This window comes from Malaclemys terrapin, chromosome 12 (genome assembly GCF_027887155.1).
Source record: "Malaclemys terrapin pileata isolate rMalTer1 chromosome 12, rMalTer1.hap1, whole genome shotgun sequence".
NCBI classification, from domain to species: domain Eukaryota; kingdom Metazoa; phylum Chordata; order Testudines; family Emydidae; genus Malaclemys; species Malaclemys terrapin.
Window position 1 is genome coordinate 28,612,471 of NC_071516.1, and position 134,528 is coordinate 28,746,998.

The following is a 134,528-nucleotide window of genomic DNA, read 5'->3' on the forward strand; positions in this document are numbered from 1 at the left end:
CTGTTTACCATTATCCTCCATGAACTTATCTAGCTCTATTATGAACTGAGTTATAATTTTGGTCATCACAACACCCCATGACCATGAGTTCCACGGGTTAACTGTGCATTTTGTGGAGCTGCCTTCTGCTGCAGAAGACCAAGGTCCAGTACCAATGGTGCTTTTTTGCAATTCGGAAAAAAACGTTACTTACCTTCTGTAACTGTTGTTCTTCGAGATGTGTTGTTCACGTCCATTACACATTAGGTGTACGCGCGCCGCGTGCACGGACGTCGGAAACTTTTTCCCTTAGCGGCTCCCGTTGGGTCGGCGGGCCCCCTCCTTCCCACCAGAGCGGCGCCCCGCTCCAGGGTATATATATCCCTGCCGACCCGACCCCTCCGGTTCCTTCTTGCCGGAGACTCCGACAGAGGGGAAGGAGGGTGGGAAGTGTAATGGACGTGAACAACACATCTCGAAGAACAACAGTTACAGAAGGTAAGTAACCGTTTTTTCTTCTTCGAGTGATTGTTCACGTCCATTACACATTAGGTGATTCCCAAGCTTACCATTGGAGGTGGGTAGGAGTCAAGGTACAACTGACTGTAACACAGCCCGACCGATGACCGCGTCCTCTGTGGTCTGATGATGGCTCGCGTAGTGGGCTGTGAACGTGTGTATGGATGACCAGGTGGCTGCCTTACAGATCTCCTGGATCGGGACCTGCGCCAAGTAGGCCATTGAGGACGCTTGGGCTCTAGTCGAATGGGCCCGGATCTACGGGGCCGGAACATTGGCGAGCTCATAACAAGTGCGTATACAGTGCACAATCCATGCCGACAAGCGCTGTGTCGAAATAGGCAAGCCTTTCATACGTTCCGCAATCGCAATGAACAGCTGGGGTGTTCTGCGGAACGACCTGGTCCGCTCCAGGTAAAATGCCAACGCCCTTCGGACATCCAGGGTATGTAGGCTGCGGTGGTGAGGGTCCGTATGGGGTTTTGGAAAAAACACCGGAAGGCAAATGTCTTGCCCCATGTGAAACTGTGACACCACCTTTGGGAGGAATTTGGGGTGCGGCCTAAGTTGCACCTTATCTTTATGGAACACCGTATAAGGTGGCTCCGACGAGAGGGCCTTCAATTCCGATACCCTTCTGGCCGACGTGATGGCCACGAGAAACGCCACCTTCCAGGAGAGGTGCGTGAGGGAGCAAGTGGCCAGGGGCTCAAAGGGGGGACTCAAGTCTATTTAGCACTAGGTTCAGAGACCACATCGGAACCGGCGGGCGTGAGTAGGGAAACACCCTTTCCAGCCCCTTGAGGAATCGGGCCACTGTGGGGTTAGAGAATACTGACACTCCCAACTCTCCCGGATGGAAAGCCGAAATAGCGGCTAAGTGAACTCTAATTGAGGCGGGCGCCAGCCCTTGATTCTTGAGGTGCAGTAAATAGTCCAAGATGGACGGAACCGAGGCCTGTAAAGGTTGTATGCGTTGGGGCTCACACCAGTGGGAGAACCTTTTCCACTTCGCCAGGTATGTTGCCCTTGTGGAGGGCTTCCTACTATTAAGGAGGACTTGCTGAACCTGGTGAGAGCACCTATGTTCTGCATCGTTCAGCCAGAGAGATACCATGCCGTGAGATGAAGCGAAGACAGGTTCGGGTGGAGTAGGCAACCTTTGTCTTGTGTGACTAGGTCGCGATGGAGGGGAAGGGTGATTGGATCGGCCATGGACAGTTCCAGCAGGGACGTGAACCAATGCTGGCGGGGCCAGGCCAATAAGAATGATCGTTGCCCTGTCCCTGCGGGTCTTGAGAAGAACCTTGTGTATAAGTGGAAATGGAGGGAAGGCGTATTTTAGGCTCCCTCCCCATGGGATCATGAAGGCATCCGCTACTGATCCCGGGCTGAGGTTCTGGAATGAGCAGAACTGAGGGCATTGGCTGTTGTCCTTGGTGGCGAACAGATCCACCCGGGGAAAACCCCACCTCCGGAAGATCGAATGCAGGACGTCTCCTCTCAGCGTCCATTCGTGCATTCGGTAGGATCGGCTGAGGCGGTCCGCTAAGCCGTTTTGAATTCCTGGAAGATACGTCGCGATGAGGTGTATCGCATGGGCTATACAGAAGTTCCATAATTGGAGAGCCTCGTGACAGAGGGGAGAAGACCGGGACCCGCCCTGCTTGTTTATATAGAACATGGCGGTAGTGTTGTCCGTCAGGACTGCCACGCTGTGACCTTTTAGGAAGGCGTGGAAGGTCTGGCAGGCGAGGCGAACCGCTCTTAGCTCCTTCAGATTGATGTGAAGCAGCTTGTCCTCTCTGGACCACAGCCCTTGTGTCCGCAGTTCCCCCAGGTGCGCCCCCCAACCTATGTCTGATGCGTCTGTCACTAACGTCAGAGTGGGTTGTGGGGTAGCAAAGGGGATCCCCTCGCATACCTGCTGGCGATCGAGCCACCAGCGTAGCAAACTGAGCACCTGGTTCGGGATCGTGACTACTTGATCCAATGGGTCTCTGTTGGGGCGATGCGTGTGGGCGAACCACAACTGTAAAGGCCGGAGCCTCAGCCGGGCATGTCTGACCACGTGTGTGCAAGCTGCCATACGCCCCAGAAGTTGCATGCAACATCTTGCTGTTGTCGTGGGAAATTTTTGGACCGAGCTTACGGCCCCGTGAATTGACATGAACCGTGCCTCTGGTAAACTCGCTCGCGCGGTTACCGAGTCCAGGGTAGCACCTATGAAGTCCAGCCTCTGAGTGGGGACTAACGTGGATTTCGGTACGTTGACCCGGAGGCCGAGCTTGTCGAACGTCTGCAAGGCCAGCGTTACGTGAGATCGGACTTCGGCCTCCGACCTGCCCACGAGTAGCCAATCGTCCAGGTACGGGAACACACGCATCCTTCTTTTTCGAAGGAAGGCTGCTACCACGGACATGCACTTCGTGAACACCCGTGGTGCTGACGCCAGGCCGAAGGGCAGGACCGTAAATTGGAAATGGCGCTGGCCGACGATGAAGCGCAGAAACCGCCTGTGGGCCGGATTGATTGCGATGTGAAAATAGGCATCTTTCATATCGAGGGCAGCATACCAATCCCCCGGATCCAGGGATGGGATAATAGTTCCAAGGGAGACCATACGGAAGCGCGCTTTGATCAGGAACCTGTTTAGATCGCGCAGGTCCAAGATAGGACGGAGGCCCCCTTTTGCCTTGGGAATCAGGAAGTATCTGGAATAGAATCCTTTTCCCCTTAGGTCCAGAGGGACCTCTTCTACTGCTCCTGCAGGGAGAAGGGTCTGTACCTCCTGTACGAGGAGTTGCTCGTGAGAAGGGTCCCTGAAGAGGGACGGGGAAGGGGGATGGTAGGGAGGGGGCGAGGAAAACTGGAGGGTATAACCCGCCTTCACTGTGCGCAGGACCCAGCGGTCCGATGTTATGCGCGACCAGGCCCGGTATAAACGGGACAGATGGTCCTTGAAACCCAAAGGAGGATCCGGTATAGGGGGTGGTACGCTGTCCTCAGGCGTAGCTTCAAAAGCCTGGTTTATTTCCCGGCTGTGGCTTGCCCTGGCCATGATTCTGGCCCTGGTTAGGCGTATTGTTTCGTCTCCGCCTATTATCCCTGCCTCGACGGCGGTAAGGCTCGTGTCGGGGCCGAGGATGGTAATGCCTTTGCGGCGGCTGGGGCTTGAAGGGCTTACGCTGCGTCACCGGCGTGTGCATACCCAGTGACTTAAGGGTCGCTCGTGAGTCCTTAAGGCTGTGCAGCCTGGCGTCCGTCTGGTCGGAAAACAAGCCCGAACCTTCAAACGGGAGGTCCTGCAGCGTGGTCTGTACCTCCGGCGGGAGACCTGAAGCCTGCAACCACGCCGAATGCCGCATCACGACTCCCGACGCAATTGTTCTGGCCGCAGCGTCGGCTGAGTCTAGAGCGGCCTGTAAAGAGGTCTTGGCCACTGCCATTCCTTCCTCTACCAGCGCCGTGAACTCCTGATGAGCGTCAGGTGGGAGGGAGTCCTTAAACTTGGCGACTGATGCCCAGGAGTTGAAATTGTGCCTGTTTAGGATCGCCTGCTGATTGGCGATCCTCAGCTGAAGGCCTCTCGATGAATAGGCTTTCCTCCCGAATAAGTCCAATCTCTTAGCTTCCTTGCCCTTGGGGGCAGGAGCTTGCTGGCCATGCCACTCTTTCTCGTTCACCGCCGAGACCACCAGCGAACATGGGGACGGATGTAGAAAGAGGAAGTCAAACCCTCTAGATGGGGCGAAGTACTTTCTCTCCACGCCCTTTGCAGTTGGCGCGCTAGAGGCCGGTGTTTGCCACACTGTCTTATAGTTGGACTGTACTGTCCGTATAATCGGAAGAGCGACTCTGGAGGGGCCCTCTGGGCTCAGGATATCGACCATGGGGTCGTCCTGCTCCACGGTCTCTTCCGCCTGCAAACCCAGATTAAGGGCTACCCGGCGAAGCAGGTCTTGATGTGCCCGATGGTCAATCGGGGGAGGGCCAGACACCAATGTGCCCGCAACTGCCTCATCTGGCGAGGAGGACGAGGTCGGGGCCTTTTGCCCATCCTCAGTATCCTGCAGTCCGGCCTCAGCCAATTGCTCCTCTGCGGCATGACCCGCCGCGTGGGATTGGGACGGTACCGTACTCGCTGCCGAGTCCCCTCTTTCCTGCTCCGGTGGTCTAGAGACCGTTGCCTCCCTATACGATGGCGGACGGTGCTGCGGGGAGCGGGATCGGTACCGGGATGGCCCGGATCTCGAAGCCCTCGATGGGGGCCCTTGTTGGTGGTAGGCCCAGGGTGTCCAGAATGGCCATTGGCTCGGCTGGCCCCATTGTGACTGTCCGTAGTCCCTGCTGGCCTGTGATCTACGGGCAACCCCGCCGTATCGGTCTGAGTCAGTCCCCGAGACCACGGACGGTGACCTGGAAGGCCACGGTGGCGCCGTAGGACGGTGCCGGTCCAATCTTGGAGAATAGCGCCTTCGCGACCAGGACCTGGAACGGCGCCTCGTCGACCTGGACCTGGAACGGTACCGGTGATCCCGGGACCGGGAACGGCTACGGCTGGTCGGCCTTGGGTAGCGAGCCGCCAATGCTTCACGGTGCCGACTCGTGCTCGGTTGCTGAGTCGGTGCCGATCGTGTGCTGAAGCCCGACTGCTGCGGTGCTTCTTGCGCCGGGGGCAACCGGGAGTCCACCGAGGCGGAGCTCGACCAGGACCGGTCCCTGGAACGGTGCCGAGACGGCGACCGTGACGAGCGCACCATCGCCGGCTTGCCTCTGCGCGGCAGCATAGGCGGGGCGCCTTCAGCGCGTACTGGGGCCTCAACGGACAAGGCGATGAGGTCCTTAGCTGCCTCAAACGTGTCCGGAGTGGAGGGCTGTTCCACAAGTTCCTCTAGCCCTTCATTGTCGCTCGACGCGCTCATCCCGGGGCTCGACGGGCCCTTCGGCGCCGGAGCCACTACCGGGGTCCTTGACGAGGCCGTGTCGGCCTTAGGGGCACTCGAGGTTTTTACCAGTGCCGCCTTCTTATGCGGGGAGCGACCGCGGGCCTTAGGCTGGCCCTTCACTTTCGCCGGCGAAGACGATCGGCGTCGTGCCCTTCCCCGCTGGGTCGGTGCCACGGTCTTCGAGTGACCCGCCGGCGCCGGTTCCCTCACCGAAGCCGGTGCGCTTCGCACGGAGGCAGACAGTGCCGTCGAAGTGGAGGGCTGTAGCGCCGTCTCCATGAGCAGCTGCTTAAGGCGAAAGTCCCTCTCTTTTCTAGTTCTGGGCTTAAAAGCCTTGCAGATTTTGCAGCGCTCTTTCTGATGAGCTTCCCCCGGGCAACGCAGACACGAAGCGTGGGGGTCGCTCAATGGCATAGGCCTGCGGCACGTGGCACAGGCCTTGAAACCCTGGGCGTGTGGCATACCCCACCGCCCGGGGCCGGTGCCGGGGCTGAACAGACAACCCCAGCAGGAGCTTTAAGTACTCTAATGAGCCGTTAACTACTGAGTAAACTCTATCTTTGATGACTACTAGATAACTCTAATGACTATTTGCTAAGGGACACTCTCAGACGAGAGACAGAGTTGTTCCAACGCCGCCACGGACGGTAAGAAGGAACTGGAGGGGTCGGGTCGGCAGGGATATATATACCCTGGAGCGGGGCGCCGCTCTGGCGGGAAGGAGGGGGCCCGCCGACCCGACAGGAGCCGCTAAGGGAAAAAGTTTCCGACGTCCGTGCACGCGGCGCGCGTACACCTAATGTGTAATGGACGTGAACAATCACTCGAAGAAGAATTGATGTTTTCACTGGCCCAGCTGTACTGCCCTGGGGGCTAGCTCAGCGAGAAAGTGATTGCCGTGAACTGTTGAGCACGGACATCCTTCTCTACTGGGTATATGATGGAGTACCTTTTCTTTTTTAAAAAATGTTTTACTACCATATACCACTAATCCCTGAGAGACACCAACGCAGCATTTGGGCCAAGGAACAGGTTAAACTTTGAAGCCTTGCCTACACTCTGAAAGTTACCCGTTACTGACAACAGGTGCGACCCATTGGGTGCTGAACCTAATTTAGCTGACAAAAACAAACAAGCTTCGACCCCATTTCAGGACCCAGCTCTTGCCCAAGCTTTCTGAAGAGGAGACAAGCACGGTTTGTCCGTTGTTATGCTTGCAGTTAAAAACATGCTCAGCAGCAGTTCAGTCCAATCGCAACTGGAACGGACACTGGCTGCCGCTTTCCTGTCCTAGACAAAGCTTAACTGACCCAGAATACAGTACCTCAGCATACTGAATGTGAACCACTTCCATTTACATGGGGAGAAAGGAGACCACCATTAATTCTCTCAGTACTGGAGCTATTATCCTCGCAGGCCACAAACAAAGGCCATGTATACGCTATGGGGTCTCTACGGGCATAGCTGCAGTTCCAGAGCAAGGCTGGCAAAACCCTGTAGGATACACCCATAGGAGGGGGATTTTCCGTCACTGTAGGAACACCATCTCCCTCAACAATGTTAGCTAGGTTAGTGGAAGCATTCTTCTATCCACCTAGCTGTGTCTACACCCAGGGTTAGGTCAGCCTAGCTCTGGCACTCAGGACCAGGGCCGGCTCCAGGCACCAGCTTAACAAGCAGGTGCTTGGGGCAGCCAAGGGAGAGGGGCAGCACCTGCAGCAATTTGGGGGCAGCAGGTCCCTCACTCCCTCTAGGAGCGAAGGACCTGCCGCTGAACTGCCGCCACCGATCGCGTCCGTCCCCCCCCCCAATTGCCGCCGCCGATCACAATCACTGCTTTTTTTTTTTTTTTTTTTTTTTTGCTTGGTGCGGCAGAAATGCTGGAGCCGGCCCTGCTCAGGACTGCAGATTTTTCACCCCCTGGTCACCGTAGCTACAAGCACCTACATTTTAAGTGTAGCCCAGGCCACAGTGGGCCATTTAACTGCCAGCTAATGAACAGAAATGCCATTAATTCATCCAGTAATGTTCACATTGTACTCAGCATCAAGAGCTTTGACCCAAGTGAGGTCATTTTAAATTAAACCAGTTAGGGAAGGGTAAATGACGGTTAGACATGACACACAGGAGGGTGATTTGCAGTTGTAGTGCCTAGTGAGAGCCCCTCACAACCCACTTAACATTTCCACTCTGCAGGGAGTTTGTAATGGTTGTAGCCTTTATGCCCATGCAGAAGTGTGCGGTTGCATCCTAAATTCAGCTCCAGGAGTGGGGTATATAGGTAAGAAGCCAATGAAAGCAGTTTGCAGAGCTTACTACTTCAGCTCCCAGAGGGGAAAGAGGAGGAAAAAGTTCAAGATCAAACAACTCTATGCATATAAAGTAATCTTAGGCACCAGCTGAGGTGAACCATGGATTTTAAATGTTCCTAAAATGGTCCTGGACAAAGTTTATCGTTAACTCTTTATCATCTGCGGGAGCTCCCCCGTAAGTCATCCTTGATTTCAGTGGTGCTACCACGAGTTCAGTCCTTACCAGGTTAGCATTACATGTTTTCCTAGCCCAGGCCTCCTGCACGGTCCATTAGTCTGCATCCTTTGATTCATGGCCTGCCTTCACACCTGCAATCCCTCAGGTGTCAGCTCGCCAAGGTGGGCTTTTATCTCCCCAGTTCCCTTTATTTCCTGCTGCAAGCAGCACAAACTGCTCTCCTTGAACCTGAGAGTGGCGGTTACCTGCAGCCAGCCCCAGCACAAAAAACAGAGATACCCCAAATGAGAATGTGTTTCATTATCAGAATCAGTGCCAAGGAGTTAGATGAACACAGCTACTGCTTCCTCTCTCTCTCCACTGTTTCATGCCAGCTTCTATTGCCTAGAGCTAGGATTTAACATCCTCATAGCCTAAAATCAGAGATTAATAAAGTAATCTCCATCAGCACACTTTTCCTACACCACTCCTCCAACCACGTAAGCCTTATTTCTCCACTCTTACTGGTCCCCCTCAAGGGCTTTCAGAAAAAGCAAGGCTTCTCGGCAGCCCAATGCTCTCGCTGTTCACGCTCTGAGATAGGAGAACTCTCAGATGCACGTCCTCTTAGAATTAGTTTATTTAAATTCACATGAAATAATTAGTCTGCCATTTTCTAGGCGTAGCTACCCTCGCTGGTACTTTTGGAGATGACTCACTATCACCACAAATACTCAAGGGATAGGCATGTGGATGGCCACTCCAACAGACGTAAGAATTTCCTCTACCAAGCAGCACAGGCAAGATTGAGAAAAATCCAAATGTGCGCCTTGCTCTGCTTACAAAAGCTGCAGACCAGAGCAATACCCTGGCACATCTCCAGGGAGCAGGAGTTACCTTTTCAATTCTCCACCTTGCTTTACCCTACAATATCATCCCTCTGCCCTGGGTTCATTTTGGGTGCAAAGGTATTAACTGACCCACCCAAACCCAGATGGACAAATACCACTCTGAGTAAAGAGCTTGAAGGAGGAATTGTTACAGTCTGTGCTTTGGAAGTTAGAGAGGCAGAGAGATCCAAGGATATACCACAGGCTGCAACCAGCAAATCTCTGCTGGGCCAAAGGTCATTACTCAGAACCAGGTACCAACTGCCTACTCACACAGCCTTTAGCCATGAATGAAACAGCTATTTTGGTAAAGGGAGAAGCACATACCCTAAGGCAGCCCTTTTGTGGCAGTTTAACGAGATACTGGAAACCCATTTACACCCTCTAATTGTCCTTCCTTAAAACGGATAGATGACTCATGGGATTTCACCTGCAGGAAGTGCAATGGGGACGCTGACGTGTGACAGCCTCTCTGCAAGTCCAACTGCATGAGTGGGCATGTGTTATGGCTGAGCGGTTTGACCATTCCTCCTCTTCTGCAATTGGTACATGCAGGGGTGGTGCTCTCTGCAGACAAAACCCAAGCAGGAAGTCTCTACACAGGCCAATTCAGGGAAGGCAGCAACAGTGCACGTGATGCCATTCCAACCAGAGAGATTTCAGTGGATTAGGCCAGCCTTTAGTACTACTCTGCATTATTCTCCTGCTCTGAAGCCAGACAATAGGCACTTCATGTGCTTGAAGAACTGTCTAGGAAACTCATCATAGGATGACAGGCTCTTCTGAACACCAGGCAGCACTTAGCTACAAAAGGGCTTCAGAGACATATCGCTCTGTCCTTCTAGTTTTCCCTGATTAATTTGCTATATGACCTTAAGGTCAAGCCACAACTTCTGTGTCCCAGTTTCCCCATCTGTACAGTGGGGATAATACTTACCACCTTTGAAAAGGGCTGAAACATCTTCAGATGCAAAGCGCTAGGAAGGAAAGCATTAAAGACATCCACCAGATTGGATTGCATTTTTCCCCTACTGTGAATGTTGGGAGGTTCTTTGCTGGTATTGCACATACATACAATAAAGCAACTAAGCTTTTGCTAGTGCAACTGTTTATGCTGGAAAAATAAAGGCTTAATCGTACCTTTAAGAGGTGAATTGAGGGATTTAGCATTCTCCTGTTTGGCTACTGTAATATATAGTAGTGGATAAGCAAGACAAACGTGGCACAACCCTGCAAAAACTGCTAATTCTTTTAAGATAACATGACACTCATTTCAGGTTACAAAATGGCATATTTTGGAACTAGCATTGGGGAATTAGCTTAGTCAGGAAAAAAGTAAAGCTGCGTTTTAGTCACAGGAATTTTTAGTAAAAGTCACAGACAGGTCACAGGCAGTAAACAAAAATTCACAGCCCATGATCGGTCCATGACTTTTACCCCTGACTAAAACTTTGGGGGGGGGGGGGGGGGGAAGAGTGGTGCTCAGGGGACAGTCCGGGGGGCAGGCGCTGCAGGAGAAGGGAATGGGGGGTGCTGCGGGTAGGGTTGACGGGGCTGGGGCAGGTTCCCTACCTGGCTCCTGAGCTCCACACACTGACTCTGCTCCATGCCAAGCCTCGGTTCTGCAGCTCCCATTGGCTGGGAACCATGGCCAATGGGAGCTGTGGGGGCAGTGCATGCTGGCAGAGGCAGCACATGGAGCTAGCAGCTGAGGGAGGGGAGCCCCCCTTCCAGGTAAGCACCGCCCCACACCCCAATCCCCAGCTCTGAGCTCCCAGACACCCAAACTCCTGCTGCTAGGGGGGCCGAGACCACCCCAGCAGCAGCCATTGTGCCTGGCCCAGAGGCTGCCTGAGCTGCTCAGGCGGCCCCAAGGCCGAGCACACTGGGCTGCTACAGAAGTCACGGAATCCAGGACAAACATGGAGCCTTAATCATCCTATTTACAGCCACAGAAAGATTAGTTTAGGAACAGTTTACCTTCTTTCAACATCATTTGGCTGATTTCAGAAAACAAGACTTACCCATAGAATGAGTTTTTAATAAAAGCAGGAGTGAGTGATGTCTATTTCCTTGTTTTATTCTTTAAGAGCCTTGTTTATAATTCCTGGCTGTTCACTGATGTAGGCAGGGGAAGGGGAGAAGAAGAGTCAGGAATACAGAGCAGAAGTAAGGCTCCTTAAAAAAACCTCACACGTGCTAGATAGGCACACAGTATTGACCAAAATAAGTCTTCAGAGGAGACTTCTTAAAATGAAGGTAAAAGTGCAGGGCTGCAAGAAAGACCACTGAACAGTTCCAGCTGCCTGGCCAACAGAAAAAAACAAACACACAGGAGTTATGGTGTTCAGTTCCAATTCTTGCAGTCATTTTTTATTGCAAGAGTTGCATTCTCTTCTTGTCTGAAGAAACAGGGCGATGGTACAGATAGGAACACATTACTGACTCAGCTCTACCCTCCACAAGCTTGGGAGCAGCTAGCAGTTCCGCCATCTGTGCCTCTTTGCCTTCTTTCCATTTCGGGTTTCTGGACTTGGGTGTCAGTAACTGAGGCAACAATACTGATGTTAAGGAAACGACTTACCTTGAGGTAGGCTTGCAAATTTCCAGCAGGAAGTTTCACTGCATTTAGTGGTCAAAGCATAAATCCTAATGGAAATATTAACGCTGTAAAATACAAGGTCTTCTTACTAGCACAGAATATGCAACAAATCATGAATGTCAAAGATAATTCTTATGATAATTTACAGTAGGATAGGCAGAGAAATATAAAGCCAAAGCTATGTGTTCAGCCTTTAAATCAGTTGCTTCTACCTCAAACACAGCAGGTCTTAGGGCTCTCTGACTCGGGTCTCAATCTGTTGTTCCAGCACATCATTACACTAAAACAGTCAAGAGTAACTAGTTACAGGAACACTCCCAACCATTTCGCTCAGCTAACATTGGAGTTTGTATGATAAATTACCTGACTCTGCATCTGTCACAATACTGGCCATAGCTACAATTATGGATTCAAAGATAAACTGATGCCAAAGAGTCTGTTTATTCCTCCATCAGGCAGGAGCAGAAGCCAAATTTAATGTAAATTACATTTCTTTAAATCTAAGAAAAATAGATAATTGACGACACTAGCCGAGAATGAAAATTAAACAAGATATTTAATACAGTGCAAACCATAGTTTCTTAATTAAAATAGATGTGTGCATGTATCTGAATGGGTTATCAGTTATCACAAATAGCAATGAACACTGCACTGCTACATAGAAAAAAATGTACAGCTGGATTTTAAGTGTGAATCTCCCTTACTTCCAAGGTAGTGTTTATCAATTTCAAATCAGTTTCACTAATTAAAAATGCGAACGGCGACTAGGTCAGTGCAGTGATAGAAGGTGATCACACAGTCAAAGGAAATAAATACAGAGTGCAAAGAACTAAAAACCTAACGCATTCTTATACCTAAACATGAGAAGCCGATAGTGGCTTATGACTTTTCCTTTTTAAATGCCTTACAAGACTTCTAAACACACTTTCAACTGACTTAAAATTACAGGCTGCATTTCAGGTCATTTAGCTTCAATACGCCCCAAACTCTAGAAGATGAAGATCCAGCAGTGGCATTAGCATAGTCCAGAAGCTGAATGTTGGATTTTGCAAATACATTTTATTTTACAGAAATTCAACATCATCAACTGCAGGCAACTTTCCCCAACCCTCTTTGTTTCCTTTGCGCAGACCATGCTATGCAGAGTACAGCAATGCAGTGCCCACTGCTTTGGGTTAAGATTAAAGAGAGAAAGACATTTTGCTTAATGTTTTGTCCCCAACACACTACACGTGCACCTATAACAGGTGGCCAAAGTCTGTTTTGTTTTTCCAAATGATTGCTGCTGTAGTTAAATGTTTCCAGCCCAAGCTTCCAACTCTTTCATGTCATCGTCATCCTCCTCTTCTTTCTTCTTGGCTGTAGCATAAAGAGTGTGAAGAGTTAGGAGCGGATACCTTGATGTAACCCCATAATGTCCTGCTTCACCTGGACAGGTGGATCTGCACTGCACAAGGCACTAGGTCCCACAGAAGAGCAAATATGCCACATGTGGTTTTCAGTTACAAGACTTACGTGCCATTTTAAAAGCCAGCCAGGGTTAAACTTCCCAGGGCCATATTTCAAAAAGAGAAAAGAAAATGGTTTGTGAGAAGAATGCAAATATGCATTTTAATCAGAGTGGTACACAAGCATTGCCAATATTTATCAGTCACCAAATCTCAAAACATGGGAAGATGTAGACCTGTTTATTTTAGGAGCTCCTTTGGAGCCATGTAAAGTTTATTTAGCTAAGCAGTAGCCAGTTGGCAATGGATGCCAATACCTTCTGGTTTCTTGTTGTTCAGCATGCTTAAACCAACCACTATGGATTTGGGGCTATTGGTCTTAGACTATTTGAGTGCAGCACTAGCTGGAAGAACAGATGGAGTTGGAAGCCAGGAAATGCCAAGTCCTAGCCTAGGACAAATTTCCTGTGCTGTTTCACCTCTGTCTCTCAGTTTACCTCTCTGAAAATGAAGGCAATAGCTACCTTACAGGAATATTGGGAAAGTTAGTTAAAAACTGTACAGTGCTTTGAAGATGCAGAACGCTAAGTACTACAAGTCTCACTGTAAAAATTTCCAAATACTACACTTTCCCCAAAGAAATTCCTAATGCAGCATGATAATTATTTTTAATTTAAAAGATATCCAGTCTCTCCCTATAATGAATCCAGACAGTAGCTTACAGTATGATGACTGTGTGTGTGTGTGTGTGTGTATGTATGTATGCGCAATTTGTAATACAAAGCACAAATGGAAAATTCCTGAAGTTCAACCCTTGAAAGGGGAGGAGCCTAGGGATGGTAAGTCTGTTTCAAGGTCTCTCTTCTTTGGCAGGGCCCCCCAGATTAAACGGCGTTGGAAGAGTAGAAATCAGGATAAATAAAAACTGATTTTAAAAAATGTCAAATTGAGTTTTGTATTTAAATACATATTTTCTTTTAAAAATAAGCCTGTAAAAATTAAATGTGAAATTATGACAAAAATATGCTGAGCCTTACCCTTATTATAATCTATTTAAAATCATTTAAATAAAAAATATGCTGCATCAATCAGCATTCACATTTTAATGAATTAAGGGTGATGCTTTTTTTATTATATACAGAATTGGGGGAAAACATCATTCACTTTTAAGCTCAACTGAAGCTTTATAAATATGGCACAATCTGTATTATTTTCAGTTTTGATAATGGAGCAAATGCTGGTATTTAAATTTATCAGATGTCAGTGCTTTTAGTTTCTGTTGTGCAGAAATTTTTTTACCTTAATTACTTTTGGTTTCAGGTTAGCTAGGAGGTGCAAAGAAAATATTTTCTTCATTTGGGCTAGTTCATTCAAAGTTGAGAAGCCAACTGAGCTGAAAAAGCAGAAAAACTTGTTTTTCCTCTTTCAATCTATGAACCACCAGGCGGGAAGAGGATTCACAGATCCTAAAGCCAGAAAGGACTATTGTGATCATCTAGTCTGATCTCCAGAATAACACAGGCCAGACAGCTTCACTGAAATAATTCCTGGAGCAGTTCTTTTAGAAAAAGTCCAATTTTGATTTAAAAATTATCAGTGATGGAAAATCCACCACGACCCTTGGCAAATTGTTCCAATGGTTAATTACCCTCACTGTTAAAAATGTACGCCTTATTTCCAGCCTGAATTTGTCCTACTTTCAACTTCCATCCATTGGATCGAATCATAACTTTCTCTCCGACTGAAGATCCCATTATTAAATATTTGTTCCCTATGTAGGTATAGATTGTAATCAAGTTACCCGTAACCTTCTCTCTGTTAAACTAAATAGGTTGAGTTCTTTAAGTCTATCACCATATGGCATGTTTTCTAATCCCTTAATCATTCTTGTGGCTCTTCTCTGAGCCCTCTCCAATTTAACAACATCTTTCCTGAATTGTGGAAAGCAGAACTAGACAATGTTCCAGGAGCAGTCGCACCATGCCAAATATACAGGTCAAATAACCTCAAATAGAAGTAGAGAGATTCCCGTCTTTAGGCATCCCTAGATCGCATTACCTCTTTTGGCCGGAGTGTCCCATTGGGAGCTCATGTTCAGCTGATATTCCAACATCACTCCCCAGTCTTTTTCAGAGTCACTGCTCCCCAGGATAGAGTCCCCCATTCTGTAAGTATGGCCTGCACTCTTTGTTTTGGGATGTATACATTTATATTTAGTGTATTAAAACACATATTATTTGATTGCGCCCAGTTAGCCAAGTGATCCAGATCACTCTGTATTAGTGACCTGTCCTCCTCAATATTTACCACTCTCCCAATTTTAGTATCATCTGCCAACTTTATCAGTGAGGGCCAAGCACTGATCCCTACAGCATCCCAGTACAGGGGTGAGAGGCAGACTCAAAGACCTGCAAGCATGGTTCAATCAGAGTATTGAGACCAACTTGTAAGACTAAATTCCAAGGGCTATTTCTCACTCAAGTCTCCCTTGCTTTTACCTCTGCGTTTGGTCTTGTCAGGATTGCTTCCCATTAAATCAGCTGCCATTAGTACAAGACTCCCAGCTTGCATTTCTTTCTCCTACATCTCCATTCTACCTTGAACCTTGTTTTTTAAGGTATTACAGGATAAACGGGAAGTGCAGGAATACATGCTAACTGCTCCTGTTACAGCTATTCATTTTCATAGATCTAATAAAAGGACATGAAGGATCCCTTGAGAATAATACATCATGTGATTCATGAAGCAATTCCATATTAACTCTACAAGCTGCTTGTAGCCAGAAAATTCAAATCCTTATTAACAGCTGCTGATTTGATGAATGCATGTTAATGAACCAAGCTGGCTTTGGCAAAGGCAGACAATTACCTGGCTTTGACGGTATTGCTATTGAGGGCACATTTGGTAGTGGTACTGTCTCGGGACCACTGATATCCAGCAGGTTTTTGTCTAATTCTTCCTGTTCTAGATCCTCCAATTCTGCCATCAGTTCATCCTAGTATTGTAAAGGGAAAAAGAATGATTCAGATCACACTTGCCACTAAGTAGCACAAACAGACAGACAGACAGACTCAGCTAGGTACATTATCACTGGGGATGGCCTAAATGACCCCAGCACATGACCCTCAAACTGTGAGGGCAGGGTCTGAATCTCAACCCCGATCTGAATTTATGGTTTCACTTTCTGATGGGCACAGAATTCTCTGATCCAAAAGTCTCCAAAACGTTGGGGGTTTGAAGTCCCATCCAAGTTTTTTAGCTGCCATGTGCACAATTTTCTGAGGTGGAAGAGACCATTTGCTAGGAGAAATTTTACATCCTAGAACTTGCACTGTTGTCTTGCATGCAGAACTCAGATCACCAAGAGATGGGTTTTAATTTAAAACAGTGCAACTCTTGAGCTGTTTTACCTCATCAAAGTCTTCCCCAAATCCTACAGGCTTTGAAATAGCTGTTGAAATTTCATCTGCCAGCTCCTGCTGTTCTGCAATATCCTGCATCAATTCGTCTACTTTATCGATATCCCTGTAAAGAGAAGAGTACAATATGTTAGGTCATTAACCTGGTTTGCACTGCCCCCTGACTACATTTGCTAATTCTGTGGCAATGCTAATTCCACACTGTGATGGCATTTCAGCTGTGCATGACCGCACATCTCCAGCCACTGCAGCTCTCCTTCCCTCAACTGCTCCACCCTAAGCAATCTCCATTCCCTACTCCCTGCCAACATCTTCGCATTTTTACTCATTGCAGGAAGGTATGAAGCTTCTTCTAAAGCACATGCCATTTCTGCTGTGTGGACTGGGCAGGAGGTGGTGCTCATTCCCTTTCTCTCTCATTCCCAGCAGATTACCTCCCTCATGATTCTAGAAATCACCTGTTTGCTGTTCTTAAATTTTTCTCTTTGGCAGAAATTGAGTGCTGAAAGATGGACTGAGAGCCCTGGAGGACAAAAGCTTCCATTTACCCTCAGAAAAGATATAAACACATGGCAAGATGGACTGATCCCACAAAATCAGGTAGCCAAGATGCCCATTGGCTGGCAATTACTTTTGGTTACTACTACAGATCTAGGTCAGCTTCAACTTGTCAGGGGTGAAAGGCTCTGTTACCCTATTATCAAACCTTTAAGCCATCAAGAGCCAATTATCAGTTTGCTTTGAACTCTAATTCTTAGTGTAACTCAGATCTATTTGCTTTAGTCAAGGCTGGACAAAAAAAGTGCCTTCACAGGACACAAAATTATTATCATCATCAGTGTCAAGTCCACAGTTAAGGGTGAGTTGAGTTTTGCACTTGAAGCTGGGATTTAACCTTTTATGTATGAAAAATACAAGATGTCCTCCCCAAAATTCTACTCCTTACTCTCAGAGCATAGAATGACTCCTGAAAATTTACAAGCAAATTCATTAGTTTTAATTAAATTAAAAATGGGTCCTTTAAGAAACCTGGCACCTGTTTTGTCATACTTTTGTCCCCAATGACTTTAATGGAATAATGCAGACTTTTACAACTTTCCATATACTTAACCTCACTGAAATCTTGTGCATGGATTACATTTAAAAGGTTTTCTTTTTTTAGCATTGTCATTCACACACCTATTATTCTCCATATTCAAGTTTATTCAGGCGCAGAAACTCAATACACTTCAGAGAATTCCACGAAGAACTAGCCTCTTTCCAAATAGTCACTTTTCCCCATTGTTCTCAATGGGACTGAAGCAACAGACTTCCCTTAACAAAAATGGCCACTGCATCTATTCACCTACTCCTCAGTGTTCTTCTCCACCTCCTGACAGCATAGGGGGCTATCATCTTTCCTGAGGTCAGTTTACCTTCACTCCCATTGGGGGCAATGGAATGTGGTGGCATTAGGAAAGAGGGCATATTAATTGAGGTCAGCACCTGGCCTCATTGTCATTGCAAAAAATGGGGGATGCCAGCCATTTTGAAAGAGTACCATTCTTCGTAATTTTCTCTGGAGAATATTTTACACACCTAATAACATGGAGTCACTATATGGCTTAGTAAAGACTATTTAGGTGCCTTAACTATGCATTCCTATATCTGAACAGGTTTGGATTCCTTTTAAATTTAACCTTAGTTCAGAGTTTCCTGGCTTTGCAAATATTGGCTTTGTGTTAATTACAACATCTCTGTAATGTAGTCTACCCTTAGTTACTGATATGTACTCTCAACCATAACGCCATCTCAAAGTCATTTTTGTTTGCAAATTATATTGAGTAGAAGAAAAAGGAACAGACTATGCACCCCCTTTAAACAAGACTTTTAAAAAGTGTACAGGTATTAGATGGATCTGTGACCAGTACATCTCTGAAATCACTTCAGACTATTATTGACACTATACTTTAGCTAGACAAAAATTGTGTGCGTGCTATTAATAGCCTCGTACCCCACAAAATTTTTCTGGGTTGAAAAATCCCATCTTTTGTGGCTTGATCAATAAGCGAACGCATCTAGTATTATATTTTAAACTTTTTAAAAATACTTTACTGCTTTGTCTGCAACCTCTGCAAAAATCAGTTATTTCATGCCACGATGATGCAGAGCATTTTAGCAGACTGCATGGGACCTGGTTCTTTATTCTCTTTCTATAATTTCTGGTTTGATTTTGATAGAGTGGACATTCATTCAAGGATACAATATGAAATTTCTTACATGTTGTCATGAGCAGCTTTCATAGCTTTAGCAGCCAGGCCCATATTCTTGAGCACTTCAGTATTCGTGTTGGCATTTTCAAGGGCTTCCCTCTGGAATTCAATTGTTGATAACGTGCCATCTATCTGCGCCAGCTGCTTCTCGTACCTCTTCTTGCGTTTTAGGGCTTGAAGAGCAGCTAGACGAAACAAAAACAAAAACAGGATGTATGTGATTTGTGTCCAAAATAGCCATTCAAATGTGTACAAAATTCCATTCACAAAACAGAACAACGTTTAATTCATTTTATCGCTCATCTGCTCTTCTTTCTAGTTTAATTAAAATGTGTTACTGTTCTGTGTTCCTGTCTAAACAAATGTAATGGTAGCCAAGCCTCTGATGTCCACTTCATGTCAAAATACAGACTATAAACCAGCAATAATAACGTTAGCAGTCTAGATGCTCAGCATGGATGGTGCTACAGGGTACTGTGTTTTATAGCAAACACCATGTCTCAAAACACAAGCATGCCTATTTAAAAGTAACGTCTTCCTCCATCTTTTCCCATGGAACACAGCAGTCCATGGTACAGTAACCGCCAAACATGGTTTTAACTATGCTGCAGACTCAGGCAGCAGCTAGGCAGGAGTGACTGGGAGAAAGCATTATATATACACAGTAGAACCTCAGAGCTATGAACACCAGAGTTGCGAACTGCCCACTCAACTACATCCCTCATCTGGAACCGGAAGCACGCAATCAGGCAGGAGCAAACGCAAAAAAGGCAAATACGGTAGAATACTGTGTTAAACGTAAACTACTAAAAAAATAAAGGGAAAGCAGCTTCTTCTGCATAGTAAAGTTTCAAAGCTGTATTAAGTCAATGTTCAGTTGTAAACTTTTGAAAGAACAACCATAACATTTTCTTCAGAGTTACGAACAACCTCACATTCCCGAGGTGTTCGTAACTGAGGTTCTCTTGTACCTCACTTCCTGGTATCGCTCCTGTTTGAATAAGAGCAGTGATCAAGGAAAGCTCATCTTGTATAAACATGTTTCAAATCTCCCTGGTGTAAGGACCCGCCCACATTGAATCTCCTAAATATGATTTTTGTAACCAATAGAGGTGCTGTCTCCGTATCTGTAACCCTGTTCAGTTTGAGCCTGCATAGCAGCTTTTCTGCTGTGTTTGTTTCTAGATCTACACAAACAAACATGAACAGACATTGCTAAGTGTTTTCTACGAAAGTATGGGCAGATGAGCTATCCCACAATGCCTTTGCACAAAATCCATAGACACCAACACATGGGTCTGAGTACTCTGAAATGTACTGCTGTGCAGAGAGCTGGGAGGAAGGAGAACCAGTCAAACTGGATACACAAACCAGATCAGGGTTTTCAGTTCACACTAAGCACTCCACTCCTCCACCCCCAGTGCATGCGCACAACCAGTTACAGGAAGATAATACCACCTGACTAGATCACTAGCAGAAGTGAAACTCGACTAGCTGCTCTGTATCAATCACTCAGGATGTATGTGCATTAGAGGTGGCTGGAAAATGGAAATCCCTCCCTGTTAAAAATTACGTGTTCTTAAAATATATATATCTTTTGGGATTATATATAATCTCAGTTTATATATATGGGATTATATATAATCTCTGTCTCAGTTTGGGATTATATATATATAGATATATAATCCCAAACTGAGACAAAATGGCAAAAATGCAACATTTTCCCAGAAAGGGATTTTAGAAAAGCTCTGTTTCAGGTGAACCAACATGGAATTTTTAATTTTTCTGAGAAAGTGACGTTGACAAGAGCCTTGCAGCCCAGCAACAGGACAGGCAGAGTGCCTGGGCACCCGCGGAGCTGAGCTGAGCATCGGGGCAGAGAGTCAGGTGTTCAGCACTGGCAGCTGCCTGTAAAGCTTTTGTCAAGAGACCATCCAAGCAGGCAACTCATTTTTATTCCCTGCCCCAAACTAATTCCCTTTCCCCTCCCAAAGCCCCCCCTCCCCCCCCCCCAAAAAAAACCAAACAAACAGAGGTTTTCCCCACAGCAAATTTTGCAAAGGGCAGTTTTTGTTGAAAATCATTCCAACAATAACAACTTAAAAAAAAAAAAAAAAAAAAAACCACCAACTTATGACCAACTGTAGTGTGGATATAAAGTGCCTGTACGTAGTTACAAATCTGATTACAGGTTGTAGTGTGAAAAGGACCTACCAAAGGACAGATTGGTTGGGTATCATCACACAAAGAAGAAAGGAACAAAACATAGTAAAATATTGGGCACAACCCCGTAGGCATATTCCTACTATACCTATCCCCTTAGATATACATTACCAAAAAAAAAAAAAAAAAAAATCTACATTAGAAACAAGTGCCCCTTGCCCCTCCATGACCAAGTATTACATCTCCCTCCATCATGGTCCTTTTCTAGAATTTCCAACCAACCAACCTGTGCTTTGGCTGACAGATACAACACAACCTCTCTGACAGAGTCATTGTTTGGATGAAACAATTAATTACCCTAAATGTTATTTCCAGCTACCTCTGTCAAAGAGATCAATAATCCAGTTCTCCAATATACAATGGACTTGGTAACTTAATAAGAACATTTATCTGCTTAAGAAATAGAATCAACTTGGACATCTACTCAGACTCTAACCTGAAGACTGCAGTTCTTTGCTGCAAGATACAGCTTAACATTTGAACTCAGACCTGTGTTGCATTTCACGCCATGAATGTCCTTTTTGTTCAAGCCTCTAGCCTCAGTGAAAGTCTGATCAAAAGAGGTTTATTGGGGAAAGGTGCAGAAAATGTATAATTGAGAAGTCTCAGACATACACACACACATACAATATCCTGTCGAGGGCCAGTTTGTGACAGCGAACTTGTCGGTTACACATGTTCATTAGAAGTGAAGAAAAAAAAACGAGAATTTCCCAAATCCAGTTCTAAGACCCATCCCCTAAAAATGCTATTTCAGAATTTGCCTTTCCTGGCTGTAGTGCTGGAACTGAATTGTGGGGGAGATTCCCCTACCCCAAAATTATAGCCTTCCTGAAGAGGGACAGACTCCCTTGTCACCTTTTCTAGAATAATGACAGTTTCAAATGACATGATAAATGAGTTGCTGCAACACAGGTGACCGGGCTGATCTCCTAGAAGCTGACTGTACATTTACAGGGGCCTCATATGTACTGTTGGGTCCAGTCTTGATGGGTAAAAGGAGAATTATCCAATTGTGTTTAGTTGAAAACACACTCCTTTTTAGCCCATCAAGACAAGGCTCCTGTGTGGCTGCACACTACACAGTCCTTTTGTTTTGTAACCCTCGGATTATTTTATCATTACTCTGCAACACATTACAAAACAGAAAACTAGGTACAGTTACAATTAAAGCTGCCAAGCACAAATCAAAAGTACCATTGATCACATCCATTGAAACAATCTAATCAGCTAGTATGAAAATGAAACAAAGGTCACATTGCCCATTTTGAGTCCAGCTTTGCACAATTCATGCACATACTGCTAAAACAAATATTTCTGTGACCTGCTTCCCCCCTTGACTGGTGTCCCTATTTTAGGACCAATCCAAATTCCATTGACAATAGCAATAGTCTTTCCTTTGACATGAATGGGAGTTTGACTGGGCTTTCATATAATAAAATCATCTAGTATTTGTTGGAATGATCAAATTATCTTGCTCAGAAGGAAAAGCCTGCTATTTGGATGCGCTTGTATTCAGTGGTGATGGCGCTAGAGAGAAAAGCAAGAAACAAAGGTAGGATATTCAGAACTGTTAATTTTGTGGAATATGTAGACTGCAAGGCCAGAGTTCTTAACAGCTGTTGTATAACAAAAGTATGGTATTAGAGTTTATGTACAGTTCTTAGTGAAAGCTATAGGATAAATACGTAAGGTTCTTTTAGACTTCGCACTTACTGGGTTACAAGGGCAGAACTCAGGCTATATGGGCATTAAACATTGAGAATGTGTTTTTAATGGTGTGTGTGGATGAACTAGGTATCCGGTACTAACCAGAATTTTCTAACCGTATCTTTCTATTTCCATTCCATTTATTTCTATGTTCTTCTCTCGCCCAGGAATGTCTGTTCAGTGTATTTCACTCGAATTGCACTTACTAATCTTAAATCATTTGAGATTTTTTTGTTTTGTAATTTCCCTTGTTTGTCTGGTGGTAAACCTCTGGTTTAGTAAGTCAGGCTCCTGCTCATGAAAAGCTCTGTGTTATGTCTCAGGTAAGCTTTAGTTGACACTTAAGTTCTCTCCAACCCTGGTTCTCCAGTCAATCTGTAGTGTCCTGATCCGGGACAGTCCATGCCCCAGCATTAGCCCTACTTTCCCATGTTATCCCCTGACATTTTTTCTAACAGCAGGAATGTCCTTATATCCAGTAGTGGTCATAAGCTTGATTTTAAATCTCATTACTCAAGTTTTCCACAGTCCCTTCCATTTTGCCTGCTGCAGGATTACGCTATGAGAAAATGGTAGAAAAGACTTCTATGTTTAAGTGATGTTGAGGTGGGAAGGAACACAAATAGGAATGTAAAAGCAAATATGCGCTGTCTTACTCATATACACGGACCACACTTTTCAACACTTGGACAATTCAGGGTAATATTTACACAGTCAATTAACATCTAGATGCAAAGCACTTTTTTGAAGTGAAAAGAGACATACAACTGGTTAAATATCATTGCACCTGGCATTAAAAAAAAATGTACTAAAAAGGTCAAACAAGACACTGAAATGTCTCTAATTGAGAGGTATGCACCTTCCTGTAGTTTATTTAGAGGTTATTTAATAGCAGATACATTTCCACAACTATCCTTTAATCCAATTTAGAATTCATACCATTTACAACTGGAATCTTATTAAATTGGAGAGAATATGAGACTCCGACAGGCTAATTTGGGTCATTTCACATTCATTTGCTCCTGTGAGCTCTATTAATTCATTTATCCGCCTACAATAAGATACATTTCACATTCAGGTTTTTTTTTTTTGCGGTAATCAGCTCTGCCTTTTCATGGCTTTGCTTTCACAGATAAACCAAGGCACAGAAGTCAGACTGTGAATACAAGTGAAGAGAACATTCTGTGCTATACAAGAATATCCCCACCAGATCTTTCACATTAGAACATTATGACTTCCAAGCAGACATGTCCACACAGTATTTATGTTAGGTACTGAACCAAAACTCAGATGGAATTAAAATATCCTTATTAACTCTAATCTATATCTAGATCTTTTTACTTTTGATCTATACCATATAAAATAACCAGCAAGATAGAAGTGAGACTTTCTTTTTTTGCACTTGAAAAATGTACACTCAGGATGTTTGCAGGCTGCTTTAATAGGCCAGACTCCGTGGCAGCCAAAACTCAAGTCTAATTCCCAGACACACGATCCTGTAATCAAATCCACTAGCATGTGCCCTGAACCCATTCAGAAGCCTGTGGATTGTAAAAAGGAATACCTGACTTAGAAGTGATAGACAGCAAATGATTATGGCAACAAAAGAGGCCACAATTGCTTGGCTAAGTCATGTGATTGTAACTTCGTACATATATTTAAAGGATAGAAACACCAAGAAAAGGAGATGACTTGTTAAGACTAGTAAAAATAGGGTATAATCACGAGTAATAAGAAAGCAGTCTGAATATCAGAAAAGTTTTCTGACCTTAAGGTCTACAGACCTGTGGTGGAGCTTCCCAAGGGAAGTAATAGAAGTCCTTTCGTTTGGGAGACGTAAAACTAGATTAGATAAAATACAAGAAAGTGTGCAGTAAGGGACAATCCTATATCAGTAAGGGAATGGACTAAACAATTTTAACTGGTCTTTTCTGCTTCATCAGTGACTGTCCACTACCTATCCACTGATGCATCAGTTCCTCTTCTCCATTTCTAATATGGACTATTAACCCACAGCCCCTTTCTTCAGCTACAGGTCTATGAACTACCACTGACCATAAACTACTCAAGCTCTCCTCCACTTGTCATACCACAGAGTAAGACTTCATAATATTTCAAATCTGATCTGTCAGATACATTCCCAAGCCACCACTCCACTCTAAGCAAGAGAGCCAAAATTACCTCATTCAATCTTTACAGCATATTGTGGCTTTAAAGATTAGACTCCCACAAAGGGGACTAGACTCAGTGTTGCAACACCTAACTTTACACACCCTGCTGCCTAGTGGAATACTCAGCCCAGGCTCCCCATACAATGCATGGAAAAGATAGTCACTTAATAAAGGGATCCACAATCGCCAGCATGCTGAACAGGGAGCTGCCTAAGACAACCAAGGCGGTACATATGAGCTCCTGTTCTGTCTTCCTGTCTCATGGGTCCCTTTCTGTCCCCCACTGTCTTGCTCCTCTCCTATCCCGCTCTGTTGGCTTTTCACCTGATCCTGAAATCAACCGCACTGCACAAGATGAAATGGCCCATCCAGCTCTGATAGGCCTAAGTACCACCAATGATGGAGGGGGACATGGCCAAACCAAACAGATAATGTCCCTGATTAGAGAGGCAAGCTGGGGTCCAGAGCAACAGCTGTCATAGCTGACCTGCCCAGTCCAAACCATCTGTCTGTGACTGACCAACTGCCCTATATCCTGATAAGATCAATAAATGCTGCATTTCCCCCACATTTACCATTCTACCTCTTTTCTCCCTTCTGTGTGTCTGTCTTGTCTAAAGGAAGAAAGAAATAGCGTTCCCAACTCAAACTGAACAGAACTAACCCTTTCTTCCCCACCAACAAAGGCTGTTTGACAGAATAAAAGACCTTAACCAACATTCACCCTCTCCAAAAAGGGTTCTGGTTTTATAGGTTTTGATTACGTTTGTTTTGCATAATAACTCAATTTCTGTTTCAGTATTTTTGCCTTGTTTGTATTCTTTTCCTTTGTGTATTTCAATCAATACATTTCTTATTTTTGGCATGAATTTCCTGATGCATTGCCATGGTATTAAACAGTCTGAGGTCTCTGTATATCTAACTGTTTAAAACTGTTTCATGTTGGACAGTTAGTCATGTTAATGCCATTAACTCTTTGGCTCTTTATCCCAACATGCCCTAACTGCTGGGCTATGGGGTATTCTGGAGCAGGACTGTCCCTCCCGTTGAAACTGCTCCACTTTGTCTGAATAAGTAGTCGTGGGGCTAGAGAAAGAGTTAGCATGACTCTCTAGTCCAGTGATTATGGCACTCACCTGGGAAGTGGGAGGCCCAAGTTCAAGTCCCCATTCCAGTGACTATACAAAGTGGAACAATTACAAAGGAAGGACTGAGTGCCCTACTGCAGAATATCCCAGAACCCAGTATTCAGGGCACTCTCGGGAGATGTGGGTTCAAATCCCTGCTCCACATCAGGGTGACAGAGGAACTGAACCCAGGTCTCCCACATCCCAGGCAAGTTCTCTAGCCACTGGCTAAAAGCTGTAAGGGGGGCACCACCACTTCTTCTTCTGACAGCACTGCTTTGTATGGGGCCTGATCTGTTAGTCAGCCTCCGAGCATACATGGGCTCTGCAGGTGAGCTAGATGGGGGAATGCCTAGTTTGAGGATCCCACTGGAGCTCAGGCATAAACTAGGTAACCAGACTGAAGCAGATGCACGCATGCCCAGTGGCAGATTTTTGGTAACTAGGAGACTTTACCAGTGGAAACTTAAGTGCCTAGGATATTTAGCTGCCTACAGGATTAAGCAGGAGCTGAGCAGGGGTTTTGAGGATCTAAATTTTAGACTTAGGCACCTAAATCCCATTATGGATCTAGCCCGGATACCCCACAATTCCTCCTCTTTTTCACCTTTTACATGGTTCAGAAACTGCAGCATTGGCGATTTTCATACTTGTAACTCTCTGAAAGGATTGAGAAACCACACCATGAGTTTATACACTTGTTACCACAAGTAAATTGGTGTATAATGATGACAAGGTCTGTATTTCTCCAAGGTTATCAAACAGATGCATAGCGGATTAGCAAAGGTCCACCATAACGATTCAACTGCAGGACTGGAACCCAAATAAGTAGACTAAACTAGATCGGAGATGACAGCTGTGCTAAAGGTGACCATGGAAGGATGAAAATTGAGATTTCTGTGATATACAAAGGAGGCCTGAAAAGTGGGGTGGGGAGGAGGTTGGTTGTTTTGTTTTTAATTCCTCCGCTTTTTCTTTATATCAAAAAATTCAAATCTTGTTTAAGGTTTATGATATCAGATAGAAAGAAGTGAAACCTGATTGGGAGAGTAAGTGATTTTTATTCAGATGATAAAAAACTTATTTTTTTTAACTACTACTAAATGCCAAACAAAGTTATATGAGGCCACACTCCACCCATTCAATTAAGGACTGATTCTTAGAGGCTTTCAGTTTAGATGCACTCAAGGTTCTGGAAGGGTATGAGGCACTGCCATGCAGCCTTAACCGAGTTAAGAAAACTTTTGGGCAGTGACTTTCTACTGTAAAAATAAATGGGTGTATTTGTCTGTGTTTGGGGTGGATAAGGAAGGGGAGAGAGAAGAGGTTGAGCCTTTCAGACTATAGGCATCCGTCTTAATCAGATCCCAGGTGATGCTCAGCCCCCCCCCCCCCCCCCACTCCGGCCCAGGCCCCGCCCCCACTCAACCCCTTCCCCCAAGCCTCCACGCTTGCCCCGCCTCTTCCTACCCCCACTCCACCTCCTCCTCCCCTAGCGCCTCCTGCATGCCACTGAACAGCTGATCCATGGCAGGAGGCACGGGGGGGGGAGGGGGGAGCTGATCGGCAGGGCTGCCAGTGGGTGCTAAGTACCCACTTTTTTTCCCCCGTGGGTGCTTCAACCCCGGAGCACGCACAGAATTGGCGCCCATGTTTCAGACCTCCTTTACACATGATCCGAAACAAAGAATGGTACAAAACCAGAAAGTGTTTCCTTTTACTGGCCACATTTAACTTGAAGTGTGCAGAATTGATTCTAAGCCAGGGGTCGGCAACCTATGGCACGTGTGCCGAAGGCGGCACACGAGCTGATTTTCAGTGGCACTCACACTGCCCGGGTCCTGGCCACCCGTCCAGGGGGGCTCTGCATTTTAATTTAATTTTAAATGAAGCTTCTTAAACATTTTAAAAACCTTATTTACCTCACATACAATAATTTAGTTGTATATTATACTTATAGAAAGAGACCTTCTAAAAATGTATTACCGGCATGTGAAACCTTAAATCAGAGTGAATAAACGAAGACTCAGCACACCACTTCTGAAAGGTTGCCGACCTCTGTTCTAAGCTGTTCTCACACGCTTCCAAATGTCCTCCAAGCATTCTGCTTGTCCTAATTCATGAACTCTGCAGAGAGCTGCCACTTCAGTTAAAAACATCAAAGTTAGGAAAGCAACTCTCTCATATTTTAATGCACTATTTCACATGAGCAGATTGGAGTATTTTAATTTATGAATTGTTCAACGGTGAAAAACCTAATTTCTCATACTCTTGTATCTACCCGTGTCTTGGGTGGCTAACCAGAAATTGTGAAAAAATATCCTCTGGCAAACACCACACCCAAGAAATCTGCAGGGAATGGGGAAAGTACTGTTAACATGGGGGAAAAATTCAACTTAAAATGGGAAACTAATTATAGTATTTACTACGATTGCTGTGGTAGCAAGCTTTTTATATATAGTAATCAATGCTTTAGGATCACCACAGTATTTATTCTGAGGTGTATATTTAAGGTGTTTTTGTTCTGATCTACAGCAATTCTATATGTGACCTTATCAACTACAATGTTTAATTCTGAAAACTGATGAGCAGTTCGGCCATCTTTTTCTAAAGCCTGTGGAACAGTCCTTGCTATCTGCATATATACATATTAAGCGGTGATGTGTTGTCATGGTAGATAATATAATTGTATTAAAAAATTCGCAGTGAAGCCAAAACAATAAATATTTTATCAGGAAGTAATGATAATAGCTCCTCTTCCCCCCAAATCCACTACCATCACTTCATACAAGTATAAGACACCTATGAATTTTTTCCTCTAGCATATCAATATTTCACACACACAAAATAAAGAAGCATGTTTGAAGTTAAAATAATAACACAGCCCATCTTTATTCTTTATGAAGACTGCTATTACATTAGGCAGCCATGAAAGAGTCAGCCCTTGGGATCTGCATATTTAATTAAGCCTTTGCTGTTTTCAAGACCGTAATTACAGCAGTAGACAACCTAACCTAATACCCAATTTAATTTACTGTGGAATTGCTGAAGCAGAAACAACTGTAACCACACATTATGTTTAAACATTTATTCTCTAGACCAAGGATCGGCTGGAAGCAGCGGCCAGTACATTCCTCGGTGCACGCCACTTCCCACAGTCCCCATTGGCACGGAACGGCGAACCGCGGCCAGTGGGAGCTGCGATCAGCTGAACCTGCGGACGCTGCAGGTAAACAAACTGTCCCGGCCCACCAGAAGATTTCCCTGATGGGCCACGGGCCAAAGGTTGCGGATCCCTGCTTCAGACTAACCAGACAAATTTCCACACAAGACAAAAGATTATTTGATGCTAAAGTAACCATCAGTACAGTTACCTGAAGGGAACACAGATTTAAGTTTTCTTGTCAATGCACCAATTTCTTCAAACATTCTCACTTTTTTAGATTAAGAGCCTGTATTTGATAAGCTCTTTGGGGCAGGGACCTGATGTGTTTTCTGGGAAGTGCTTAGTACACATAGGTTCTATAAAAATACGTAATACTAACATTTCCATTGGAGATTAGAGCATGTGGAATAAAGACATTGTTAAGCACAGTATATACTTGTGAGAGCGTAACTGTTAGTACAGCACCTAGCACCTGGGTCCGCAGACATTGCTGCAATATTTAATAGGGTTGTAAATCCAGCTGGCTTTGGGAAGTAGATATTGGGGCAGAGAGTGTGTCTATTACAGGATTACCCAAAGTGCTTTTGCTTCTGTGCAAAGAAAATTCTGAAGAAAATAGATATTTGCATTTACTAACAGCCCAATCCTTCAGTCCCTCTGCATACAGAGCTCCCCTTGACTTCAACAGAAGCTCTGTGCATGGAAGGATCCTGGGAACAGGCTTAGAAAGATGCTATACCAAGAGTTTGTTCAGTGGTCATTTTAAATGATTGTTAGCTCAGTGTACCAGGATCATGTAGAAAGCTCTGACAGATTTCCATATCCACCTCCTGAAAAAGAGGTCTGGGCTGATATAAGAAGAGACGGTTACCAGTGGGTTTAGAATTTTGCCATTTACACAAAACAACAAAAATCAACTGAAGTCAAAGATTCATCACTAGAGCATTCACAAGACCATGATGGTCTCTCTTCACCGAGAGAATTAAACCAAAGAACAGCAAAAATATTCTAATGCACCATCACACAAGAACTGTCATACAGGACCATACCAACAGTCCATCTAGATCAGGAGTGGGCAAACTTTCTGACCTGAGGGCCACATTGGGATTGCAAAACTGTATGGAGTGCCAGGTAGGGAAGTCTGTGCCTCCCCAAACAGCCTGGCCCCCGCCCCTATCTGCCCCTTCCCACCCCCCTCAAAACCCCTGACCTATCTAACCCCCCCTGCTCCTTGTCCCCTGACCACCCCCTCCCAGAACCCCTGACCCATAACCACCACCCCTGGACTCCACCCCCTATCCAACTCCCCCGCTCCCTATCCCCTGACCCCTATCCACACCCCAGCCCCCTGACAGGGCCCCGGGACTCCGACGCCTATCCAACCCCCCTTGTTCCCCATCCCCTGACCCCCCGCAGAACCTCCGCCCCATCCAACCGCCCCCTACTCCATGTCCCCTGACTGCCCCCCTGCTCCTTATCCAACCCCTCCATTCCCCGCCCCCTTACCATGCCACTCAGAGCAGCAGGAGCTCACAGCCACGCTGCCCAGCTGGAGCCAACCATGCTGCCGCGCTGCCCAGCAGGAGTGGCGGGCCAGAGTGCTGGTGGCGCGGCGAGCTGAGGCTGCGGGGGAAGGTGAACAGCAAGGAAGGGGCCCAGAGTTAGCCTCCTGGGTTGGGAGCTTAAGGGCCGGGCAAGACAGTCCGGCAGGACAGATGTGGCCTGCGGGCCGTAGTTTGCCCACCTCTGATCTAGTTCAATCTCTTATTTCAGACAGTGGCAGATACTAGAGAAAAGTTTTACAGCCTCCACAATTAATTATGCACCAACATGCTTACAGGATATATTTCTTCCTAACCTTTGGCAGTTTGTGGTTTGGCTTATGACCTGAAGCAGGAGGATTTCTGTCCATTATAAAGTTATCCTATATAATGTAATGGTGGATAGAATTCAACTAAATCTTCTGGTCATCCATATCTAATTATTTTGAATTTTGCTAAGTTCTTTGGTTAAGTAAAACTTTATGGCAGCAAGTGCCATCAGTTAATATGCAGTAAAAAATTATTTCCTTGTATTAGTTTTAAATGTATTGCCTTTAATATGATTGGCTGATCCTGGGCTCTTATTACGTGACACAGTAAACAGGAGCACTGACTTCTCTATATCATTATTTTAATATACCGTCATCCTGTTACCATTCCAAATTGGGTAGACCTAGGGCCTGATTTTCATTCACAAGGGCCCCTTTACTGCTCTCCCAGAGGGAAGGCAAGACCAATAAAAAGCAGCTGGATCCGAGGCAGCTAGATTTGAATGTCAGTTTCAATTGCTTGAAAGAAAAGAAATTTTAAAAGAGGGAGGTTTTTAAATTTAAAGTCAGACTTATTCGCATGTTGCTAGTTCTTTCCTTTTTCAGGTCTTCAATTGCAAAGTGGATAATACATTTTTGTTTCTTTATTTTCCCACTTGTTAGCAGACTTTCAGTTTTTACAGAGAATTTTTTTCTACTAAAATTTCACACTTAAAATGTTCCACTATGATGAAAGAGATTAATCCAGGGCCTCATTAACAACCTTACAGTGATAACACCACAGATTCAAAAGACAAGATTGATAACCAAATAGCCATGCTATCTCTGCAGCCGCCACCACCACCTTTCAATTCAGGAACTTCCACAAGGGAAAAAAACGGGAAATGCTTCAGTCAGGCTATCCTCCTCTACCATGGTTTGGAGTCTGAAGTCAATGCAACAAGTCATGTAGGTGCTTTTGAAAATCCCACTTTAAGAACAGAATTTTAGATTCATGTTTGAAAATTTTGGCCTGTGTATAAAAAAGTTCACAATCGCTTTTTATTAATGTAATAAAAGTCTGAAGTTTTCATTATAAACACCTCAGCAATTTTTTAAGTGAAAAAGAAAAGGTTTTAATAAAAATACTATTTTAGCCACAGATGCTGCACTTATCCACAAAGCTTACCTTTAAGTGACTGAGTAGGCTCATTGTGTGTGAAGTTAGGGACCTGCTTTAGTGCTTGTCGACTCAGGGCCTTAGCATTTAATATTTTATTTTTTGCTTATAGCAGTTTTAAAATACCTTATTTGAATTTTATGAAATGCCCCTATTGGTAATATATTAGAATTTACCAAAGAAACTGAAGAACCTAAGAATATATAGGGTTTCATATACCCACAAATCCAATTTTGACATCTGAAGTGAAAATGTGTCGGGTTTGGGGAAAACGGAAGAACTGTCTGCATTAAAAAGTACTGTGAAGAATCTGGAGTAAAGTTCTGTTATTTTACTTAATATAGAAACAGACAAGCAGTAAAGACCTGCACATAAGTGAATTTACAGGACGCCCCCCCCCCCCCCGAACCTGACCTTCATGATTTTAGCTACCTACTACTTACACAGCTTTCATCTCTGTTGTCCTGCAGCTACCATTCTTTACCACAGAAAACAGGATCACATACTTGATACAAAAATACTGAAAGAGACATGGCCCAGCAGAAACTCAAGGTATAACACCTTTGGTCAGTAAGACTGAGGAGAAATTTAAACTTAAACCTACTAATTACTTCACTCTAGAAAGTATGACAACTAGAGGAAGAATCTTATCAGAAGCAGACATCCCACTAAAACAAACAAAGGAGGCAAATGTATAGATTTGGAAGGAAAAAACCACTAAAAGCAAACTCAAAATAAGGGTATACCAACTGTCATCCATACAGAAAGACTATAAAATGGACTAATTTATTAAACCCATCTATCCTATTTGCCTTGTCTCTTCTGGACAGATCCCACTGTTTTCTATAATCCACATAAGAACCCTAAACACCAGAGTAATGAATACTCGACAAATATCTTTAAAAAAAAGTATAGATTACTACTGTATAACTGTCTTCTACACAGATACTTAACATAACAACTTAGGCAACTGAAACAAAGCATGCATTAATTTAGCTGTTCTATACACATTTGAGTCCATATTCCTGATGCTCACATCACAGACAAGAGTCTGAATCATCAACAGAATCCCATTTCAAAGGCAGCAAGGACAAACAGTGGGTGTCTCAGACTCGGAGTTTGGCAGTGTTAGAGCATATTTTAATATCTCAGATAACTATTCTGGATCTCTCAGTCTAGTAAGACCCATCAATTTATCTTCAACATGTCAAGAAACTCCTGAGATGAGATACTAATTAAAACAAATATTGATAGGCTCTCCAACACCACATGTATAGATTAAAAACAAAGCATAGATTTCAAGGCCAGAGGGGACCACTGTAGCTTGACCTCCTGTTCAACACAGGCCATAGAACTTCCCTAAAATAGTACAAAAGCCCAACAGCAACAAGTTATAGACAAAGTGATTGGATAATCTGGTTGATTTTATCTCACCCACTGAGCACAATCCTTGTTTAAATATGATTTTATAGGGCACCAGATGGCTCAGGAGATTAGTAAAAGAGATACAGAACATTCACCTCTGCATAACTGGTCATTCAGTGGCATGTACCAAGTAGTGCTTATCTCGGTCCAAGTCCAGTTTTGATTAGACAAGTGTCGGTTTACATGATACAAGAGCCAGCACCTCAACTCCCCACTCAGTCCCAGAGGTGAGGTGGTGTACTCTGGGACATAGGGGGAACCTTGCAGCATCAGTGCCATAACTCTTCCGTGGATTATGGCACAACAGCAGCTATATTATAGTTATAACTAAGGCAGACTTTCGTTCTCAGGTACTTGTAACTGAAAAGTTATCCTTGAACACCTGGAGCCTAGTACAGTAGGCTGCAGGGCATTTCCGCAGACTGAGTACTTACCTTCCATTTTAACTGTGTGGTTTTCTACATGGTAAAGAATAAAAACCAAGCTTTCAGGAAATGCTGTTGCGATCGCTTCCTGCACAGGAGAGAGAGAGCACGAGACCATTCGAACACTGGCAGGAGGAGAAGGAAAGGGACGGCACACAATCCAGGAAGGAGTCAGAAGACGATGACAATATGATTCCTAATTGGTCACTGAGTGAGGAGGAGCGACAGTCAGCTTTAAGCATCTGAAGTTGCAGAGTCTGGTTTAGAAATAAAGCTGAATGCCTAAAACCTTTATAAAAAGAACAGGAGTACTTGTGGCACCTTAGAGACTAACAAATTTATAAATTTACAAATTTGCCACAAGTACTCCTGTTCTTTTTGCGGATACAGACTAACACGGCTGCTACTCTAAAACCTTTATACTGGACACACAGAATCTGAATTTCCTTTAAAAATGAACACTTTACCAAGGTGCAGAGCTCCAGATACGTACATACAAGCCAAATGTTTCAGAATGACAAACAGATGAAGTTGTGAAGCATCATTCACCAAGCTAAATTATATATAGTAACAGGTTTCAGAGTTGTAGCCGTGTTAGTCTGTATCAGCAAAAACAACAAGGAGTACTTGTGGCAACTTAGAGACTAACAATTTTATTTGGGCACAAGCTTTCGTGGGCTAAGACCCACTAACAAATGTATTTGGGCATAGCCCACGAAAGCTTATGCCCAAATAAATTTGTTAGTCTCCAAGGTGCCACAAGTAGTCTGTTGTTTTTATATATAGTAAGTGATTTTTCTAGCTCAAAAAGCTTCATACCATGACTAGTACACAGGTAGGACTGTTTCCATTTTAAACGCTACCAAACATGTTTAACACTACTATACTATACAGATATCTGAATTAAATAGCATACAGACTGATCAACTTGCAGTTTCCGATTAGAAAAAAAGCTACAAATTCTAACAATATAGAAGACAACTCTAGCACCAAAAAGCCAAATTACCAGGTTGTTCAACTATGATACTAGACACAAATATTCCTTTCCCCACTGCCATCTCAGAGTGCACTGCTAATTACTGTACAAATTAAAGAGAAGTCCTTGTATATGGTTGAAGAATTTTTTTAAATGAGTCCTATAAAAACTTCTCATCAGAACAAATGGCAACATAAACTGAATCCAAAAATTTTAATACTTTACATTTGTATACCTTCCATCTGAGGTCTGCAAAGCATTTCAAACCACTGATTTAATTAAACCTAACACTGCTCTTGTGTAAGGCTTGAAAAACTCATCTACTATTTGTCCCTGGCAATTTTGAGGGGGTGACATCAACAATTGCTGAAAAAGATGTGAAGCCATTCCAAAAGTGACCTGATAAAGTGGTGTTTTCCTGAGTATGCAGAAGCCAATCCAGCATCATCTGTTGCTCCCAGTCTTGGGATACAACTGGAGTGTAAAATTAACAGTGGCCTGGTCAGTTTCCCTAGTAACAGTGCTACTGACTAGAATCATGTCAATTTCACACCCTGCCAGAGGAAAGTAGCAGAGGTTGTCATTGAGGCTATTTAGAGTAGTGCTTCTCAAAGCTGGTCCGCCGCTTGTGCAGGGAAAGCCCCGGCAGTCCGGGCCAGTTTGTTTACCTGCCGCGTCCGCAGGTTCGGCCGATCGCGGCTCCCACTGGCCGCGGTTCACCGCTCCAGGCCAATGGGGGCTGCGGGAAGCGGGCTGAGGGACGTGCTGACCGCCCTTCCCGCAGCCCCCATTGGCCTGGAGCGGCGAACCGCGGCCAGTGGGAGCCGCGATCGGCCGAACCTGCGGACGCGGCAGGTAAACAAACTGGCCCAGACCGCCAGGGGCTTTCACTGAGCAAGCGGTGGCCCGACTTTGAGAAGCACTGATTTAGAGGGGACCACCACCCAAAAGGCTAGGGAGGAGTAGAGCAGTAGATGCCCAGACTCCCTTACAGCAGCCAAGTGGATCAGGGCTGGGAGAGAAAAAAAGCTGCTCCCTCCCAGCTGCATGGGCTTCTATTTATCACCCTAGGCAGAGGCTGATACATGAGATAAAGTCCCCCAGCCATCGACAGCATTTTGATAAGAATCCAAGCACCGATCCTGCTCTGCCTTGCAGCTGTGGGTAGGTGCTGAGCTTTCACCAGGGAACTGCTAATGGCATTCAGTGATGGAGCCCCGACTTATCTTTCACTTCTGCCTCTGTCTAGTAAGAGCCTAGTAAGATTTTCCGCAGACCTTTCCTTGTAAGGTAAGCAATGTCCTCATTTCAAAGTTAAGTAACTTGACCACATTTAAACAGTGAGGCTATTAGAATGCAGAGATGGGGAAATGGAGAACTGGGTTCTAATCCCGATTATGACTACTAGATACTACTGCCTTAGGTAAATTAAATATGCTACAGCCCAAACAGAAGTTATGGGCTTAATGCAGAAGTTACTGGGTGAGATTCTTTGGTCTGTGTAATGCAGGAGGTCCCTTCAGGCCTTAATGTCTATGAATCTATGGAAAAACAGCAAAGCAGTATAAAAATACATGTATGAAGTACTGTGATAGGAATCAAAGCTTGGACACGTGGGTGGGCAGAAATGCTGCCAGACAAGAAACGTCCTCATTTTTGTGTAGTTCACCTTTCTGAAATTAAATGCTACCATGGGGGGCTGCTGTGGTGTCTCGTCCCCCGCCTCCCCAAGGATGTTACATTTTATTATGTTATGGTCACTATTACCAAGTGATGCAGCTATATTCACCTACAGGACCAGATCCTGTGCTCCATTCAGGACTAAATCAGTAACTGCCTCTTAAGCTAAGCAGACATCATTTGTGACAACGATCAATATTCCCTGGACTTCCTGTATGAAGTGTTAAATCCTCAGCTGTCGGACATCAGTTCAACAGGTGCTTATAGCCCCTAGCTGAGCCCCAAGGCAGCTGTAAACACAATCATACTGTACCTCCTTATCACACCCTGCTAAGCAGTGAACCACCAATTTCCATAGCAAGCACAGTAAGGTTGTTCCTGAGGCTACAAATTATGATTATTCAGCTACACCTCTACCCCAATATAACGCTGTCCTCGGCAGCCAAAAAATCTTACCGCGTTATAGGTGAAACTGCGTGATATCGAACTTGCTTTGATCCGCCAGAGTGCGCAGCTCCGCCCCCCTGGAGCTCTGCGTTATATCCGAATTCGTGTTATATCGGGTCACGTTATATCAGGGTAGAGGTGTATTATTCATTCCTGACACATTTGGTGACTAACCCACCCAGGCCATTTTGCACCCTGAAGTGTAATATAATCTCAAAACTAAAATTAGTAAATTGAATCACCTTTTCCACTATGGCTAGCTGCCTATAGGGCACTGGATGTGAATTTTTCACCACTGAGGGAAGCTTTCAGCATCAAAATTCAACTCTTGTTCACTCTAAAATGAAGTCAATCCTCTCAACCCGTCTGCCATTGGAACAGCTCCAGATCAACTCTGGGATAGTTTTGTTTGAGAAATGAACAGACGAAAGTGGACTAGAGTGAAAGTTCTTATGTACAAAGAAAAAAAACAGAGAAAGGAAGGGAATGTAATTACACAGAAACATTTGATTGCTCTGTTTTGAGGAAGTCTGTACACAAGAGTTAAACCTAGCCTATGTCTCAAACACACCTCCAGCCTGTTTGGTGAGTGGGCCAGCAGATATTTTAAATTTTCCTACATTGGAAAAAAATGAGAACAAAAGTATTCATGCTGGATCTGTGCCAACAATCATCTAAGTGTAGCACTGTGACTCTGTACACCTCCAAAGCACTACACTAATATTAATTTATTAAACCTCCTCACATCCTTGTGAAGTAAAGTGAGCATTATCCCCATTATACAGATAAAGAAAATGGAGACATGGGCAGATGTTAAGTGCCTTGACCAGGTCATCAAGTATGTCAGTGATTGCCGCTGAGTTTAGAAGTCAGGACTTCCTCGGTCCCAATTCCATGCTCTGAAAATGCTGCTCCCAGGGAACACTCTTAAGTTGCATGTATTGTATGTATGTATTTTAAATCTTGCATTAAAACATAACATCCTAAAACTGATTGCCTGCCATAACAAAAATTTAAGGCACAGAACAGACTTCTGGTGTACATGCCTAAAAGGTGATTCAGGGTGAGGATGGAAAAATTTAGTAAATATCCATATTAAAAGCATATTTAGCAATACAAACAAATAAAATCAATAATTCTTGTTAATGCGTCAGATATGGTTGGAATACAATTCTATCAAAATGGTTTACATTTTAGCATTCTCTAAATCATACCAGTCACAGCACTAATTATCCATATGATCACATCCTTTCTCAAATGGCTGGTTCAATTCCTATACATACTTTTAAGTTGCTTTACTTTTGATGAATGATGTCACATAACTTAAATAAAAGCATGCACATTTCTTGGCTAACATATTGCTTTTATATGTGTACAAAACACATAAAAGCAATTCACAGAATTCTATACAGATCTACAAATCCATTTAAACAAACAAACAAAAAAAAACCCCAACATGCACAAGTTCCAGAGTGCGTCTGACCAAGTGGATATTCACCCATGAAAGTTTATGCTCCAATACGTCTGTTAGTCTATAAGGTGCCACAGGACTCTGTCGCTTTTTACAGATCCAGACTAACACGGCTACCCCTTTGATACAAGTTCAAGAGTGAAGTTCACACACTGCTTAAGCCTGGCAAGGTGCTGAACACCCTCAGCTTCTGACTCCAACCAGAAATGGAGGTGGTTTGGCACCTCATAGGCTCAAGTCCTCAGTTTGCACCATGAAAAATTGGTTTTCTGTGGATTTTCACCCACTAACTGGCTGAGAGCTCGGGCTGTCAGTGCCGGGGTGAGGGGAGGGCCAGCTGTAAGCCTGGCACCAGGCTAACAGCCAATAGTCAATGTAAGCAACCCAGTGTCTATACCGGGGTAGTCAATAGGCAGACTGCAGTCCGAAACCAGACTGCCAGACGCTTTTCAGTGGACCATTGGGGCAGAGGGGATGCATGGGTGGGACATCCATGGGTCACATGCTCCTCTCACCCCCATTTCTCCAGACACCTCTGAAGGGGGAAGTGAGGAGGGGCACCCTGCCTGGCAGCAGTGCTCTCCGTGTCCCGAGGAGGGAGCAGGGCGGCTGGTTGAATTCCTCCTCCAACCCCTTACAAGAGGCTGCTTCACCTTCCTTGCTACTGGAGTGCCAGCACTGCTGCCTGCTTTGCAGACCATCCACCAAAGTGAGGTGAGTCGGGGGTGGAAGCAGAGATAATGCATGGGACTCCAGCAGCAGGGAAGGGGAAGGAGGAGGAGCTCAGCCAGCCACCCTGCTGCTTCCTCCCTTCTCAGGCTGCACCAGCACAAAGTGCCGCTGCCAGGGGGAGTGCTGTCTTCTTGCTTCTGGGTGTCCCAAGAAATGGGGGGCACATGCCCCCCCCACCACTAGCCACAGCTACATATCGCCTCTGCGTGAGGGCTGAAGCTAAGCTGGAGCCATGCATAGCTGTGTTTGTGATCCCGTGCTCCTCACCACTGAAGCCCAACCTCCCACCCTGGCCTCATGCCCCCTGCCCCCAAGAGGTCCCCTGAGCCCCCCACCCTGGCCTCATGTCCTTCCTATTCCCCGTCCTTTGGGGCCAGTTCCCAGAGTCCTCTCCAGTGCCCACCCCTTGCCCGAACCAGCCTCTTTCCCTCCCCAGTCCACCTCCAGGCACCTGCTTCTGCCACATCCCAGCCTCTCCCCAGGCTGCTATCTGGAATCTCCCTGGTCCCTCCCGCTACCTGGCGCCTCCTTCCTGCCCCTCAGCTATACCAGCCCTGAAAGGGCATCTCACCGCTAGCTGGATCATAGTACAACAGTTTCACTGCCTGACACCAAACTTAAAAGTACTCACACACATTCACACCATTTTGCTGCCCAGATCCCAGCCCACACTCATTCCTTCGCCCCCCCACCCCATGCCCCATCTCTGCTACTTGGCCCAATGGGGGCATGGAGGAACATTTGGAAGGGGTGGGCAGCAACGCCAGCCAGCTTAGGCCAGCCCTGTGTCCTGTTTTCAGTTTAAGGAACTACGGTCACCTAACAACCCTGGACAGGATGGGCAAGGAGTTGGCAGGCAATCCGGGAGTTTGAGGGGGAATTCAACGGGTTAGGGGAGGGGAGCGGGGTGGGGTTCTGAACCTTGACAAAAAATAATTGACTACCCCGGTCTACATAGACATTGTGTCGCCGTACATTGACCTAAATGCTACACCTCTCACAGAGGTGGAGTTCTTAAGGTAATGTAGCGGGCAACTTACATGGGCAGGAGTACCATTGTAGAGCTGAAACTTACAGAGTTAGATCGACATAAGCTGCCTTACATCGACCTAACTCTGTAGTGTAGATCAGGTCTGGGATTTAAGGCTAGCAAATGATAAGGGCAGAGACTAGTCACTCAGTGTAAGTATTATTATTATTTTATATGTGTACCATAAAAACAAATAGCAATATAACAGTGTGACAAACTGGGACTGTTCTTACTGTGGTCTTTGAATGCTGACAGGGGAGTGTGGCTAGGATAGTCTGCATTGGGGGATGGAAGACTGACCAACAGAGAATACCTGACCATGTAACATGAGAACCCAGGAAGGGGTTAGAGGCCAGGTGACACCTTTGCCTGGGGAAACTGAACAAAAGGCTGTGGGAGGGGTCGCTGAGGGCAGAGTTTCAGGAGCTGGCTGGGAGGCAGATGGGGCTCTGACCTCGCAAGGGGCTGGGGCGCCCTGGGACCCCAAGATGGACCTAACTGAGGGGGGTCCTGTTGTCTGTGCCTGCAAGACCTGTCTTGGACTGTATTCCTGTAGTCTAAATAAACCTTCTGCTTTACTGGCTGGCTGAGAGTCATGGTGAATCGCAGGAAGCCGGGGGTGCAGGGCCTTGTGTCCCCCCACACTCCATGACAAACAGGAAGACTAGTAATTGGGGTGTGGAGTCCTAGAAAGCCTGTTCTGCTTAACTCCTGCTCCATGATCATTGCTGAATCTAGCCCCAATGTCATATACCTGAATTCGTGTTCCTGAAATGGAGTGTCTTTTAAAGTTTGTCAGAAATACCTCAAATTTAGGATTAGAACATTTTAAGTGTATCAACGAACAGCACAAACAGAGAGTAAAATATATTTGCTATGGATTCCCTTTCACAGTCCTACTGCCTCACCCAGTTGTACAAGGAAAAAGGCTTACTCTCTCACTACTTTCAATTCAGGTCAAGGTTGAAGCACACTGATAGAGCATCTAAGGGACCATTCAAGGTGAAGTGGTGCAGTCATTGGGGGGGAAAAAATGGGGAGGGAGAGATTAGTGGATTACAGATTGTTGTAATAAGTCATAAATCCAGTGTCTTTATTTTGTACCCACTCCGTGGAAAGAATTTCAGCCTCTAGGGCTGAAAAACTGACACTGGATTCAGTTAGAAGAAAAAAGAATCCCTGCCCTGAGTAGAGGAGAAAAAACTAGTTTATAGAAATTCATAGTGGGAAATGCAGCATGTGTATTAGGGTCTATAGAAAAGCCATTAAATCCCACAGCCTCATAGGATCCTACATATATCTGCCATCATCATCTCTGGATTCAACACACTCACCCTGACTTAAGGCCCATAAACATCTGAATAACCAAAAGGTTAATCATTTAAGACAAAGAAGTAAGAACTGATGACAGATGGGAGGGAATAAGTTATACCAACTTCTCCTGGATCCAAGAAATACAGTAGAACCTCAGAGTTACGAACTGACCAGTCAACCACATACCTCATTTGGAACCAGAAGTACACATTCAGGCAGCAGCAGAGACAACAAAAAAAGAAGAGCAAATACAGCACAGTACTGTGCTAAACGTAAACCACTAAAATATTAAAGGGAAAGCAGCATTTTTCTTCTGCATAGTAAAGTTTCAAAGTCAGTGTTCAGTTGAAAACTTTTGAAAGAACAACCATAATGTTTTATTTAGAGTTACAAACAACCTCCATTCCCGAGGTATTCGTAACTCTAAGGTTCTACTGTACTGCTCAACAAAAGAGTAAATATCTCTGTGCGCCAAAAAGTCTTTAGAATAAGTCTGCAACTGCAGAAGTGCCAGAGTTTACTATCCATATTGTAACTTCTGGGGATTCATGGAACTTTCATATTCTGAGACAGGACTTCAGGTTTGGGTTGCTGCTAGAAAAGATCAAGTAGCAGTGTATTCTGGAAGCTTTGTATCCACTGCATTCAGATATGGATTAATGAGACTAGGTGCCCCCAAGCTGAAAAGTGAATCTTCCTACCTGTTTGATCTAGTAAAGATTTCCAAACAAACGTTTTCATATGCTGCTGCAATAAAGCAAACACTTAAAAAACGGTTACCTGTCTCACAACATTGTGTTTACAAAGCTTTAGCACCACAATCCACAATAGCAGTTTGTCAATATCCTATATTACATGTACTATGTAGCAGTAAAGCCACAGAGCAAAGCAGAACCCTTTTCTAAGGACAATGTTAAGATGGCTACCTAGTCTAAATCCAAAATTTGACCAATGGCCATTCAAGGTGAAGTGGCCCGTTACCCCATAACACACCTTTAAAGATCCATGGGGTCCTACACATCCCTATCACAACATGTGGTGTACCTCATCCAGTGCATTAAATGCCCCAACAACTATGAGGGTGAAACCAGAGTATCGCCATGTTTTCGAATGAACTCGCACAGAAAATTGACAAAACAAACACACCCTACCACCCGCAGGTGAACACTTCACAAAATGACCACTCCATATCTGACTCTCAGTCCTCATCCTCAAAGGAAATCTGAACACCACCTTCAAAAGATGAGCCTGGGAGCTTAAATTCATAACTTTGCTAGACACTAAAAATCATGGTCTTAATAAAGATACTGGATTTATGACTTCTTATAACACTCTGGACTCCACTAACCCCCCTTTTTTGTCCTATGACTGCAGCAGGATTAACAGGCCACTTCATCTTGAACGGTCCCTTAAAATATACGTTTACTTATGCTCAACAACGTCCACCTTGTATTTAGCTGTGACTCCGAGTACATTTCCCAAACGTGAAGAAGAGCTCTGTGTAGCTCAGAAGCTTGACTCTTTCACCAACAAAAGTTGGACCAATAAAAGATGTTACCTGACCCATCTTATCTCTCGAAGATAAAATTTAGATATATATTCCTGTAGGCACTTCAAACTGTCAATAAAAACACTTATGCTAGAAACTGACAATACTGTATGCTGTTACATCTGTACATTTATAGCTCTCCAGGAACACGGAATCCCACTTAGCAAACAGCAACTTATAGCCACCTGAATGCAAAGCAGCATTGCACTGTATACTATCTCCCGTTACTATTTAATGATAAACCAAAAGAAGGAACAGATCAGGGTGGATAAAAATCAATGATTTTTAAAAAAAAATCTGATTCTTTTTATTTAAATTGCATTTTTTGATAAAATGCTTTTTGAGGAAAAAACCTATCTAAAGATAGTTTTAACTAAGATACATTATAGCTCAAAGATATCTCATCATGGAATAGAGATTATAAATTCTAATTCTTTAGTATGAGACAATATATTCATGTAATGTTTATGAAAATTTTTGTAAATGAGTTCCAATAGTTCATGGATTAAGGACCCAATCTTATGGGGTTCCAGGGGCTAATCTTTCTATCTATCCAATGGGACTCAGTGCTCAGTCACCATCAGAGATGCTTAGTTTTGCAGTTCTCAAACTGTGGATTTGTGTCTCCAGAGAGAACATGCTTGTTAACAGCAAAAATGTTTTTAAATACATACATAATATATAGAGGTGAGAAATAACAGACCTCAACCCTATTGTCCCTCTGCACAGTTGTGTACACAGAGTCAATCCCTTACCTCTCTCTAAAAGTGCAAAGTTTCAAAAAGTTCAATGAATATAAGGTTGTAGGGGGTGGAACAGATCTAGACAAGGAGAAGAAGTCTGAAGATAAATGTAAGAAGGGAGGAACAGGCAGTAGAAACAAAAGTGAAACTGTTGAAGCAGCATATTCCAGAAGTCTTGAGGTCTGAGTGTAGCCTTCATTGATTTGAGATCTACCATACCATTCTTTCACTAGAAGGGAAAACCTATAATGGTAGCAGGCCGTAAAAAAGACCCAGTTTGGGAATAAGAACCATTCAAGAAATATGTGTTTGCTGCTGATGTTTTAAAGAAAGTCACACCAGTGAATTGGTGGAAGTCACTTAAGCACTTTGATTCAGAGGCTGTCGAAGTAATAATCTCACTTTTAACAGCAGTAGCTTCTTCTGCTGGTGTAGAGAGAATATTTTCTTTCTTTGGACTAATTCATTCCAAATTGAGAAATCGTTTGGGACCTGAAAAAGCAGGAAAGCTTGTTTTTCTTTTCCAGATTATGAACGAACAGGGAAATGAAGGTGAAGACGACTGAGTTAGCTGCAGAATCCAATATTTAAATTTCTCATATTGATCAGGCTGACATAGTCTATTTAATTTTTGTTGTTTTTTTTTAAATATTTCATTTAACTATTTTAGTTAAAAACAATTTTAACAAAAACAAACCTGATTTTAAAAAACTTGAATGTTTAACTAAATTCAAAAATTCATATGCTTGTTTTGTTAAAATATTATAAGTTTGCTGTTGAAGAAAAAAATCCAGAATACATAACGTCGTTGTTTTAGTTAAATAAAACAATTTAAATGTCTGTCTGGTGATGTTCTCCTCCTAATACAGCATGGCAAGAAAATCTTCCAAATATTAATGATTAACCTATTGAATTGGAGATAGTTCACCTCCCAATGACTTCATAAATATCCGCTTCAATTACCTTTGGTAAATGAAATAACCAAATCATTCATTTTCTGATATAGCTGTAAAACTAATTTGAAAAGCTTTCAAAATAAATCACTTAAAAAATGTATCGTGTGTACCTTCTAAAAACAAAACCTACATCTATCTCTGAGTTGTGAAGAACATGTATTAAGGTTATAACAACCAACAAGAATGCACTTGTATGTAGAAATTCATGATTAAATGGAGTCTTCCTAACAAGTGATTTAAATCATGATTTCTATCAATTTGATTTAAATCGAATCTACCCTGATACAGATATCTACAAATTCTTTGATTTAATCTGTTATTTTTTTTTAAGTCTGCTCTAAACCTTTATACTAGGTACTTTTCTGGTTACTTGAAGTTAAGTTTCCCAGCTGTAAGACACTGCCTGTAATGCACCCAAGCTCAAACTCTGCATTATCTGACAGTCCAATAGGCTATCTTCTACACGGAAATAGAAGTCCGCATTATACGAGCCACATGACATAATCATCATGTGATCAAGTGTATACTTTAGAACAACTTCCTAACATAAAAACCTGCCCTTCCCTAATTGCCATTATAGATGAACATTTGTTAATATAGTGTATGTTTTACACTTTCAAATTCCCACCCCGATCAGACTCAACTATGGCAGCCCCACTTACCTCCCTCTCCCATAGACTCAATTTGGGAGTCCTCTACAGCTTTGTCTACTACCGCTTTATAAGCTCCTAGTTTCCCAGTTATTAAAACAAAGTGATCAATAAATACTCAAGGACATACATAGTGCCTTCTATCACAGGGTCTCAAATCACAAGTGTTAATTAAGTTTCACAATGCTCTTATTAGGTTTTATCCCCATTTTCCAGACAGGAAACCAAAGCAAAAAGAGGGGAAGTTACTTGCCCAGGATCACACAGCAAGGTACAATCAGAATCAGGACTAGAATCTAGACCTGACAACCAATCCCACAGTGGAACCACTAGATCATGCTACCGCCCGATGGGTTTTACACCTACCCTATCAAAAAGGAATGCTTACACTTTCAAATGGACCAGTTTTAGGAGATCTGTGGTAAGTCCCACTGCACTGAAGCTGAAGACAATTTTGTCTCCTCCACACTAGTGGATAATGTTTGCAGAATCAAATGCAGGGAGACCCACTGTCAGCAACAGGTCCACTGTCAGAGTATAAGCCTAAAATGTTCATGCACATACAGGATGCTCGTTAAAATGTACTAACGCAGACAGTGTTGGTGCGGTACAGAAAGACAAAGAGTTTCTCCTGTAAAGAATGTATAACGAACTTAGTCCTTCACACAGTGTATAGCGAATGGGTCCAGTGAACCGAGGTGAGACCGTGGTATGGTTTGTTCTGTCTCCAGCCATTGATAGCAGGGAAGTCAACCAATATAAATGGGACTTAAACTGAAGCTTTATAAAACAACGACCTGGGAAAGTAGCCCCTACAAGTCACCATTTGACAGGAGCTCTTCAGTGTACCTAAAAAGAAATGATCCTGCAGTTCACCTGACAGGGCAGCCCATGCCAATAGCTCGTGGAACTTAATCCTATAACCCACAAACAAGCTAGATTGTTCAAGGGATCAAGATTCAAATTAGGACTAGATATCAGTAGGATAGACATACAGCTACTTTGGTGGCCCCCTTCCCTCCCCAGGCAGATCAGAAAACAGTCCCACCTGTGCCAAGGGCTGTGTGGGCTGGCTGAGAGAGCAGAGGGCTGAGCCTTGGCCAGAAAGAAGGGATATTCTGGGCAGGTTCTCATGCCATGCCCAGGGCCTGGGGACCCCAAGGTATCACCAGCCCAGCCCATCCTGCTCCAAGGCCCCGCCACACGGGCACTCCAGCCTGGGTGCTGAAGGAGAGCACAGCCACGGGGCGAGGCTGAAGGCCCAGAGCAGGGATCGCCTGGAGAGACAGAGAGGCCAGCGCCCAGCCGGCACGGACCGGTGGCTCCACCCCACTGCGCCGCGGGCCGCCATCAGCCCCTGCGGGCTTCCCCTGTCCGGCCCGGCCCCTCACCGCCCCCGCGGTCCCCCCCGGGCCGGCCCCTCACCCCGCTTGTTCTTGGTGCCGTGCTTGCGGGCCGCCACCAGCTCCTGCTCGATCTTCTTCTCCAGGAACTCCTGCTTCTTGCTGAGCATCTCCTCGGTGTCGCGGAGCCGCTGGATGGCCTCCTGCGGGGTCGGGCCCTTCCCGGCGCCCTTGCCGCCCGTCCCGAACAGCTTCCCCAGCATCCCCGACATGGCTGGGCCGCGCCAGGCAGCGAGCAGGAGGAGAGAGCGGAGCAGGCCCGGCGGGGACAAGGAGACGGACACCGGAGAGACCCTCGGCCGAGACCTCGCAACAGCCGGTCCTCGCCCGGCGCCGCGCGGAACACAGTGGGCGCCGCACCTCAGCCTCGGCTGCACCCGCCTGACTCACCGCCTCGCCTGCAGCCGTCACTCCGCACCACGGCAACGGCGGCACCCCGCCCACGCCACGTCTCCCAGCCCCCTCCGCGGCACCCCGCCCGCCCCACGGGCCCGGGGACCGAACCGAGCAGGGGATGCTGGGAGCTGTAGTCCCCAGCTCCGCACTTGTCTTCAGGATAGCGTTGCATGCTGGGAGCTGTAGTCCCCACTTTTGCTCTCGCCTTAGGGCAGCAGTGCATGCTGGGAGCTGTAGTCTCAGACTCTCATTTTACCCCGTGGGAGCTGAAGTTCACATTGACCCCCCCCTCACCCACCATGACATCATCATCATGTGATGAACCCACCGTGGTAAACTTCGTGACGTAAGAGGTAAAGCCATAACAACCGCACTGAGACTTCCGCCTCTCCCCCAGCTTGCTGGGTGCGGTCGGCAGGAGGGAATGGCCCGGGACAGAGGAACCGGCCAACGGGGCCTGGTCCCTCCAGCCTTGGTCCCTGCGTTAGGTCAGGGCGCTGAATCCATAACAACCAGAGGCCGCTCGGAAACCCCCGGCTTGGGCTGCAGCCTGTTCGCCTGTCCACACGGGCTGCAGCCTGTCGCGGCTGGTTAACACGTGTTACAGCGTGGACCAGCTCCCTGGCAGAGCTGCTGGGGGCACAGGGGGCTCCCGGACCAGACCCTGGCTACGCTGTAACCCCAGGGGTTTCCTTGCAAAACCAATAACTGGACATCTCTAAATTTTCTTCTGCCCGCCTCCTGCCACTCCCATTCTTTGCCTGGTGCGCGCCGCAGACTCCTGGCAGCTATGGTTATACAAACCGTCAATCAGAATAGCACTAAACTCTGTGGGTTTAATCACACTTTGAATAGGAGCCACTTCTTCGTTGTTTAATTCACTCTCTCCTACTTCTGTTTCTCCACTCTGATCTCATCTATGAAAAAGATTCCTAGAGCTCCAGTTGTCATAGCATCTAGTCACTCATCACCACCCTTTGCCTAGGACATCATAACTGGTGGTTAGAGCAGGGCCGGTGTAACCACTATGCAAACTAGGCGGCTGCCTAGGGTGCCAAGATTTGGGGGTGCCAAAAAGCAGTGCCCCCCAATTTTTTTTTACACTACAGTAGAGTCACATCTTCTGCGGGGGTTAGGTTCTAAGGTCAGCGCGTAAGGAAAATCGTGTATAGTGAAAATCACCATAAAGTACAGCATACACTAGAACAGGCATCCTCAACATACGGCACGCATGCCAAAGGTGGCACAGAGCCGATTTTTTTTTAATGGCAGTCTGCGGGTCCCGGCCGCTGCCGAGCCCGCCGCTGGCCTGGGATGCTGTTCACTCAGCCAGCAGCGGGCTGAGCGGGCCATCGGCCAGGACCCCGGCTGGCAGAAACCGGCAGACGGAACCCCAGACTGGCAGCAGGCTCTTACGGGCTGAGCAGCTCAGCTCGCTGCTGGTCTCGGGTCCCGGCCGCCGGACCCACTCAGCCCACTACCGGTCTGGGGTTCTGGCCGCCGGCTCCTGTCAGCCAGGGTCCTGGCCGCCGGCCCGCTCAGGCCACTGCTGGCTGAGTGTACGGAACCCCAGGCCGACAGCGGACTCGGCAGCAGCCGGGACCCACAGCCTGCCATTAAAAAAAACTCGGCTTGTGTGCCACCTTTGGCACGCGTGCTGTAAGTTGAGGACCCCTGTTCTAGTGTATACTGTGTATACTGTACTTTATGGTAATTTTCACTATATGCGATTTTTCTCTTACGCGCTGACCTTAGAACCTAACCCCCGCGTAAGATGTTACTCCACTGTATTCATTTTTGAAAGCTTATCATAAGCGATGCGGTGGGGGGGGCGGGGGTAGAACGCAAGGTGGAAGTTTCGCCTAGGGCACAAAATATCCTTGCACTGGCCCTGGGTTGGAGCAAAACAAGCAGAGCATTATGTTTAGACAACCCATGCTGGACTATTTCATAGTAGCCAATCCGGGAGAATTAGGAAAGGATAGACTTGAACTTGCAACACCATTATGGCACAGACTTATCCCTAAAGAGGTCTGGAGCCTATCCCTGCAGAACAGAAAAGACTGAATGGTGGGAGAGAGAGGTAAACCACACCACCTCTGGAACTTCGTCCCCTAGTTATTAATTCATCCTTCAGGTCAGTAGGGAGCAGGCAATTAATTCTTTGAAAAAAGGTTCCAGCTTTCATTCTAATATCGCCATAGTAATAGCAAACATACAAGAGTTAGACCACCAACAACTGTGATGTTGGCTGTCCCAACGGACTGGGGCCAAGTCAATAATATCATGAGAAACTTCCCAGAAAAATGCAGGTGCTACAGAAAGTGGTCTTGGAAGATCTTCTTTGTGAGTCACTATTGAATTAATGTCCAAAGATGGTGCAAGTGAGTGTTGGTGGTGTAGGAAGGGGCCATCCTTCAGCTGTGACATAACACTGATGCCCTGAGTAGGTATAATCATTACAGTGCCCGTGGCACTTTTCCTGGAGGGGCACTAACACCAGTTTTGTGATCTAATTTCAATTTTGCTGGGTCCTTCAACTCCCTTGACACATTCATTATATATACTTTTTAGTGCCTTATCGAAATTATACTATACTGCTAAAAAGTGGCCATGTTCCACACTAGAGGCAGCTGCATTTCAATTACGAATGACAATTCTTGTGTAGAATTAACATTGCACTTTGTTTAGTATGGGACAAAAGGCACAATATAAATAATAATACTTAGCATGTGCCTGATGCTTACACACAATACAGACATTAATCGGATCCTGATTTTATGCCTGTGAGGTAAGTATTAGCCCCATTTTGCAGATGGAAAGTTGACCAAATGGTTCATACTCATCCCTGCTAACTCCAGGGAAGTGTGAAAGCTCAGTTTAAGTAACTTGAGCACGGTCATACACCACATAAGAGGGAACTGGAACCGAGACCAGTGTGTAGCATGTTGACCAATACTGTCTCTGTTTTCTTGTACTCCCCCTTCATTCTGTGTGTAGCCATCTGTCATCTCTTAGATTGTAAACTCCTGGAGACAGGGACCAGCTTTTTGTTCTATTTGTACAGCGCCTAGCACAATGGGATTCTGGCCATGGCTAGAGCTTTAAAATACTATAGTAATACACTGCACTGTGCCCCACTTCACTGCTCCTCTGCATATATGCAGAATATTATTACAAATAAAGACAATTAAAGATCACGTTTTAGAAGACTTTTTTCTAAAGTAAACCATGGTCTCTTCCTGGAAGATCTCTTTCTACATCTGAGTTTAAATTTCAGGCAGCAGAGCTGCAGGCACACGAGAACGTCTTTAAAAAAATTACAAATCAATCATCTTTCTATCCCCGTCCACCAGAAGGAAACAGGATTCACCTATATCTATGTATTCTTGAGGGAGTCTCAACAGGACATTACAGCAGCTTGTGGAACCATCTGTCCCAGCTCCAGATTGCTACTGTGCAGCCTGAGAGATGGCACAGCCTGCTGCTCTGACACACAGTCACTCATTGTCTCTCCTGACATGTAATTGGATTGCGCAGCCTCCACGAGCCATGCAACATATTCACATGCTCAGAGCTTCCGAGACAGAAGCTCCACCATAAATACAGCTCATTTTCTCTCTTGTTCCCAGACTTCTATAAACCCTGTTTCTCTATTTCAGCATTTAGATGTTCCCTCTAGAAGAGCAAGCATGCCGGCCAAGCTGGGTGGGGAGCTGGCACTTGGAAGTCAGTGCTAGTTCTTGGATGTAAAGGTAATAAAATAAGGCAGCTTTCCAAAACACAGACAAGTGAAAAACTATGAAGAATCCCTCAGCCTCTGACTTTTCAAAATCATGTTACTTGAAGCCCTGTTTGTATTGTCTCTCTAAGACCTGGATTACTTTCAATACAGGCGGATTGGGCACAATTGCTTTTAGCATCTCGCTGAACATTTGACTGGCTACCCTGTGATCACAACTGGTTGAAAACAGAGGTTAGAATGGAAAGCCATCCCTGGGATGCCATAATATACACAGGAAGAATGAGACACCCACATATCATCTCAAACCAGGGATGATTGTAATGCTGCAATAGGTTCTAGCGGCCACATAATTATGCCTTACAATGTGGGCAGATAGAGAGGGAAAGCAGAAGAGGTATATTTAGCAAACCATTTCCTGGTGGTGGTGGTTCTGTCTGGAAAGCTGGGTATTTCAAACAAACTTTTAGGCAAATAAAATCTTGCCTCTGAAATGGATGAAGTTTCATACAAAATGCTTGAAGGCAGCCGGACAAAAGCAGCAGTAAATACTGAAAAGGTGTGGACACTGGGAGCAAAGGGAACCTGTAGGATGGGAAGCAGGAAACACCCTGACAGGAAATGCATTAGACTGTGCAATAGTCTCCCAAGGGAAGGGGTAGAGGTCACATCATCCCATTACTCAGCCCTGGCGCATGTGCTGTGAGGGAACAATCTGACACAGGCTGCCTGGGATGGACAAGACAACTGTGTTCTGTCTCTGATGTCTGTGCATTACTGCCTCTAGTTTAGCATAATACATCATAAGAACATAACATATGAACGGCTGTACTGGGTCAGACCAAAGGTCCATCTAGCCCAGTATCTTGTCTACCGACAGTGGCCAATGCCAGGTGCCCCAGAGGGAGTGAACCTATCAGGTAATGATCAAGTGATCTCTCTCCTGCCATCCATCTCCACCCTCTGACAGAGGCTAGGGACACCATTCCTTACCCATCCTGCCTAATAGCCATTAATGGACTTAACCTCCATGAATTTATCCAGTTCTCTTTTAAACACTGTTAATAGTCCTAGCCTTCGCAACCTCCTCAGGCAAGGAGTTCCATAAGTTGACTGTATGCTGTGTGAAGAACTTCCTTTTATTTGTTTTAAACCTGCTGCCCATTAATTTCATTTGGTGGCCCCTAGTTCTTGTATTATGGGAATAAGTAAATAACTTTTCCTTATCTACTTTCTCCACATCACTCATGATTGTATATACCTCTATCATATCCCCCCTTAGTCTCCTCTTTTCCAAGCTGAAAAGTCCTAGCCTGTTTAATCTCTCCTCATATGGGACCGTTCCAAACCAAACCCCTACTCATTTTAGTTGCTCTTCTCTGAACCTTTTCTAGTGCCAGTATATCTTTTTTGAGATGAGGAGACCACATCTGTACGCAGTATTCAAGATGTGGGCGTACCATCGATTTATATAAGGGCAATAATATAGCCTCTGTCTTATTCTCTATCCCCTTTTTAATGATTCCTAACATCCTGTTTGCTTTTTTGACCGCCTCTGCACACTATGTGGACGTCTTCAGAGAACTATCCACGATGACTCCAAGATCTTTTTCCTGATTTGTTGTAGCTAAATTAGCCCCCATCATATTGTATGTATAGTTGGGGTTATTTTTTCCAATGTGCATTACTTTACATTTATCCACATTAAATTTCATTTGCCATTTTGTTGCCCAATCACTTAGTTTTGTGAGATCTTTTTGAAGTTCTTCACAGTCTGCTTTGGTCTTAACTATCTTGAGCAGTTTAGTATCATCTGCAAACTTTGCCACCTCACTTTTTACCCCTTTCTCCAGATCATTTATGAATAAGTTGAATAGGATTGGTCCTAGGACTGACCCTTGGGGAACACCACTAGTTACCCCTCTCCATTCTGAGAATTTCCCATTTATTCCTACCCTTTGTTCCCTGTCTTTTAACCAGTTCTCAATCCATGAAAGGACCTTCCCTTTTATCCCATGACAACTTAATTTACATAAGAGCCTTTCGTGAGGGACCTTCTCAAAGGCTTTCTGGAAATCTAAGTACACTATGTCCCCTGGATCCCCCTTGTCCACATGTTTGTTGACCCCTTCAAAGAACTCTAATAGATTAGTAAGACACGATTTCCCTTTACAGAAACCATGTTGACTTTTGCCCAACAATTTATGTTCTTCTATGTGTCTGACAATTCTATTCTTTACTAATTGTTTCAACATCACAAGGAGACAGGAAGGACGTCCCTGAACTACTTGCTGTGAACAAGCTGCTGCACACAGGACAGGATGCTTGTGGTCAGCCAGGTCCAGAAGACCATTGCACAGTAACATTATTATTACTGCTCTGGTTGTCAGAAACTTGTGCACCATTTCAGCAGATTTTCTACAAGCTCTTCTCATGTATAAAACAAGAAAGAGGCTGGGGAAGGAGACGCCATTACCAGGAGCTTTTCTGAACACTGGACAGCTCCAAAATGAGAGCCTACAACACCAGTCTTCCTACGGACTGTGTAACAATGAGCAGCTACAGCAAATGCAACATTTCAGGCTCTTGGGCATACTGCAGCACTAGTGAGGCCAAGCCTTACTGCTGGAAATGCTGATTGTTGTCCAATTGACTTTTACTCTGAATCCAGGGCCCAGCACAGAAGAGATATCCAAGAAGGAAACTCCAGCACTGTTGTAATCTAAAATGGCATTGGACAAAGCGATGGAGAAGCGGGTGTAGGAGCTAATCCCAAAGGACAGGTTAAGAGGGTGCTCTCGTTCAAGCTCCCATTCCTAATGATCAGGGCCTTGTCTGTGGCAAGTGAAGTATCTGTTTCAGGAATGCTCTGCTGTTGTCAGAACAAGGAGGTTGAAGACTGGCTGGGCAATGGAAACTCATCTGCAGAAGGGATCCTAGCAGGTAGGGGAGGGAAGGAGTCACAGCTCTTGCTGCCCATGTCCTACCTGTTCCATGGAGGCAGAACTTTGGTCTCCTGTGCTCTCCATGTGGCCCTTTTCACCAGCACTAAATGAAGTTCATTTAAAAGTAATTTTCCACCTGCCTGCACTGAACTTCTCTGGGTCAGGGAAGGATTAACAGGGGAGTTCCTCCGGTGCTCATCAGTCCAAATCCATAATCAGAGCAGCTGACAGAGGGTTGGGAGAAGCTCTCTTGCCCCGTGGAGCAAAGGGCTCCACTGGTGCAAGGAGCAGGAGTCAGCGCAGGCAACTGAACGTGGTCTCTCCCATGCACTAACTGCAGGGCTGGCCTCATGTTACTCAGAAGTTTACACCTGCCATAGCCGTGCTATCCCCATCAACACGTTGTCACATCCGCTCAAAGTAGTGAAACTAATGCAAAACACAGCAGCCCACAACCACATCTCCCCTTCCCTTACAAGGTCCTAGCAGGAAGAGGAAGATTTCTGAGCTCATTCATTCACCACATGTTCCACAGCCCCTACTTTCCTCTCATTTTGGAGAGATGTTTTCCTCCAGCAACCACCTGACCTTTTGCAGGGTAGGGGTTTGGGGGAGAAATATATTTGCCGAGTCAGGATTATTCCAGTCACCTGCAGGGAAGTGAGAAAGAAGGGGAGTGGGAAAAGATCCATTGTTCATGCAGTCAATGACCAAGTGCTGAATTGAAGGCTGAATCACAGTAACATAAGGCACTGAGAGGACACACCTGCTTCAGAGGTTCACTAGCTTCCACACTGAAGCTGCCCATGACTTGGAGATGAAGTTTGGCCAGTCTGGTAACACCAGTGAATCTTGCAATTCTAATAGCTAGCAGGTATGCTGGAACAATTTCTACAATGGAGGTGCTGAGAACCACTGAACCAAACTAAACCCTGTATATGATAGAAACTACTTCAAGTCATGCGGTGCAGCAGCACACCCAGCATCCCTAGTTCCAGCACCTCTGAGGGAAAGCATGGAGAAGCGTGGAGATAGCATGTAGACCAACAGACTGGGAGTCAGGCAATCTGGCTTCAAGCCCTAGCTCTGCACTTCCTGTGTGATCTGGGATAGTTCACTTACCTGCCGTGCTGTGGTTCCCCGCTGGACAATGGAAGGAGTATTTAACTGTTGTGAAGATTAACTCATTTGTGTCTAAGGCATTTTGAGATCCTTGGCTAAAGAGTGACATAGAATGGCTAAAATGCAGTGACCATCCTGGCGAGAACTTGAAACAGAAGAAAAGAACACACACGTACATGCACACAACTGTGGGCATAATGCCACAGCTGCTGGCCATCCCGACTTCACACAGAGCAGCTGCAGCATCAGGACCATTGTGTTTATACACACACAGTACAGATAATACAGCCTTTCTGCTAACACACACAGATGAGAGACACACTGGCAGTGTCTATTAGGGTATTTATGAACAATGTTCCCAAAGGATATCAGGATGCACTTGCTTCCAGTAGGAAGGATCATGTATTTGCACTTGGAAACGCCCCTCCCCATATATGGGGCAATAATACGGATTTTACAATAAAAACATGAATGGGGCAGACGGTGATTTGCAAAGCTTTCTGCTCATGGTCTCTACCGTTCTTCCCACCCTGATTCAGGGCTCCTTGTCACCCCTCCCCAGCATTGACAAGTGCTGAACGGGGACAAGAAAATGTAACCATTCCCCTCTGGACCTGCTGGCCATCACTGGCTTCTATGGAGTCATGTACCTCGGTAGGTAGAGATGAAAATCATTGTCTCCCCTACCCATCTCCATGCCTAAGAGTTTTGGTCTCTGTATCACTGTGATCCAGACACTTCAGCCCATCTCACCATGAGTCTGGCAACCCCAGCAGTGGGTGAAGAAAATGCGGATCCCCTACCACTCACCAAGCACACACAGGTCACAGTTTTATCAGTCCGTAGTCTGTATGTAAACGGGGACAGCCAGCATGGCGCACGGCACATCTGTGCCAGTCTGCAACTCTGCCAGGGCAAGACTGGACGTGATGCTGCTGGGCTGGCCGGGGACTACAAGGTCCGAATCTGCAGCTGCTGACCCACCAACCACAATGGACAGGACTGCGTCTGATTCCCGAAACTGTTCTTTGTTGGGGCCACTCTCCCGGGGGTCCTCCCCCTCTGCACTGTCCTTCAGCTCTGCCAGGGCCAGCTGGCTGGGAAGAGGAAGGCCCACCTTCCGCCGAGCTCCCCGCTTCTTCTGGGCCTTCCTGATCTGAAGCTCTTTGTCCTTGGGTGAGTTCAGCCTGCACTTGTGGTCCTTCATATACTTCTGGCGTGTGAAGCCCTTGCTACAGGTGGGGCAGCGGTACTTGTAGTTTCCAGTGTGCGAGCGCTGATGTTCCACCATGTGGGCCCGCCGACTGAAGGACTTGTTACAGTACTGGCACTTGTGGATCTTCATTCCTAAGCCAAGCACAATACGAGAAAGAGCTTAGTTACAGAACCCTCCTTACTTGCATCTGAAGAAGTGAGGTTCTTACCCATGAAAGCTTATGCTCCCAATACTTCTGTTAGTCTTAAAGGTGCCACAGGACCCTCTGTTGCTCCTTACAGGGTAGATGGACCCGTTAATCACACGGCAACAGGGCTCAATAGTTGTGTCTGCTCTTCAAAGCCGAATAATTTTTTAACTATTGCTTGGCAAAAACAAGACAAAAATCCCCACCCAAAGCTCCCCAAACACTTTTATTTGATGCTCTTTTCCTGCTTAAAACAATTGCCCCTCCACCCCCAAAGAGATCAGATTTTTTCATTTTCTATATTTAAAAAAATGCATGTAAGCCGAGAATGTGTAAGGCAGGTTGGAGCCTGAAGTGATTTGGAACCCTAATTTCAGGGTTTATCATAAGGACAGCATTGCTCCTGCCCCTAAAGGGAGTTGAGCAATATACCATGAAAGCAATTTCAGGAGAACATAGTGAAAAGTGAAACCTATGCTCTTAAACTTAAGATTTTCCTGATTTAGGAACCGTAAAGAAAGTGAACTGATTTTTTGAAACTCCTTAACTTCACTGGAGGAACAAACTGATGTTGCATCTACAGTGCATATCCAGCTGCTCTGTTCAGGGCTCTGGACGTGACAGACAGGAGAGGGAGAGATCTACAGTTGTGCTACTTGTCAGACAAGAATTGCGGAGCTCCCTGGGAGCTTGTTTCTAGGCGTGTGGATGTGGAACTCACACAAACGCTCATCTGAATCCCAAGAGATTACTCTTGACATGGGGGCAGTATTGGGTATGGGGCAGAAAGAGGATTCTGGGTATTAATATGCAAATGAGCACACCTAATATCCTGGCTCTGCTTCAGAATTCCTATATCCCAAGCTGGCCACATTGTTTATTATTTGTATAGCCTCAAATGTGCATGGATCTTAGACACAGCTGCAAACTGAATGAGGGCTCTTCCAGAGGTAGAAATCCCAAAGCCAGGAGCTGTTTGCAGAGCCAGTGAGTGACACTATTAGTTTTACTGCATGGGAAACTCCTTATATTAGACTGTGGAAAATCTCCCATGGGAAGTGGTGGACGTCTCATCATTCAAGTCATAGCTGGACAAAGCAGGAGAGTATCCTTCAGGGAAGAATCCTGCATTGTCAGGGGAATGGAGCGGATTGATTTCATAAGGGCTCTGGCATCTCTTGCTTCTCTGGATTCTAGGACAATGTATTTAGTGGGTAGAATCAATGTAGACTAGTGTTATCCAGCAACAGGGCCGAGAAGGGTAAGAGTCCTACTATTCACTGCTATAAAGGGTACTAGTAATCCACTCACTTGACAGTTCATAGGCATTTTACCCCTACTACTGCTCTGGTTGAAAAATAAAGCCAGGAGATATGCACACTGGCCTCCTGCCTAAGAGGCTCTCTAAGCACTTAGGTTGAATTCAAGCAGCATTTTCATTCACAGCTATGGGAAGCGGGGAGAGCTACAGTCCCACTTACCCGAATGGGAGAGTATATGAGCTTTCAGCTTGTCTGGCCTGTTGAACTCTTTATTACAGCCCGTGTGGCTTCTGTAAGAATAAAAATCCCAGTAACCAGCTTGAATCAGGTGGGGAGTGGTAAGGACAGAAAGAGATACATACATTAGCTCTCAGACACCATCCCTCACCACCCATGTGCTGCGGAGAGCTCTGGGTGTATCCACCGGGTGTTACAACAGGGGCCCCACAATTTCAGCCTCCCGACTGTGGTACAAGATGAGTGCTGCAATGTGGATGCACGTGGCTTCCACTGGAAAGCCACACGGTGCCCATCACGGGTCCCCTCACAGAGAGGTATTAACAGTGCTTCAAAGCAGCTGCAGGCAGAAGCAGTGTCAAAAGTGTTGCAAACTGACTGGGATGGGAGAGGAGTGGGGAGAAGCCATGTGAATTGAGGCCACTGAAGAAAGACCATGTTATGCCAGGGGCCTCTCTCTTGTATCTGAAACGTGCCCATTGGTGCTGGGATGTGCAAGGGCCTATAGCTGGAGTTCTGGCCCCAGCATTACCAAGGCTCTGAAGCCATCTGACTCCACATTAACTGGGAGATAGGCTATATCTCTGTGTACAGTCTCTTGTCATAGTAACTGATGTCTTCTCAATTACCCTTCAGGGTAGGGGACTCCTCCAGCCCAAGCAGTGAGGGCAACCATTTCCCATGTTCCAAGCCAGACGCCCCCACCCCTGGGGACCATGGACAGTTATTGCGAGGCTCATTTTTTAAACAGAAGACACATTCAGTGAACACAGTGCCAGCAAAAGGCTCAGACTGTGCCCCAAGATCTCTATCCACACAGAGAGCAAGGGGCATCTTCCCCACCCTGTCCTGCCAACACGATGTAACCTTGGGCAGGATGGGCATATCTCGGTCAAAGCTTTAAAGACATTTTGAAGTGGAAATAAGAAACCTTCCCAAGTGCCTCATGCATTAGGCAATGCTACGTTTGACGGCGGAGCATATGGGATTTATACACATTCAGGCAACCCCTTGATAATATCTAGCACTTTTAAGTGCTCTACCAGTGTGATGTGATAAAACCTCACAACCTCACCAGGAAGCAGTAGGATCAGCCCCATCTTACACAGGGAGAAACTGAGGCAGAGATGAATGGAGTGCGGCAAGCAAATTGGAACTCGGGACTTGCTAGTTCCCAGCTCCCTGCTCAAAATTGCTAGAGCATGGAGCCTCCCCAAGAAGCAGTGGGTTGCTTGGTGCCACACGATATGGGCTATCCACACACTCTGAGAGCTTATAACAGCCCTTTCATTGTGCAGACTGAAGGAGACCTTCCTTCCCAAAGCACAGTGGGATCTCAGGAACAACAAAGCCAGCTCTGGCTCCTGGCTGCCAGGGGTCACTTGGTACATACGAGAAGGGACATTTGTACTTCTTGAAAGGCTCATGGATCAGCATGTGTCGCTTCAGTTTATCTTTCCGGTTGAAGGCTGCGTCGCACACAGAGCACTTAAAGGGCTTTTCACCTGCGCAGGACAGAGACACAGTCAGGGACACACAGGCTGCACTAGGCCCCAGGGCTTAAAATTGTTCTAATGACCCTTTAGTTCTTCCACTTAGGCAGCAGCGTCAGTCTCCGCTTTCCTGCTCTGTGATGTCCCCTGCTTTCCCTGCAAGCTGGGTCACCCACTTCAGCACAGAGACTTGATAGCCAGGCTGTGCAAAGGCCTCTCCTCTAGCTACATCTGGCCCAGAGCTCTAGGAGCAGAAGGATGCCCTGCTGGTTATGGAGCCAAGTGTATTTCCTCACCCCTTGGGCTGCCAAGTGTGCTCAGCCCCAGACGAGGGGTTTGCAGGAGATCACCTCTGGCCAGTCCCTAGCGTGTTAACAGCAGGTTCCAGGGAGATAGCTGTGTGTGAAGCCCGAAGGTGATGAAGTGATAACACTCAGGGTAGGGGACACAGGAGACTATGACAAATGTCCACTTCCCTCCCCAAAGGGCATGTCCCTTTGCCACTTTCTGAAGACAGCGCAGCTTTTCCAACCTGCCAGCATCACTTGCTCCCCATGCTATGACAGGGCAGGCAGAAGAATCATAGGAAAGCATCATCTTCAAGCCCAATAAAAACAGAGGTAAGACTCCAGAGGCGAATCACCTCCAGCCCGCCCTCATGTAGCCCTGTTCCCCAGAGAGAGAACCCCCCATACTCCATCAGGCCCGAGCACGTTTGGGTGTGATCTGATTCCAAAGTAGGACAGGAAAGCCCAAATCATGAGTGCAGAAAGAAGTGATTCCTTCCCACTCCCACACCTATCTCTGTAGTGCAGTGGTTCTCAAACATTTGTACTGGTGACCCCTTTCACACAGCAAGCCTCTGATTGTGACCCCCCCCTTATAAATTAAAAACACTTTTTTATATTTAACGCAATTATAAATGATGGCAGTGAAGTGGAGTTTGGGGTGGAGGCTGACAGCTCGCGACACCCCAAGTAATAACCTCACAACCCCCAGTTGGCGAACCCCTGCTGTAGTTCCTCCCTGAAAGGCCCCATGTCAGCAATGCTCCCTCTGGCCAATGGGTGGATGGCTACACCTCCCATTGAGTGCTCCTCCTCCAGGCCAGTGCTGCTAGCCCCAGCAAGCCTGAGAAGGGAGGAGGCTGGCTGTGTGCTGCACTCCCATCCCCCAGCGGGTGCTGAGGTGAGATCGCCAAGCTGGCTCAACAGCTAACCCTGTCTCAGCAGCACGGGATTACTCTGAAAAGCAGCCGGCACCAAAGGTTGTGTACTTCACTACTTACTCCGGCTAGCCTGGAACGGAATCAAAAGAGCGCTGAATACTGATCCTCGCTAAATACCATCCAGACAGCTCTGCCCCTTGGGGCGTTCCCCAGAGAGACAAAGGAGGCCTGACGCAGCGGAGAGCATGCACGAGGAAGCACGTACCTGAGTGGATGTGGGCGTGCAGCTTGAGGTAGTGCTCCCGGCGGAAGAATTTCTTACAGATCTGGCACTTGAATTTGCCCCCTCCTCCATGTGTGGGGAGGTGCCGTCGCAGGTACCTCTCACAGGGGAACACCTGTGAGCACAGAAAAGGAGGGGACTGTAACAGGATGGTCTGCCCCTGTCAGAACCAGGGACCTCGGGGCCTAGCCAGCCCTGTTTAAGAAGCCCAGAGTCCCATTAAGAATACGTTGGGGCTGGTAGTTCGCCAGGGGTCAGATATTGGGGTTTGCTGAAGATTGTCAGTGCAACCAATCAATGGTGTCCTGAAGAAAGGGCCTGACCAGACTGGGCATAGCATTAATCCCTCCTGGGCTGGGGGCTGGGCCAGCAGCTCTCACAGACTCAGAGCCTGCTCCCCATAGGGGGCTGGAGCTCTTGCTGTGGGAGCAAGCGCAAGGGGTGAAGGATTTTTACCTAGATAAAACCCAAGGAGCAAAGCTTAGAGGAGGCCTGTAGAACTCCATGAGGAAAACATAAATACAGCTTTAATACAGTTTCAGATGCTAAAGCAGCGCTGGCTGCAACCCCTGCAAATAGCTTTTATAACAAGATGGAAATATTTGAGAAGCATCCACTCTGCCCTCTTCCTGGGGGTAGTACTGAGACCAACTGCGGCCCATTTCACTTTGTACTAACACAGTGGTTCCCAAACTGGGGTTCGCCGAACGTTACAGGGGGTTCGCCAGAAAAATTTCACTAATGGCAGACAGAGGACCCCGGGCATTGGAGACAGCAGGTGGGACCCGGTTGCAGGGCAGACACCCCAAGCCCCAGGGAGAGTGTGGCCGGGCGGTTGGGGTTGGCAGCCCGAGTCCCGGTGGTCATCGCGGGAGCCGGCAGCCCGAACCCCAGCGCTCCGCGCGGGGCTGGCAGCCCGAGCCCCAGGGAGAGCAGGGCCGGGCAGTTGGGGCTGGCAGCCCGAGCCCTGCCCCCGTCAGCGGGGGAGCCGGCAGCCCGAACCCTAGCCCGAGCCCGAGGAAATTCACACTGAGGAAATTTAAACTTAAATCCCTGAAAATATTCATTTTTAGGAGGGGGTTCACGAGATTTCACAATTTAGTGAGAGGGGTTCGCGGGCTGTTAACGTTTGGGAACCACTGTACTAACAGTACCATGCACCCCCCCGATCATCTCCCATCACAGGGTTCCAAAGCACTTGTCCATTAATGGGTGACATTTGCCATGCCAACATTATTAACAATTCATTTCACACACGGGAAAACTAAAACATGCCAGTCCAATGATTTGCTGACGACAATACCACCAGTCCGCACGAGAGCTAGACAGAGAACCCAGCACTCCTAGCTCCCAGTGCTGTGCTCTCACCACTACGCTACACTCTCTCCACACAGAAGCAATCTTAATAACTCACAAACTCAGAAGCAAAAAAAGTTGCCCAGCTAAAGGGCTTTCCAAGAGCAGGAATCTCAGGCTGCTGTCCCTGAGTGTTGGGAAGTCCCCCAAGGATCAAGGGAGAGGGGGAGTGGACTTCCCTACATGCAGATGTGAAAAGAAGCAAGCTAACACTAACATAGCCACAGCCTTGTACAGAGAGCACCTGTCTCTCTGGGGGACAAAAGACGACACATAAATAAAGATGGGTTACTAACCATGGCGGGTGTGCGTTTTCCCTTCCCGAGCTACCTCAGTACAAAGTGGTCACTCCTCTGAGATTGTTCCTGCCCCCACTGCAGGATTTTCACCTCCTTAGCTATAAACAGAGGAGCAAGGGTCCATATTTTAGTCTAGATTTTCAAACAAAGTGTATTAGAATTCAATGCCCACAATTCTGCCCCTCAACCCCCGGGGGTGATGTAATCGGAACGTCCTTAGCCAAAGGCTGCCAAGGTGTCCAGCTCCAGTCATGCTATCAGGACAGGCTTGTCCTTTCCAAGGACACACAGCATTCATTCAAAAGAGGAGAGGGCAACAGTGGGAGGGGCACATAGAGGTTTATTTGGATGGGAGACAAATGATGGGTTAGCAAAGCTGGGGCTCTACATCTTTCCTCCTGTAGGCAGGATGTGCCTAGTGGTTCAAAGAGGGAACAGGCTAACGGTCACAGTGGGGGCTGAAGGAGAAGCCAAGAAACCACGGAAACCACACTAAAGCTGGCCTCGCTCCTCTAGGCATCCCTGACTCTAGGAGGTGAGGCAGGCCAGCGTAACATCCAGTGTTCCTGTATTGTAAAAGGGTCAGATCCTGTCAGGTACTGAGCGTCCTCCGCTGTCAATAGAGTATTTGGGGCTCAGGGCACTCAACCCTTTGCAAGATTGGGACTCAATATGACGCAGGGTTGAGGGGATGGCAAGAAATTGGAGAAAAGTTTATTGATCAGTGAATGGGGTGCAGCAGAAAAGCTGGCACTGGGGGGAGGAATGGACTCTGCTCTAGAGAGACAAGGGGCAAGAACACACACACCCTCCCTCTCTTGAGAAGTCCTAGAGGACCTGCCAGTCTGTACTGAGGTAGAAAGGGAGAGGAAAGGGAGACAAATTCCCTCAGAAACCCAAACATCTCTCCAGGGTCATCTCGTGCAAAAAGCCCCACCCACCTTCTGGCAGTGAGGGCAGGGGAAGTTGTGCGTTGCCGTCTGCAGGTGGTGCTCCAGCGCTTCTGGGGTGGAGTATTTATTTACACACTTGACACACCTGAATGAGGAGAGACAGAAGAGAGCATGTGAGCAAGGACCAGCCACGGCAGCCAACCCATACCCTACCTCTGCAGACAGTTATTCACCATGTACCTTCTCTATTCAGTTTTCCCAATGTTTGGTTAAAAACAGTAACAGAACACAAAGTGTTTGGAGAGTAGAAATAACCTCCTCCCCGATCCCGACCCCAGGAGTTTGCAAACCCAGATTTCCACTTCAAGGCTTCTGCTAATTTAAGAATCCTTCCCCTACCCCATTACAAGAAATACAGAATGGAGGGGCAAGGGGAGAAATCAAACCTAAACAGAGCCCAGCCCTCATAGAAAATCACTCGTCTCTTAACTCACTGCAAGATGAACCTCAGCCTCTCTACAAGTGCAAGGACAACTAGAAATTACAAGCCTTTCTAAGGAGCAGCAGTCACATAATATAATGGTATATAATCCAGACAAGGCTCCCAGATGCAATCCAAGAAGTCACTGTGCTCCTCAATCTACTTGCAATCTTCCCATCAGCATTTCCATAGCACTGTAAGTGCTGGTCACAGAACACAGAGCAAGACACAAGAGTCTCACTTGCTCCCTCCATCAACCAATCTATCAGCTTTCCAGGTCAACAAAGCCCGCTCTGGTTTAAAATGAGAATGAGACTGTTGTGGAACGGCCACGTTTGCCTGGACACAACCCCCACACCCCCTGCACTGGTACATAAGTGACACCTTTTACTGTAGATGTTGATTGTGATTAATTCACCCAGGTAGCCAGTTCACTCTCCATATGTAAATACAGCGAACACCAGCAGCCATATTTGCACCTGTGGCACCCAAGCCCTCTGACTCACATTCTGTGCACAAAGTGTTTGGCCACAGTCGCCAGACAGTGGGGCACTCAGCTATGCACCGTGTGCACCCAATAGAATCCCAGAGGCTGAAAACAAGGTCCCACATGCTTCCCCTCATGTCCTTTCAGCGCTTGGTTCGAGAGCACACGCACTCGGCCTGAAGCGCGAGGCTGTCACTCTCTCCTACCACGCCTGGTAACCACTGTTCAGATTGCTACCGTACTTGTACACGGCCACGTCCTTCTTGGGGCTGTGCTGGGGCAGCAGGCTGTGGGAGTACTGGTGGACGCTCAGTTCATACAGGGAGGAGAAGTCCTTGCTGCACAGGTGGCAGCGATAGCTCAGCTCCTCCTGGTGGTTCTTGATGTGCTCTAGAAAGGACTCCAGCTTCTGGAAAGTCTGAGCGCAGCTTTTCACCACACACTTGTACACCTGGAAGAAGAGGTAGGGGTTTATGATAGGAAGGGAGAGCTACTAGAGTGATGCACATTGGCAATAAAAACAGTGCAATTCCCCTGCCAACAGATGCAGTGTACTCTAACGTGAGGGCGTAAGACTCGGACTCAGGACTCCTGTATGCTCTTGTAGGCTCTGATACTGTTTCATTCAGCAAGTCATTGAGTGGGCAATTTTCCAAAGAGTCTAAATGACTTAGGAGCTCAAGTTTCACTAAAAGCCACTAGGAACCATGCCCCTAAGTCACCAAAGTTCTTTTGAAAATCCCACCTTTAACCTCAACTTTCTCCATGTGTTACAGGGGGATGGTGATATTTATCTACGCGTTGGGGCTTTAATTAAATCACTGTGAGATCCATGAATTAAAGATACAGGGGGAGATTCCAAAGCCACAAACAGCAGTCAGGTGCCTAATTCTCATTGACTTTCATTGGCCGTTAGGTGCCTTATCTCCCTCCGTACCTTTGAAAATCTCCCCCACACTGTACACTGTCAAATTATTATTGCTACTAATTTCGTCCTTTCTTGCTGGACCATTGGTTTTTCCCCTAGTTTGGATAGCACTGAATTAGCCTGGCTGTGTTTATGAACAAAAGCAACAATTTCAGTCCCCAGAGTGTCTTCATCATGCCACAGTTGCTGTTTACGCACCATCCGTTACGGGAGCAGTACTCCAAATGCAGCATCCATTCACTAAACCCCACCCGGTGCCAGCAGCAGGAGCCCATGCCGTTGTTAAATGTGTTAACTGCCTTCTGTTCAGACATTCTTGGAGATGGTGGCAGAAGATTTTAAATAAAACAGCTCTGCAACATAATGGTCACAGTCACACTGTACCAGTGTTACTATGGGTCAGATCTGAGGTCTAAAGAAATTCACAGCACCTACCAGAAAGTAGCACAAGAGTGAAAGTTAATTTCACTCTTCCCTAGGGGAAACTCATGGGGTTGGTGCTCCAGCCCCACTGTGCCCACACAGCAGGAAACCCAGCCTTCTCCAAGCCCAGTTAGCCCAAATGCACTCAGTAACACACACAGCTGGTAGCCAAATGCTGGGGAGCTCTTCCCTGATAGCATCTTCTCCCAATGGGTAGCCAAGACTCTGGGAACATGCAGCCTCAACATTACCACAGCTGAGGCTAACGGGGACCCACAAGCAAGGCAACAACCCCAACAGGTAAATCCAAACACCCTCCCTCCCACTGAGCTGGGCTAAGTTCACCTCTTTTTATGATCAGTTCTATTGTTGTGTTCAGAGGCCCCACCGTCAGGATCAGGGCCCCTGCATGCTGGGCGTTGTAAACACCAAAAGCTGCAGTCTTTGCCAAAGACACACAGCAAATGAGTGGGACAGGCCAGAGGAGGGAGGATAAGGGAAATAGAAATGAGATCACACGATTTCACAAGGGGGAGGGATAGCTCAGTGGTTTGAGCATTGACCGGCTAAACCCAGGGTTGTGAGCTCAATCCTTGAGGGGGCAATTTAGGGATCTGGGGCAAAAATCTGTCTGGAGATTTGTCCTGCTTTGAGCAGGGGGCTGGACTAGATGACCTCCTAAGGTCCCTTCCAACCCTGGTATTCTATGATTCCATAGGCAACTACTCCACAACTCAATGGTTGCTGACCATTTTAAAGTGTTCTGGATTTGGTTTTTCCAGCTCTCCCCGGCTGCCAACTAGCCCACCTCTTGGCTGATTGCTTTCAGGCAACACAGCAGGGCTGGGGCTCTGCTTGAAGCTGCTCTTTTCCAATCCAGACGCACACAAGGAGAGCCAAGAAGCACAATGCAGCACTGCTATGACGTGAATGCACTCGATTATAACAGAGCCACAAGCATGCTATAAAGACAGGCATCTCCTTGTGCTGGGGAGAACCTGCCATGTTCATTCCACGTCTACCTGACCCTCACTGATAATTAGACCAAGACCACTTTGAGTCAAACTAACGTCTCAGTCTGATTACCAATGCGGGCCCCACAAGCACGAGTGTCCACAATGCGTCACCCACCTGCTCGTTCTTGTGCTGCGTCATGTGCGATTTGAGCTGGAAGTAGGTGTTGAACTTGCTGGGGCAGAACTGGCACTGGTAAGAGCTATCAATCAGGACAACCTGCTTGGCTTCCAGTTTGCCAACCTCACTCTCTTCTGCGGGGGCCATGGCCTGAGGCTGCTGGGGAGAGTTCCTGGAGGCCTGGCTTAAGCCTGGAGGAATGGGTAGAGAGAAAGACAAACTGAAGCATCCCTGAGGTCAGTTTTTTAACAGCTTTGAAAACTGACGAAGGCCCCAGTCCTGCATTGCCATGTGACACTCAGCTTTGGTCTCTGGGCCAGCCTTCTGCTCCCTTCCTAAGTGCCTATTCTTTGGGCTAGACAATTCAATTCCCGTAACCTTCCCTTTACAAGATTATCAAGGGCCCTGATTATTCTAGCTACCCTTCTGTGACCCACTATTCTTACCTGTCATGCTCCCAGCTGTGTGCCAGCTGTCTCATTGAAAAGAGAGCTCAACAGGAACCTGATGATCTAAGGCCATATTCACTCCTCCTCCAAGATTTGCTCAGTGCAGGAGATGAGAGGCATCCCCAATTCACTAGCTGCCTAGCTTCAGTGTACATCAGAGCAGCCCCTAGACTTCTGTAACTTATGCAGGCTGGCTATGGCCCTATAGGACCACATACCCCTTGAGAACTAGCAGAGCTGAGTCATGCTCTGTCCCACCCTCCATGCCACTGTTCGGGGGAGATTGGTGTAAACATTGGCTACACCACTGGATGCCAGCTGGGAGCTCCTCCACACCAAGCGAATTCTGAACTGGCCTGTTAGATGAGACTTCACCACCCTAAGCAATGCAGAACAGCAAGCCAGAGCACACAGGGTTGCATTAGCCCACATGTCTGATCTATGGATTAGTCTAATAGATGCTGCTAAATGCTCGGTCTCCAGATGGTGGCATCACTGGCATTAACTCCAGAGGAAGCTAACATGAGAGAGAAATGGGTGGGAAAGTGCTTTGGGAATGAGGAGTGTTCAGAGATCCTGGGAGTGTCGCTCTGCTTCCTAGTAGGCAATTTCGAAGGGTAGCACACCTGCATTCTCCTCGTCCTCCTGCTGGTTGGGGTTCAGTGCCATGACCTGCACCGTGATGGAGTTGCGGGAGATGGTGCACCCGAGCCCCGGAGGCCACACTTTATGGGTCTGCATGTGCTTCTTCACGTTGGACTTCTGCGCGAAGGCTCGGCCACACACGATGCACTGGAACGGCTTCTCACCTGTGTGGCTGCAGGGCAGACCGAAGCACATCAGTGAAGATGCATGACAGGAGGTGGTGGCCTGTAAGCATGGATCACAGGGGACAGCTGTCCCAGGAGTGAACTGAGAACCTAGCTGCTTGGCAGATTAGCTCCTGGACATCCCCAGCAAAGGGCTGGGAACCTGATCAACTGGCGTCAATGGATTTTGTGGGTGGAGCAGGAGAAATAGGCCTTACATACAGAACACAGAGTTACAGCCCAGGGGTAGTTTGGGGGTGGGGAGGAGCTCTGCAATGGAGTCGGAACATTTATCATCACGTTTTTCTGCACTGACCCTATAAGCCACTTGACCATCATTGCTTGGTTTAGAATAAAACCCCTTCTTCTGCTCCAGCATCAGAGGATCCCTTCTTGTCCCCCCACTCTGCTTCCAGCCTAGGAAGAAGGAAACCCTATCCTCTTCTCTCTCTCTTCCCCCCACCCCAAATTACAGGGAGGGAGATCTTTCTGCTCTCTCTTCCTGTTCCAAGCCCAGAAGCCACTTCTGATGCTTGGTGGTCACCACGTGAGGGGCCCCAGGATGGGCTTGGAGTTTAAATGACACCTGCTAGCTGCCCATCAAGCTTTTAAATCTTTGCTCAGGGGCTGAGACTAGAATTTTTATCCTTCCTCTTCAAGCATCGCTCTGAATTTTCGCTCCCAAGGGGCAGCTCTGGAGGTGAAGGTGGCTGGGCATCCAGGTAACAGGAACTGTGGACGTTCTCATCAGCTAGTGAGCAAAGAGGACTCCAAAACCAGCTCATACTCAAAAAGTAGAAGATGCAATTACAGCTCACACCTCCTGTGCAATCAACAGCCTGCCCCACCTGGCCATCCCTGCCGCATCTGGGTTAGCATCTCACTGTTACCTTCTGATGTGCTGCTGCAAGTCAAAGTTCTTGGTGAAGGCCTTGTCACAATAAGTGCACTTCAGTTTGGGGGACTTAGGTTTCCCTGAAATAGAAAGAGTACATAATGGGAATTAGCTACTCCAATTCAGATGCATTCAGGACCAGGGAACATTTGATGGGATATGACTGGCCACAACACAAGAGTTTGTCCCATGGGACAATAATAAGTGCCAATTCTACTTTTTGTATATTATTTTCTGTATATCATAGTAAGAGTACACTGTGTTGTATATTTGCTAACAGAGTCTCAAGAGCTTCCAATCTAAAAGCGCAATGCAATGGAGACATGATGGTCTAGGGGTTAGAGCAGGGGCTGGCCATAAGGAGACGTACCTTCTTGTAGCCCACTGTCATTTTTGGAACGCCTATTTTTGGAGGTCGAGGTGGAATCAAAACTGGCCACGTTTCCTCCAGCCGCATTGGTCAAAGGAGCAGCAGTGTTAGTGCTTTTGGATTTGAAGCCCTGCTTCCCCGGACTGTACACTGGAGGGGAGGGATACACAGGACTTTCCACACACTGGCTTGGCACCTGGAATAATGCACCAGTGAAAATACATTTGCTAAATCCATGGAGAAGTTGTCATGCTGGATCATTAGTCTGTCTAGCCCAGGGTCCTGCCTAACTGGATCAAACCAGTAATCTGTTTCCTTAACCAAAGGGAGGCTAAACCAATGCACAAAGGGCAGCTCTCAGGCTGAACCTTGCCAAGTATTCAGGAGTTATTAGCAAGACCCGGACACCAAAGTATAAACTCTGAAAAGGAAGAGCTAGCTGGTCCCCGATTAGCCCTTGGAACTGCATCTCTGCTCTCCAGAGCTGATCACCCTCAGCCTGGTCTGGATTCAAACCCGTGACTCTGAAGGTGGAAAGCTCAAGCTCCTGTTACCAGCCCCAGGAAGATTTCTGAAGGAAGTTCTGCTGTGCAGATTCCAGTTAAACAAACTGACAATATTATTGGGAAGGTGAAGGGTGTAGGTAGCAAAACAGCCCAAGTCATCAATCTGGAGTAACACAGTTTGAGACCCTTTCTGAAAAGGGCATCTGGAGAAGCTTGGCATGTCCTCTCCTACCGCATACTCCCCAGTCTATTTAACTGCCTGAGGAATCTTACTGTCAGGATATTTTTTCTGATATTCAGACTAAGCTTTCCTGTGCTGAGTTTCAGCCCACTACTCCTAGCTCAATCCCTTTGCAATGTGTCTGCCTTCCCAGCAGATACCCTTTCCAATACTCGCAGGCAGTTATAGGAAATCCACCCCCTTAAACACATCTACATGTGTTCGGCTCTTTTAATCTCTCCGCATAAATCAACCCCTCCAGTCCCTTAATCGTTCTCATGTTCTCCAGATTCCCTTCAGCTTGTTGACATCTTTCTGATCATTACTTTCCCACAGAGGAAATACTAATTGATTACAAGACAACCTAACACATCTTTCCCTGACTCTAATTTTATGACAAATGGCATTTCTAATCCACCTAACTCACGAGCAGCATCTTCTCCCCAACTTGTGAAATGGGCTTGCAGGAGCCTTAAGTGTCGTGTATTGGTCAGAAGGTAGAGCAGCATCTGAGGGATGACCCATGGCCAAGCTCGCAATACGAGGCCAGGGACACGGCTTTACCTCTATGGGTGGATACGGTTGCAACCCCAGCGTCTGTATCTCCACTGTGCCATTTCCTGCCATAGGAGCAGGTGCGCTGTACACTTCCACCACCTGGCTGCCGCCAGTGCTGGGCTGTCCCGGTGCTCCCAGTGTCTGAGTGGGAGGAGGTGGTGGCTGAGGTGGAGGAGGAGGTGGGGGCGGCGGAGGAGGTGGGGGCTGGGAAAGGTATCCAGCTCCAGTGTGCATACTCAAGCTGCTCTGAAAACCGGAACAAGAGACAAACAGAGAAGGCTTTGAAAGTGCAGCACAGGTCCTGCAACCTCCAGCTGGAGTGGCAGAGGCCTCGCTCATGACATAATTCACTGTCAGATCGGCAGACAAAGCAAACTTTGGGCAAAATGCACTTTTTAACACAGATGTGGGCACCTTACTAAATACACTATCTAGTTTCTAAGGAAGGAATGAGCAATCGAACAACCACCTATATACCGTGCAGGGGTCAGATTGAGAGGGTATGCAGCAGCTCATACTGCCACGTTTCCCTGCTGATGGTCACCTTGGGCTCTAGAATCCAAACATTTGCTTCATTTTCTTTGTAGCCCTGCTGAGTACAAGGAAAACCCTCAGAATGCGAAGAGAGTAACTAGTGCAGGACACCTGCCAAAGTCTATAGACAGCATTAAACAACAGCTCCGAGAGAGGTGTCCCATTGATCTCCCTGGTCATTACATAGATAGTCCCTGATGGTTACACGGTAACATACACATTATTTCATGGGGGATCATAGCACACAAGAAAGAACCAGGGATGATCATATTATGAAGAGCGGCACAATCTGCTGTGAGAGGCAGTGTGAGTGAGCAGAGCTTGGCATAGGCCCATCACTTGTTGTTTTCCAACCTGACCTCTGCTGTTGTTTTTGAGAAGATGCCCAGGCACCAACATCACAGCAGCTCTCTGAACTGTGCAGGTGGCACTGCCAGCCAGAACTCTTGGCTCCCTCTGCTATTCAGCTGGGGACTCAGTCTGCTTGGAAAGCGCACTCCCCTTACCTGCACGGAGGGCTGCACCGTGGGCATTGGTTGGTCCAGGGATGTAAAAGCGGACATGGCTGACATCAGCACCTCATCACTGACTAAGATATTCCCCTGCACGAGCGTCTGGATCAGCGGAGATGGAGGAACCGTGATGTATGTGGAAATTTGCTGAAAGAATGGGGAAAAAAAGTGTTGGGGCTCCACACTAGAACAAGAGAAATAATCTCTGAAATGCCTGGGAAAGGAACAAGGATGTGTTCTTTACTAAACTGACGAGTCTCTGCTACCTCCAGCTCTCCTCACTCGACTGGCCACACTAGAGATCTACTGGTTGCTACTGTTTGTATCTTCACCTATGGGTCTATCCTGCCATCCTGTAACAAACAGGGAACCACACTGGCACTGTTCAGAAAAACGAGGGCTAGACCTTCCAAAGCTTTAGTTCAAAAGGAATTATTTTGGGGCAGTTCTCTGGCCTGTGCTATACAGGAGATCAGACTAGATGATCACAGTGGTCTCTTCAGGCCTCAGAATCTATGAATGAATCAATCCTGGGAGACCTGATGGCTCAGGGGATTGGAGATGGGATAGGGAGTTGGCTATGGGTTTACAATTCAAACCATATTGGTTATTAAAGGTGACCTGGGGAACAAATAGCATTAAGACCTTCAGCGGAATGCTCTGACTAACCAGGTGATGTGGTGAATTCAGAAAGGCCACGGACTAGATGGCCAGGAAGACTGTACTTCTTTCTCACCCCTAGAGGTGGTCCCATCAGGTCACAATTGAGGTACATTGCGGGTGACAGCATGGGGGAAGATTTTTGCTCACACTGTCCCTGTTCTGTGGTTATGATGAGGACTGATGCCTCCAGAGTCAGTAGCGCCTTTCCCTAGCACTAGATTCACTTTAGGGGGAGGAAAACACATTTTTTTTAATTACTGGAGAATTCCATCTTTTTGATTGATTTGAGGAGCAGAAAGCGTGCTGTGTGTATGAGGGGATACAGGAGCACTGTAGCAGAAGAACAGCTGCATGGATTCAATTCCGGCAAAAGGTATGTTTGGGGTAGGGGGAAGACTTTTGCTTTTTTTAATTCTCCCCATGCACAGCACACCGGGATATATGGAGTCATGCGTGGAGACTGGGCGCTGAAGGAACCAGGAGGCAGATCCAGGGATGAGGATGACACATCCAGCACCCTCTCACTATGTATGGGAGCCAGATGCAGCTAAAGGGTGGGAGTGAGGCCCACCCCCACATGTGGAAAGTGGCAGCCAGTCGTGTAGGAAGCAGCAGGCCAGATAGACCTGGGAGGGATAGCTCTGTAGTTTGAGCATTGGCCTGCTAAACCCAGGATTGTGAGTTCAATCCCTGAGGGGGCCATTTGGGGATTTAGTTGGGGATTGGTCCTGCTTTGAGCAAGGGGTTGGACTAGATGACCTCCTGAGGTCCCTTCCAACCCTAATAATCTATGATTCTATGACCCACAATACTAGCACCCTGAGCTAGAACTACAGTCCTACCACAAAAGGAATCCTAGAAAAAGTAGAAACATGGATGAATGGCTAATGAAGAGAACAAAAGAATAGCACAATCATGTAGGGGGAAAAAAATCAGAAAGGCTAAGGGACATGAAAGGAAAAAAAAGAGGTTCTTTAAATATATTAGGAATGAAGGAAAGCGTAAGTCCTTTACTTAGGGGGAAGGAGAGCTAAAACTGATGAGGTCAAGAAGGCTGAGGTTTTTAATGCCTATCTTGCTTCAGTCTTCACTAAAAAGGTGAATAGTGACCAGATACACAATTAATATTAAAAACAAGGGAGAGAGAATACAAGCCAAAATAGGGAAAGAACAGTTTAAAGAATATTTAGATAAGTTAGATGTATTCAAGTCAGCAGGGCCTGATTAAATTCATTCTAGGGTTCTTAAGAAACTAGCTGAAGCAATCTCAGAACCATTAACAATATTGAGAACTCCGGGAGGATGGGTGAGGTCCCAGAGATCTGGAAAAGGACAAACATAGTAGCTATCTTTAAAAAGGGGGAACAAAGAGGACCTGGGGAATTATAGACCAGTCAACCTAACTTCAAAACCAGGAAAGATATGGAACAAATGATTAAACAATCAGTTTGTAGGCACCTAGAGGATAATAGGGTTATAAGGAATAGCCAGCATGGATTTGTCAAGAACAAATCATACCATCAATGTAATTTCCTTCTTTGACAGGGTTACTGGCCTAGTGGATAGGAGGGAAGCAGTAGATGTGATATATCTTAATTTTAATAAGGCTTTTGCCACAGCTCCACATGACATTTGCATAAGTAAACTAGGGAAATGTGGTCTAGATGAATTTACTATAAGGTAGGTGCAAAACTGGCTGAAAGAACAGTTATCAATGGTTTGCTGTCAAACTGGGAGGGCATATCTGGTGGGGTCCCCACTGGGGTCAGTCTTGGGTCCAGTACTATTCAATATTTTCATTAATGACTTGGACATTGGAGTGGAGAGTGTGCTTATAAAGTTTGTGAATGACACTCAGCTGGGAGGGGTTGCAAGTACTTTGGAGGACAGGGTGAGACTCCAAAAAGAGTTGGATAAATCAGAGAATTGGTCTGAAATCAATAAGATGGAATTCAATAAAGACACATGCAAAATACTGCACTTAAGAAGGAAAAATCAAATACACAGCTACAAAATGGGGAGTAACTGACTTGGTGGTCATAATGCTGAAAAGGATCTGGAGGTTACAGTGGATTGCACATTCAATATGAGTCAACAATGTGATAAAGTTGCTAAAAAGGCTAATATCATTCTGGGGTATGTCAGGCTCAGGAGGTAACTGTCTGGCTCTACTTGGCTCTGGTGAGACCCCAGCTGGAGTTCTGTGTCAAATTCTGGGTGCCACACTTTAGGAAAGATGTGGACAAATTGGAGAGAGTCCAGAGGAGAGCAACAAGACCGATAAAAGATTTAGAAAACCTGACCTATGAGGAAAGGTTAAAAAAACTGGGCCTGTTTAGTCTTGAGAAAAGAAAACAGAGGGAGGGACTTGACAACAGTCTTCAAATATGTTAAGGGCTGATATAAAGAGGACTGTGATCAATTGTTCTCCATGTGCACTGAAGGTAGGACAAGAAGTAATGGGCATAATCTGCAGCAAGGGAGCTTTAGGCTAGATAATAGGAACAACGGTCTAACTAGAAGGGCACTTAAGCTCTGGAACAGGCTTCCGAGGGAGGCTGTGAAATCCCCATTGTTGGAGGTTTTTAAGAACAGGTGGGACAAACATCTGTCAGGGATGGTCTAGGTTTACTTGGTCTGGCCTTAGTGCAGGGGACTGCACTTGGTGACCTCTCAAGGACCCTTCCAGCCCTACCTTTCTATGATTCTATAATAAAAGATTAAACTCTTTATTGACCCGCTGTTCAAGAGCAGTGACAGTGTTCTGAAGGAAATCCCATAGTAAAGGGATTATATGGACTCTGCAAATAGATTCCAAGAGGTAAGAACAAGTGGGGCGAACCCAGCCTCCCTAGGGTGAGATCACTAGCCAGGTGTAACTGGATTCAGTAAACGTTCACCCCTGGGTTCTCTTGCCCTCCAAAGTCAGTGGCGCAGAGACCCCCAAGCATGCCATGTAGCTACCTGCCGATTGGCACTCTGAGCCTGCTGCACGGACGTGATGGACGGAGTGTACACGCTGTTGGTAGCCAATGAGACGGTGGCCAGTGAAGGGGTGTTTCCTTGGCATTGCTCCCTCTTGTGGGTCATGAACGCCGGCAGCGAGTTGAACTGCTTCTTACACTTCCCACACAGGAACACGTCCTCGTCATCTACAATCAGAAGGGAACAGATCATTGATTTGGCTTCAGGATCCTTCTCCTCCTCAGACTATGGAGCTACCTCAACTACCGTTAGGGTCAGAAAAGGGACGATACAATTTGGTGCCTTCCTGCTGTTAGCCCCACAGAGCTGTCATAGCTAGGGGAGGGTGAGCTGAATTCTATTCCGCCTTGTGCAGCTTCAGCTATTTTGTCAGCTGAGCTCTAGCTGCAGAAAATCCTAGAGGATGAGAAATAAGTAACTGAACTTTGCATTCCTCTAGCTCCTTCTGAGTACGTCAAAAAGGCTCACATGGATCAGACTGCGCTGTCTTTAGACAGAACAATCAGCCGCAATGCACGGAGGAGGGAGAGGCTGATGACACAGCGTTCACTTGCATGTGTTTGGGGAAAGGTCACAGAATAATTCTGCATCTTCCAAGTGAGCCATGATAAAACACTGTCTGGCCTACGCCTTCTGGTTTTGGGGAGAGCAGCTTTGGAGCCCGGTATTGCTGATAAAGGGCTGAAGTGAAAAGCCAGACTTTCATAAGCATTTAAACCAGCAACTACTATGACTGCTCACCTACATTAGCTACACTGTCCCCAAATAATTGAGCAACCTGAGTGTTCATTGCAGCAAGAGGTGTTTGTGACATGCAGAAAGTGCCCCTCCCTTCATGCCTTTCCTGAAGTGCATGGTCTGGACCTGTTGCTGAGACCAACCCCAACCCACCCTCTCTTCCTCTGGGCAACCGCACCAAGTCTGGGACAGGCACCACACAGTATGTTCTGTATTGTCCCTCTCTCCCCTTATGTTCTGCCTTGTTTCACTAAACAGACCATGAGTCCTTAGGAATTAGCACATAGCAGTGACTCTCCACCAACAGTCTGCAGACAACTGTTCTGCCAAACCATTTCTGATGGCCACTGGGACAGAGGGCGTGGCAGGAAAGGCAGCCCACAAGAGTCTCTTTCTGATTGCACATGAGAGGAAGAGAGGGGCTCACCCATGGACTGGATGGTGGTGGAGGTGTTGACATTTTGACCGGATGGATCTGTAACTGCTCCCTGACCATCTAGCAGGGACTGAACAGCCAGCACTGTCTGATTATCCATTCCTGAAAGAGAGACAGAAACAAGGGTTAACAGGAAAGCACAAACCTACCGTGGGACATCCAAGCAGGCCCACCGGGACAAGAACTGGTTCACTGAGTCTAAAACCTCACTCTGCACCATCTGAATGTATCCTACAGTAAACACAACTTAAACGAGTAATGCTGAAAAGTGGCTCCCCCTCAGTGCCCCCATGTCTCCCGCTTAGTTCTTCTTCCTTCACTGAGCTCCCCCACCCCCACCCCCGCCACCACCTATTCTATGTGCTAGTTATCCTAAGAGAGAAAACAGATCCTAAGAGCAGAAAGCCAGTTCATCTTTCTTTATATGGTCATGGGAGGAGTGGGTAAGAAGAGGCAAAAGATGATCTGGCAGCTGAAGGAGAGAGCTGGTTTTTGAAGAAGCTATTCCCAGGGAGGGCAAAGAGTTTTAGCTGCAGAAGGGGGTCTGATCAGTGGCACTTGCCACTTGGAGGTGCAGGAACATTTGGAATTTCATAGATTTTAAGCTCAGACTAGTTTAAGGTCACCATGTCACACAGAGGGTAACTCAGGCGGGTACAGTTACTCACAAGCCATGTGATGCAGTGGCTGAGATTGGGGTTTGTTGTGTTAACAGACCTGAGCTCTGGGCCTGCAGTGAGCTTGCATAAACGCTCTGTGAATGTATTTTTAAAAAGGGCAGGAATGTGCAGCGGTTCTTCCCTGTCTTCTGGGCCAAGGTTCATGGCTTGAGTCAATAATAAGGGTAGGGAATTGCATAGGAATTGAAACAGCACTTAGAAGAGGTAAGATTTAAACTCCTGGTCTCTGCTTTCCCAGTTCAAGAAACTTTCCCTTAAGCTAGAGAATTCCTCAGTTAGTGTCTTTCCCATTTTAGCATCCCCCAGAAGCCAGTGATGGCATTCACACTGAGGGAGCATTGCCATTCAGTTAAAAATTGGCAGGTTCACCTTAGCACAAATATTTTTTCCACTGCAGCTACAATGTTATTTAAAAACTCTGTAGACAAACAGTAATGATGTATAACTGATACTCTAGGAACAAAAAGCAGCCAGAGGACAGCTCCCAGAGCGATTTAGATTTCTTGTAAAAGGGGTGAAGAAACTGCCCAAAAGGGGTGATTCAATTCATTTTTCATCAAACCCTGAAAAATTCGAACAGCACTCAGTTTATATTCTGTGTTTGGGCTTTTTGCCATTTCAATGAGATTTTTACAAACTAAAGGTTTAAAGCTCCTGTTAATACTGAACCTTACCACAATTTTAACTATGGTGATGCTATTGCTGTACCACAATAAAAAGAGCAAATAATCTTACAAGGTAAAATAATTTTCAAATAGTACAGCTAACGGGCAGATCCTGATGAGAAGCCAATTAGTAAATAGCATGAGGAGAGGCTTGAAAATCCTGCAACTGATTGCAAAGACATACGCAATCATCACAGAGAAGCTGCTCTGCTTTCCTCCTACAGGTCCCCTCCATGCCAGGGTTTAGGGCAGGAAGTGAAGAATATAATGTGCAACAGAAACTGCAAGGAGAGTATTTAGATCTGCAGGATATACTTCTCCAGGACTGCCAGGGTGACATCCCAGGTGCCAAGGGGCCTCCACAAGGGAGAGAGAGGGACTCTCACCAACTGCACACATACACATCACTTTAAAGATTAGCTAAGAACTCACTATTTCTGCATCACCCACATGGAGCTAGTTAATATACTCAAGTAACAGAACCATCAAGAAATGCTGCTTATGCCTTAACTGAGTAACCTGATCAGTCTGCCTGTGACCCATTCGATTTCTCCCCTTCCTTGCCTTTTGTTTATTAACCTTCCTTGTTGTGTCTCATTTGAACCTATGGCTCCATCTTACACACATTTACTGCCAAGCGCAGTACTCACTCTTGGGGGTAGCTCCATTGACATCAATGGGATTACTCATAGTCCAAGCACTACATTCAGTGACATGTGCAGGACTGGGACCTTATATCATAAGCTCTGCAGAGCAGGGGCTGTTTCTTTACTTGTGTCTGTAAAGTACCCATCACACTTCATAGCACTGCCACAAATAACAATGTATCTAACACCAACCCCTAGTGGGAGGTTGGAGGTGTTCTTTTTAAGCAATTATTTTAACTGTTAAATAGGAGATGAGGTCACCCATTTTGCAGCCCTTGCCCCAGAAACTGATTTTGAGGCATGATCTGTTTTATTCATCACATTCCCATCACGAAGCAGACAGGATGAGTTCCAGTTGTGCGTGCCTAATGAGCTACGGTCTCTCTTCCTCATTTCCCCTTCTAAGAAGGCAGCTTGTAGGGTGCGGCATGGGATCCCCCAGAATCCCAGTACAGTTGCTGTGTGTGTGTGTAGGCGTAATGCAGGGTGAAAAATCTCCTACACCTGCTGGGCAAACAGCACAGCTGGAGGTTGGGCAATTTGTTTCAGAAGTACCCCTATGAATAAAGGTGAGAAGGGTGGGTGGAGAGCCTTCCCCTCCCTCACTCCCCAATCAGGAGCATATCTATAAGTAAGGCTACAATTTAGTCATGGAGGTCACGGAATCCGTGACTTCAGCAGTGTGGAGCTGCAGGGTTCCCCGCCGCCTGCGGGGCCGGGAGCTGTAGGGTACTCCCGGCACCTCTGGCGACCCCGCAGTGGGACGTGGGGTACCCTGCAGCTCCCAGCTGCTGTGGGGAACCCCCAAGATCCCAGGCTGTGGAGGGACCCCTAAGCTCCCAGCCACCAGGGGCAGCAGGGGAACCCCCAAGCTCCCGGGTGGCGGGGAACCCCTGAGCTCGTGGGCAGTGGCGGGGGAACTCCCGAGCTCCTGGGCGCTGTGGGACCTCAGAGCTGCAGACTGTGAGGGGGGGTACCCCACAGCCCCTAGCTGCTGCAGGCAGCTCCTAGCCTCTGCACAGCTGCCTTGCTTCAGGCAGTGTGGGGATCTGCAAATCCCCATATTGTCCCGGACATTTTTAGTAAATGTCACAGACAGGTCACAGCTTCCCTGAATTTTCCTTTTTTGCCTGTGACCTGGCCGTGACTTTTACTAAAAATATCCGTGACAAAAACTTAGCCTCATCTATAAGTCATCATGTCAGCTGCACCTCTTCTCATCAGTGGCAGATTCTGCATACTCCCCTCCTCTATCAGATTCACATAGGAGGGAAGACTGTTGAGAACAGCATGGCTCTGCAGCTCCAGAGAAGGGAGGGGAAAGCAGCTGTCATACAATTCATGCTCCTTTACAAACCCACTATGCGTTCCTTTCCATATTGTAGGGAACTGAATATTGCAGGAGCATGCATGTTTTGTTTAATTTCAAGAGAAACCAATATTTTAAAATACACATATATATTTACAATTATTCCCCTGCAGTATTTGCAAGGGAAACACAGCAGACTCCTGCTAGTGCATCAGAACCAGAGTGTGAAATTTACAAGTCTATTGCAATGTCCAAGTGGAAATAAGCAAGGAGCAGGAATAGTGAGAAGAGAATTGGACACCTAGAATTCTATTTTAATAGTTTATGTTGATAATTAAAACACCTTAAATTACTGAAGCTCGAGAATTTTAAAAACCTAATTCCTGTCTTAATATTCATGCTAGGAATGCCAAGCTCGGTCTGTGAAGGGGGCTAGATTACATTTTTAATAGGACTGTCGATTAATCACCGTTAACTCACATGATTAACTCAAAAAAAAATAATAGTGATTAAAAAAATTAATTGCGATTAATGACAGTTTTAATCGCACTGTCAAATAGAATAACAATTGATATTTATTAAATATTTGTATACATTTTCAAATATATTAATTTCAATTACAACGCAGAATACCAAGTGTACAGTGCTCACTTTATATTATTTTATTACAAATATTTGCACTGTAAAAATGATAAAACAAAAAATATTTTTCAATTCACCTCATACAAGTACAGTAGTGTGATCTCTTTACCGTGAAAGTGCAACTTACAAATGTAGAATTTTTTTTGTTACATAACTGCACTCAAAAACAGAACAGTGTAACACTTTAGAGCCTACAAGTCCACTCAGTCCTACTTCTTGTTCAGCCAATCTCTAAGTCAAAGAAATTTGTTTACATTTACAGGAGATAATACTGCCCACTCCTTATTTACTTCACCTGAAAGTGAGAACAACTGTTTGCATGGCACTTTTGTAGCCAGTATTGCAAGTTATTTACATGCCAGATATGCTAAACATTTGTATGTCCCTTCAGGCTTCAACCACCATTCTAGAGGACATGCTTCCATGCTGACGACGCTTGTTAAAAAAATAATGCGTTAATTAAATTTGTGACAACTCCTTGGGGGAGAATTGTATGTCTCCTGCTTGTGTTTTACCTGCATTCTGCTATATATTTCATGTTATAGCAATCTCAGAAATGACCCAGCACATGTTGTTCGTTTTAAGAACACTTTCACTGCAGATTTGACAAAACGTAAAGAAGGTACTACCAATGTGAGATTTCTAAAGATAGCTACAGCACTGGACCCAAGGTTTAAGAATCTGAAGTGCCTTCCAAAATCTGAGAGGGATGAGGTGTGGAGCATGCTTTCAGAAGTTTTAAAAGAGCAACACTCTGATGCGGAAACTATAGAACCTGAACCATCAACAAAGAAAATTAACCTTCTGCTGGTGGCATCTGACTCGGAGTCTGATTTGTCTTGCATGCCCCACTTTTTACCTCACTTTAAAAACTACTTGCTTACAAAATCAGACATAATGCAGAAGTGTCATAGCAAACTATTACAGAAAAATTGCTTACTTTCTCATTTTTACCATATAATTATAAAATAAATCAATTGGAATATAAATATTGTGCTGTACATACATTTCAGTGTATAGGCCATAGAACAGTACAAACAAGTCATTGTATGAAATTTGTTTGTACTGACTGCTCTTGTGCATTTTATGTAGCCTGTTGTAAAACTAGGCAAATATCTAGATGAGTTGATGTACTCCCTGGAAGACCTCTGTGTATCCCCAAGGGTACATGTACCCTTGGCTGAGCACTACTGGACTAGATTATCAGAATGGTCCCTTCTGGTCTTGAATCTATTAGCTACCCATCCATCCAACCTGATCCACACTGCCACTTACAGCACATAATGCACCAATGTCACAGCGTGATAAATGAAAGGTACACATTTATTATTGAGGGGCTGAAAGGGAACTGGCTCCCAGCCCTACAGGGAGAGGGGAGGTGCATCTCCAGGGGGTAAGTCCTGCTCTCTGAGCCTGGGGGGGGGAGGGGGGTTCTCTTAGGAAGAAAGGGTGGGGGAGGTCTTATTAGAGACAGAAACTCCCCAGAAGAGGGGACTGGGTCAATCAGTAGGAGGGGCAGGAGGAATCCCCTGGGTCCTGCAGGCTGGGTCTCTCAGGAAGGGGAACTTGGGGATGGGGTGTCTCCCTAGGACATACAGGAGCAGGATCTTCCTGGGGGCTGGGCTGTCCCAGGAGAGGAAAGGGTCTTTCTAGCCCTGGGGTCTCCCAGCAGGGGACATGGGTGAGGGGAAGTTCCCAGGGAGGCATTGCTCCAGGTTGGCTGGGTCTCTCTGGGGGGGTTTCCCAGGGTGGGGAGCTTCCTGGGGAGCACTGCTCCAGGCAAGCTGGGTCTCCTGAGGAGGTCTGGGGGCACTGCATCACACAGTCTGGGTCTCTGGAGGAGGTTCTCCAGGGGGTGGGCACTGTACCAGGCCAGTTCTCTAGGGGGACTTGCAGGGAGTGGGAGGTCTCCCAGGGGGACCGGGTCTCTGGGGGGTTCCCCAGGGTTGGGGGGCAGTGCTCCAGGTGGGCCAGGTCTTGGAGGGGTTCCCCAAATGTGGGAGGGCACTGCTCCAGGCAGACCAAATCTATGGGGGGGCTTCCCCAGAGAGGTAGGGGGGCACTGCTCTGGGTAGGCCAGGTCTCGGGGGGGGGGCTTCCCCAGAGAGGTAGAGGGGCACTGCTCTGGGCAGGCTGGGTCTCTGCAGGGGGTTCCCCCAGTTAGGGGACATTACTCCAGATGGTTCCCCTGTGGATGGGGGGTACTGTTCCAGCCCGACAGGGTCTATGGTGGGGGGTCCCCACAGAGGTGGGGGGCACTGTCCCGGGCTGGCCGGGTCTCTCGGGGGGCCCCCCCGGGGTGGGAGGCACTGCTCCAGGCGGACCCGGTCGATGCTGGAGGCAGGTTCCCACAGAGGTGGGGGTGCACTGCTCCGGACGGTTCCCGCGGGGATGGGGGTGCACTGCTCCGGCTGGCCGGGTCTGAGGTGACGGGGGGAGCACTGTTCCGGACGGCTCCCCCAGCAATAGGGGGGTGCACTGCTCCAGCTGGCCGTTTCTGAGGTGGGGGGGGCCACTGCTCCGGCTGGCCGGGTCTGAGGTGAGGGGGGAGGCACTGCTCCAGACAGGTTGCCCACGGATGGGGGGGTGCACTACTCCGTCTGGCCGGGTCTGAGGTGGGGGGGCACTGCTCCGGCTGGCTGGGTCTGAGGTGGGGGGGGGGCACTGTTCCGGATGGCTCCCCCGGGGATGGGGGGGTGCACTACTCCGTCTGGCCGGGTCTCAAGTGGGGGGGGGCACTGCTCTGGCTGGCTGGGTCTGATTGGGGGGGACTGTTCCGGACGGCTCCCCCGGGGATAGGGGGGTGCATTGCTCCAGGCTGGCCGGGTCGGGGGGGGGCACTTCTCCAGGCTGGCCGGGTGTGGGGGGGGCACTGCTCCGGACGGCTCCCTCGGGGATGGGGGGGGTGGGGGTACTGCTCCGGGCTGGCCGGGTCGGGGGGGGGGGGGGAGTGCTCCGGACGGCTCCCTCGGGGATGAGGGTGACACTGCTCCGGGCGGCTGCAGCGGGAGGGTGGCGCAGCCTCCTGCCTCTGTGCGCGGCTGTTCCAGGAACCCTCCCCCGGCCGGCCGGGTTGCCTGGGGCGGCCCCGCGGCCGCCGAGCCCCAGTGCAGCGGAGGGAGGGGAGGCGCCCGGCGCGGAAGAGCCGCGGCTGTGCCTGGCGCTGCGGCGCCCCCGGGAGGTGCCGTGTCGGCCCCGCAGCCCGCCCGACCCGGCCCCGCAGCCCGCTACCTTCCAGCGCCTCGAATATCGTCTGCGCCATCTTGGAGCCGCGGCGGCCGGGCCCGAGCCGCCTGAACGGGCATTGTGGGAAGGGATTGGAGGGGCCGGGCCGGCCGCCAGGGGGAGCCTCGCGCCGGGGTTTGCAGGGGGTGGGCGTGGAGCATGAAATGGGGGGTAAATCCCCTGCGGAGGAGCTGGGGTGTCCCTATGGGGGGATGGGGTGTCCATATGGGGGGTAAGGCCCCTATGGGCGATGTGGTATCCATATGGGGTTAGAGCTCCTATGGGGAATGGGGTGCCCAGATGGGATGTCCAAATGTGGGGTAAAGGCCCGATGGGGATGTCTATAGGGAATAAAGCCCTTATGGGGGTGCTAGAGTATCTATATGTGGGTAAATATCCCACGGAGGGACGTAACTATGCCAACAGTACAGCTGAGCCGGCCAGGTGCAAGGACAAGTCATTGGTATTGACTGGTCACAGCCACAGAACAGCCCTAGATGTGAACAGCATGGACCGTTCAGTACCATTGAGTCAGAATTCAGAGCACTGAGCGGGAGCGAGCTCCGAGGGGTGCATTGCTATTGTGGTTACAATAGAGAACATCCACATTAGAGCACTGAAAGGCTCCAGACTCGTAGCCCTTTAAAAACCAGTTGCTTGGCAGAATGAAAACCCAATGGTTCATGCTGAAAACAGTTGAGAATGGTACCTTTGTATGAATTGGAGCCAGATACACACACAGGGATGCAAATAACCTTGTGGACATTTCCTCATCTGCCAAAGTTGGTGCCTTCCCTAATTTAAGATTTCTCGACTAAGTATACGATGCCATCAGCACAGGCCTGAATTCTAACCTGACTTGTTGAAATTGGTTTATTAATTTTACCAATAGCTGATGTACTGGTCTAACTATAAAAAGAAGAACAGGAGTACTTGTGGCACCTTAGAGACTAACAAATTTATTAGAGCATAAGCTTTCGTGGACTACAGTCCACTTCTTCGGCTGCATATAGAATGGAACATATAATGAGGAGATATATATACACACATACAGAGAGCATAAACAGGTGGGAGTTGTCTTACCAACTCTGAGAGGCCAATTAATTAAGAGAAAACAAACAAACAAAAAAAAACTTTTGAAGTGATAATCAAGCTAGCCGAGTACAGACAGCTTGATTATCACTTCAAAAGTTTTTTTTTTTTTTTTTTTTCTCTTAATTAATTGGCCTCTCAGAGTTGGTAAGACAACTCCCACCTGTTTATGCTCTCTGTATGTGTGTATATATATCTCCTCATTATATGTTCCATTCTATATGCATCCGAAGAAGTGGGCTGTAGTCCACGAAAGCTTATGCTCTAATAAATTTGTTAGTCTCTAAGGTGCCACAAGTACTCCTGTTCTTCTTTTTGCGGATACAGACTAACACGGCTGTTACTCTGAAACTGGTCTAACTATGGAGGCCTGGGTTACAACTCCATAGTTAAAGTTGAGTAAAGTAAGGGAAGTTGTGTGTGTAAAAACAAAGAATCTCTCCTCCACAAACACACAGCACTTTTTAAGAATGAATTTGCTGAGAATGTACATATAAACCTGTGAATTTGTTTGAGTTATAATTAATTAGAAACTTGGTCCTTTAAGCAATAGAGGGTCCTGTGGCACCTTTGAGACTAACAGAAGTATTATAATAATAATTAATGGAGATATCCCATCTCCTAGAACTGGAAGGGACCTTGACAGGTCATTGAGTCCAGCCCCCTGCCTTCACTAGCAGGACCAAGTACTGATTTTGCCCCAGATCCCCAAGTAGCCCCCTCAAGGATTAAACTCACAACCCTGGGTTCAGCAGGCCAATGCTCAAACCACTGAGCTATCCCTCCCCCTTGGGAGCATAAGCTTTCGTGGGTAAGAACCTCACTTCTTCAGATGCAAGAGATTCCTTTAAGGAATTTAGCATCTAATCAGTATTTTCTTTGGGTCAGAATTTTAAAGGTATTTAGGTGCCTAAAAATGCAGATAAGCATCTAGTGGGATTTTTTCAAAAGCACCCAGAGATCTAACTCCCAAAATCAATGGACGTTAGACCCCTAGGTACATTTGAAAATCCCACTAGGTGCCTATCTGCATCTTTAGGCACCTACATACCTTTAAAAAACAGGCCCGTTATCTTGAATGATCTTAAAAATGGAATAACAGACTTCAGAAGTTCCATATGGTTAAACATAACAGATCTTGTGCATAGGCTATATTTGAGGAAATTGAGGTATAAATAGGCTAAGGGTGGGATCCACAAATGTACTTAAATGCCTGAGTCCTGCTGTTAGGCGCCACTGCAATCCATAAAACTCCTGCTCATTCTCTAACCCTGTAGGTACCTAAATTTGCTCAGCACCTACGTTTTTATAGTACAAATCCCTAGATGCAGATGTTTCAGCCTCTAAGCATGCACACTGCAGCCCCATTCTAGAGATCCCACCCTAAGTGATCAGCAATTGTATCTAATTACTATAATTGTATTGGCTACAGACAAGCTCAAGATAACAACTCAGGTAATTTTTAATTGGAAAAAGAACAGGAGTACTTGTGGCACCTTAGAGACTAACACATTTATTAGAGCATAAGCTTTCGTGGACTACAGCCCACTTCTTCGGATGCATACCGAAGAAGTGGGCTGTAGTCCACGAAAGCTTATGCTCTAATAAATGTGTTAGTCTCTAAGGTGCCACAAGTACTCCTGTTCTTTTTGTGGATACAGACTAACACGGCTGCTACTCTGAAACTTTTAATTGGAGTCACTGTGATAGCCTATATAGTTTAACCGCCCCTCCTCTACAGCTAATTGACATTCAACAAGTCTACTGGTTGTAATGACTCAGTCGAGTGAGACTGGACATGTGTGTCAAAAGTTCTCATTGGTAGATTAAGACCCAGCTTCTATGGCTGCATATTAGCTTGGATGTCAGTGCTTGAAATAATAACTACTATGCCCTCTAGTGATAGCATGAAGGGAACTACAACCACCAAAGAGCATTAATCATAATTGTGGTTACTGCATCATGTCATTACAGGGCAGAGCTAAGGTTGTTTGGGTGTCTTAACTGTGCATTTCTTATCTTAACACGTTTGGGTTTCTTTTAAGTTTAACCTTAATTCTGAATAATGCTAAGATTTATAATGCTTGGTTTTGGGATAAGTACAGCATCCCTGTAATGTTATTTACCCCTAACTAATACATACATTCTCAACCTTGGTTCTATTTTAACATAGTTTGTTGTCCATGAATGATATAGGAGATCTCAAACTGCTTCATTTTGCAGACCACTTTGTGAAAAACCCAGCTTCCCTCCCACCACCCATCCCCCACTGCTTCTTTCTCAAAATATTTCAGTATGCTGGCCACCAGGAAGGACCCTTCAGGCTACAGCTTAACCATTTAGAGTCAAATGCTGGTCCTGTTGAAGTCACTGGTAAAAGTCCCAGCGGCCTTAATAGGACCAGCATTTGGCCCTTAGTGGAGGGATGTCCAACAAAGCACTAACAAGTGATGCAGTGACGGCTTCCAAGGAGCTCAAGAACAGTATCAGCTACATTTACTGATAGTAAAAATAGATACCCAGGACTAGAATACTTGCTGATGTGTGTATTTTCCCCATTGAACAGAAATTGCTTGTTGGTTCAATTCAAGCAGTAAAAAACGGCAGTTATAGAGAGAGGATGACAAATGTTCAACCTGAGAACTAAATATGATCTCTTTAAGAATCCTGAAATGATTATATTTGGCCCTCTGGCTGCACTTTGGGTGTTCCTACTTTAGGCCCCATTTACATGATAAATGTTGCCACTTTTAACAGTTTGTTTTAAGAGTTTATAACTTTTTGAATCTCAGCATTTACTAAAAAGAACAGGAGTACTTGTGGCACCTTAGAGACTAACAAATTTATTAGAACATACTAGTCTCTAAGGTGCCACAAGTACTCCTGTTCTTTTTGCGGGACTCCTGCCTTTTAGAAGGACGCTAAACTCTCTTACATCAGGCCACAAACCCATCACTAAGTGGCAGAAGTTAGGAAGAGACTTCCTTTGGCACAGGTTATTCCCATCATGCCCAGCACAAGGTTTCTGTGCTGTCCCCTGAGCGACTGGTACTTGGCCAGGTCAGACACAGGGCACGAGCCTGGGGCACCGCAGCCCGACCCTCCCCGGCCATGCCTGTGGCCCAGCAGCGGCTGTGCTGGTGGGATGGGCCGGGGACCCCAGTGGCTGTGACACGCCTTAGGATCCAGGTATGGAGCGCCAAGCTCCCACCTCCAGCGCCGCAAGACAGCGAAAGATCCACCCCGCTGGCTGCCAGCCAGCCAGAGCAACAACCCACACTGAAAGAGGGTAGTTTCTGCTCTGGCCAATAGCAACAGACCTGGAGGTGGGGACAATCTGTGATTGGCTGCAGTATAGGGACCTTTTCGCAATCGCAAGATCACTTTCGATATCTCCGCCTTGAAGGGGCAGGGCAGCGCCTCCCATTAGTCAGGAGGTTTGATGGACAGTTGAGGCAGCCTATGCGAGTGTGATGGACTGAGCCCGCTCTGTGCTGATGCGGAACCTCTCCTTGGTGGCGTCTGCTTTCCGCACGGACCCTGTTTACCGGTTTTCCCATTGGCTCTGTGCGCTACCGAAGCGGCCCCCCGGTTGGAACGTCGCGGCAATGGGGGCCCAGGCGCTGCTCAAGACCCTGCTTTACACCGTCAACTCCCTGCTGCAGCAGCGCAGATACCGCGCGGCGCTGGCCGTGCTCAAGGGCTTCCGGAACGGAGCGGTGTAAGCCGGGGCACCCTTGTACCTCCTGCCGTACCACGGTGCGGGGCCCTGCTCCCCCTCCCCGGGCTGTGCCTGTGCGGGGGAGGAGCTCCCTCTCCGGGCTGTATCTGTGAGAGGGGCGCTCTCCCCTCCGCGGATGTGGATCTCAATTTTTTTATCTAAAGCCCAGCAAATCTGCAGATATCCATGGATCATTTTTGCAGATCAGATACAAATTTTGTATCTGTGCAGGGCTCTATAGATGCATTCATAACCTTTTTTTTTTTTTGTAAAGTGGCTAATGCCCTTTTTCAAGTGCTCAGAGCTAGGATTTCTTTCTTTATTTTAGTTGAGGTTGTTTGGTTTTATTCCCATTTGGAATGTGTTATGTCTGATTACCTTCGTTATTTTTAAGTTACAGTTTCTTAGCCTGTGGCTGTTTGGCTGTAAATACTGTATAAATAAAAAATAAAGCTACCGACCCATTGATTGAATTATCAGGCAATGTACTGAAATTGGCTTAAGCTGAACAACCAATGACTTGTGGTTTATTTCCACTATAATATAAGGATTAAAAGATCAGTAGTTGGCTTACAGTAATAAAAAGCCTCTGAAAACATTGTGTATGCATATAATAATTTTTCTCTTGCAGCTATGGAGCAAAGATCCGTGCCCCCCATGCTCTGGTGATGACCTTTCTCTTCAAGAGTGGAAGGTATAGACAGCTCTTCCTTTCTAGCATTCTCTGTAAGGATGAGAGCATGCTACAGCCATCCATCTTTTAAAAGTGAACCCTTTGAAAATACCAGACATGTTCAGATCAAATACTTGTTTTCATAACTAAATGGGAAAATCTCAGTGTGACTTTTTAAAAATGCAAATGACAAGCAGAATGCAGCCTGTTGTTTCAGAGGTTCAGGAAGCTGATATCTCTAGCGCTGAGCTAGGCCTTGGTTATACAGTATTGGGGATTTTTTCCAGAGGGCCAGTCACCATTACAACTAGGGCGGACAAGGGGAACTGCCATTAGCCCCAGTGGGGCTTACCTTGTTTCAAGCAGGGTTAAACTGCACCAGTGCAAATTGTGTAGACAAAGAAAGCCACCGGGTGGTTTTGCTGATGCAGCTGCTCCAATGGCTGGCTGTCGATTTCTGGTATAATGGTGTACACAGAGACCTAGACTGGATTCTGATCAGTGACCTAGCAGTGAAATGAGCCATCCTCACAGCTTTGTTTTTGTTGAGTCCATTCAGAAAAGAAAAGTATTACAGTAGTGTCTACGGCCTAACCAAGAATAGGCCCCATTGTGCCAGGTCCTGTACACACAGTGGTAGATTCTTCTTGACCCAAAAACCTTAGTCTAAGTAGACAAGGTACCAGCAGAGTGAACAATGTGATGATCACATTATTGCTTTACTAACGTTTGTTTGTTCCTTTGCTCAGTTTAAGAGAGAAACTGAAAGCGATTGCTCAGGCCACATACACTCATTCCCGAAACCTGGCGTATTTTGTGTTCACTTACAAGGGGCTGATGGCGCTGCAATCCCGACTACAGGGAAAGAACTTTCAGTTGCACTCCTTCGTGGCAGCCTGTGTTGGGGGCTGGTTAGTGTTTGGTGAAAACAATCATATCAACAGCCAGGTAAACAAATGTATTTGTGGAGTTTGATCTTTCTGACCTTGTCAAAAAACATCATCATGTTGTGTACCAGCTAGTTTGACTAGGATTTAAAAAACAAAAAGAGACTGATGCTGTAATGTGATATGGCCACTCTTCATATATAGCTCACTTACTGTCAAAGCCTAGAGGAAAACAGTTTGCATCAGTGGGTAGTGCACACAGCATTGGGAGCCAGGGGACCTGCCTTGTATTCCCAGTTCTGCCACTGACTCGTTGGACGTGCACAAACTTGCACTGGTTTAACTGAAGCTGTGTTTTGAAACTGATATAGCTGAACTGCCACAGAACTCTCTTTGAACACGCTTAATTTGATTTAAACCTGCCTTATATTTGTTTAACTGACGTAGTAAAATGTACAGTTTCAGGTTATACCAATATTAGTGGTATGAAACTGATATGTGTGCCCATGCAGTTTATCTAAATTGGATTTTAAAATGAAGATGCAGAGCCAATTGACTGAGCTCTTTCACGCCACCTTGTGAAGTGTATTAGCAGCAGAATCTACTGCTAATACAACTGATCTTCCAAGTGATAGATGTTGTACCAGATGAAACCTATTGCTCAGCAGAACTAGAGTGCCAATCATGTTAGGAGGATACAAACACACACTACAACGTTGAAGACAATTAGCTAGTAAACTATGGTCCGCTATTAACCTTTTCTGTCTTTAACTTCCAAGTTGCTTGATTTGGTCAGATTTGCTAGCCATGTTACTAGACTAATATTCCTTGGGTTTTCTCTTTATGTAGATAAACATGTACCTGCTGTCTCGTATTCTGTTTGGCTTGTCCCGACTGGCAGTGGAGAAAGGTTATATCCCAGAACCCAAGCAGGACCCTTTCCCGATCTTTGCTGCTGTGACTTGGGGGATTGTTCTGTGGCTCTTTGAATATCATCGGCACACTCTCCAACCTTCTCTGCAGTCTTCCATGACTTACCTGTATGACGACAGTAATGTATGGCACGACATTTCTGACTTCCTCATTTATAACAAAAGCAACGCTCAAAAGTAATTTGCTAATGCCCAGCGATCTTTGAATAATGGCACATTCCAGCAACAACAGGGAAAGGATTTTCTGCTGCCCTTGATTGACGCACTTTTTATTATTAGGATCTGTCCGACAAATTTCCCTCTTGTTTCTTGGCCAAAATGTTGTGAGTAACCTAATGATATTTTCTTGACTCTCTATTAGCCACACAGGGACTCCATAGAAACCTGTCCCAGTGCCACAACGAGAGCAAAATGTTCCTGGATTAATTTGATTTCAAAAAGGCTTTTCTACAAGAGACCTTATGTTCCCTACATTGTAATAGTTAATTACTTTTAAAGAATGCACTGATTTTAAACACAGCTCGAAAGTAAACTGTGACTATTGTTTATATGACACTGAAACAAAATATGCAGTAGGGGACTAATGGAATGCTTATGTGCTAGAAATGCCTCTCACGACCACTGTGTTAGCAGAGGAAAGAATGCAGTGATTTCTAGCCATACCTCTCTATATGTTGGGTCTTTTTGTGAGCTGATATATTTATCTATCTTCTGCTGTGTCATGTCAGAAGAAGGTACTGATTTCTGTGACGTATTGGAAATCCAGACTAAACAAGCTGTTTCTTCAGTGAGTTTTCTGTGCAGTTTGCCACCGCGTAGATAATAGGATGTTCACACTTAAAAGCATTGGGCTTCTTTGGGACAGACATGGTACGTCATGCTTTGAATCCCCATTTATACTCAGTCTTTGTCATTCCTTTGGATTATCTAATGCAGGATGTTTCATTAATTATTCCCCCTATTTAATTACAGCACCTTTTTATTTCTGTGCCTTGGACTATGAATTCCGTACAGTAGAGAAAACTAACCAAATCCATTGTAATAAGATTTTTACAAGTGAGGGATTAAAAAGAGGTTGAGCCCATCGTGTGCAAATCCATGGTGTTACTTTTCCCTCCTGTCCCCTGGAAGGAGACTATATCCATGTAAATTGAAGCTATCATTGATCCCAGCCAAAAGGTTAACATTTTACATTGGACCTATCAAGAACACTCCTTTAATTGTTCAAACTAATAGATCATATGCTGAATACTTGAGTTGGACCGGTGATCAGTATTTCATATGATTCATGCATTTATGGTTTGCAAGAGTTAGTGACTAGTTCTGATATTTTTCTATATAAAATCTATCATTCAAATAAAAATCACAAAGTTTCACTTTTTTTTAAATTTCCCAAATTACAGGCTAATTCTTGCTTCTTTAAAATCACTATCTTCATCTACATAGGGGGCTGATATCTTTGCTTTGCTTATGTTTTGTCAGCAGAATGCTGCACTTGAATTGGAATTAAAGTGTCTTTGATAATGTTCAGAGTTCTTAGTGTAGCAAAACATGCAATCTTTTTTCTAACTCCTTGTGTGATGATATTTTTGACAAGATTTCAGAAAATCTCTTCCGAATTTATGACCTGACAGCTATGGTATAATTGACCAAAATCTTCAGAAAAAAATTCTCAGGTTTATAAATTACCAGTGGTTGCCTCATTAATTACATACACTTGTATAACAAGACACGAAGACAGCCACCTACGTGAGCTGTGTCGTTAGAAGTCGATAACTTCTTGATTCTGTAAGACTTAACTTCTCAGTGTAAAAGCCATGCTTATCCCCCCTAAAAAATGTGAACTAAATTTCTGTTGGTGATAATTATATCAGATCTGAAGCTCTGTAGTTACCTGCCAGACACTTGTAGTTGAGTGTTAAGCTGTTCAGCTGGTCATTTTTATGCTCTGACATTAACTCCATCTCTTTCATGACTGCATAACCAAACTGCTGTCAGTTACAGTTTTAGCAGCATCCCAGCAGTACCTGCAAAAATCCCTTCTCCCAAGGAATCTATCGCTAATTTCACTTTCATGGTAAATCATATCTGAGACTCAAACCATCTGCAGCTTTGATTCACAGAGCTAGCTGCTGCCATCAGAAACCAAACTGGAATTATGTAGAACTTGCTACTGTGGTGAATCAGTGGCCGTTAGCTGTGCTTTTTAAAGACAGTTGTTTTCCTGCTCCGTGTGGGTAGGATATTAGGCTGCAAGTCTCTCCCTTTTCCAGGGAAGTAATTGGAACAATTCTTCATTGGTATCAGCACACATCACTCTTACTAAAGCCAGCTAGATGGCGATGAAGCCCTTATGCCACTGATGTGACAGAACAATACCAGTGTGTAATTGGGAAGTGAACTAGAAGTAATTTGTCTGTCTGTTGCAGACTTCTGAATACATATGTTACATTCATTCCCCCCACCCTCACCCCACTGTATTGTCTGGGGAGTTCAGTCTTCTGTTTGTGTTCTTCCTTTTATTAGCATTAAAACCAAACAGCAATAAGGAGATAGTTGTGAAACCATCTGCAAAACAGCCAGCCACCCAAGAATGAGAAAGAGAGACCCTGTTTTTCCAGTCCTGATCTCTGTAAATCAAAATACATGAAAACAATTCATGTTTATCACAACCCAAAGTTGGATTGTTGCTTCTAACCAGGGGCAAAATTATGTGAGGCACTTACCACCTCATTCACCATGATGTCAGGGAAGGCTCAGCACTGTGTGGGATGAGACCTTGGTTTGCTCGAACTCCCTTGCAAACAAAGCAGGTGGGTGTATCTCTGGGATATCAATGTGCAGAACAAAGAGACAGAAGCCAGAGGACATTTTAAATGTGATACTTGAACACTTTTCAAAGTTGGCTCAAATCTTCTTCCCCAAATTGGTTCAAACCATAAAGAAAACTAAACATCTGAGCCATCTAAATGCTCAGGAAAACCAAATATCCTAACAGTACGTGATTTAACAATGTTTTCACAGATCAAGCTTTCTGTGAAGAATGCTTCCATTGACCTAGTTACTGTTGCAGAGGGAGGTAGTGTTCCTACACCGATGGGAAAAATCCCTTCCACATGAGTATAGGCTGTGTCTACACTATGAGGTTATGCCAGAATAATTACAGTCCTGGGGTTATGCCAATATAACCCCATAATGTAGACGTGGCGTTAATATTGCAGAGGGATGTCTTCAGGGTTTGTATATGCGAGTAGGGGAGCAATCTAAATGGATTCAGGATATTTCAGTGACTTTATGCCACTGACAACATATCTGGTCCTTGGATAGTACAGTACCTAGGGCAGAAGGGCGTTTCTGAAGGGGAAGATCTCTGCTTGTCAGTTGTCACTTTAGATCTTGCCACTTTAGAGGCAGGAGAGAATTCTGAGAAGTGCTTACAAACATTGCAATTGTTGTAACGTGCTGTGTGCATAGCATGTTGATATACTAACTACTAACTAGCATGAGTATCTATCCAATTACTAAACATATACATAAAGAGCCGGATCTTCTGGAATGGCCAAAGAGCACAGGTCAGAGGGTGGTGTGGAAAGGAGGCCTGGTCGTAGCGCTGTATGAATTTCTATCCCCTAGCCCTCTGTGTTAGAGCAGACCTTAAACTGCTCTAACAAACTCGAGCCTTGTTGCAGTGGCCACAAGAGGCCAAAAACAGAGCCCAGAATCAGCAGCCATGTTCCCTTTTCTCCAGCCACAGCCCTCCATCAACTCTACACTACCTGAGAATCACCCCTACACTCAAGTGATCCTTCTGGGCCAAGTAAGCCACCCTCGTGGGAGGCTTACACTGGTAATGCAGGCAAAAATAGCCACGTAGCGGGCTGGGGCTGGGCCCTGAAAACTGGTGATATGGGTGAGTCTCAGAGACAGGGCTCCAGCCCGAGCAGGAACATCTACACTGCTATTTTTAACCCTGTAGCACACACCGGAGTCAGTTGACACAGGCACTGAGACACACTGGGGTCTTTGCAGTGTAGACATGCCCTAAATGACCCAGAGTGTAATATTGGTCAGCTTCTGACAATCTCCTAAAAAAGGTGGTAAATACAAGTTCTGCCAGGGGAAGCAGCTGGGAAAGCCACCTCCCAAACTGATGTAGTAGTTCCAGCAAAATAGGACTGTGACAGCTCCGCACAATCCATATGATAATCCAGTTAGCTAGAGAACACGTTAGCAAGCCACTGAAACCAGAGTGTAGAGCAGCAACCTAAATAATAATTGTGTTTGTAGGACATCTGTACTCCAATGCCTTTGAGGCATTTTGCACAAAGAAACCCTCGAACATAAGTGAAACTTCTTTTTTTTTTTTTTCTGTATTCGTGACGTTGTGGCAAGAGCTTTGGTAAATAGCATTGTAAAGCTTAGTTTAAAGGGGGCTCAGCTGGGAACATTGAGAATAAATAGCCTGCTAAACCAGGATTCTGTCTTTCTTCAAGGTGCACATTTGAACAATGAGGATAATTAACCATTGGAACAACTTACCTAGGAATATGATGGATTCTCCAGTTCTTTAAATAGTTAATTCAAGATTGGATATCTTAAAAAATACAGTTATGCTCCATTTTGATGCCAGTAGTAACTGAACTTGATGCAGGCATGACTGGGTGAACGCCTCTGGCCTGTGTTATCCAGGAGGTCACAGGAGAGGATCATAATGGTCCCTTCTGACCTTAAAATCTACAAACCTAACAGCCCTGGGCTGGCGGATGGTATGCAAGGTTCAAAGCTCCTGGAAACAGCTGTGGGACCCAGCCCGTTAGGAGTTCTGAATGTTAAAGTGAGGTCCTGTAACCAGATGCATTTGCTGGCAGGTAGCTAGGGCAGGGATCAGAGCAGTGTAGTTTAGAAATCTGCTCTTATTGGAGATGTCTGAAATGTTGATAACAGTACTAGGCATTTTCTCATCCCCGTTAGACTCTAGGACCTTTGATGAATCAAGACACTTAGTCTCTCTGGTCAATATTAGCAAAGGTCCTGAGGCACCTAAACCCCAGACTGAGATGCCACAGCAATCCACAAAATCCCCACTCAGCTGCCGCCTAACCCTGCAGGTAGCTAAACTCACCTGGTGCCTACATTTCTGCTCTATAAGTGCCCTTAGCACCTATGTTTCGGCCTCTGAGCACGCACACTGCCTTACAGTAGGGAACCAGAGGCCCACCTCCCATCTAAGCCCCAGTGTGATCCACAAGCCAGGGGAAGACAGGCATTCCCCTACCTATCTTGTCTGCAGGGCTGATCCATGCCCACCTACTGGATCAGACCCAGCTCAAAATGTGGACAGAGGAGGAGGTAGTCATGGGGTTTCCCTTATAGCTTTCAGCCTAGTGGTTAGAGCACTGAGCTGGGATGGGGAGGCTGGTCCAATCCCCCCTCTGTCTGATGGGGAGAAAGGATTTGAACAGGGGTTTCCCACCTCTCAGGAGAGTGCTCAGACAAGTGGGCTGTGGGAGACTCTGGGCTGGGGCTTCCTCAGTCTCTCCTGTTGAAGCTATTCCACTTCGGATACAGAATTAACTAATCGTAGGAGCAGGGCGACTGGGCCCATCTTGCTCCCATGGGGCACCCTAACCCCGGACGACAGATTCATTCTCTCTCTGCCCCAATGACACCGAAGTCCCTTTGTGGATCTGGGCCTCAACTGCACAAGTATAAAATGGGCATAATAGCTGTGTCCTAGCTTGCAAGGGTGCTGGGAAAATGAATGCATTAAATATCAAGAGGCACTCTGGTACTGTGGTGATGGGGCCAGGTTAGTACCATGGACTGATTCAGTGAGCAGGGCTCTTTGGTGTGTGTAGGTCTGCATCCCTCCAGTTAAGTATCTGGGAACACAAGAGTAGCTGTATCACTTCAGATCATGCATCTAGCTCAGTGTCAGACTCCAGTAGCGGCCAATGCCGGATGCTTCAGAGGAAAGGCAAACAAAAAACCCACAGACACAAAACAAAGCTCAACAACTGATAGTGCATAAAGCCAATTGTGGTGCAAAAGGGGGTGGGAAGATTCCTTCCTGGTCCTGCAAGTGATCTGCTGGGGCCCCGACAGATGAGATTTAATCGTTTTATTTTACCCTGCAAAGCTACAAATGTTATGAACGTTTTAGAATCAACAGGCAGGTTCATCTTCTCCCTATGGTGTGGAAAGGGAGGGGAGGGAGGTTCATTTTGCCTTGATACAGACACAAAGGAGGTGCAGAGATGGGTTTCATTTCCATCCATCACAATGGTGCAAGGAAGACAGGAAAGGGGCAGGTTCATCTTCCCTCTGTGACCTTAAAGATTGAGAACGGGAATATACAATTATTCCTTCCTCGCTCCCTATTTTCATGCCCGAGTTTGCTGCAGTTGCAGTTTGGGATTCATTCACTCATTAGTGTGGATTTTCTTTGCAATGTTGTAATTCATAAAAATCCCAGATAACTTGCACAGCCACCTCTCATGTACAATTATAGCCTCCTTGTGCAACGACAAGGCAGTGCGTTGTTAAAAAGACACTGCCCTCATTTCCCTGGGTCTGCCGCTCTGTCTGTCCCAAAGGTTAAACGGCTCTTCTCACCCTGAATAAACTGCCACATGGATTTGAAAATAAACTTTTTAATTCCACTTGGCATTTCTGAGCTTCCTGCTGCTGGATCTGCCTGGCTGGGGAAATGACATCTTTTGTGGCACTAGCAGCAACAGCTGGTGCACCAGCTGTGCCCCAAAACTGCATGTTCAGATCACTGTAAGAAAGTTACAGAGCCTCCTGCAGGAAAGGAGATGCACTCTTGCCATTCCACTTTGCCCTAGTTTTTCCCATATGGAAAAAACGTTAATTAATGTGCATACATGTGGTCTAACGGTTGCCTGTTCTTTGCTGTAGCCAAATCCTGTGCTGAGATCTGCAGAGAATTTGTCCTGTAGCATTTACATAGCACATTGCAAACTGTAATTCAACTGCCTCACACCCCTTGAGGTAGGGAAGTGTTGCTATGCCCCCTTTATTGCTGAGGTAATTGAGACAAAGGGAGGTTAAGTGACTTGTCAAAGGCCACAGAGTAAGTCACTGCTATGGCTAGGATTAAGAATCCCTCTAAGACCCAGCTCTGTGCTCAGTCCATTAGACCACACCAGCTCTCCTTCTGTTGCATTATTCCCACCATGAAAGTGCTGAGCACAGAGTCCTAAAGCATGAAGCCTGTTACGCAAGAACAGTGGACTTGCATAGGCTCTATTCTAGACCAGCAGTCCAGGAATTAACTTATCTCTTGGTAGTCTCCTGCCTCCCACCTCCCAGCCATGGAAAAGGTTGGAGTTAAAGAGGCAGGGCTCCAGCCTAAGGGCTCGGGCAGGAGCGAAGGGCCAAGACCAAAGCCTTTCTTGGTAGTCAGTGTGTGGGCAAGTGGCAAGCTGCTCTGCCTGCAGTGTTAAAATACAGCTCCTGAAGCACATTGTGACATGGTTTAACATGCTGTCATGCCTGAGCCCTAGCTAAATTAGAACCTGTCTGAGCCTAGATGGGACTCCACCTGACTTATTAGGAGCCAGATTTCAAACACAGCTCCCTTCTCTGTACAGATGGGGCACGGCTCCAGCTCACAGTGGTAAGGCTGGTTTTGTTTTAACCCAACTGGCTTTTCCTGTGTTTGCATCAAAACCCTTTCTTGTTTGCAATCAGGCAGCAGGTGCAGTTGACTATTTGCTTTGTGTGACAGCACAGTCCTTACAAGGTTTAGAAACCTGCTATACCTCTGCATTTTTCAATCCCATGTTCTTGGTCCTGAGTGGTCTTTAGTGCAGATGTCACTGTATTAACTAGGGCACTGCCCTCCCAAAGTGCTATCAGGGCTCTGTAATGCACTCGGACCTCCAGCAATGGACAAGCCTCTCTGCCAAGAGCCCACTTCAGTGCACGCCTAAGGTTTCCAGTACAATCTTGCTCAGCCTGTAGTTAAGATCCCTGTATACTAGGCAAGCTAGTTTTACGGCTTCCTTTGTCCTCCTCTTCCTGAGTTAGCCATGAACCAGTACTCCCAGATAGTGATAGAGGCTCATTATGCTGGTGATGGGTAGGTCCCTCTTTCAGATGAGAGAGAAGAAGAAGGGGATTCTGACCACTGATGGTCAGTAAAAATCCCATGGTGCTTTTTGCAGGAGTGGGGGTGAACCCTCCTATCTTAGTCATATTCCAATTGAGATTATTACATTTTGCCTCCTTAAAATCACCTTTGCAGTCTTTTAGAGACCATATTTTTTCACTTTTCCTCCTAAATTCTCATGTAGCGTGGCTGTGCACTATCAAATAGCTGCCACGTTCCATACCAGAGGCAACTGTGTTCCAGTGAGTCTGGCCTGCATTTTATAAAACACTTTGGGATTCTTTCATGTATAAGCCTTTATGTCTCTATAAGTTATTACAATTCCAGGGAAGCTACAATTCATAAATATGCTTTCCAGTTCATTTCTTTTTTAATTTAGCCTTCTTGCTAAACGGCTTATCAGCTTCCTACACATTAGCAGGCACACGGAGGGAACGTTGCTATCTATGCCATGTTTTGTGGGTGTATTACCAGAGCCCAGTGCACATTTACAGATATTAAAGGAGTCTGCTGTTATCTTTTTCCTACCCTGTCTTTTCAACTCTGGCGCATCACCTGCTGTATAATACATATTTCATGGAGGCACAAGCACAGAATAGCCAACATATCTCTGATTTTCATACCACTTACTCCTTGGGAAAGGAGATTCCGGAGTGTGGCCTCATGATTATGTGCTGGGCTCTGTCTCAGTCAACCCATGGATTAAGCCAGGGATTGCCTTGAGCTGTAGAGCCACACTCTCAAGTTGAATGCTATCTAAGCCCCAGGTTCTCTTTGAATTGGGCCCAGAGTGGAGACGCCACACACATTAATCAGGGGGATAGAATTAGAGCAAGGGGCTGGTCGTTGGGACAGCAGGGCTCCAGCCCCAGCTCGGCCACCCATCTGTGTTGGGCAACCACACCACTTCGCTGGGCCTTCGTCTCTCAGATGGAGAGAATACCCACCTCCGGGGCGTTGGGAAGGCTGATTCAGGTTCATAAAAGTTCTTTGGCAGCCAAGGCTGTTCAGCTTTTTGCAATGGGAAAAGCTAAGTATAAGTATTTGTGGACAAACGTACTGAGCAGATCAATGCACTTGACGTCTTGGGCTGTCTGTCCCCGCTTGATCCCGCGCTGCATGCCCAGCCGGTGTGGGGGAGGGGCTGCAGCGCCATGGGAACAGGTGGGGAGACGGGTGGGATGAGGGGCAGGCGCGGGGAGCAGCGCGGACACAGGGCGAGGGGGAGCCCCCGGGGAGGGGAACGAGCCCGGGGGGGGAGCGCGGTGAGACACCACCACCACCGCAGAGCCGCTCCAAGCCGGGCCCTGCTGTACTTCCCCACCGGCCCCGGCCCCGGCCCCGGCCCCGGCCCCACGCCTCTCACCAGCCGGCACCGACCGACCGCCTCTCACCCACGCCGCTGCCCAGCGCAGCGTCCCCCAGCTCCGCGCTGATTGGCCGCGCTCCACCCCCTCCCGTCCGCGCAGCCGCTGCGATTGGGCGGCTGTCAGAAGGTTTCCTTCGTCACCGCACCGCCTCACGGCCATCCGGGTCGTAGCCAATGGGAAGGCGGAGCTGGGCCTCAATCCGGGAGCTGTGGCCAATGGAGAGGCGGTTCACCGCCGGCGTAGCCAATGGGAGCGTGGATGCGCCGCTCCGGCCGCTTTCGCGGCAAAAAGGATTTGGCGCGCAAAGGCGTGCGGGGCTGGACCAGCTGGGGACAATACCCGGGGCCGGGCCGGGGCGCGCGGGCAGCCGAGGGACCCCCAGCGGGGCGAGCAGCGGGCCCGGCGGCCAGCCCCGCTCTGTGCCCTGCGGCGGCCCCAGGCAAGGGTTGAGGCTCCGGGGTCCTGCCTAGGTGCCCTTCACTCCGGACCCCGCCGCCCCGGCTGGCTGCGCGGCCTCGGGCCTCGGCCCTCCCTGAGCATGGGACGCGCGTCCCAGGGCCAGCCCCGTCTCCTGCCGCGGGCCGCCGCCGCCCCGCGGCCCAGGGCCATGGTCCTCTGAGCCGGCTGGGGAGGGGAGCAGGGCCGGGCGCCGGGGATGTGAGCGCCCGCCGCCCGGACCATGTCTCTGGAGGGCCTGGGGGTGGCCCCGGACGGCAGCGCCTGCGTGGCCGACTTGGAGGCTCTGCTGGGGGGCGCCGGGGGCCTCCACGTGATGGAGCAGCAGATTGTGATCATCTCCACGCCGGACGCGCTCCCCACGCCTGAAGCGGAGAGCGAGGCCGAGCTGCTGCTCTTCGCCACCCCGCAGGCCCCCCGGCCGGGCCCGGCCGCGCAGAGACCGGCGCTGGGACGCCCACCGGTAACGCCACGTTAGCGCTCTCGTTTGCCGCTCGGTAGCAGCACTACTTTCCCCAGGGGATCTCCAGGCGCCCGGAGCTGGGCGGGCTTGGTCGGCTGAAAATCAGGCCCTTTGCTACCCGGAGAGCACGCGTGTTCTTTCTACGCGTGTATTTCCCCCCTCCCTCCTTGTCACTGCTAAAATTGTGTGTGTGGTGAAACGTGGCAGCTTTGTCACAGCACAAGGCCAGAGGCTCCCTTGATGGTGCTCTAAAGAGCCCCGGAAATAAAACAAAGAAAGGAAATGGAGAGAAACTTTGCGTCAGTGCGGGGTAATCCAAGAAGGCAGATGTAATAGCCCAATTTCCCCCATACTGTGGCCATTGGCTCTACCCTCATGAAAATAAAGTGCCCTGGGAACTTTAATGGGCCACCTGTGGCCAGGGCCTCAGTTTTAGAGATCATTGAAAGAGAGGGCGCTTCTTGCATTCAGCTCGCCTAGATACAGCCTTCTCTGGGTGCTAGATAAGGCATATAGCTGGCCCTGGTGTGGCTGCTGCTCTTGGTCTTCCGGCTTCATGTGATAAAGCTCCGAAGCTCCCGAGTGAGGGAGGAACCGGCAGCACTATGTGAGTGAGGCCTGCTATGAGACTGGTCGCTTGTACAGTTTTCTGAGTGTGTTCCTGAATCAGCATTTCTGCTGTTAATCGTTTACGGGGCTAAGTAGTGAGGTGGAACAGGTTCAAATGGGACATGTGAAGTTTGGTTCTGAAATATTAGCTATTAGCTAACATATAGGAGTGACATACCCTGGTACAATAGAGAGGAATGATAATTGCTCATGAAAATATGCAAATAAATTATTCATTGGGGGATGGTGTGCTGTATTAGTGGACATACACCAGTCATCAAAATGTGTCTCAGCTCCACTTCAGAACTAAATCCATTGAGTGGATTCTATCTCTCCACACTTCTCAGTTTGTTCTCAGATCTCACTTTGTTGTGATGACCCTTTAATGTCCATGGCTGCAGTCCGCAGTGTTATAAATGCAGAGCTTAATTTTCTGCTTCAGGATATTAAAGCCAGAGTCTTGAAAAATTCTGCTTGTCCAGTGTGGGAGTGTATACATACAGTCAGGCATGTAACTTCTAAATAATCATTAGGATAAGCTGTGGTGAAAAGGCATTGTCTTCTACAGCATCAGCACAAGAGGGCCTTCATTGTTATCGGAGCCGCTGGATGCTACTATAATGTAACAAATACAGACTTTGCTGTGAAATATGCAGGGCTGACCCTTGCACCCATGCAGACACCCATTGTCTTCAATGGGGCTCCAAGCAGGGGTCTGCCCTTGCCTTGTTAGACCCTGATTTTGCACCGAGAACTGCAAGGGTGAACCAGCAGAGCCTTTCCTTTCTTTTGGTTTCCTGAATTGTTTTCATAAGGTTGATTTAGATACTTAAATGACTCATACTAGCATCTGCAATTAGACTGAGGCTAAAGCAACAAGGGCTTGCAGTTCTCTCTATCAGGGCAGGATCAAGCAGATCATTGTGTGGGATCCTTCTTTACTTATGCAATTTTAAGATGGAGTTTTAAGCCATCATCTGGCATTGGCCATGGCTCGTGAGTGGATCTGTCCCAGCATAAAATCCCCATGCTTTTAGTTCAGTAGAGATGGGGGGTGGGGGGAGTGAGGGAGGAAAAGACCACAACATGCTTTGCTAGTTAAACATGCCATCTTCCAGAGGCTTCTCACTGTAGTTTGAGGGGCTTGCAGGGGGCAGCAGCTTTACAGCTGATCCTTTGTTTTAACTGTTTGGGTCAGGAATCCATAATGAGTTTTCCCTGTCTGGTGTCTCCCTGCTTGTGGGGAGTGGGTGGTTGGGATGGAAAGGAGTGTTTGGTCCTTTGTGCTGTTGTACTGGAGGCGTTGCTGGTTTGTATGGTTGGACCGCTGCTTCAAGGAGGATCCTTGTTTTTGAAACCCCAAAACATGAGCTGCTTTTCTCCCAGCTGTTTGCAAAGTTCTTGTTTCAGAGGAAGTTCAAATCAGTCTCTGATTCTTTAATAAGCAATCAGCAGCCTGGTGCACATAGGCTGTTCTGCACCAGCAGCTCTGGTGGGGCTACAGCCTGGTGCCTGTGGGTGGTGAAGTTCTAAATACCCTAGTGTGCATAAGCAAAGGGGGCAGAACTCTTCTTTTCAGCTCCCATGGGTGCTTCCCAGCAGTGCACTGGGATTTAGGTATCTTAACCTGACCATCAGCTGCCTAGGGTAGTGAGAGTAACCACTCACTCACTCCCTGATCGCTTAAGTTGAGATGCTTCCCACCACATACGTGTCACTAGGCCTTTGGGCAGGAGGGAGTTGTCTAATCCATCTGTTTCTGTATTGTCAGGCTGTTCCCCTCTAGTAATAAAATAGGCCCCAATTACCGAGTCTCCTTCCCAAATGGCTCCTTCATGAGCGAGATCATTTTGCGCTCAATGAGGCTAGAGGCAGGTACAATCACAATGTACAAAGTTTTAAAGTTCTCTTGAACCTTCAACTTCTCCTGACTGCCCATGTGGTCCCAGGTAGGTTGCTGGAGCGCTGGTCTGAGCTGGAGCTTTGCCTGTTGGCACAATTGGGTGATTGAGTCAGGTGCTCCACTTGGGGCTACCCTGGAAAGCTTTGATGTCATAGAATCATAGAAGATCAGGGTTGGAAGAGACCTCAGGAGGTCATCTGGTCCAATCCCCTGCTCAAAGCAGGACCAACACCAGCTAAATTATCCCAGCCAGGGCTTTGTCAAGCTGGGCCTTAAAACCTCTAAGGGTGGAGGTTCTACCACCTCCAAGGTAACTCATTCCAGTGCTTTACCACCCTCCTAGTGAAATAGTTTTTCCTGATATCCAACCTAGACCTCCCCCACTGCAACTTGAGACTATTGCTCCTTGTTCTGTCATCTGCCATCACTGAGAACAGCTGAGCTCCATCCTCTTTGGAACCCCCCCTTCAGGTAGTTGAAGGCTGCTATTAAATCCTCCCTCACTCTTCTCTTCTGCAGACTAAATAAGCCCAGTTCCTTCAGCCTCTCCTCATAAGTCATATCCCCCAGACCCCTAATCATTTTCTTGCCCTCCACTGAACCCTTTCCAATTTGTTCACATCCATTCTGTAGTGGGGGGCCCAAAACTCGATGCAGTTTTCCAGATGTGGCCTCACCAGTGCCGAATAGAGGGGAATAATCACTTCCCTCGATCTGCTGGCAATGCTCCCACTAATGCAGCCCAATATGCCGTTAGGCTTCTTGGCAACAAGGGCATACTGTTGTCTCATATCCAGCTTCTTGTCCGCTGTAATCCCCAGGTCCTTTTCACCAGTTGGTTTGTAGCTTATATCCTTGTGTGTGGCAAGTAAGCTGGGTACCAGTTAAAGACCCGAGCTCCCTACTTCCACTAACAAATCCCATCCCATTAGTAACTGGGTGCAGGATCTGAATAAGGCACCCAATGAAATACCTGCAGATGGGGGCCCATAGATAATGCTGTCTTGCGTCTGTACCTTTGTGAATTGCGTGATAGGAAAGGGATTGTGTTACGAGAGAATTGCAGAAAATGTTGTCGGCTGCAAGGTGGGTGACTCAGACTGGGCGTTGCCGCATGATGAGTTATAAAACGTTGAGCACTCGTGACGGCTCGCTCTTATAAATGCTGTTCACATGAAACAAGTGGGTGACTGTCTCCCAGTCTTGTTTTGGTTTTTCCTCTTCTGGGGCACATCTGCTTAGCAAGGACTCCTTGGCTTTGAAGTGTTCCCAAATGGCTGATGGCAGGAATCTTTCAGCAGCTTCCTGAGGCATTGGAGGAATAGTGCATCCTTCAGATGTGCTTAGAAGACAGCGTCGTGCCTTTCTAATTGGATCCCTCTAAACTCCAGCACATGGAAAATGCTTTTGGTCTCTAGCTTGGTGTTACCCACACAGCACTGAAAATGTAAAACCAGGGCAAGGGAGAAGGGCAGCTCCTCACCCCAAACTGCCTGCCAGTTCCGCATTGAGCTTTCATCAGAGGCAACCTGAGGCCGAACTGAAGGATGGATTTACGATGCCAGCGCTTAATTTGTAATGAAAGCGATGCGGGGGCTCAAGCTGAGCAGCTGGAAAACAGCAGCTGCTGACTGGGCACCCAGCCCTGAGGGCAGTGCTGCCAGCAGCAGCAGCGCAGAAGTAAGGGTGGCATGGTGTGGTATTGCTAACTTACTTCTGCGCTGCTGCTGGCAGTGGTGCTTCCTTCAGAGCTGGGCGGCTGCTGGCTGGGAGCCCAGAGATGCTGGGGCTATGACCTGCCAAGCCTAGAGGTGCCAGGGCTCAGCGTTGGCAAGCCCTGGCACAAATTAAACACTTAATAGTGCCCATCACCAGAGTGTCAGAGGAAGGGGAAAGAGTCCAGGACTGGTCGAGATGGTGGGCTGAGGGTTTGCTGAATGCCCAGTTCACATATGGCACTTGGATGCTATGGTGATTGTTGCTGTAGATATACCTGTTACTGGGTGTGAAACCAGCATACAGTTCTAAGGGCTGATATCAATAGTCGTAAGGTGATCGCATGGAGTCAGAAAAGCATCCTCGCAGCCCCTCTGGGGGGCTTTCACGTCTCAGCGCTGAGCACCAGACAGACAGACGGCTGAGTCAGGTGGCCCCTGTGTGTCCATGGTGCCTTAAGTTTTTGAGCATGGAATGAGTTGTGGAAGCTTGCAGCAAGGAGGCCTACGCCACACAGTTAAGAAACAGTGCTGGAGCCCTGACAAAGGAGTGCCAGAACCAGGGCAGGGGGAGGCCCTGAGAGGGGGAAAGGGAGGAGCTTGGAGGAAGATGGGAGGGGCAGTAGGGGAGGCCTATGGGAGCAGGGAATGACTCCCCTCAGGATCCATCCGATCCTTACCTGCTTGGCTTCGGTTCACCATGGGGGGGCAGCTGTTCGGTCGGCCCTGCTGACCAACTTCCAACATTGCTCAGCTTCAGCTCTCCCCTGGACTCTCAGCGCCTCTGGCCCCATACTCTCCCTCCCCCCGGCCCCCGCCCATCCCAGTCCCACCTGCAGCATCCCCGGCTCTCTCTGTGCTGACCTGGCACCTGCTAGCTTGGAGAACGCTCTGCAGCCAGAGAGGGAAAGGAACTGCCTGGCCTGGCACGGGTAGATGTACGGGGATGCTGTTCTGGCTCCTAAAGGAAGTGCTAGAACACCGTTCCAGCACAACCCACACACTGTTAACAAATCATTACATGGCAGGCAGTGACCTTCCTGGGAGATCAGAGTCTCTTAACACACCGAGGCCACGCTGATTCAAGTACTCTCCCTGCCCTCATAGGTGTTGCTCCCCTCCAACTAAGCCAAAAAGTGGGGCAGATTTCCCTTTGGTTGGCTTTGCCTGTCTGAAAGGTTAAATGCCTGTAGTTCAAGGCTCTTTATCTAAAAACCTTTGGTCCTGCTCCAGGGGATGGATCACTTGATTACCTGTTCTGTTTATCCCTTTGGGGCACCTGGCATTGGCCTGCTGTCGGAAGACAGGATACTGGGCTAGATGGACCTTTGGTCTGAGCCAGTATGGCTGTTCTTTTGTTTCTTATTTTCTCATTGCTACTGGGGTGGTGGTTTGGCTCCATAATGCAAATTCTGGTGACACTCTGCAGTTAACATTTGCCATTAAATGCCACCAAAGCCATTCTGGTCTATTCTGAGCCCACCAGCCCAGCTGCTGATCATGATGGTGGCTTCTGCAGTAGACACTTGCCCGCTAGGAAGTAGGCTGAGACCAGACTCATATTGCATAGGCCCAATAGCTGACTGGCCATGACTTTCAGTTGGAAGTAATGTGGCTGGTGCTATTGGATCTCTGCTCTAGGGGTAACCTGCAGGGGGAGGTGATCTGTGGCATTCTGTTCCTTCACAAGCCTTCCTTCTCTTGCAGGTGAAGAGGAAGTTAGATCTGGAGACGGATCACCAGTACATAGCAGAGAGCATCCAGACATCCCGAGGCAAAGCGAAAAACCCTGTCAAAGGTACAGGTACCACTTTCTGCTGCTTCTACTCACTCAGTGTCCTTACCAGCCACTGCATCTCCCCTCCAAATGGCCTAATGGGGCTGAATCCCCAGCCGAGCTGAGCTATGATGGTTGGGACTGTGGGTCATGGAGTCCATTGCCCTCTGGAGGAGATCAGGGCCTTCAGTGTTGCAGCATCTACCCCTTCTCCCACTGCAGCCTCTGACCTGCTCCATCCCTCTGTGCAGAGCCAGCTCTGGGACTTCCTCAGCTGGCCCAACTCTACTAAAGGGTGGTGGGTGTAAATTCAAGCCTCTTGGGTGTTAAGTCCTGCTCTGCCTTCCCTTTTCTCACTGGTTTGGGCATAAATAGGCATGCCCCCAGCAGCTGGGTTCCTGTGCAGCCTGTTCCGGCTTGTGCTTTCCAGTAGCCTGTCCAGGAATCAAGCTGTAGGTTTTTAGCGGTACTTCACGTACCTCTGGAATTGGGCTTGGGCTCTTGAGTTGTCTGGTGGTGGTGACAGACTGCTTCACGCATTCTGGCCTGCCCTTGAGGCTAGAGCACTTGGGAACCTCATGGGAGCATTTGTTTCATGCTATCATGTTATCCCACTGGCACCAGAATTAACACACTATGCAGACCCTGTGATCACAAGTCCCGCCTGGACAGACAAACTACCCAGATATGTGCCAGGCTGCCCTGCGCCTCAGCAGTGGATGTGCAGCACATGGAGGCTAGAGATGCAACGCCCCATCTCAAGTGGGATGACAGGAATGTTGCTGATGGAACAAGTCTGGGCTTCAGTTGTTAAAGCAGTAACTGATTTGCCTGTGGGCATTGTCACAGGGGTTGAAAACTGGCTGAAGGACTGTAAGCAAAGGATTACAATGGCAATGAGATTGCAGTATAGTGGGGTCAGTGCCCAGGTATCAAATGGAAATGATGCTCATTAAACTAGGTGCATAGGGAGTAAAGGGGTTAAACCTGCAGATGCCGGCCGCCCCCAAAAAAGCGCTGTGTTAATGGACCACAGTGAATCCTGATGTTAGAGTAAACCCGGGAGCCCCCAAGACTGGGTGCTGAGCCCCTTTCCAGTGGGTGACAGGTGGGAGTGCTGAAGGAAGACTCCACTCACTGAGTTTTTGTGTTGTCACTTCTATATAAATCTGTAACAAGCAACTTTAATTGCTCGCAGGTGTGAAATCTCCTGGGGAGAAGTCCCGTTATGAAACCTCTCTGAACCTGACCACCAAGCGTTTCCTGGAGCTGCTAAGCCAGTCACCAGATGGGGTGGTGGATCTTAACTGGGCAGCGGAGGTCCTGAAAGTGCAGAAGAGGCGGATCTACGACATCACCAATGTCCTGGAGGGCATTCAGCTAATCACCAAGAAATCCAAGAACAACATCCAGTGGCTGTACGTATGAGCACCAAGCGCTTTGTTGTGCGGCCAGCATGGGTGTAACTGGTTGGGGCTCTTTGAGCACATCTACCTGGCAAGCAGAACCCATGGCAGCTATGGCACTAAAATGTGTAGACATTTGGGCTCAGGCTGGAGCTCAGACTCTGTAGCCTAAGGAGCGGGGTGGGCTTGGCTTCAGAGCCCATGCTCCAGGCTGAATGTCTACACAGCTATTTTTAGCACTCATGCTATAGTCTTGGGCTCTGAGGCTCATTGCCACAGGTTTCTGCTTGCCATGTAGACATATCTTTAGGTTCCCTTTCATGCTCAGTATTCCCCGGCACTAGTCATTATGTGAGCTCAACTGGTGCAGTCCTCTAGAGCTGAGTCAGAGTTTAGAGGGTACTAGATTATGGCTGCATTTTTTGGCTGTATGTTTAAATGCCCCAAGTGTACTGCCCTTACTGTGTTAAAGTGCTTCCACTGGGATACTAAGTGTCTCTTTTTTCCCCTTTCCTCCAGTGAGTTCTCTGGGAACTTCTCCCCGGGCATTTGGATCTCAGAAGGGGCCAGTTTTGTACATAACTCTACATTTTGTTGACCCATGAACAACCCTTTACCGTCCTCAGGTGCCTTCTGCCTGAAGCCTCAAAGAGCTTCACAAACAAGCCTTGCAACTTCCTTGGGAGCTGAGCTGGCATCATTCCCATTTTACAGATGGGGAAACCGAGGCACAGGGAAGTGAGTTGTCTAGGGTCACACAGGGAGTCTGTGACCAGAGCTGGAATTAAACCCAGTTCTGAATTTCAATCCAGTGCCTTAACCCTAAAGTTTCCTACATAAAATGCTCTTTAAAAAAAGAGTCCTAATTTGCATGAAATCAGAAATTCATGTGCAATGGCAGAGTGGTTAAGGCACTTGATTATGATTGTGAAGGTCCTGGGTTCGAGGCTTGCTCAATCCCACGCTGAAAGTTCACCCAACTGCTGAACAGGAACCTAATCCGTTGGGTTAGGGCAGTCAAAGGGGGTCAGACATGAAGCTGGTCGCATCGCATCGCATCACTCCCGTGTGTACTATTGGCTCTGACACGCTTTAACCGCGGTCAGCTCGATGAGCCAATGGCTATGGGTGACTTTAACTAAAATCAGAATAAACTTACCCTACCCTACCCTGCCCAAAAAATACAATAAATAAATTAATGGAGATACCCTATTTCCTAGAACTGGAAGGGACCTTGAAAGGTCCTTCACTAGCAGGACCAAGTACTGATTTTTGCCCCCGATCCCTAAGTGGCCACCTCAAGGATTGAACTCACAACCCTGGGTTTAGCAGGCCAATGCTCAAACCACTGAGCTAACCGTTCTTCCCCCCTCACTCCCAAATGTTGCGGGGAAGCCCGTTGGTCTGTATTTTAAAGTAATGGCTCAAGTCTGTTGCTTATAATAGTGGGTGCAGGGACTTGGGCCCTCACCCCACAACACCGGAGAATGGCTCTATTGAATCTGTGTCCAAGCGTCCACCTGAATAATGCCCTGGGTGGAGCTCTGTGGGCAGTTCCCAGTTCTGGGCACTGACTGGCCTACGTCATGTGTGGCTGTTGTGGTTGCACCTGCAGCATCTGAGTTTCAAGGATAGCTCCAGCCTATCCCCTCTCAGGCTAATGTGGTCGGAGGTGTCAGGCCTACAAGGCTAGCAGGGTAGTGTTCATGGTGAGTGTCCCCTAGTGGCTGGCCGTGCAAGAGAGGAGGCTGCGGGGTGAATGCTGTATTGAGGATAGCCTCTAGTGCCCTGCCACAGGGCTGGGCAGGGAAGGAGAGAATCACCCAAGAGGCTGTGGTGCAGCCCCTCAGCATGCAAAGCCGCTGCCCCTTGGGAAGGCAGGTGCTTGCAGTGATGGGTGTGGGAGACCCTGCACTTGGGTGCATGGGGGGGGGCACTGATACAGGAGGGAGTGTGGACCTATGCTTTAGGGCAGGGCTGAACTTTCCTTTGTGTTGAGTGGTGCTTAGCACCTTGGGGGTTACTGAAAACAAATAGTGGCCATGGCCCTTGGGGTCAAACTAGCTAGAGCCCCTTCCCCAGTCCTCTGCCTTGGCCTATATGACTGGCACCAGATGGCCATGGTGGACGTGGAATTCCCTGCCTCACCCTTCCCTGTTTCATGACTTCATTTCCTGGCTTGCCAGCTGACAAAGCAATTGTTGCCAGAGAGTGCAGCCTCAAGTGTCTACGTGTGGGAGGTAAGGGGACAGGTGGCTACAGATAGGTGTAATCCCCACACCTCCGATTGCTCTGCAGAACACTCTGTTACATAGCAAGGGCAATGGCAGCCTGGACCTGAACACGACTGACCCGAGTGTTCTGTTTCCTAGGGGCAGCCAGTCAGCTGTGGGGAACACCAGTAAGTACCAGGTGCTGGAGAAGGAAATCCGTGACCTTCAGGTGGCTGAGCAGCAGCTGGATGACCTCCTCCAGATGTGCACCGTCCAGCTCAAGCTCCTCACTGAGGACCCTGAGAATCAGCAATATCCTTGTCTGAGTGGCGCTGCGGGAGCTGCTTTACTACATAGTGAGATCTGGGAGCTGCAATACCTGTTCTGTGTGGCTCTGTTCTAATAGCTTCACAGCTACCAATCTGCAGGGTAGCCTCAAGGAGCTAAACGTGCCAGGCCAAGGGGTGGTATCTTGTCTCTGTTGCCTCCCCTCTGAGCTGATGGAAAGCCCTGTACCTGGCAGATAGTTTTGACAGTTGATCTCAGGCTGGGCTACAGGGCCCATTTGCTTAAGGAGCAGCAGTGTTGCGAAGGAGTTGCGTTCCTTGCTCCATGTGGCTGGGAGTATGCACTCTAGTGCGAGTGAGGTCATTGCTTTTGCCGTAGCGTAGTCTCCACTGACCATTTTGTTCAAACCGTACAGAGCTGCTTATTGTCACAGTACAGATGATACTAGCCGATTCCCATGGGGAATGGGTAACTTTATCCTTAAAGGAGGCATGCTAAAAAGTCTCGGTGTCCGTATCTGTTACTGTGACCCCTGGTGCCTGACGTGGAGAAGGGCTTTAGAGTTCGGACTCCTCATGGTTCATCCCATTGATTTGCTCTTGGGCATTTTGCTCAGCATGGGCAAATCCTTTCAGCTTTGCTTTCTGGTTCAGCAAGGTCTGGGCTGCGAATGCTGTGGGGGAGGCAGGTTGTTTGGCTCAAGCCAGAATTGATTATATCTAAATCTCTAGTGTCATGGAAACGTTTCTGTTCATGTCGAGGTTTTGTTAAACTTATAGTAAACCAAAACATCTGGGGCTGGATTCCTTCCCTGTGCCGGCCAGTCTGCAGCCAGGGTGTAGTTCCTTTAGGCTTGTGGCTCTGCTGGTGTTTGCATACTCCCTTGCAAACCACATACCACTTCTGCTCTTCTCTTTAACGGCTCACAACTGTTACGTGTCCTACATGCTTGTGTCATGAGCCACGTTGCTTTTTTGTTGTAAGTGGTCTGTGGGCTGCCATTTCTATGCAGTGGAGTCGTGCCTATTAGTGAAGAATGGGAGGAGGGGTGAAGCCATTGCTCCAGGTACTTGGCAAGCAGCAGCTATTCAGAGTCACATGGAAGATCGCTTCAGTTGTAGGCAACCAGCAGTGAGCATGCAGACCTGCATTAATTCCCCATCCCCTTCTGCTACCTGATTTCTCATCTGCTGTGCAGCCCAAGTGCTTCTGTTGTCAGAAGTTCATGACTGCAGCTGGGAATTGCAATGCCAAATGCGGCATCTAGGCCTCTGTGAATGCCAGTATTCTTAAATCACTAATCTCTTGCCCTAAGTCGGGGCTGGGGGCTCAAGATTTGAGTGGCTTCTCGACCAGGTATATCAGGCATCTGCCATTGTCACACAGCACAAATAATTCAGACAACTTCTGTCTCTTGCAGGGCTATGGAAAGGGGTTTATAGGCTTTGGGCATGGCCAGGGGGGTGGGGCTAAGTCCCCTTACAGCTCAGATACTGTGTATGTGTGTGTGGAGATGCTGTAGTTACACAATGGATAGCTGTAAGCAGTGATGACCACCAGGGTATCGGGTACAGTGTGGGATGGACACACATGAACATCTCTGTAACACTGCAGAGGTTAGTATGTTCCTGCCTTGAGTGCACTGTCAAACGCGAAGTGCTTTGAGCATCAGAAGTGTACCTCTGTCCCAATCACTGCACGCCCGGGAGTAAGTCACTGCCTGCGTGTTGGTGAGTTGAATGCTTAGGCAGCTGCTTGTGGTTAGGGTCTGACAGTTCCCCAGCTCCTGAGTCCCGCTAGCTATTGTATCCAACTTGTAAAGCTGTCTCTGGTCCGGATGGAAGGGAACAGCCACCAGCCTTCCAGTGAATACTCCTTGACTGAGTGCACCTCTGCTTATGTGACCTGCCAAGACCTTCGCAGCATCGCAGACCCCTCTGAGCAAATGGTGATGGTGATAAAAGCCCCTCCAGAGACCCAGCTGCAAGTTTTAGACCCAGCAGAGGTAACCCCTCCCTCCATGCCTCTTCCCATTGCAGCTCTTCCTGGTGCAGTGCCCGGGGCCATCCTTCTGCAGCCGGCTATCCCACCTTGTCGCATTGCTGTGCGCAGGGCTCCCTGTTCGTAGGTGCCTGGATCAGCAGGGGGGAATAAAGTCTCCTGCTCCAAGAACTGCTCACCTGACGCTAACTTCTCAACCTTGGCAGCCTGGGTGACTTCACGCTGCCTGCGTTCGTGCTGCTACTCCCGGCAGGGGCCCGAATTCCCTACGAGGGGCTGGTCTCCTGAGCTTAGCAGGCCGTTACCCACGGGGGTTGCTTGATGGCTCACTCCCCCTTTGGGGGGCCGGTGGAAGCTGTCAGGTCTGTGCTTTCTGGCATGCCTTTTGCTCTGCTCTCTGGATCTACGTGAGTTGGCACGGCTGTGGGGCATCCAGCCTACATAAGCACTCTGCCCTTGGCAAGCCCATGAAGGCCGTGTTCCCTTGCTATTAGTGGTTCTTTTTGCTCGTCTTTCAGGCTTTCCAGGTTTCCTTGAAAAGCACCCAGGGCCCTATCGACGTGTTCCTGTGCCCAGAAGACAGCTCTGGGGTCTGTAGCCCAGTCAAGAGTCCTTTCAAAGCAACTGCTGAGGAATCGTCCCCTGGTTCTTCTGAGGCAGCAGCCTCCCCGCTCCTGCACCCCACCCCGGACGTGAACTTGCCATTGCTGCCTGGTGAGCAAGGTGTGTATGGGAACAGGGCATCTTCCCTGGCTTTCAGAGCCTGCTTCGCAGTCGGGGAAGTGCCATGTGAATGTGGAGGGGCTTGGCGGGCTCAGCACTAGACACAGCTCAAAGGGACCCAGCGGTGGGTGGGTTGGTTCTGGTTGCTCATGGAGCTGCAGGGTTGGAACAATCCAATTGCGCTGCTGCCGGCCAGGCAAAACAATGCTCAGCTTCACAGTGCGTGTCTCAGACCAGAAACGCAGCGTAGTAAATATACAGGGAATTAATGGGGATGTGGGGGGGAAATACTGTCCCCGTTGCACAGTGGGGGTGACAGTTGCAGATGGGTATTGCGTACTGTTTGATATCACAGATACGGGGAGGGTCTGGCTGACTCTGGTGCCTGGTTCCCATGACTGGTAGGCTGTGTCTGGCGGGCCAAAGCACAGCTAGTGGACTTGCCATGGCTCAGGGAGAGGACCTGGCAAGTGGCCCAACCCTCACCCACCCACTTGGATGACTCAAACGGCCAAACAGGTTTAGTCAGGACTATAAATCATGGCTCTTTAGACTTGGGAGGAGACTGATTTCTAAGTCAACTCTGAAAACTCCCTGTTGGGCTGGAAGCTTCAGCCCTGGTAGGGGCTTGGAATGAAAGTGACACCTTAGCTGTAGCACGGCTTGCACGTTGGGATCCCAGAGGGGAAACCCAGCCCCCTCGAGAATGCTGCTCTTTCCCAACGCCTGGGTATGTAGCGGTGGAGCTGCTCCCCAGCTTGGCTCTGCCTGAGCCACCCCTTGTGCGTGTGTTTGGCCAGGTTTGCCCTCGGCCACAGTCGCTCCTGGGAGGAGTTCACCTGCCTTGCCCTCTAAATCATAGCTATGCTTATCGCAGGTAGAGACTGGTGGAGGGCTGGGCCCCAGAACTGTGCTAGTGGCTGAGGCGTGCCTCCCCGGGTACGTGCCTCCCCGTCCTCTGAGCCTGGCTGCAGTTAGGGGCATAGCCAGACTAGCTAAGATCACCGATAGTATTTTGGGGGTGGGGAGATGGTAATGCTCGGGGCCAATTACCTGACTCTGCTCTAGCCTCAGATTCCCTTTCCCTGCCTCAGCGTCCCTCTCCCTAGTCTAACTTTGTCCGGCCCCCTGGGTTTCAAGGTGCAGGCTGCGTGTGTACTGCTCCTTGGGAGCGAGGCCCCAGCCTGCTCTCTCTGGGAAGGCTTGCTTCCTTAGTCCTGCTGTCACCCCCGCCCTGGCTAAGTGCTTGTGCTGCTCCTCTGAGGAGTGGTAGGTGTGCTTCCTCCCTGTTAGCAAAGCTGTTTAACCACATGCGGGGGGCGAGGGGGGCGTGTTTACTCCCCATTCCAGTGCCCATGACAAGGGGGCTCTGATTATCTCCAATGGCTTGGTGGTGGGGGGAAGGAGACCATTCAGGGCATGAGATCTGAAGGAACACCTCGAGCTGTCCCCACAAACAGGAGCAGGTGGTGCAGATACTCTAACATGCGTTGTCACATGCTCCAAGGGCAGGGCCCTGCAGCATCTGCCTGCTCTCTGCCGGGCAGGTGACCATGGCCCATCATGGAGATGGCTATGCTGGGTCACTGCCAGGGGTTGGCACGCAGAAGGGAAGGATGTTGATTGCCCAGCCAGCTGCAGGAAAAGGCATTTTCAGTCAGTATTCTCAAAGCAGTCGTGGGCTCCACACTTGACTCCTTCCTGACGAAAGGTGTGGAAACCTCGGCAGGGCAAATGCCAGTGCTGACGTCTGTTCTGGACGCCACCCTAGGCTACTGGCAGCTCCTCCATCTTACCTGGATGGATCCTTGCCCGGGCCCCAGTCTCAGCTGGTTATTAGGAGAGCCAAGGAACTGCCCCACCCACAGCTGCCTCCATCCAGGCACACACATGGCGCAGTGGAGGATCCTTGCGATACTCCACACCAGAGCATCTGAGTGGCAGAAGAGCAGCTGCCCAGCTCTGAGGCAGCACCTCTGCTTAATCAGTTCCACCTACTGCTCCTGGTAATGCCAAACCAGCGTGAGCGACAGGTTTCTCCGTAACCTTCCTGCAGCAGAGGGACGCTATCCTGCTAGGATTGGCACATCCAATGTGAAGAGCAGTAACCTGTCCCGCTTCAGAGCTGCTAGAATTCAAACTAGGAATGGACTTTAGCTGTGGAATGATAACCCAGGGCTGAGCTCCCAAAGCCAGATCCGGCCCCTCTCTAATTAAAACCATCACCTTGCTGCGAATGAACTGATGACTCTGCTGGAGCATTGACAGGTGCTAATATTAGACACTTGCTATTAATTACACAGCAGGCTCCTGGCTGGGGTTAGGTCTGCATATGAATTGAGAAATGCAACTCTTTAACCCTTCTAGTGAATAGGACCTGTCAAGGTCTCCGGACTTCTTCCTTAGCCGTTCGCTCCACCCAGTGGAAGGCTAGTTCTTCCCTCATGTATTTTAAACCAAACCTATGTTCCTGGAAGACCCCACAAGCATGGCCCCTGGGCCAGGTTATTCCCCCAGGAGCAAGCTGCAGTCTCATGTGCAGGGAGAAAACAAACTCACAAGTCTCTGGTGGGGCTGCTGCTTGCCATTGTGTCTCTTCTGGATCTGCTTGTAGGTAGTGAGCTCCTGGGGGCAGAGCTGTCTGTGTGTCTGTACAGCACTGAGCATGTGGGGCTTTAACTAGTGATCAGACCTGTCTGGGCAGGGGGTGGATTGCTGATGGGATAATGCAACAGCCACGGGATGGTGGATGGGGAGGTTGATGGCCCAGTAGGAAGATGCTGCAGCCCCCATGGGTTGGGACAATGCACCAGCCCTCTGGGGTGGGGTTGGTAGCCTGGTGGGCTATTCTAAAGTGCTGTCCTTCAGCTCTGCACACCCCATCTCAGTGACCCATTGCCTGTCTCTGCAGAGCCCCTCCTGCCTGGGGAGAACGCGCTGCCGCTGAAGTGCGTGGCTGATGAGGTGAGTCTCTCACCGCTGGCCTCTGTGGATGCTCTGCTGGAGCAGAACAAGGATGACTTCTCCAGCTTCCTCCCGGACGAGTTCATCAACCTGTCTCCTCCCCAGCCCCAGGACTACCACTTCGGCCTGGAGGAGGGCGAGGGCATCAGCGAGCTCTTCGACTGTGACTTCGGGGACTTTGCACCCTTGGACTTCTGACTGCCTCCCGTGGAGCCGCTGTGCCACGAGCGCACAGCTGGGTGGGGCCACTCCTCCTGGGTGCTGATGCCTGAATGTGATGCTGCAGCTGACTCCGGCTCTGTGGCTGGAGGAGGCTTGGGACTCGGGAGCAGACGCGCTGGAGACAGGGGCTGAAGCAAATGGGGTTTGTGGGTAGTGAGAGTTTTGGTAAATGGCTGCATGGGTGGGGTTTGCTGGAAGGGGGGAAGGTGTGGGGAAACCTCACAGCCTCTCCCTGCCGTGCTCCGCGCCCTCCTGGGAATGTGGAGTGCTGTCGCTGTCTCCTCCCACCTCACGCATGTGCCTTTCCTCCACGAGCCCATTCCCCTGCGGGGAGCTCTGCTTTGTGGTCCATGCCCCTGCGGGGATAGGCCGTGTGGCCGCTGCCATAGTAACAAAGGCCGCTTAACTTATTCTCCCCTAACCACCTCAGACTCCTGCCTTAGAGCTTCTGTTGTTGTGGGCAGGCCCCTCTCTCGAGCTGCAGAGCCAGATACGTCCCTCCTGCTGCAGGAGCCATTTTCCCCCCTCTTGCCTTAATGATTGTGAGTGATGTTGATCTTTCCACTGAGGAGCGACTACCTGGCCTGCAGATGCAGCCCCTCTAGAGCACCAGAGGCGATGAGGCTTTGCTCTGCTAGTCTCCTAACTTGGCTGTGGGATCAGCAGCAGGAGACGTGTGTCTCCTGGCTTAGCTGCAACCTAGCACCAATTCCCTGCTGCTTAGGTATCTCCCTGTAGGCCAGAGCTGCCTCCATGGTGGTAAGCTGTCTCTTGGCCTCTGCCTGGCAAGGCATGCCCTCATTCAGGAATGTAAATAGTAGTGACAGGGTGGCCTGCTGAGGAGTGCGGGGCTGGTGTGGGGTGCAGGGGAACCACTGTATGTATGTCTACCCGTTGGGTAGTGCCTGTGACCAGGGTCTGGCTTATGCTTCAAAAAAAAAGGGTGGTGTCTGTCTAACAGCCAGCTGGCTGTGGCAGAGCCCCACTTTCTGGCTCCCCAGGTAACAGGGAAATGTGCAGAACTGAAATTCCCAGACCGGCCTTGGGGGCTCCTGGATCCAAGCGGGGAGGGGCGTGCGAAGGCCAGATACAGCATGACACTGGCTCTTGGTTCTCAAAGGTTCCTTGATAGAGCTTTAAGGAGAGTCCTGTGTAGATTGATTTTATTTATTTTATGTGTTTGTTCCCGTGGGGACAGCTCTGATTTCCCAGGTGGAATGTGTGCGGTTGAGCTGTGTTGTGTAGGAATTAGCGCTCTGCTAGGAGGTAAATAGCGTGATGCTTTCCCAGGGCGGAGCTGTTAGTACTGAGGGGATTTTGTTTCAAAGTGGAAGGCAGCTGTGGTCTAGAGATCCTGACACAAAGCTAGGAGTCAATTCCCAGCTCTGCCACAGATGTGCTGGGGCATGTCACTTAACCTCCCGGTGCCTCTGTCTCCCCCTGCCAAACAGAGCCCGGGAGATTGCCCCACCTGTGGCAAAGCGCTGTGGGATGTCCAGATGGCAAGTGCAGTTTATTATTTATTATTTATATGGTCTAGAAGGTCCATGTGTGGCTTCTGGAAGGGGTCTCTGTTTGCTTGTGTGTGTGTGTGTGTGTGTGTGTGTGTGTGTGTGCATGTGTACGTTGTGTACTGTGTCCCCAAGTGGGCGACTGCCAGAAGTAGGAATTGTGGGTGGGAAGGAGGCCATTTTGTGTTCTGTTAAGCTAGCGAGTGCCAGCTGTTAAATAAAGAGTCGCAGAGCTCCTTTCATACAAACCACTTGCGAAGCTGGCTGGTAGGTGAGGGGGACAGTGTGGGAGCTCACTAGCTGGGTACTGGACCGGAACAGGGGGCATCGTAGCATCTCTGTGAGGTAAAATATATGTGACTGGTGGGAAGGGAAGCTGGTGGGCTGAACGGGCTTTTTATTGTAGACAGGAAACGAGTAGCAGACGTGTCTGATAGAGGGGAAGGGTGGGGAGGTGAATCTGAGGCAGGAGGGAAACTCTGCCTGGAGATGCCGGGGATGCACAGTGGAAGCAACTTAGTCACGGAAGGGAAGTGGGCGAAGAAATAATAAAAAGGAAAAGTGAAGCAGGCTCCAGGGAAGCCTTGGAGGGTTTTGTGTTCCAGGCCGAGTGGTGGTGACCAAGTCGGACCCTTTCGTGCCCAGCTGTCCATTGGGCATAGGCGGGATGGCAACCAGTGCAGTTCCTGTGTGGCTCTGTGCCTCCCTTGCCAGAGAAATCTGGCAGACAAGGCCCTGGCCTGGCAGGGGTTTTCTCACTTATAAAGAGACAAGGATCCTTTGGGTAGGGGAAGCTCTGATCTGCCTCCGTTTCCTCTCACTGCGTGCTGGCGTCAGCATGCCCAGGCCATGGGCTCACTCTCCTAACGTCTCATACAGAGAGATGAGAGGCTGCACAGACCTGGCCCTTTCCATTGCAGGGCCCCCACCTACTCTCCTGGCAGAGTTGGAGGGAGTGGCTGATTTGGTGGCTGGTCATGAGCACCCAAAACTCTCGCTAGTTCTGGCTGCATGAGGGAGGGAGGCAGGCTGGAAGTGCCATAACTGGATCTGGTTCTACCATGTAGAGCAGCCACTCGTTCTCTTCTGTACCTTTCCTACACTGCTATCAGCTGCCTGAGTAGAGCAGAGGAGATAAGTTCTCCTGGCACAAACTCTAGTAGGGCTGTGAGGCTGCTGCACCAAAGCTTAAGCAACTAACAACCAGGTATGACCCATCCTGGCTGCATGAGTCCTGGAGCCATCCCACACTCAGGAAGATGGATAATCCACTTCCCAGCACAGGGAACTACAGCTGACCCTGCCAGTAGCCCTAGTGAGCAGCACGTTCTGTTGGCTGAAGTAACTGTTGTGGTGGGGTTCCCCCGCCCTTGCTTCACAAATGGGTTCCTGTGTATGGAGTGGATTCTGAGAGGGGGTGGGGCCGATACAAAGGCTGTTCTGGGGCAGCTCCTTTGCTGACAGAGTTGGACAGGCCATGAACCAAAGCTTTCATGGGGTTGGCAGAACAGTAATGCTGACTCGCTGGCTATTTAGTGTAGGGATGGGTGATCCCTGGGGGGTCAGATAAGTATGCACGGTTTTGAGTTCTCATGGGATTCCCAGGTGCTTTCTGCTCCCTAGAGTGCTGTGAGCAGAGCCACCCACAGGATTCCAGCTGGAGATCAAGACCAAAGCACGGATGGAGGCTCAGAAAAATGGGTGTGCTGGCGTCTCCAAGCTGCTTCCACGTGGGTCTTGGGTAAATCTCATCCTGCCAGAACTGTCGCCAATAGCCTGTCCCCTTCCTGGATGTCATGGAGGGCTGGAGGACCAGCTGGGTCCCCATCCCAATGCAAACCTAATGCAATTAGCTTTGACATTCCTGACATGCACTGGAACAGAAACTGACCAAACCTTGTAGACGATGATTTTCTTTTTGGGGTGGGTGGGGGGAAGAGGATAGAATCCATGGTGGTGTTTTGGCCTAAATGTCTGGAGAATTGTGCTGGTGCCCTCGCTCCCCTCTATCAGGGCGTTATCCAGGCTTAGCCAGGGAACAGTTTGTTGTGGTGTTAAATAAAACTGAAAGCACAACAGAACAAGGGTTCCTCCAGCTCTAGTGCCCAGCCAAAGAGGGAGGTGGCACAGGCCTCTGCCGAAGGGGATTATAGGACTGGAACGGATCTCTGTGTTGCAGGTTGGGGTACTGGGGAAGAGGAGGTCCAGGGTTAGGGAAAAGACCCAAATGTATGTTTGGGGGGGGAGGGAGAAAAGAAAGGACAGAAGAAAACAGAAGTGGGTTTCCTCCCTTGTATCTTAAGTGCCTGGGCAGCGCTGCCTGTCCTGCTCGGGCAGCTGGTTTTCCTGTCGCATCCCCGGACTCCTATGAACTGTTGCAGTTCCTGAACTTTGAACAATCAAATCCACAGGTGGAAATGCATTTTCATCTACTGCCTTTTAATGAGCTTTGTGTACTGTTGTGCTTTGTGTTTTAATAAACATTTCTACTGAGTCTCTGAACTCCTGGCCAGTGTCTGTTCGTCTGTTGGGGGGCATGGCAAGTCACTGGACTAAATCCTCATCTGCTGAGAAGCCAGAGGGCTGGAGAGGGCCCTGGCCAGGCTGGCTCACCAAAGTGCTGTAGAATTTCTCTGACCACTCCCCAGCTTGTACAATTCTAGTGCCCAGCCCCTGTGGGTCTGAGCTGGGGAAGCAGCAGTCCACAGGGAGTGGGGGACGGCCCTTTGGCACTTGTGCTGTGTCCTGTGAGAGCCTCAAGCTCTGCACTTATCAGCCTGAGCCCATCTGTCCCCTGCTGAAAAACTATTGTACATATGGGGACATAGGCAGCTCCGTTCAGTCCCAGGGACTTCAGCACAGCTAAGCTATGCCTGGCCTGCAGTCATGCACTTGATCTTGGGCTACTGTTCTAGAACGCCCACCCGCCGCCTCTGAGGTAACTTTGGTGCTTCTCCGCTGTAGACCTCAGTGCTTTAGGGATTCAGCTTCATTATCTCCATCATACAGCTGGGTGCACTGTAGGTACACCGATAAGGTGACCAGCCCATAGTCACACGGGAGAAGAACCAGGTCTCCTAATGCCCTTTCCTGTACCCAATCTTCTGCAGCACACTCGCTGTCGGGTAGCGAGGATGAGAAAATAGCTGCTCTGGAGATGGAGTCTTCGTTCTGTGCTTGCTCCGGACCCCCTCGTGGTAGGTGCTGTACAATGATGGGGAAGCCTAAGCACTATGGTAATACAAATTCCAATGACCATTGCAGGCAGGCACCCTGATCGGCTCTTTGCATTGACTTTGGGCAAATGGCTATTGCTGAAAAGATTTTCCTCTTACTGAAGGAAACTCATTGTGTCAGACGCCATCAGGTGGTCGAGGGACATCTACATAGAACACCTCACTGGACATCAGCAACACCAGGAGGGATGAGCTGGAGTACCAATGAGAAGCACAGTCAGGAAAGTAACAAATACTTTCCTCATGCATTGGTTGTCCATTTAAAAAATACAATCTAATTCTCAATTACTGAGGGACAATCTCCACTCATGGACATATTGTGCTTTCCACAACCAAATCTCTGTACAACTTTTTATGAGTGACGCACCTGAGTATTTGGATTCTAAAATCTAAACTATATTCTTAAATCTATTCACCTAAATTTGGGTTATTGCTGATTTATGTACTCTATGTATCATATGGCTTTAAAAACAAACTTTGTATTTGTGGACAATCTAAACTCTATATCCAGATGTACAGACACTCTTTTCCCAACCTCTGTATTATATAATTTTTTTAACATTGGCTTTAATAAATTTTTTTAAAAATGGGACATGGTGTCTGCGTGGGAGATGACACAGGTGAAGAATGTTTATTTAAAATAGGCAATGCTTTAGAGACAAGAAAGTCAAACATACAACTATTGCAGCTTTAATTAGCGGAAAGAAATACTAAAGCTTGCCTATGCAAAGCTATGGAATCCTTAAGAACTCCATGTTTAATTGCTTCCCTATATTTTGTCAAAAACTGACTTTTTTGTAATGGCTGTAACATTTTCTCCCACTGTGACCCTATTTCCAGGGTCTGTTGGCTATTTTATTGAAAGCAATAGCATCTAGTTTATGAAAGGAATTGAGCATGACTTCAGACTCAAAATAGTCAAATATTGGGTAAGTTAACTTCAATAGGAAGAGAGGCTGGTAGTTTAGAAATAAAAGTTCTCAGCCAGCCACTCTTAATAGACATGAGCAAAGTGGGGACTGATCTGTCCTTAAAGAAACCTTATTGACATCAGGGCCACTTGAAGTCACTGCATCAGCTGTTAAAAATGCATCTAGTGTGTGTTTTCCTGGCATGAGTGGCTTTCAAACCAAACTCTGGCTGAGAGATTTGTAAACAGTGGATTGTTTTGGGTGGGGGAGAATCCGAGTCCTACCATGAAGAATACAACCGTACCATAAAGCAAAAATTTCCAGAGGACAAAAGTGACACTGTACTTCGAAGAAAAAGGAAATTCAAGGTTTCGTGCTTTTGTGTTATGCTCGACAAGCTACATTTGAAACTAATCTTTCTTCTTCGAGTGATTGCTCATGTGCATTCCACAATAGGTGTGCGTGCTCGCCACGTGCACCAGTGCCGGAAGTTTTCCCCCAGCAGTACCCATAGGGGAGCACCCTAGCAACCCCTGGAGTAGTGCCTCCATGGTGTAGTATAAGGGGCGCTGTGCGTTCCCCCCACCCTCAGTTCCTTCTTGCCGCCAGTGAAGGTGCATCGAAACTGCTCTGCTCCAGCTTGGCTGTAGCTTCCCTCTTGGACTCTGTTAGTTCAGAGTTAGTAGTACCTGTAGTTAAAGTAGTTTAGTTTAGTGCACCCAGGTCAGGGCATGCCCTATGCCCCAGGCTTTAAGTTGTGCGACGCAAGCAGCCGATGCCCATGAGTGATCCGCACATGGACTGTTTATGCTGTTGGGGGAAACCCATCTCAGCGATCGCTGCAAGATTTGCAGATCCTTCAAGCCTCGGACCAAGGAAGAGTGGGACATTCAGCTCCGAGCCATTTTGATGGAGTCTGCCTTGACCCCGACACCGTTGCGCTGCTCCAAGTCTGTATCGTGGTGTCGGTGCACGGTGACCCTTTGGTGCCTTCCACCACTCAGTACCGCTCCCCGTCCACGGGCATTCCAAAAAGGCTTAAGACACCGGAGCAAGACCGGAGGAGAGACTAGACCTGCATTGGGCAGTTCTCAGTCCCCATCAGCCTCCTGGCCTCTGACTCAGGTTGAGTCAGCCTGCGCCCACTCTGCGCCGACCTCCCTGGCCAGTACCGTGAGCACTGCCACCGTTGGCTCCCCGGTCCAGAGGCAAGCCACCACTTGGATCCCCTCAGTTGCCACCTGGTCTGTACCATTCACGGTCTAGGGAATGTTCCCAACAATGTTCTCCACTCAGTGACCACCCCAGGCGTAGTCTGTGCCAGTCCCTGTCGCCCCCCACCAGGTTGTCTGGCTGAGTACTGACTGGCAGGGGTTCCAGGTACTGCTCTGCCTTGAGGAACCGTAGACCTTACGAGGAGAGCATGCCCTGTCGAGACCAAGACAGATGGCACCGGAGGTCCTAGTCTCAGAGAGGCTACCATAGCCCTTTGCGGTATGGGCATTGACGCCATTCCCGTTCTTTGTCTTGCTCTAGGTCCCCGCCGTGCCACCGCTCCCGCAGTCCCAGGCATCGATCACCGGCACCTCGCATTCGCGGATCCGCCCATCGGAGCCGGTCATGGAGCAGCTGCTAGCAGCGGTACTCCCGCTCCTCCACGCTGGGATCACGGTCTTGTGGTTGGCCCCGTTCCTGACACTACCACTCGTCCTGGTCCCAGGATAGCGGCAGCTCGTATGCCAGCCCAGCCTCCTTTCGCAGTCATTAGTCGATGGGACAGGCTAGTCAGGCTGAACACCCTGCTCTGCCGGTGCCACAGCAGGTGCAGTGGCACCGGGCTCCTAGGCTGGCACCATGGGCCAATGGGCCCCGTGGCCCCCGACGCAGCCCCAGTGGGGGCTCACTTGGTGGCCAGACCCTCGGAGAGATGATCAGCCTCCCAGGAGGGAGTCATTGGAGTGTTCATCCTGAGAAGGTGGAGGACCCCTCTGACTCTTTCTTCAATGGTCTCTTGGCTTTGGCACCAGGCAGGGTGGCTCTCCCACTCCAGGAAGGGGTGGCAAAAATTTCAAACACCTTGTGGCAAACTCCAGCTTCCTTGCCCCCCATCTCTAAGAGGGCAGAATGAAAGTACTTCGTGCCCTCCAAGGGCCATGAATACTTGTTACGCCCACCCTGCCCCCAACTCCCTAGGGGTCAAGTCGGTTAACCACAGGGAGAGGCAGGGCTAACCAGCCCCTACTCCTAAGAATAAGGACTAGAGAAGGCTGGATCTATTCAGGAGGAAGGTAGACTCGTCCTTGAGTTTTCAAGTGAGGGTGGCAAACCACCAAGCTCTCCTGGGGAGATTTGAGTTCAATTTGTGGGGCTCTCTGCCTAAATTCGAGGACTCCCTCCAAGCGCATGATAAAAAAGAGTTCAAGGCTCTGGTGGAGGAAGGTATGGCTGCTGCCAGGGTGGCCCTTCATGCAGTTTCAGATGCTACAGCTATGGCTGCACGGTCCATGGCCTCCTCGGTGTCCATGAGGAGGATGTCGTGGCTTCTGCTGTCTGGGCTGGCCAGCGAGGCGCAGAACTCCTTACAGGACCTTACTTTCGAGGGCAAGGCCCTGTTTGTGGAACAGACGGACGTGAAATTGCACAGCCTGAAAGATTCCTGCACAACACTTAAGACCCTTGGCCTCTATGTCCTGGCCCCGGCCAGGACCAAGTTTAAGCTGCAGCAGGCTCCCCGCTAGGCCACCCACTCTAAATATGAGCCCCCTTATAAAAAGTCAAGGGACTATAAGAAATGCCCGCAGAGGCAATCCCGGTCTGTGCCCCGACCTGGGCACTACAAGGGTAAACAGGCGGGAAAGCCTCAGTTTTCACAGGACGCCCAGGTGTGATGTACCAGTTCGTACCAGGGATCCACCTGCAATAAAGCTTCCCTTCTCCAGGAGGTTGTGTGCTTTTCTCCCGGAGTGGTCACAGCTGACCTCAGACCGATGGGTCCTCAACACCGTCTCCCAGCACTACACCCTCCAATTTACCTCTACCCTGCCCGCCCAACCTCCATCCCTGCTCCTTCTCGGGGACCCCTCTCACGAGGCCCTGCTCAAGCAGGAGGTGGGGCGGCTCCTTGGCCTAGGAGCGGTGGAGGTGGTACCAGAGGAGTTCAGATACAAGGGCTTCTACTCCCGCTACTTCCTTATCCCGAAGGTCAAAGGCGGGCACGGGCCCATCCTGGAACTGTGAGGCCTGAACCAGTACATGGTAAAGCTCAAGTTTCGCATGGTCTCTCTGGCCTCCATCATTTCCTTCCTGGGGACTGGTACACTGCCCTCGATCTGCAGGACACGTACTTCCACATTCATATATTCGAGGGACACAGACGTTTCTTCCATTTTACAGTTGGGCAGGAACATTACCAGTTTACGGTCCTCCTGTTTGGCCTGTCCACTGCTCTCAGGGTATTCACAAAGTGCATGTCTGTGGTAGCAGCCTATCTCAGACGTCGCAGGGTCCAGACTTCCCCTATCTTGACGACTGTCTGGTCAAGGGCAGGTCACAGCTGCGGGATCATGTGGCGCTCCTTCTGTCCATGTGTGCCACTCTGGGCCTGTTGATAAACGACACCAAGTCCATGTTAGTCCCGCTGCAGCGCATAGAGTTTATTGTGGCAGTCCTGGATGCGATGTCGGCCAGGACCTCCCTCCCACCGGACAGATTCGAGACCCTAAGGGAGCTCATCAGTACAATCATAAGGTTCCCCATGACCACAGCCAGAGTGTGCCTCTACCTCCTGGGTTACATGTCGGCATGCACGTATGTGGTTTGCTATGCTAGACTCAGGATGAGGGGCCTCCAACTCTGATTGGCCTTGGTGTTCTCCCAGTCCAGAGACAGGATGGACAAAGTCCTCATCTCTCCACGTTGTTGGTCCTCCCCGGGCAACATGCTCCATGGGGTCCCGTTCGTGGAGCTGGTGTCCGACGCGTCAGACCTGGGGTGGGGAGCCCATGTGGGGAACGTTCAGACCTAAGGTCTGTGGTCCACGCGGGACCTTGCCCTACATATAAATGTCAAGGAGCTCAGGGCAGTCCATCTGGCATGCGTGGCCTTCCGCTCACACCTGGAGGGCAGAGTGATCAGGGTTCTCACGGACAACACTGCCTTGATGTTCTACATCAACAGGCAAGGGGGGGTCCGCTCCTTTGCCAGGAAGCCCTCAGGCTATGGGACTTCTGTATAGCCCATGATATTTGCCTGGAAGCCCACCACTTACCGGGTGCCCGGAACTCTCGAGTGGATCGCCTGAGCCAAGACTTCTCCTCTGAGCATGAGTGGTCACTTCACCTAGAGGTGGTGCACAGGATTTTCCAAATGTGGGGCACCCCCCCAGATGGACCTGTTTGTGACACGGCAGAACCGCCGGTGTCCCCATTTCTGCTCCGGGGGGCTTGGGCGCGGCCACCATCTCTGATGCTTTCCTCCTGTCCTGGTCGTGCCAGCTTCTCTATGCCTTCCTACTGATCGGCAAGGTCTTGGAGAAGATAAAAATGGACAGGGCCCGGGTCCTCCTGATTGCCCCAGCATGGCCCAGGCAACATTGGTACGAGACTCTCACAAGCCTGGCGGTCGCCCCGCCGTGGCCGTTGTCATCCCAACTGAACCTGGTATCCCAGGACAAGGGCCGCCTCCTCCACCCCAACCTAGCGGCGCTCCACTTCGCGGCTGCTCAATGGTTAGGCCGGGAGGAGAGGACTCGCTCGGAAGGGGTTCAGCATGTCCTCCTGGGAAGCAGACAGCCCTCCACACGTCGGGCCTACCTGACAACGTGGTCTCAATTTTCCCAGTGGGCAGCTGAGCGGGGAGTTTTGCCTGTGGCTGCTCCGATTCAGCTTTTTAGACTACCTCCTTCACCTTAGAGCCCAAGGCCTAGCCCCCTCATCAGTCAAGGTGCATTTAGCAGCCATATCGGCCTTCCACCCGCTGGTGCAGGGCCACATGGTGTTCTCCCATGCTATGATTGGCCAATTCCTTAAGAGACTGGATTGTCTCTTCCCGTATGTTAGGCCTCCAGTGGGACCTGAACTTGGTGCAGACCGGGTTGACAGGTCCCCCGTTTGAACCGCTAGCTACATGCTCCTGATTGCACCTCTCATGGAAGGTAGGCTTCCTGCTAGACGGGTCTCAGACCTCAGGGCCCTGACCCCTGAACCCCTGTGCATAGTGTTCCATAAGGACAAGGTCCAGCTCCAACCACATCCTTCGTTCCTCCCCAAGGTGGTCTCCTCCTACCATGTGGTTCAGGACATTTTCCTGCATTCTGTCCCGAGCCCCATGCGTCCAGTGAGAAGCGCTGCCTCCACATGCTGGATGTGAGACGGGCTCTAGCTTTTTACCTGGAATGTACAAAGCTGTTCAGGAAGTCCTCACAGCTGTTCATCGCCTCGGCTGAATGCATGAGAGGTCGGCCGAGCTCCGCTCAGCGGCTCTTCACCTGGATCACCTCATGTATTCGTACCCGTTTTGACCTGGCAGGAGTCCCCCCGCTGCCGATTGTGAGGGTGCACTCGACCAGGGCGCAAGCCTTGTTGGCCCATGTCCCCATTCAGGATATTTGTAGGGCTGCCACATGGTCTTTGGTTCACACGTTTACCTTGCATTATGCGATCGTCTTCCAAACCAGGGAGGATGCCGGGTTCAGCAGGGCTGTACTTCATCCTGAGTGTCTGTGAACTCCTATCCACCTCCAACAACTCCCACTATACCTCCCCAGGCTGCAAGAAGACATCACAAACCTCCAGAGGTGGGGTGGGACATTAAAAAGTCAAAGAAGGAAACACATGACCCTGGTGTGATTTGAACACACAACCTTCTGATTTGGAGTCAAACACACTACCATTGTGCCACAAAGTCACTGATTACTGTGTCTCTCTCAAAGCAAATCACTACAACTTATTTTCCCTCTCCCATCCTCTCCCCTTTGCCCTTGTAGCTGGAATTAGGCAAAGCCTGTTCCCCATCACCACATACAATGGAGAGTACAAAGAGGGACCAATAACCATGGGAGGCAGCCCTTTGTGCCCTCTTCATTCCAAAGCTGGTCTTTGCCATGGACAGGGGGTGCCCATGGCCAGAGGATTCCTGGCTCTGCTGGCAAATGCCATACAGGGAGGGCTGGGGCTTAACAACAAACTTTTACCCACCTGAAGCCTCCCTGGCCATTTTGAACTCCACAGAGCAAGGGAGGAAGAAGCAGCCAGACACCACAGCTTACCAGCCCCTGCATGACAATCTTTGCTCCAGCCGCATGCCAGGAAAGTACAGCTTTTTGCCCCAAACCTAAGCCACAGTCCAGAGAGAGCAGAGCTGGAGAAGCAGAGAGCATCACAATGGCAGTGAGGAGAACACAAACACTTCTCCAAACCAGCACAGCTTGGAGAAAACTGGAGGTGACAACGCTGAGCTGGGAGTGCCCAGTGTGCTGACCAGGAACCAGAGCTGGCCAGGTGAGATTTCTACCCCTGAGCCACAACGTTCTACAGCCCTCACCTGAAGGAGGCCAAGGCGTGAGTGTCCCTCCCTCACACAATTTCAGCTCCTCACACCAACTTCATTCCCAACTCCTGCTGCTTGTCAGTGCAGGTGGGGCACATAATGAGGCGCTGCCATTAATGCTGGGTCTGTTTGGCAAGGGAAGCTGGTGGGTTAGTGGAATCACAAGGGGATCTAGGGGTAGGAGAGGGTGGAATAGACCAAAACAACAGCATGCCTCCCCTCCAGCAGAGGGCATCTCGGAACCCACAGCAGCTGCCCTGTGGTTGTATTGCTGTGACTATCACTTTTACCTTGCACGCCAAAGGTTCCTGGTTTGACACCAGGAAAAAGCTCTCCTGCTTCCGTCTTGAGCTAAATGCACCATTTGCTGCTTCTTAACAGAAAGTCACAGCCTGTCAGATCACATTCTGGTGACCCAGGAACTGCTGTCAGGATCCCTGAACACTCAGGTGCTTTCATTTCAGCAATTAAAGCTTTCAGGGCTTTTTACATCTGCAACATGTTTCTTCCTCTGCGCTAATGAGACTGAGCTAACAGCCTGCTTGGGAAGCTGTCTGACTGCAAATGAGAAGAGAGGCAAGGTGGGTGAGGGAATATCTTTCATTGGGCCAACCTCCGTTGGTGGATGGGAGAAGGTTTTGAGCTTCACAGAGATCTTCCTTAGCTCTGAAGAGTGTTGGTTGGAGTCCCAAATGCCTGTGGGGGCTTTCCTTCCCTTTCACTCCTGCCCTAGCAGTCCACCTTTTGAGTTAGTCTAGGATTTACTGATGGACATATGCAGTTATTCATTTATGAATTATTTCCCAGCCAGCTGATACAAGTGCTTGCTTTTGGCTCAATGGGGTGATGGGATAGGATGACCTCGCTTCCTAGCTCACAGCCTGGAAGACTGGTACCTTCACCCCACCCTTTGTGCTCCTGCCCAGCTCACGAACACTGTGAGACAGTGGACAGGGATGGTGTCCCTAGCCTCTGTTTGCCAGAAGCTGGGAATGGGCGACAGGGGATGGATCACTTGATGATTACCTGTTCTGTTCATTCCCTCTGGGGCACCTGGAATTGGCCACTGTTGGAAGACAGGATACTGGGCTATATGGACCTTTGTTCTGACCCAGTATGGCCATTCTTATGAGATGGTATCATGAACCACCAAGGTGGGGTGGGAGTCAGGGAAATTTTAAAAACCAAAGAACAAAGCAGCAGAAGAAAACACACAACGTTGGCATGATTTGCACACGCAACTTTCTGATCTGGAGTGAGACATGCTACCATTGTGCCACAAGGTCATTGAGGTTGCTAGTTTGCCTCTGCCCTCTGGGAGAGAATCTCCAACATGTACTCTCCTCTCTGACCCCATTAGCCTTTGTGGCTAGAAGTCAGGCAAAGCCCTTTCCCAATCACAGAAAACCCGAGAGGGTGTGAAGAGACACTGACCGCCATTAGAAGCAGCCCTTTGTGCCCACTTCTCCATTGCAAAGAGGGTCGTGCTTGGTGCCCATGACTTTAGGATTCCTGGCGCCTTCAACCAAATCCCACATTACACACTGAGCAACAGGATTAATACAGCATCCAAACTGCACTAAACCTTTACCCAGTCTCAACCTCCTTCACTCCACAGGCAAAGGGAGGAGGAAGAAACAGCCAGACCACCACAGTTCAACAGCACCCCATCAATAGCCCCTGCAGGAGGCTCTTTGCTCCAGCCACATGCAGGTGGGAAAGTACAGCCTTTTGACAGACGACTTGGGGCAAGCCTACGCTACAAAACGAAATCAACCTAAGTTATGTCAACGTACAGCCGCCACAGTAATTAAATCGCTTTTGCCTGTCCACTCTCCGCTCCTTGTGTCGGCAGCTTGTATCCTCACTAGCAGCGCTTGCATCGATGCAGAGAGCAGTGTGTCGGGAGTACCTATCCCACTGTGCAACTTGCCACCATCTAGCGCAGGGTGTTTTGGGAAGGGTTTGCAATGTCTCATGGGGGCAAACTCACCATAAGTCCTGCTTCTTCACCGAAACTTACAGCTAGTCACATCATGTCCCATTGGCACAGCAGCTGAATTTGGGATGCCTGAACGGTCATGCGTTGTCATGTCAGTTATCCAAACCTTCACAGCTGTTCACGTGGGTCTGCCATGTACATTCTGAAACCAGCAGCATTTGCTCCATCTTTACCACGAGCAAACAGTCCAGGGGAATGAGGGCTCAGTCAACTGAATGGTGTTTGGAGAAAAGAAAACATTCTCTTGAGACCATGCTAGCAGAGTTGCTTGATTACCTCGGTAACACTAACCACCCCTGGTGAGGGCGACAGGAGAAACTTTTTCCTGGAAACCAGCTTCCACTCTTCCACTTTTACATCTCCTTGTTCAGTCTGAATTCCCGCAAGTGACACACGCTCGCCTTTTTCAACCGAGTGTAACGTTGTCTGGTCAGCAACTAGTTCAGCCCCTAAAGCTGTCCCCACAAAACTGTCCTAGCTCTTGATTCGGAAAACAGCCATGGTCACCTTGTCGGCAGGGAACACTGATGAAGACCTTGGCTTTCGGCACCTAATGCCCTAGCTGGCCGAAGAACTTTATTCAGGGAGAGCAAGGAGAGTCTGGCTTCCCATCTGGCGGAGGAGAGGCTGGCTTTGTGGTAGGCTAGTGACACAGTGTGTAACGCATCTGACCATAGTGCAGGTGCAATTCCTGTCTGGCTGTTTTTCTTTCCCTTCACTCCTGCCCTCTCAGCCTGCCTTTGGGGCTAGCCTGTTGTCTACTGACTGACAGATGTAGTTATTCATTTATTGGTATGTTTCCCACCCAGTTGATACAAGTGCTAAGGGATGCCAGTGGAGCAAACCCTCTTGCTTTTGGCTCAATGGAGCAATGAAAGAGGATGACATCACTCTGGCATGGACCAGCTATGTGAAAATTGGTTCCTTTGCCCCCAGCATCTCCTCCCCCCCCCCAACACTGTGAGAAAGGAGCACAAACCTCCTGGAGTGGGAGGCAGGGAAATTAACAAAGCAGCAGCACAGGACTCTAGCATGATCTGAGCACACAGCCTTCTGATCTGACGTCAGGCACACCACCATGACCTCCTGCAGAATGCAGGCCACAGAATCTCACCCACCCACTCCTGTATCAAACCCCTAACCTATGTCTGAGCTATATAAACCAAATCATGGTTTAAAGACTTCAAGGTGCAGAGAATCCTCCAGCAAGTGACCCATGCCCCGCACTGCAAAGGAAGGTGAAAAATTCCCAGGGCCTTTGCCAATCTGCCCTGGAGGAAAATTCCTTCCCGACCCCAAATATGGCGATCAGCTAAACCCTGAGCATGTGGGCAAGACTCACCAGCCAGACACCCAGGAAAGAATTCTCTGTAGTAACTCAGATCCCACCCCATCTAACATCCCATCACAGGCCATTGGGCATATTTACCACTAATAGTCAAAGATCCATTAATTGCCAAAATTAGGCTATTCCATTATACCATCCCCCCCATAAACTTATCAAGCTTAGTCTTGAAGCCAGACATGTCTTTTGCCCCCACTGCTCCCCTTGGAAGGCTGTTCCAGAACTTCACTCCTCTGATGGTTAGAAACCTTCATCTAATTTCAAGTCTAAACTTCCTGATGGCCAGTTTATATCCATTTGTTCTTGTGCCAACATTGGTACTCATCTTAAATAATTCCTCTCCCTTCCTGGTATTTATTCCTCTGATATATTTATAGAGAGCAATCATATCTCCCCTCAGCCTTCTTTTGGTTAGGCTAAACAAGCCAAGCTCTTTGAGTCTCCTTTCATAAGACAGGTTTTCCATTCCTCGGATCATCCTAGTAGCCCTTCTCTGTACCTGTTCCTGTTTGAATTCATCCTTCTTAAACATGGGAGAGCAGAACTGCACACAGTATTCCAGATGAGGTCTCACCAGTGCCTTGTATAACGGTACTAACACCTCCTTATCTCTACTGGAAATACCTCGCCTGATGCACCCCAAGACTGCATTAGCTTTTTTCACGGCCATTTCAAACTGGCGGCTCATAGTCATCCTGTGATCAACCAATACTCCGAGGTCCTTCTCCTCCTCTGTTACTTCCAACTGATGCATCCCCAGCTTATACAAAAATTCTTGTTATTAATCCCTAAATGCATGACCTTGCACTTTGCACTATTAAATTTCATCCTATTACTATTACTCCAGTTTACAAAGTCATCCAGATCTTCCGGTATGATATCCTGGTCCTTCTTTGCATTGGCAATACCTCCCAGCTTGGTGTCATCTGCAAACTTGATTAGCACATTGCTACTTTTTGTGCCAAGGTCAGTAATAAAAAGTTTAAATAAGATTGGTCCCAAAACCGATTCCTGAGGAACTCCACTGGTAACCTCCCTCCAGCCTGACAGTTCACCTTTCAGTACAACCCGTTGTAGTCTCCCCTTTAACCAGTTCCTTATCCACCTTTCAATTTTCATATTGATCCCCATCTTTTCCAATTTAGCTAATAATTCCCCATGTGGAACTGTATCAAATGCCTTACTGAAATGGAGGTAAATTAGATCCACCTTTGTCTAAAAAATCTGTTACCTTCTCAAAGAAGGCGATCAGGTTGGTTTGGCACGATTTACCTTTTGTAAAACCATGTTGAATTTTGTCCCAATTATCATTGGCCTCAATGTTCTTAACTACTTTCTCCTTCAAATTTTTTTCCAAGACCTTGCATACTACAGATGTCAAACTGACAGACCTGTAGTTACCCAGATCACTTTTTTTCCCCTTTCTTAAAAATAGGAACTATGTTAGCAATTCTCCAGTCATACGGTACAACCCCTGAGTTTACAGATTCATTAAAAATTCTTGCTAATGGGCTTGCAATTTCATGTGCCAGTTCCTTTAATATTCTTGAATGAAGATTATCTGGGCCCCCCAATTTAGTCCCATTAAGCTGTTCGAGTTTGGCTTCTACCTCGGATGTGGTAATATCTACCTCCATATCCTCATTCCCATTTGTCACCATACCATTATCCCTAAGCTCCTCATTAGCCTCATTAAAGACTGAGGCAAAGTATTTGTTTAGATATTGGGCCATGCCTAGATTATCCTTAACCTCCATTCCATCCTCAGTGTTTAGCGGTCCCACTTCTTCTTTCTATTTATATGGCTATAGAACCTTTTACTATTGGTTTTAATTC

The 134,528-nt window shown here is 47.9% G+C and overlaps 4 protein-coding genes and 1 non-coding gene across 7 annotated transcripts; 2 read left to right on the top strand and 3 right to left on the bottom strand.

The window, feature by feature from the left end:
- Positions 1-11,945: 11,945 nt before the first annotated feature.
- Positions 11,946-47,078, bottom strand: CHMP4B (charged multivesicular body protein 4B). Its single transcript, XM_054046027.1, has 5 exons — positions 46,717-47,078; positions 18,535-18,712; positions 16,267-16,381; positions 15,725-15,851; positions 11,946-12,767 (listed from the first exon to the last, which is right to left on the bottom strand). The coding sequence occupies exons 1-5, from the start codon at positions 46,904-46,906 to the stop codon at positions 12,700-12,702; spliced, it is 678 nt and encodes a 225-aa protein (XP_053902002.1). The 5' UTR covers positions 46,907-47,078; the 3' UTR covers positions 11,946-12,699.
- Positions 47,079-55,076: 7,998 nt separating this feature from the next.
- On the bottom strand, positions 55,077-83,650 carry ZNF341 (zinc finger protein 341). 2 transcript variants are annotated; one of them, XM_054046543.1, is made up of 15 exons: positions 83,596-83,650; positions 76,413-76,523; positions 75,227-75,414; positions 71,594-71,746; positions 70,560-70,799; positions 69,270-69,465; positions 68,895-68,979; positions 67,822-68,012; positions 66,744-66,937; positions 64,504-64,712; positions 63,342-63,438; positions 60,728-60,860; positions 59,195-59,306; positions 57,784-57,854; positions 55,077-56,246 (listed from the first exon to the last, which is right to left on the bottom strand). In XM_054046543.1, exons 1-15 carry the CDS (start codon positions 83,624-83,626, stop codon positions 55,735-55,737), a joined length of 2,523 nt encoding a protein of 840 aa, XP_053902518.1. In that variant the 5' UTR covers positions 83,627-83,650; the 3' UTR covers positions 55,077-55,734. The 2 variants fall into 2 exon arrangements, with proteins under 2 accessions (XP_053902518.1, XP_053902519.1); XM_054046544.1 differs by lacking the exon at positions 83,596-83,650 and adding an exon at positions 81,640-81,653.
- Positions 83,651-88,178: 4,528 nt separating this feature from the next.
- On the top strand, positions 88,179-95,370 carry PXMP4 (peroxisomal membrane protein 4). Its single transcript, XM_054046168.1, has 4 exons — positions 88,179-88,402; positions 89,034-89,096; positions 89,825-90,023; positions 90,812-95,370. Exons 1-4 carry the CDS (start codon positions 88,179-88,181, stop codon positions 91,073-91,075), a joined length of 750 nt encoding a protein of 249 aa, XP_053902143.1. The 3' UTR covers positions 91,076-95,370.
- A 5,339-nt stretch (positions 95,371-100,709) lies between these two features.
- On the top strand, positions 100,710-121,154 carry E2F1 (E2F transcription factor 1). 2 transcript variants are annotated; one of them, XM_054046444.1, is made up of 7 exons: positions 100,710-101,320; positions 107,255-107,345; positions 108,523-108,742; positions 111,103-111,255; positions 113,122-113,236; positions 113,751-113,955; positions 116,867-121,154. In XM_054046444.1, exons 1-7 carry the CDS (start codon positions 101,081-101,083, stop codon positions 117,115-117,117), a joined length of 1,275 nt encoding a protein of 424 aa, XP_053902419.1. In that variant the 5' UTR covers positions 100,710-101,080; the 3' UTR covers positions 117,118-121,154. The 2 variants fall into 2 exon arrangements, with proteins under 2 accessions (XP_053902419.1, XP_053902421.1); XM_054046446.1 differs by having other exon boundaries at positions 113,751-113,946.
- A 7,477-nt stretch (positions 121,155-128,631) lies between these two features.
- Positions 128,632-128,703, bottom strand: TRNAW-CCA (transfer RNA tryptophan (anticodon CCA)). The gene has a single exon. It is a non-coding gene; the product is annotated as a tRNA-Trp (tRNA).
- Positions 128,704-134,528: the final 5,825 nt, after the last annotated feature.

What these genes read in the sequence shown, in the direction of transcription:
- E2F1 (XM_054046444.1), top strand. Translation starts at nt 101,081, where the DNA reads ATGTCTCTGGAGGGCCTGGGGGTGGCCCCGGACGGCAGCGCCTGCGTG. An exon ending in AGCGAAAAACCCTGTCAAAG is followed by an intron (nt 107,346 to 108,522) that starts GTACAGGTACCA and finishes AATTGCTCGCAG; the next exon opens with GTGTGAAATCTCCTGGGGAG. An exon ending in ATTGCTGCCTGGTGAGCAAG is followed by an intron (nt 113,956 to 116,866) that starts GTGTGTATGGGA and finishes CTGTCTCTGCAG; the next exon opens with AGCCCCTCCTGCCTGGGGAG.
- CHMP4B (XM_054046027.1), bottom strand. Translation starts at nt 46,906, where the DNA reads ATGTCGGGGATGCTGGGGAAGCTGTTCGGGACGGGCGGCAAGGGCGCC. An exon ending in CGGCACCAAGAACAAGCGGG is followed by an intron (nt 18,713 to 46,716) that starts GTGAGGGGCCGG and finishes TGTTTCGTCTAG; the next exon opens with CTGCTCTTCAAGCCCTAAAA. An exon ending in AGCAATACCGTCAAAGCCAG is followed by an intron (nt 12,768 to 15,724) that starts GTAATTGTCTGC and finishes TTTATGCTACAG; the next exon opens with CCAAGAAGAAAGAAGAGGAG.
- ZNF341 (XM_054046543.1), bottom strand. Translation starts at nt 83,626, where the DNA reads ATGGCGCAGACGATATTCGAGGCGCTGGAAG. An exon ending in CTCAGAGTGCCAATCGGCAG is followed by an intron (nt 71,747 to 75,226) that starts GTAGCTACATGG and finishes CCATTCTTTCAG; the next exon opens with CAAATTTCCACATACATCAC. An exon ending in AAGGACGTGGCCGTGTACAA is followed by an intron (nt 63,439 to 64,503) that starts GTACGGTAGCAA and finishes CTCCTCATTCAG; the next exon opens with GTGTGTCAAGTGTGTAAATA.
- PXMP4 (XM_054046168.1), top strand. Translation starts at nt 88,179, where the DNA reads ATGCGGAACCTCTCCTTGGTGGCGTCTGCTTTCCGCACGGACCCTGTT. An exon ending in GGCTTCCGGAACGGAGCGGT is followed by an intron (nt 88,403 to 89,033) that starts GTAAGCCGGGGC and finishes TTTCTCTTGCAG; the next exon opens with CTATGGAGCAAAGATCCGTG. An exon ending in TTTCTCTTCAAGAGTGGAAG is followed by an intron (nt 89,097 to 89,824) that starts GTATAGACAGCT and finishes TCCTTTGCTCAG; the next exon opens with TTTAAGAGAGAAACTGAAAG.